A 144,179-nucleotide genomic window follows, 5' to 3' on the forward strand; every position below is an offset into this window, starting at 1 on the left:
GCATAGTGCAGTCTGAGCCTTATGGAGATTTACCTAAGAATGTGTCTGATGAGATTTCCGAGTTTTATAACGATTTATATTTATATCCAGATATGTGATAGTAAAGCTGTGACCGGTCTCCACCACCCGACATGAGCCCCAGGGGCAGTTATTTCATTACAGCTATCGGGAAAATGGTGTTTTATGTGGGTTATTCCAGAAAGTGCCCCGGGGGTATAAGGGGAAGGTGGCTCTGCATTTCTCCAGTCCCTCAGGTTGGATGGTGAAGGTTGGTGGAAGCCATTTTCAGGTTTCTCCAGAGATGCTCCATTGGGTTTAGGTCCTGGCTGTCACGGGTGCTCCTGCAGCCCATGTCCCGGTTCTCAGGCGCACCCGTGCCCCTCTCTGCTCCCCAGGGCCCCTGCAGCTGTCTCTCTCACCTTGGCGCGTACCAGTGATGGCTCCGGTGGCCAAGCGTGCGCCCCCCCCCCCTCCTTCCAGAGACTTAAAGGTCCAGCTCGCCGAAAATTGGCGCTGTCCACTGTCCATTCTGCTAAATGTCGGGCCCTTTCCTGTGTCCCCTGCCGGATCTTTGGGCTTCCATTCCCTGTGCACTGATCTTAGTTTCCCGCTGTGACCTCGGTTCTGTTCTCCCTTCTCCGCTGCCGGCCCTGACCTCCTGCTTTGCTTTTGACATTGATCCGGTGCTGCCTGTTTGGACCTCCTGCTGTCCCTGACCTCTCTGTACCTCACCATGGCTGCAACCGCGGACAAAGTCATGCCTGTGGAGCCACCTGGTGTACCACGCCGCAGCAAGTCCAACCCACTTTGGGCTCTGGTGAACACCGGGCGCCACTTAGACTCCGCTCCCAGGTATCGGCTGACGCCATCGTCCGCGGTGGTCCAGGGGGTCCACTATCCCTGATCCTGACACTGGCTCTGGGTCAGGAACGGTCACAGAGATGTTCTGAAGCCTCTGCTGTGGTATGAGCTTGTGCTTAGGGTCATTGTCTTATTATAAGGTTCCGCCCAGTCTGAGGTCCAGAGCATCTGGAAGAACTTCTCACCCAGGATCTCTGTACTTGGCCACATTCATCTTTCCTTCCATTACCCCCAGTGGCCCTGTCCCCCCACCCCCCATAGCCTGATGCTGCCCCCCATAGCCTAATGCTGCCCCCCAGAGCCTGATGCTGCCCCCCCATAGCCTGATGCTGCCCCCCATAGCCTGATGCTGCCCCCCCCATAGCCTAATGCTGCCCCCCCAGAGCCTGATGCTGCCCCCCCATAGCCTGATGCTGCTCCCCCATAGCCTGATGCTGCCCCCCCCCATAGCCTGATGCTGCCCCCCCATAGCCTGATGCTGCCCCCCCCATAGCCTGATGCTGCCCCCCCCCCCCCCCCATGGCCTGATGCTGCCCCCATGTGTCACTGCTGGGATTGTATTCGGCAGGTGATGAGCGGTGCCGGGTTTTCTCCGTCGCTGAGAATTATCACCAGAAAGTCCAATCTCCATCTCATCAGAGCCGAGAATCTTATTCCTCATAGTCCGGATCCTCCATCATGTGTCTTACCCTGAGGAGAAGCTTCCAGACTCTGCCATAAAGCCCCGACTGCTGGAGGCTGCAGTGATAGGTGACCCCCACCTACCTACCACAGTGATAGGTGACCCCCATCTCCCTCCTGCAGTGATAGGTGACCTCCATCTCCCCTCCTGCAGTGATAGGTGACCCCCATCTCCCTCCTGCAGTGATAGGTGACTCCCATCTCCCTCCTGCAGTGATAGGTGACCCCCATCTCCCCTCCTGCAGTGATAGGTGACCCCCATCTCCCTCCTGCAGTGATAGGTGACCCCCATCTCCCTCCTGCAGTGATGGGTGACCCCCATCTCCCTCCTGCAGTGATAGGTGACCCCCATCTCCCTCCTGCAGTGATAGGTGACCCCCATCTCCCTCCTGCAGTGATAGGTGACCCCCATCTCCCCTCCTGCAGTGATAGGTGACCCCCATCTCCCTCCTGCAGTGATAGGTGACCCCCATCTCCCCTCCTGCAGTGATAGGTGACCCCCATCTCCCCTCCTGCAGTGATAGGTGACCCCCATCTCCCTCCTGCAGTGATAGGTGACCCCCATCCCCCTCCTGCAGTGATAGGTGACCCCCATCTCCCTCCTGCAGTGATAGGTGACCCCCATATCCCTCCTGCAGTGATAGGTGACCCCCATCTCCCTCCTGCAGTGATAGGTGACCCCCATCTCCCTCCTGCAGTGATGGGTGACCCCCATCTCCCTCCTGCAGTGATAGGTGACCCTCATCTCCCCTCCTGCAGTGATAGGTGACCCCCATCTCCCTCCTGCAGTGATAGGTGACCCCCATCTCCCCTCCTGCAGTGATAGGTGACCCCCATCTCCCCTCCTGCAGTGATAGGTGACCCCCATCTCCCCTCCTGCAGTGATAGGTGACCCCCATCTCCCTCCTGCAGTGATAGGTGACCCCCATCTCCCCTCCTGCAGTGATAGGTGACCCCCATCTCCCCTCCTGCAGTGATAGGTGACCCCCATCTCCTCCTGCAGTGATAGGTGACCCCATCTCCCTCCTGCAGTGATAGGTGACCCCCATCTCCCCTCCTGCAGTGATAGGTGACCCCCATCTCCCCTCCTGCAGTGATAGGTGACTCCCATCTCCCCTCCTGCAGTGATAGGTGACCCCCATCTCCCTCCTGCAGTGATAGGTGACCCCCATGTACCTCCTGCAGTGATAGGTGACTCCCATCTCCCTCCTGCAGTGATAGGTGACCCCCATCTCCCCCTCCTGCAGTGATAGGTGACTCCCATCTCCCTCCTGCAGTGATAGGTGACTCCCCATCTCCCTCCTGCAGTGATAGGTGACCCCCATCTCCCCTCCTGCAGTGATAGGTGACCCCCATCCCCCCTCCTGCAGTGATAGGTGACCCCCATCCCCCTCCTGCAGTGATAGGTGACCCCCATCTCCCTCCTGCAGTGATAGGTGACCCCCATCTCCCCTCCTGCAGTGATAGGTGACTCCCATCTCCCCTCCTGCAGTGATAGGTGACCCCCATCTCCCTCCTGCAGTGATAGGTGACTCCCATCTCCCCTCCTGCAGTGATAGGTGACCCCCATCTCCCCTCCTGCAGTGATAGGTGACTCCCATCTCCCCTCCTGCAGTGATAGGTGACCCCCATCTCCCTCCTGCAGTGATAGGTGACCCCCATCTCACCTCCTGCAGTGATAGGTGACCCCCATCTCCCCCTCCTGCAGTGATAGGTGACTCCCATCTCCCTCCTGCAGTGATAGGTGACCCCCATCTCCTCTCCTGCAGTGATAGGTGACCCCCATCTCCCTCCTGCAGTGATAGGTGACCCCCATCTCACCTCCTGCAGTGATAGGTGACCCCCATCTCCCCCTCCTGCAGTGATAGGTGACTCCCATCTCCCTCCTGCAGTGATAGGTGACCCCCATCTCCTCTCCTGCAGTGATAGGTGACCCCCATCTCCCTCCTGCAGTGATAGGTGACCCCCATCTCTCCCTCCTGCAGTGATGGGTGACCCCATCTCCCTCCTGCAGTGATAGGTGACTCCCATCTCCCCTCCTGCAGTGATAGGTGACCCCCATCTCCCCTCCTGCAGTGATAGGTGACCCCCATCTCCCTCCTGCAGTGATAGGTGACCCCCATCTCCCTCCTGCAGTGATAGGTGACCCCCATCTCCCTCCTGCAGTGATAGGTGACCCCCATCTCCCCTCCTGCAGTGATGGGTGACCCCCATCTCCCTCCTGCAGTGATAGGTGACCCCCATCTCCCTCCTGCAGTGATAGGTGACCCCCATCTCCCCTCCTGCAGTGATAGGTGACCCCCATCTCCCTCCTGCAGTGATAGGTGACTCCCATCTCCCCTCCTGCAGTGATAGGTGACCCCCATCTCCCTCCTGCAGTGATAGGTGACCCCCATCTCCCTCCTGCAGTGATAGGTGACTCCCATCTCCCCTCCTGCAGTGATAGGTGACCCCCATCTCCCTCCTGCAGTGATAGGTGACCCCCATCTCCCTCCTGCAGTGATAGGTGACCCCCATCTCCCTCCTGCAGTGATAGGTGACCCCCATCTCCCTCCTGCAGTGATAGGTGACCCCCATCTCCCTCCTGCAGTGATAGGTGACCCCCATCTCCCTCCTGCAGTGATAGGTGACCCCCATCTCCCTCCTGCAGTGATAGGTGACCCCCATCTCCCCTCCTGCAGTGATAGGTGACTCCCATCTCCTCCTGCAGTGATAGGTGACTCCCATCTCCCTCCTGCAGTGATAGGTGACCCCCATCTCCCCTCCTGCAGTGATAGGTGACTCCCATCTCCCTCCTGCAGTGATAGGTGACCCCCATCTCCCTCCTGCAGTGATTGGTGACCCCCATCTCCCTCCTGCAGTGATAGGTGACCCCCATCTCCCCTCCTGCAGTGATAGGTGACCCCCATCTCCCTCCTGCAGTGATAGGTGACCCCCCCCCATCTCCCTCCTGCAGTGATAGGTGACCCCCCCCCATCTCCCTCCTGCAGTGATAGGTGACCCCCCCCATCTCCCTCCTGCAGTGATAGGTGACCCCCATCTCCCTCCTGCAGTGATAGGTGACCCCCCCCCCCATCTCCCTCCTGCAGTGATAGGTGACTCCCATTTCCCTCCTGCAGTGATAGGTGACCCTCATCTCCCTCCTGCAGTGATAGGTGACCCCCCCCCATCTCCCTCCTGCAGTGATAGGTGACCCCCATCTCCCTCCTGCAGTGATAGGTGACCCCCATCTCCCTCCTGCAGTGATAGGTGACCCCCATCTCCCCTCCTGCAGTGATAGGTGACTCCCATCTCCCTCCTGCAGTGATAGGTGACCCCCCCCCCATCTCCCTCCTGCAGTGATAGGTGACTCCCATTTCCCTCCTGCAGTGATAGGTGACCCTCATCTCCCTCCTGCAGTGATAGGTGACCCCCCCCCCATCTCCCTCCTGCAGTGATAGGTGACCCCCATCTCCCTCCTGCAGTGATAGGTGACCCCCATCTCCCTCCTGCAGTGATAGGTGACCCCCATCTCCCCTCCTGCAGTGATAGGTGACTCCCATCTCCCTCCTGCAGTGATAGGTGACCCCCATCTCCCTCCTGCAGTGATAGGTGACCCCCATCTCCCTCCTGCAGTGATAGGTGACCCCCATCTCCCTCCTGCAGTGATAGGTGACCCCCATCTCCCTCCTGCAGTGATAGGTGACCCCCATCTCCCTCCTGCAGTGATAGGTGACCCCCATCTCCCCTCCTGCAGTGATAGGTGACCCCCATCTCCCCTCCTGCAGTGATAGGTGACTCCCATCTCCCTCCTGCAGTGATAGGTGACCCCCATCTCCCTCCTGCAGTGATAGGTGACCCCCATCTCCCTCCTGCAGTGATAGGTGACCCCCATCTCCTCCTGCAGTGATAGGTGACCCCCATCTCCCCTCCTGCAGTGATAGGTGACTCCCATCTCCCCTCCTGCAGTGATAGGTGACCCCCATCTCCCTCCTGCAGTGATAGGTGACCCCCATCTCCCTTCTGCAGTGATAGGTGACCCCCATCTCCCTCCTGCAGTGATAGGTGACCCCCATCTCCCCTCCTGCAGTGATAGGTGACCCCCATCTCCCTCCTGCAGTGATAGGTGACCCCCATCTCCCCTCCTGCAGTGATAGGTGACCCCCATCTCCCTCCTGCAGTGATAGGTGACCCCCATCTCCTCTCCTGCAGTGATAGGTGACCCCCATCTCCCTCCTGCAGTGATAGGTGACCCCCATCTCCCTCCTGCAGTGATGGGTGACCCCCATCTCCCTCCTGCAGTGATAGGTGACTCCCATCTCCCCTCCTGCAGTGATAGGTGACCCCCATCTCCCCTCCTGCAGTGATAGGTGACCCCCATCTCCCTCCTGCAGTGATGGGTGACCCCCATCTCCCTCCTGCAGTGATAGGTGACTCCCATCTCCCCTCCTGCAGTGATAGGTGACCCCCATCTCCCTCCTGCAGTGATAGGTGACCCCCATCTCCCTCCTGCAGTGATGGGTGACCCCCATCTCCCTCCTGCAGTGATAGGTGACTCCCATCTCCCCTCCTGCAGTGATAGGTGACCCCCATCTCCCTCCTGCAGTGATAGGTGACCCCCATCTCCCTCCTGCAGTGATAGGTGACCCCCATCTCCCTCCTGCAGTGATAGGTGACTCCCATCCCCTCCTGCAGTGATAGGTGACCCCCATCTCCCTCCTGCAGTGATAGGTGACTCCCATCTCCCTCCTGCAGTGATAGGTGACCCCCATCTCCCTCCTGCAGTGATAGGTGACCCCATCTCCCCTCCTGCAGTGATAGGTGACCCCCATCTCCCTCCTGCAGTGATAGGTGACCCCCATCTCCCTCCTGCAGTGATAGGTGACCCCCATCTCCCTCCTGCAGTGATAGGTGACCCCCATCTCCCCTCCTGCAGTGATAGGTGACTCCCATCTCCCTCCTGCAGTGATAGGTGACCCCCATCTCCCCTCCTGCAGTGATAGGTGACCCCATCTCCCTCCTGCAGTGATAGGTGACTCCCATCTCCCCTCCTGCAGTGATAGGTGACCCCCATCTCCCCTCCTGCAGTGATAGGTGACTCCCATCTCCCTACTGCAGTGATAGGTGACCCCCATCTCCCCTCCTGCAGTGATAGGTGACCCCCATCTCCCTCCTGCAGTGATAGGTGACCCCCATCTCCCCTCCTGCAGTGATAGGTGACCCCCATCTCCCTCCTGCAGTGATAGGTGACCCCCCCATCTCCCTCCTGCAGTGATAGGTGACCCCCATCTCCCTCCTGCAGTGATAGGTGACCCCCATCTCCCTCCTGCAGTGATAGGTGACCCCCATCTCCCCTCCTGCAGTGATAGGTGACCCCCATCTCCCTCCTGCAGTGATAGGTGACCCCCCCATCTCCCTCCTGCAGTGATAGGTGACTCCCATTTCCCTCCTGCAGTGATAGGTGACCCTCATCTCCCTCCTGCAGTGATAGGTGACCCCCCCATCTCCCTCCTGCAGTGATAGGTGACCCCCATCTCCCTCCTGCAGTGATAGGTGACCCCCATCTCCCTCCTGCAGTGATAGGTGACCCCCATCTCCCCTCCTGCAGTGATAGGTGACTCCCATCTCCACTCCTGCAGTGATAGGTGACCCCCATCTCCCCTCCTGCAGTGATAGGTGACCCCCATCTCCCCTCCTGCAGTGATAGGTGACCCCCATCTCCCCTCCTGCAGTGATAGGTGACCCCCATCTCCCCTCCTGCAGTGATAGGTGACCCCCATCTCCTCCTGCAGTGATAGGTGACCCCCATCTCCCCTCCTGCAGTGATAAGTGACCCCCATCTCCCTCCTGCAGTGATAGGTGACCCCCATCTCCCTCCTGCAGTGATAGGTGACTCCCATCTCCCTCCTGCAGTGATAGGTGACCCCCATCTCCCTCCTGCAGTGATAGGTGACCCCCATCTCCCTCCTGCAGTGATAGGTGACCCCCATCTCCCCTCCTGCAGTGATAGGTGACCCCCATCTCCCCTCCTGCAGTGATAGGTGACCCCCATCTCCCTCCTGCAGTGATAGGTGACCCCCATCTCCCCTCCTGCAGTGATAGGTGACCCCCATCTCCCTCCTGCAGTGATAGGTGACCCCCATCTCCCTCCTGCAGTGATAGGTGACCCCCATCTCCCCTCCTGCAGTGATAGGTGACCCCCATCTCCCTCCTGCAGTGATAGGTGACCCCCATCTCCCTCCTGCAGTGATAGGTGACTCCCATCTCCCTCCTGCAGTGATAGGTGACCCCCATCTCCCCTCCTGCAGTGATAGGTGACTCCCATCTCCCCCTCCTGCAGTGATAGGTGACCCCCATCTCCCTCCTGCAGTGATAGGTGACCCCCATCTCCCCTCCTGCAGTGATAAGTGACCCCCATCTCCCTCCTGCAGTGATAGGTGACCCCCATCTCCCTCCTGCAGTGATAGGTGACCCCCCCCCATCTCCCTCCTGCAGTGATAGGTGACCCCCATCTCCCTCCTGCAGTGATAGGTGACTCCCATCTCCCCTCCTGCAGTGATAGGTGACCCCCATCTCCCCTCCTGCAGTGATAGGTGACCCCCATCTCCCTCCTGCAGTGATAGGTGACCCCCATCTCCCTCCTGCAGTGATAGGTGACCCCCATCACCCTCCTGCAGTGATAGGTGACCCCCATCTCCCTCCTGCAGTGATAGGTGACCCCCATCTCCCTCCTGCAGTGATAGGTGACCCCCATCTCCCTCCTGCAGTGATAGGTGACCCCCATCTCCCTCCTGCAGTGATAGGTGACCCCCATCTCCCTCCTGCAGTGATAGGTGACCCCCATCTCCCTCCTGCAGTGATAGGTGACCCCCATCTCCCTCCTGCAGTGATAGGTGACCCCCATCTCCCTCCTGCAGTAATAGGTGACCCCCATCTCCCTCCTGCAGTGATAGGTGACCCCCATCTCCCTCCTGCAGTGATAGGTGACCCCCATCTCCCTCCTGCAGTGATAGGTGACTCCCATCTCCCTCCTGCTGTGATAGGTGACTCCCATCTCCCTCCTGCAGTGATAGGTGACCCCCATCTCCCCTCCTGCAGTGATAGGTGACCCCCATCTCCCTCCTGCAGTGATAGGTGACCCCCATCTTCCTTCTGCATCTCTGGGGCTCAGACACAGGGATCCTGGGGTCTTCTTTACCTCTCACCAAGGCTCTTCTCCCACCATTGCTCAGTTTGTCTGGATAGCCGGTGCAGGAAGAGTTGTGGTCATCCCAAACTTCTTCCATATAAGAATTATGGAGGCCACTGTGCTCTAAGGAACCTTAAGTGCTACAGAATTTCTTTTGTAGCCTTGGCCAGATCTGTGCCTTGTCACAATTCTCTCTAGGTTCCCTGAGCAGTTCCTTAGGCCTCATCATTCTCATGTGCTCTGGAGCGGGGGGGGGGGGGGCTGTGGCAGAGACCATATTACTGGGGGCAGAGACCACATTACTGGGGGGCATAGGGCACATTACTGGGGGGCATAGGGCACATTGCGGGGAGGGGCAGAGGGCACATTACTGGGGGGCATAGGGCACATTACTGGGGGGCATAGGGCACATTGCGGGGGGGGGCAGAGGGCACATTACTGGGGGAGGGCAGAGGACACATTACTGGGGGGGCAGAGGGCACATTACTGGGGGGGGAGAGGGCACATTACTGGGAGGGGAGAGTGCACATTACTGGGGGGGCAGAGGGCACATTACTGGGGGGGACAGAGGGCACATTATTGGGGGGGACAGAGGGCACATTACTGGGGGGGGGGCAGAGGGCACATTTCTGGGGGGGCAGAGGGCACATTACTAGGGGGCAGAGGGCACATTACTGGGGGGGGCAGAGGGCACATTACTAGGGGGCAGAGGGCACATTACTGGGGGGGCAGAGGGCACATTAATGCCATTAATTCGCATATTCCCAATGTGTTATCCGAATTTTTCCAATTTGCGCCGATTTTCCCTGTATTGCCCCGGGATTTTGGCGCACGCAATCGGATTGTGGTGCATCGGCGCTGGCATGCACGCGACGGAAATCAGGGGGCGTGGCCGAACGAAAACCCAACGGATTCAGAAAAACTGCCGCATTTAAGAAAAAAAAAGTGTTGCAGGACTCGCGCTTACCTTCACCAGGTATAGGCCAGTTAACTTCAGGCCATTCCGGGGAACTTCAGTGCAGCAGCGGCACCTGGTGGGCATCGGAGGAACTACCTTAGTGAATCGCCGGAAGACCCGAATCCACTGCAGAGAACGCGCCGCTGGATCGCAAATGGACCGGGTAAGTAAATCTGCCCCAATGTCAGATCCCTGGATGATGTCACAGAGGTAAGTAGGAGGCAGGAATTGAAGGGATTTGTCACTTCCTCCCAATAACTCTGAGTGTCGCCCCCTGCAGGCAGCAGAGAGCAGACCACCCTGTATGACCACCCTACAGGCAGCACAGAGCAGGTGGAGCTGTGTGGCGCCCCCTACTGGCAGCACAGAGCAGGGGGAGCTGAGTGTCGCCCCCCACTGGCAGCACAGAGCAGGGGGAGCTGTGTGGCGCCCCCTGCAGGCAGCATAGAGCAGGGGGAGCTGTGTGTCCCCCCCTACTGGCAGCACAGAGCAGGGGGAGCTGTGTGGCGCTCCCTACAGGCAGCACAGAGCAGGGGGAGCAGTGTGGCGCTCCCTACTGGCAGCACAGAGCAGGGGGAGCTGTGTGTCCCCCCTACTGGCAGCACAGAGCAGGGGGAGCTGTGTGGCGCCCCCTGCAGGCAGCATAGAGCAGGGGGAGCTGTGTGTCCCCCCTACTGGCAGCACAGAGCAGGGGGAGCTGTGTGGCGCTCCCTACAGGCAGCACAGAGCAGGGGGAGCAGTGTGGCGCTCCCTACTGGCAGCACAGAGCAGGGGGAGCTGTGTGTCCCCCCTACTGGCAGCACAGAGCAGGGGGAGCTGAGTGTCGCCCCTACTGGCAGCACAGAGCAGGGGGAGCTGTGTGTCGCCCCCTACTGGCAGCACAGAGCAGGGGGAGCTGTGTGTCGCCCCCTACTGGCAGCACAGAGCAGGGGGAGCTGTGTGGCGCTCCCTACAGGCAGCACAGGGCAGGGGGAGCTGTGTGGCGCCCCCTACAGGCAGCAAAGAGCAGGGGGAGCTGTGTGTCGCTCCCTACTGGCAGCACAGAGCAGGGGGAGCTGTGTGGCGCTCCCTACTGGCAGCACAGAGCAGGGGGAGCTGTGTGTCCCCCCTACTGGCAGCACAGAGCAGGGGGAGCTGAGTGTCGCCCCTACTGGCAGCACAGAGCAGGGGGAGCTGAGTGTCGCCCCTACTGGCAGCACAGAGCAGGGGGAGCTGAGTGTCGCCCCTACTGGCAGCACAGAGCAGGGGAAGCTGAGTGTCGCCCCCTACTGGCAGCACAGAGCAGGGGGAGCTGTGTGGCGCTCCCTACAGGCAGCACAGAGCAGGGGGAGCTGTGTGTCGCTCCCTACAGGCAGCACAGGGCAGGGGGAGCTGTGTGGCGCCCCCTACAGGCAGCAAAGAGCAGGGGGAGCTGTGTGTCGCTCCCTACAGGCAGCACAGAGCAGGGGGAGCTGAGTGTCCCCCCTACAGGCAGCACAGGGCAGGGGGAGCAGTGTGTCGCTCCCTACAGGCAGCACAGAGCAGGGGGAGCTGAGTGTCCCCCCTACAGGCAGCACAGGGCAGGGGGAGCAGTGTGTCGCCCCCTACAGGCAGCACAGGGCAGGGGGAGCTGTGTGGCGCTCCCTACAGGCAGCACAGAGCAGGGGGAGCTGAGTGTCCCCCCTACAGGCAGCACAGAGCAGGGGGAGCTGAGTGTCCCCCCTACAGGCAGCACAGGGCAGGGGGAGCTGAGTGTCCCCCCTACAGGCAGCACAGAGCAGGGGGAGCTGAGTGTCCCCCCCTACAGGCAGCACAGAGCAGGGGGAGCTGAGTGTCCCCCCTACAGGCAGCACAGAGCAGGGGGAGCTGTGTGTCATCCCCTACAGGCAGCCATGACAGAAGCTGCCGGATGACAGAGGAAAAGCAACAAGAAGAAGACGGAATAAATGTATTTTTAATGGTTTTTATTTCCTTTGTGTTCTGAGGGTCATCTCCTTGTACAATCATCAGTAACGGGAGAGGGGTCCGGACTGTACAGAGGGTCCACTGCTACAGGAGTCATGGAGGCGGAGACTGGAAGTATCTGAAAAAAAGTTACAAAGTCACAAAGGAATAACCAAGAGGCGGAGACTCAGAAAGAAATAGGGGGAGGGGCTTATATCTGTCAAGGGTCACACAACTCCTAGGTGGCACTTACCTGCTCAGCTGGCCATGATGTGCTTCACAAAGGCTAAAGGAAACAAGAGGACACATGTAAGAAGCAGTCCTATGTAACACCACAGATAACACAGTGATATCTCTGAGTACAGGTCATGTAGTAGATGTGACCTGCAGTCCTATGTAACACCACAGATAACACAGTGATATCTCTGAGTACAGATCATGTAGTAGATGTGTCCTGCAGTCCCATGTAACACCGCAGATAACACAGTGATATCTCTGAGTACAGATCATGTAGTAGATGTGTCCTGCAGTCCTATGTAACACCACAGATAACACAGTGATATCTCTGAGTACAGATCATGTAGTAGATGTGTCCTGCAGTCCTATGTAACATCACAGATAACACAGTGATATCTCTGAGTACAGATCATGTAGTAGATGTGTCCTGCAGTCCTATGTAACACCACAGATAACACAGTGATATCTCTGAGTACAGATCATGTAGTAGATGTGTCCTGCAGTCCTATGTAACACCACAGATAACACAGTGATATCTCTGAGTACAGATCATGTAGTAGATGTGTCCTGCAGTCCTATGTAACACCACAGATAACACAGTGATATCTCTGAGTACAGATCATGTAGTAGATGTGTCCTGCAGTCCTATGTAACACCACAGATAACACAGTGATATCTCTGAGTACAGATCATGTAGTAGATGTGTCCTGCAGTCCTATGTAACAGCACAGATAACACAGTGATATCTCTGAGTACAGATCATGTAGTAGATGTGTCCTGCAGTCCTATGTAACACCACAGATAACACAGTGATATCTCTGAGTACAGATCATGTAGTAGATGTGTCCTGCAGTCCTATGTAACACCACAGATAACACAGTGATATCTCTGAGTACAGATCATGTAGTAGATGTGTCCTGCAGTCCTATGTAACAGCACAGATAACACAGTGATATCTCTGAGTACAGATCATGGAGTAGAGGTGTCCTGCAGTCCTATGTAACACCACAGATAACACAGTGATATCTCTGAGTACAGGTCATGTAGTAGATGTGACCTGCAGTCCTATGTAACACCACAGATAACACAGTGATATCTCTGAGTACAGATCATGTAGTAGATGTGACCTGCAGTCCTATGTAACACCACAGATAACACAGTGATATCTCTGAGTACAGATCATGTAGTAGATGTGTCCTGCAGTCCTATGTAACACCACAGATAACACAGTGATATCTCTGAGTACAGATCATGTAGTAGATGTGACCTGCAGTCCTATGTAACACCACAGATAACACAGCGATATCTCTGAGTACAGATCATGTAGTAGTGTCCTGCAGTCCTATGTAACACCACAGATAACACAGTGATATCTCTGAGTACAGATCATGTAGTAGATGTGTCCTGCAGTCCTATGTAACACCACAGATAACACAGTGATATCTCTGAGTACAGATCATGTAGTAGATGTGTCCTGCAGTCCTATGTAACACCACAGATAACACAGTGATATCTCTGAGTACAGATCATGTAGTAGATGTGTCCTGCAGTCCTATGTAACACCACAGATAACACAGTGATATCTCTGAGTACAGATCATGTAGTAGATGTATCCTGCAGTCCTATGTAACACCACAGATAACACAGTGATATCTCTGAGTACAGATCATGTAGTAGATGTGTCCTGCAGTCCTATGTAACACCACAGATAACACAGTGATATCTCTGAGTACAGATCATGTAGTAGATGTGTCCTGCAGTCCTATGTAACACCACAGATAACACAGTGATATCTCTGAGTACAGATCATGTAGTAGATGTGTCCTGCAGTCCTATGTAACACCACAGATAACACAGTGATATCTCTGGGTACAGATCATGTAGTAGATGTGTCCTGCAGTCCTATGTAACAGCACAGATAACACAGTGATATCTCTGAGTACAGATCATGTAGTAGATGCGTCCTGCAGTCCCATGTAACACCACAGATAACACAGTGATATATCTGAGTACAGATCATGTAGTAGATGTGTCCTGCAGTCCTATGTAACACCACAGATAACACAGTGATATCTCTGAGTACAGATCATGTAGTAGATGTGTCCTGCAGTCCCATGTAACAGCACAGATAACACAGTGATATCTCTGAGTACAGATCATGTAGATGTGTCCTGCAGTCCTATGTAACAGCACAGATAACACAGTGATATCTCTGAGTACAGGTCATGTAGTAGATGTGTCCTGCAGTCCTATGTAACACCACAGATAACACAGTGATATCTCTGAGTACAGATCATGTAGATGTGTCCTGCAGTCCTATGTAACAGCACAGATAACACAGTGATATCTCTGAGTACAGGTCATGTAGTAGATGTGACCTGCAGTCCTATGTAACACCACAGATAACATAGTGATATCTCTGAGTACAGATCATGTAGTAGATGTGTCCTGCAGTCCTATGTAACAGCACAGATAACACAGTGATATCTCTGAGTACAGGTCATGTAGTAGATGTGACCTGCAGTCCTATGTAACACCACAGATAACACAGTGATATCTCTGAGTACAGATCATGTAGTAGATGTGTCCTGCAGTCCCATGTAACAGCACTGATAACACAGTGATATCTCTGAGTACAGATCATGTAGTAGATGTGTCCTGCAGTCCTATGTAACACCACAGATAACACAGTGATATCTCTGAGTACAGATCATGTAGTAGAGGTGTCCTGCAGTCCTATGTAACACCACAGATAACACAGTGATATCTCTGAGTACAGATCATGTAGTAGATGTGACCTGCAGTCCTATGTAACAGCACAGATAACACAGTGATATCTCTGAGTACAGATCATGTAGTAGATGTGTCCTGCAGTCCTATGTAACAGCACAGATAACACAGTGATATCTCTGAGTACAGATCATGTAGTAGAGGTGTCCTGCAGTCCTATGTAACACCACAGATAACACAGTGATATCTCTGAGTACAGATCATGTAGTAGATGTGACCTGCAGTCCTATGTAACACCACAGATAACACAGTGATATCTCTGAGTACAGATCATGTAGTAGATGTGTCCTGCAGTCCTATGTAACACCACAGATAACACAGTGATATCTCTGAGTACAGATCATGTAGTAGATGTGTCCTGCAGTCCTATGTAACACCACAGATAACACAGTGATATCTCTGAGTACAGATCATGTAGTAGATGTGTCCTGCAGTCCCATGTAACACCACAGATAACACAGTGATATCACTGAGTACAGATCATGTAGTAGATGTGTCCTGCAGTCCTATGTAACACCACAGATAACACAGTGATATCTCTGAGTACAGATCATGTAGTAGATGCGTCCTGCAGTCCTATGTAACACCACAGATAACACAGTGATATCTCTGAGTACAGATCATGTAGTAGATGTGTGCTGCAGTCCCATGTAACAGCACAGATAACACAGTGATATCTCTGAGTACAGATCATGTAGTAGATGCGTCCTGCAGTCCTATGTAACACCACAGATAACACAGTGATATCTCTGAGTACAGGTCATGTAGTAGATGTGTCCTGCAGTCCTATGTAACACCACAGATAACACAGTGATATCTCTGAGTACAGATCATGTAGTAGATGTGTCCTGCAGTCCCATGTAACACCACAGATAACACAGTGATATCTCTGAGTACAGATCATGTAGTAGATGTGTCCTGCAGTCCTATGTAACACCACAGATAACACAGTGATATCTCTGAGTACAGATCATGTAGTAGATGTGTCCTGCAGTCCTATGTAACACCACAGATAACACAGTGATATCTCTGAGTACAGATCATGTAGTAGATGTGTCCTGCAGTCCTATGTAACACCACAGATAACACAGTGATATCTCTGAGTACAGATCATGTAGTAGATGTGTCCTGCAGTCCTATGTAACACCACAGATAACACAGTGATATCTCTGAGTACAGATCATGTAGTAGATGTATCCTGCAGTCCTATGTAACACCACAGATAACACAGTGATATCTCTGAGTACAGATCATGTAGTAGATGTGTCCTGCAGTCCTATGTAACACCACAGATAACACAGTGATATCTCTGAGTACAGATCATGTAGTAGATGTGTCCTGCAGTCCTATGTAACACCACAGATAACACAGTGATATCTCTGAGTACAGATCATGTAGTAGATGTGTCCTGCAGTCCTATGTAACACCACAGATAACACAGTGATATCTCTGGGTACAGATCATGTAGTAGATGTGACCTGCAGTCCTATGTAACACCACAGATAACACAGTGATATCTCTGAGTACAGATCATGTAGTAGATGTGTCCTGCAGTCCTATGTAACAGCACAGATAACACAGTGATATCTCTGAGTACAGATCATGTAGTAGATGCGTCCTGCAGTCCCATGTAACACCACAGATAACACAGTGATATCTCTGAGTACAGATCATGTAGATGTGTCCTGCAGTCCTATGTAACAGCACAGATAACACAGTGATATCTCTGAGTACAGGTCATGTAGTAGATGTGTCCTGCAGTCCTATGTAACACCACAGATAACACAGTGATATCTCTGAGTACAGATCATGTAGATGTGTCCTGCAGTCCTATGTAACAGCACAGATAACACAGTGATATCTCTGAGTACAGGTCATGTAGTAGATGTGACCTGCAGTCCTATGTAACACCACAGATAACATAGTGATATCTCTGAGTACAGATCATGTAGTAGATGTGTCCTGCAGTCCTATGTAACAGCACAGATAACACAGTGATATCTCTGAGTACAGATCATGTAGTAGATGTGTCCTGCAGTCCTATGTAACATCACAGATAACACAGTGATATCTCTGAGTACAGATCATGTAGTAGATGTGTCCTGCAGTCCTATGTAACACCACAGATAACACAGTGATATCTCTGAGTACAGATCATGTAGTAGATGTGTCCTGCAGTCCTATGTAACACCACAGATAACACAGTGATATCTCTGAGTACAGATCATGTAGTAGATGTGTCCTGCAGTCCTATGTAACACCACAGATAACACAGTGATATCTCTGAGTACAGATCATGTAGTAGATGTGTCCTGCAGTCCTATGTAACACCACAGATAACACAGTGATATCTCTGAGTACAGATCATGTAGTAGATGTGTCCTGCAGTCCTATGTAACAGCACAGATAACACAGTGATATCTCTGAGTACAGATCATGTAGTAGATGTGTCCTGCAGTCCTATGTAACACCACAGATAACACAGTGATATCTCTGAGTACAGATCATGTAGTAGATGTGTCCTGCAGTCCTATGTAACACCACAGATAACACAGTGATATCTCTGAGTACAGATCATGTAGTAGATGTGTCCTGCAGTCCTATGTAACAGCACAGATAACACAGTGATATCTCTGAGTACAGATCATGGAGTAGAGGTGTCCTGCAGTCCTATGTAACACCACAGATAACACAGTGATATCTCTGAGTACAGGTCATGTAGTAGATGTGACCTGCAGTCCTATGTAACACCACAGATAACACAGTGATATCTCTGAGTACAGATCATGTAGTAGATGTGACCTGCAGTCCTATGTAACACCACAGATAACACAGTGATATCTCTGAGTACAGATCATGTAGTAGATGTGTCCTGCAGTCCTATGTAACACCACAGATAACACAGTGATATCTCTGAGTACAGATCATGTAGTAGATGTGACCTGCAGTCCTATGTAACACCACAGATAACACAGCGATATCTCTGAGTACAGATCATGTAGTAGTGTCCTGCAGTCCTATGTAACACCACAGATAACACAGTGATATCTCTGAGTACAGATCATGTAGTAGATGTGTCCTGCAGTCCTATGTAACACCACAGATAACACAGTGATATCTCTGAGTACAGATCATGTAGTAGATGTGTCCTGCAGTCCTATGTAACACCACAGATAACACAGTGATATCTCTGAGTACAGATCATGTAGTAGATGTGTCCTGCAGTCCTATGTAACACCACAGATAACACAGTGATATCTCTGAGTACAGATCATGTAGTAGATGTATCCTGCAGTCCTATGTAACACCACAGATAACACAGTGATATCTCTGAGTACAGATCATGTAGTAGATGTGTCCTGCAGTCCTATGTAACACCACAGATAACACAGTGATATCTCTGAGTACAGATCATGTAGTAGATGTGTCCTGCAGTCCTATGTAACACCACAGATAACACAGTGATATCTCTGAGTACAGATCATGTAGTAGATGTGTCCTGCAGTCCTATGTAACACCACAGATAACACAGTGATATCTCTGAGTACAGATCATGTAGTAGATGCGTCCTGCAGTCCTATGTAACAGCACAGATAACACAGTGATATCTCTGAGTACAGATCATGTAGTAGATGTGTCCTGCAGTCCTATGTAACAGCACAGATAACACAGTGATATCTCTGAGTACAGATCATGTAGTAGATGCGTCCTGCAGTCCCATGTAACACCACAGATAACACAGTGATATATCTGAGTACAGATCATGTAGTAGATGTGTCCTGCAGTCCTATGTAACACCACAGATAACACAGTGATATCTCTGAGTACAGATCATGTAGTAGATGTGTCCTGCAGTCCCATGTAACAGCACAGATAACACAGTGATATCTCTGAGTACAGATCATGTAGATGTGTCCTGCAGTCCTATGTAACAGCACAGATAACACAGTGATATCTCTGAGTACAGGTCATGTAGTAGATGTGTCCTGCAGTCCTATGTAACACCACAGATAACACAGTGATATCTCTGAGTACAGATCATGTAGATGTGTCCTGCAGTCCTATGTAACAGCACAGATAACACAGTGATATCTCTGAGTACAGGTCATGTAGTAGATGTGACCTGCAGTCCTATGTAACACCACAGATAACATAGTGATATCTCTGAGTACAGATCATGTAGTAGATGTGTCCTGCAGTCCTATGTAACAGCACAGATAACACAGTGATATCTCTGAGTACAGGTCATGTAGTAGATGTGACCTGCAGTCCTATGTAACACCACAGATAACACAGTGATATCTCTGAGTACAGATCATGTAGTAGATGTGTCCTGCAGTCCCATGTAACAGCACTGATAACACAGTGATATCTCTGAGTACAGATCATGTAGTAGATGTGTCCTGCAGTCCTATGTAACACCACAGATAACACAGTGATATCTCTGAGTACAGATCATGTAGTAGAGGTGTCCTGCAGTCCTATGTAACACCACAGATAACACAGTGATATCTCTGAGTACAGATCATGTAGTAGATGTGACCTGCAGTCCTATGTAACAGCACAGATAACACAGTGATATCTCTGAGTACAGATCATGTAGTAGATGTGTCCTGCAGTCCTATGTAACAGCACAGATAACACAGTGATATCTCTGAGTACAGATCATGTAGTAGAGGTGTCCTGCAGTCCTATGTAACACCACAGATAACACAGTGATATCTCTGAGTACAGATCATGTAGTAGATGTGACCTGCAGTCCTATGTAACACCACAGATAACACAGTGATATCTCTGAGTACAGATCATGTAGTAGATGTGTCCTGCAGTCCTATGTAACACCACAGATAACACAGTGATATCTCTGAGTACAGATCATGTAGTAGATGTGTCCTGCAGTCCTATGTAACACCACAGATAACACAGTGATATCTCTGAGTACAGATCATGTAGTAGATGTGTCCTGCAGTCCCATGTAACACCACAGATAACACAGTGATATCACTGAGTACAGATCATGTAGTAGATGTGTCCTGCAGTCCTATGTAACACCACAGATAACACAGTGATATCTCTGAGTACAGATCATGTAGTAGATGCGTCCTGCAGTCCTATGTAACACCACAGATAACACAGTGATATCTCTGAGTACAGATCATGTAGTAGATGTGTGCTGCAGTCCCATGTAACAGCACAGATAACACAGTGATATCTCTGAGTACAGATCATGTAGTAGATGCGTCCTGCAGTCCTATGTAACACCACAGATAACACAGTGATATCTCTGAGTACAGGTCATGTAGTAGATGTGTCCTGCAGTCCTATGTAACACCACAGATAACACAGTGATATCTCTGAGTACAGATCATGTAGTAGATGTGTCCTGCAGTCCCATGTAACACCACAGATAACACAGTGATATCTCTGAGTACAGATCATGTAGTAGATGTGTCCTGCAGTCCTATGTAACACCACAGATAACACAGTGATATCTCTGAGTACAGATCATGTAGTAGATGTGTCCTGCAGTCCTATGTAACACCACAGATAACACAGTGATATCTCTGAGTACAGATCATGTAGTAGATGTGTCCTGCAGTCCTATGTAACACCACAGATAACACAGTGATATCTCTGAGTACAGATCATGTAGTAGATGTGTCCTGCAGTCCTATGTAACACCACAGATAACACAGTGATATCTCTGAGTACAGATCATGTAGTAGATGTATCCTGCAGTCCTATGTAACACCACAGATAACACAGTGATATCTCTGAGTACAGATCATGTAGTAGATGTGTCCTGCAGTCCTATGTAACACCACAGATAACACAGTGATATCTCTGAGTACAGATCATGTAGTAGATGTGTCCTGCAGTCCTATGTAACACCACAGATAACACAGTGATATCTCTGAGTACAGATCATGTAGTAGATGTGTCCTGCAGTCCTATGTAACACCACAGATAACACAGTGATATCTCTGGGTACAGATCATGTAGTAGATGTGACCTGCAGTCCTATGTAACACCACAGATAACACAGTGATATCTCTGAGTACAGATCATGTAGTAGATGTGTCCTGCAGTCCTATGTAACAGCACAGATAACACAGTGATATCTCTGAGTACAGATCATGTAGTAGATGCGTCCTGCAGTCCCATGTAACACCACAGATAACACAGTGATATCTCTGAGTACAGATCATGTAGATGTGTCCTGCAGTCCTATGTAACAGCACAGATAACACAGTGATATCTCTGAGTACAGGTCATGTAGTAGATGTGTCCTGCAGTCCTATGTAACACCACAGATAACACAGTGATATCTCTGAGTACAGATCATGTAGATGTGTCCTGCAGTCCTATGTAACAGCACAGATAACACAGTGATATCTCTGAGTACAGGTCATGTAGTAGATGTGACCTGCAGTCCTATGTAACACCACAGATAACATAGTGATATCTCTGAGTACAGATCATGTAGTAGATGTGTCCTGCAGTCCTATGTAACAGCACAGATAACACAGTGATATCTCTGAGTACAGATCATGTAGTAGATGTGACCTGCAGTCCTATGTAACACCACAGATAACACAGTGATATCTCTGAGTACAGATCATGTAGTAGATGTGTCCTGCAGTCCCATGTAACAGCACTGATAACACAGTGATATCTCTGAGTACAGATCATGTAGTAGATGTGTCCTGCAGTCCTATGTAACACCACAGATAACACAGTGATATCTCTGAGTACAGATCATGTAGTAGAGGTGTCCTGCAGTCCTATGTAACACCACAGATAACACAGTGATATCTCTGAGTACAGATCATGTAGTAGATGTGACCTGCAGTCCTATGTAACAGCACAGATAACACAGTGATATCTCTGAGTACAGATCATGTAGTAGATGTGTCCTGCAGTCCTATGTAACAGCACAGATAACACAGTGATATCTCTGAGTACAGATCATGTAGTAGAGGTGTCCTGCAGTCCTATGTAACACCACAGATAACACAGTGATATCTCTGAGTACAGATCATGTAGTAGATGTGACCTGCAGTCCTATGTAACACCACAGATAACACAGTGATATCTCTGAGTACAGATCATGTAGTAGATGTGTCCTGCAGTCCTATGTAACACCACAGATAACACAGTGATATCTCTGAGTACAGATCATGTAGTAGATGTGTCCTGCAGTCCTATGTAACACCACAGATAACACAGTGATATCTCTGAGTACAGATCATGTAGTAGATGTGTCCTGCAGTCCCATGTAACACCACAGATAACACAGTGATATCACTGAGTACAGATCATGTAGTAGATGTGTCCTGCAGTCCTATGTAACACCACAGATAACACAGTGATATCTCTGAGTACAGATCATGTAGTAGATGCGTCCTGCAGTCCTATGTAACACCACAGATAACACAGTGATATCTCTGAGTACAGATCATGTAGTAGATGTGTCCTGCAGTCCTATGTAACACCACAGATAACACAGTGATATCTCTGAGTACAGATCATGTAGTAGATGTGTCCTGCAGTCCTATGTAACACCACAGATAACACAGTGATATCTCTGAGTACAGATCATGTAGTAGATGTGTCCTGCAGTCCCATGTAACAGCACAGATAACACAGTGATATCTCTGAGTACAGATCATGTAGTAGATGTGTCCTGCAGTCCCATGTAACACCACAGATAACACAGTGATATCTCTGAGTACAGATCATGTAGTAGATGTGTCCTGCAGTCCTATGTAACACCACAGATAACACAGTGATATCTCTGAGTACAGATCATGTAGTAGATGTGTCCTGCAGTCCTATGTAACACCACAGATAACACAGTGATATCTCTGAGTACAGATCATGTAGTAGATGTGTCCTGCAGTCCCATGTAACACCACAGATAACACAGTGATATCTCTGAGTACAGATCATGTAGTAGATGTGTCCTGCAGTCCTATGTAACACCACAGATAACACAGTGATATCTCTGAGTACAGATCATGTAGTAGATGTGTCCTGCAGTCCTATGTAACACCACAGATAACACAGTGATATCTCTGAGTACAGATCATGTAGTAGATGTGTCCTGCAGTCCTATGTAACACCACAGATAACACAGTGATATCTCTAAGTACAGATCATGTAGTAGATGTGTCCTGCAGTCCTATGTAACACCACAGATAACACAGTGATATCTCTGAGTACAGATCATGTAGTAGCTGTGTCCTGCAGTCCTATGTAACACCACAGATAACACAGTGATATCTCTGAGTACAGATCATGTAGTAGATGTGTCCTGCAGTCCTATGTAACACCACAGATAACACAGTGATATCTCTGAGTACAGATCATGTAGTAGATGTGTCCTGCAGTCCCATGTAACACCACAGATAACACAGTGATATCTCTGAGTACAGATCATGTAGTAGATGTGTCCTGCAGTCCTATGTAACACCACAGATAACACAGTGATATCTCTGAGTACAGATCATGTAGTAGATGTGTCCTGCAGTCCTATGTAACACCACAGATAACACAGTGATATCTCTGAGTACAGATCATGTAGTAGATGTGTCCTGCAGTCCTATGTAACACCACAGATAACACAGTGATATCTCTGAGTACAGATCATGTAGTAGATGTGTCCTGCAGTCCTATGTAACACCACAGATAACACAGTGATATCTCTGAGTACAGTTCATGTAGTAGATGTGTCCTGCAGTCCTATGTAACACCACAGATAACACAGTGATATCTCTGAGTACAGATCATGTAGTAGATGTGTCCTACAGTCCTATGTAACACCACAGATAACACAGTGATATCTCTGAGTACAGATCATGTAGTAGATGTGTCCTGCAGTCCTATGTAACACCACAGATAACACAGTGATATCTCTGAGTACAGATCATGTAGTAGATGTGTCCTGCAGTCCTATGTAACAGCACAGATAACACAGTGATATCTCTGAGTACAGATCATGTAGTAGATGTGTCCTGCAGTCCCATGTAACAGCACTGATGACCTCTGTATTTGTATCTTTTCCCTCCATGTATCTATACAAGCTCCGCCCCTCTGTCAGTGACTACTCTTTTTCCTCCTTGGAGTGCGGTCGATGACAGGATTCTCGCTCCTGATGTTTTTGCCAATACTCCTAATGAAAATTTTGGAAAATATCAAAGTTTTGCAAACATCAGACGTCTTCAGCCTCTGGAGGAAAGTTTTTTTTTCTTGACATTCTTTTTTCTTGCGTTTTCTTAGTAATGAGAAATTTTCCTTTTGTTAACATTTCTTGATGTTTTTGGATTGGGATTCTGTCGGATGACTAAAAACATTCCTGCCATGAACTTTTTGCTTTAGTAAAGTTACAGCAAGTTCAATCCATGCACCTCGGCGCCCCCTGTGACCTGCTGCATGACATCGCAGATGACCTGTAACCTCATGGCAATGCCCTCTGATACATAGAATGATTTGAGATAGCAAAGTAACAAACACGTAGAAGAGCGGGCACATCAGTACAATGCAATGTCTGTGCTGGGGTAGGATGGATGAGGTACTGCGATGGGCACATGCAGTGATGCCAGTACTAAGCAGTGTCTGTGCTGGGGTAGGATGGATGAGGTACTGTGATGAGTACATGTAGTGATGCCTGTACAAAGCAATGTCTGTGCTGGGGTAGGATGGATGAGGTACTGCGATGGGTACATGTAGTGATGCCTGTACAAAGCAATGTCTGTGCTGGGGTAGGATGGATGAGGTACTGCGATGGGTACATGTAGTGATGCCAGTACAAGGCAATGTCAGTGCTGGGGTAGGATGGATGAGGTACTGTGATGAGTACATGTAGTGATGCCTGTACAAAGCAATGTCTGTGCTGGGGTAGGATGGATGAGGTACTGCGATGGGTACATGTAGTGATGCCTGTACAAAGCAATGTCTGTGCTGGGGTAGGATGGATGAGGTACTGCGATGGGTACATGTAGTGATGCCAGTACAAGGCAATGTCTGTGCTGGGGTAGGATTGATGAGGTACTGCGATGGGTATGTGCAGTGATGCCTGTACTAAGCAATGTCAGTGCTGGGGTAGGATGGATGAGGTACTGCGATGGGTACATGTAGTGATGCCAGTACTAAGCAATGTCTGTGCTGGGGTAGGATGGATGAGGTACTGCGATGGGTATGTGCAGTGATGCCAGTACAAAGCAATGTCTGTGCTGGGGTAGGATGGATGAGGTACTGCGATATGTACATGTAGTGATGCCAGTACTAAGCAATGTCTGTGCTGGGGTAGGATGGATGAGGTACTGCGATGGGTACATGTAGTGATGCCAGTACAAAGCAATGTGTGTGCTGGGGTAGGATGGATAAGGTACTGCGATGGGTACATGTAGTGATGCCAGTACTAAGCAATGTCTGTGCTGGGGTAGGATGGATGAGGTACTGCGATGGGTACATGTAGTGATGCCAGTACAAGGCAATGTCTGTGCTGGGGTAGGATGGATGAGGTACTGTGATGGGTACATGTAGTGATGCCAGTACAAGGCAATGTCTGTGCTGGGGTAGGATGGATGAGGTACTGCGATGGGTACATGTAGTGATGCCAGTACAAAGCAATGTGTGTGCTGGGGTAGGATGGATAAGGTACTGCGATGGGTACATGTAGTGATGCCAGTACTAAGCAATGTCTGTGCTGGGGTAGGATGGATGAGGTACTGCGATGGGTACATGTAGTGATGCCAGTACTAAGCAATGTCTGTGCTGGGGTAGGATGGATGAGGTACTGCGATGGGTACATGTAGTGATGCCAGTACAAGGCAATGTCTGTGCTGGGGTAGGATGGATGAGGTAATGCGATGGGTACATGTAGTGATGCCTGTACAAAGCAATGTCTGTGCTGGGGTAGGATGGATGAGGTACTGCGATGGGTACATGTAGTGATGCCAGTACAAGACAATGTCTGTGCTAGGGTAGGATGGATGAGGTACTACGATGGGTACATGTAGTGATGCCTGTACAAAGCAATGTCTGTGCTGGGGTAGGATGGATGAGGTACTGCGATGGGTACGAGAAGTGATGCCAGTACTAAGCAATGTCTGTGCCGGGGTAGGATGGATGAGGTACTGTGATGGGTACATGTAGTGATGCCAGTACTAAGCAATGTCTGTGCTGGGGTAGGATGGATGAGGTACTGCGATGGGTATATGTAGTGATGCCTGTACTAAGCAATGTCTGTGCTGGGGTAGGATGGATGAGGTACTGTGATGGGTACATGTAGTGATGCCAGTACTAAGCAGTGTCTGTGCTGGGGTAGGATGGATGAGGTACTGCGATGGGTATATGTAGTGATGCCTGTACTAAGCAATGTCTGTGCTGGGGTAGGATGGATGAGGTACTGCGATGGGTACATGTAGTGATGCCAGTAGAAGGCAATGTCTGTGCTGGGGTAGGATGGATGAGGTACTGCGATGGGTACATGTAGTGATGCCAGTACAAGGAAATATCTGTGCTGGGGTAGGATAGATGAGGTACTGCGATGGGTACATGTAGTGGTGCCAGTACAAGGCAATGTCTGTGCTGGGGTAGGATGGATGAGGTACTGCGATGGGTACATGTAGTGATGCCAGTACAAGGCAATGTCTGTGCTGGGGTAGGATGGATGAGGTACTGCGATGGGTACGTGCAGTGATGCCTGTACTAAGCAATGTCTGTGCTGGGGTAGGATGGATGAGGTACTGTGATGGGTACATGTAGTGATGCCAGTACTAAGCAGTGTCTGTGCTGGGGTAGGATGGATGAGGTACTGCGATGGGTACATGTAGTGATGCATGTACAAGGCAATGTCAGTGCTGGGGTAGGATGGATGAGGTACTCGATGGGTACATGTAGTGATGCCTGTACTAAGCAATGTCTGTGCTGGGGTAGGATGGATGAGGTACTGCGATGGGTATGTGCAGTGATGCCAGTACAAGGCAATGTCTGTGCTGGGGTAGGATGGATGAGGTACTCGATGGGTACATGTAGTGATGCCAGTACAAAGCAATGTCTGTGCTGGGGTAGGATGGATGAGGTACTGCGATGGGTACATGTAGTGATGCCTGTACTAAGCAATGTCTGTGCTGGGGTAGGATGGATGAGGTACTGCGATGGGTACATGTAGTGATGCCAGTAGAAGGCAATGTCTGTGCTGGGGTAGGATGGATGAGGTACTGCGATGGGTACATGTAGTGATGCCTGTACTAAGCAATGTCTGTGCTGGGGTAGGATGGATGAGGTACTGCGATGGGTACATGTAGTGATGCCTGTACAAAGCAATATCTGTGCTGGGGTAAGATGGATGAGGTACTGCGATGGGCACATGTAGTGATGCCAGTACAAGGCAATGTCTGTGCTGGGGTAGGATGGATGAGGTACTGCGATGGGTACATGCAGTGATGCCTGTACTAAGCAATGTCTGTGCTGGGGTAGGATGGATGAGGTACTGCGATGGGTACATGTAGTGATGCCTGTACTAAGCAATGTCTGTGCTGGAGTAGGATGGATGAGGTACTGCGATGGGTATATGTAGTGATGCCTGCACAAAGCAATGTCAGTGCTGGGGTAGGATGGATGAGGTACTGCGATGGGTATGTGCAGTGATGCCTGTACTAAGCAATGTCTGTGCTGGGGTAGGATGGATGAGGTACTGCGATGGGTACATGTAGTGATGCCTGTACTAAGCAATGTCTGTGCTGGAGTAGGATGGATGAGGTACTGCGATGGGTATATGTAGTGATGCCTGCACAAAGCAATGTCAGTGCTGGGGTAGGATGGATGAGGTACTGCGATGGGTACATGTAGTGATGCCAGTACTAAGCAATGTCTGTGCTGGGGTAGGATGGATGAGGTACTGCGATGAGTACATGTAGTGATGCCGGTACTAAGCAATATCTGTGCTGGGGTAAGATGGATGAGGTACTACGATGGGTACATGCAGTGAGGCCTGTACTAAGCAATGTCTGTGCTGGGGTAGGATGGATGAGGTACTGTGATGGGTACATGCAGTGATGCCAATACAAAGCAATATCTGTGCTGGGGTAGGATGGATGAGGTACTGCGATGGGTACATGTAGTGATGCCTGTACAAAGCAATGTCTGTGCTGGGGTAGGATGGATGAGGTACTGCTATGGGTACATGTAGTGATGCCAGTACTAAGCAATGTCTGTGCTGGGGTAGGATGGATGAGGTACTGCGATGGGTACATGTAGTGATGCCAGTACAAGGCAATGTCTGTGCTGGGGTAGGATGGATGAGGTACTGCGATGGGTACATGCAGTGATGCCAGTACTAAGCAATATCTGTGCTGGGGTAGGATGGATGAGGTACTGCGATGGGTACATGTAGTGGTGCCAGTACAAAGCAATATCTGTGCTGGGGTAGGATGGATGAGGTACTGCGATGGGTACATGCAGTGATGCCAGTACTTAGCAGTGTCTGTGCAGGGGTAGGATGGATGAGGTACTGCGATGGGTACATGTAGTGATGCCAGTACAAGGCAATATCTGTGCTGGGGTAGGATGGATGAGGTACTGCGATGGGTACATGTAATGATGCCAGTACAAGGAAATATCTGTGCTGGGGTAGGATGGATGAGGTACTGCGATGGGTACATGTAGTGATGCCAGTACTAAGCAATGTCTGTGCTGGGGTAGGATGGATGAGGTACTGCGATGGGTACATGTAGTGATGCCAGTACTAAGCAATGTCTGTGCTGGGGTAGGATGGATGAGGTACTGTGATGGGTACATGTAGTGATGCCTGTACTAAGCAATGTCTGTGCTGGGGTAGAATGGATGAGGTACTGCGATGGGTACTTGTAGTGATGCCAGTACAAGGCGATGTCTGTGCTGGGGTAGGATGGATGAGGTACTGCGATGGGTACATGTAGTGATGCCTGTACTAAGCAATGTCTGTGCTGGGGTAGAATGGATGAGGTACTGCGATGGGTACATGTAGTGATGCCTGTACAAAGCAATGTCAGTGCTGGGGTAGGATGGATGAGGTACTGCGATGGGTACGTACAGTGATACCTGTACTAAGCAGTGTCTGTGCTGGGGTAGGATGGATGAGGTACTGCGATGGGTACATGTAGTGATGCCTGTACAAAGCAATGTCAGTGCTGGGGTAGGATGGATGAGGTACTGCGATGGGTACGTACAGTGATACCTGTACTAAGCAGTGTCTGTGCTGGGGTAGGATGGATGAGGTACTGCGATGGGTACATGTAGTGATGCCAGTACAAGGCAATGTCTGTGCTGGGGTAGGATGGATGAGGTACTGCGATGGGTACATGTAGTGATGCCAGTACAAGGCAATGTCTGTGCTGGGGTAGGATGGATGAGGTACTGCGATGGGTACATGTAGTGATGCCAGTACTAAGCAGTGTCTGTGCTGGGGTAGGATGGATGAGGTACTGCGATGGGTACATGTAGTGATGCCAGTACAAGGCAATGTCTGTGCTGGGGTAGGATGGATGAGGTACTCGATGGGTACTTGTAGTGATGCCAGTACAAAGCAATGTCTGTGCTGGGGTAGGATGGATGAGGTACTGCGATGGGTACAGGTAGTGATGCCTGTACTAAGCAATGTCTGTGCTGGGGTAGGATGGATGAGGTACTGCGATGGGTACATGTAGTGATGCCAGTAGAAGGCAATGTCTGTGCTGGGGTAGGATGGATGAGGTACTGCGATGGGTACATGTAGTGATGCCTGTACTAAGCAATGTCTGTGCTGGGGTAGGATGGATGAGGTACTGCGATGGGTACATGTAGTGATGCCTGTACAAAGCAATATCTGTGCTGGGGTAAGATGGATGAGGTACTGCGATGGGCACATGCAGTGATGCCAGTACAAGGCAATGTCTGTGCTGGGGTAGGATGGATGAGGTACTGCGATGGGTACATGCAGTGATGCCTGTACTAAGCAATGTCTGTGCTGGGGTAGGATGGATGAGGTACTGCGATGGGTACATGTAGTGATGCCTGTACTAAGCAATGTCTGTGCTGGAGTAGGATGGATGAGGTACTGTGATGGGTATATGTAGTGATGCCTGCACAAAGCAATGTCAGTGCTGGGGTAGGATGGATGAGGTACTGCGATGGGTATATGTAGTGATGCCTGCACAAAGCAATGTCAGTGCTGGGGTAGAATGGATGAGGTACTGCGATGGGTATATGTAGTGATGCCTGCACAAAGCAATGTCAGTGCTGGGGTAGGATGGATGAGGTACTGCGATGGGTATGTGCAGTGATGTCTGTACTAAGCAATGTCTGTGCTGGGGTAGGATGGATGAGGTACTGCGATGAGTACATGTAGTGATGCCGGTACTAAGCAATGTCTGTGCTGGGGTAGGATGGATGAGGTACTGCGATGGGTACATGTAGTGATGCCAGTACAAGGCAATGTCTGTGCTGGGGTAGGATGGATGAGGTACTGCGATGGGTACATGTAGTGATGCCAGTACAAAGCAATGTCTGTGCTGGGGTAGGATGGATGAGGTACTGCGGTGGGTACATGTAGTGATGCCAGTACTAAGCAATGTCTGTGCTGGGGTAGGATGGATGAGGTACTGCGATGGGTACATGTAGTGATGCCTGTACTAAGCAGTGTCTGTGCTGGGGTAGGATGGATGAGGTACTGCGATGGTTATGTGCAGTGATGCCAGTACAAGGCAATGTCTGTGCTGGGGTAGGATGGATGAGGTACTGCGATGGGTACATGCAGTGATGCCAGTACAAGGCAATGTCTGTGCTGGGGTAGGATGGATGAGGTACTGCGATGGGTACATGCAGTGATGCCAGTACTAAGCAATGTCTGTGCTGGGGTAGGATGGATGAGGTACTGCGATGGGTACATGTAGTGATGCCAGTACTAAGCAATGTCTGTTCCGGGTGTAGGATGGATGAGGTACTGCGATGGTTATATGCAGTGATGCCAGTACAAGGCAATGTCTGTGCTGGGGTAGGATGGATGAGGTACTGCGATGGGTACATGCAGTGATGCCAGTACAAGGCAATGTCTGTGCTGGTTTAGGATGGATGAGGTACTGCGATGGGTACATGCAGTGATGCCAGTACTAAGCAATATCTGTGCTGGGGTAGGATGGATGAGGTACTGCGATGGGTACATGCAGTGATGCCAGTACTAAGCAATATCTGTGCTGGGGTAGGATGGATGAGGTACTGCGATGGGTACATGTAGTGATGCCAGTACTAAGCAATGTCTGTGCTGGGGTAGGATGGATGAGGTACTGCGATGGGTACATGTAGTGATGCCAGTACTAAGCAATGTCTGTGCTGGGGTAGGATGGATGAGGTACTGCGATGGGTACGTTCAGTGATGCCTGTACTAAGCAATGTCTGTGCTGGGGTAAGATGGATGAGGTACTGCGATGGGTACATGTAGTGATGCCAGTACTAAGCAATGTCTGTGCTGGGGTAGTATGGATGAGGTACTGCGATGGTTATGTGCAGTGATGCCAGTACTAAGCAATATCTGTGCTGGGGTAGGATGGATGAGGTACTGCGATGGGTACATGCAGTGATGCCTGTACTAAGCAATGTCTGTGCTGGGGTAGGATGGATGAGGTACTGTGATGGGTACATGTAGTGATGCCAGTACTAAGCAGTGTCTGTGCTGGGGTAGGATGGATGAGGTACTGCGATGGGTACATGTAGTGATGCCTGTACTAAGCAGTGTCTGTGCTGGGGTAGGATGGATGAGGTACTGCGATGGGTATGTGCAGTGATGCCAGTACAAGGCAATGTCTGTGCTGGGGTAGGATGGATGAGGTACTGCGATGGGTACATGTAGTGATGCCAGTACAAGGCAATGTCTGTGCTGGGGTAGGATGGATGAGGTACTGCGATGGGTACATGTAGTGATGCCTGTACAAGGCAATGTCTGTGCTGGGGTAGGATGGATGAGGTACTGCGAAGGGTACATGTAGTGATGCCAGTACAAAGCAATGTCTGTGCTGGGGTAGGATGGATGAGGAACTGCGATGGGTACATGTAGTGATGCCTGTACAAGGCAATGTCTGTGCTGGGGTAGGATGGATGGGGTACTGCGAAGGGTACATGTAGTGATGCCAGTACAAAGCAATGTCTGTGCTGGGGTAGGATGGATGAGGTACTGCGGTGGGTACATGTAGTGATGCCTGTACTAAGCAATGTCTGTGCTGGGGTAGGATGGATGAGGTACTGCGATGGGTACATGTAGTGATGCCAGTACTAAGCAATGTCTGTGCTGGGGTAGGATGGATGAGGTACTGCGATGGGTACATGTAGTGATGCCTGTACTAAGCAATGTCTGTGCTGGGGTAGGATGGATGAGGTACTGTGATGGGTACATGCAGTGATGCCTGTACTAAGCAGTGTCTGTGCTGGGGTAAGATGGATGAGGTACTGCGATGGTTATGTGCAGTGATGCCAGTACAAGGCAATGTCTGTGCTGGGGTAGGATGGATGAGGTACTGCGATGGGTACATGCAGTGATGCCAGTACAAGGCAATGTGTGTGCTGGGGTAGAATGGATGAGGTACTGCGATGGGTACATGCAGTGATGCCTGTACTAAGCAATGTCTGTGCTGGGGTAGGATGGATGAGGTACTGTGATGGGTACATGCAGTGATGCCTGTACTAAGCAGTGTCTGTGCTGGGGTAAGATGGATGAGGTACTGCGATGGTTATGTGCAGTGATGCCAGTACAAGGCAATGTCTGTGCTGGGGTAGGATGGATGAGGTACTGCGATGGGTACATGCAGTGATGCCAGTACAAGGCAATGTGTGTGCTGGGGTAGAATGGATGAGGTACTGCGATGGGTACATGCAGTGATGCCTGTACTAAGCAATGTCTGTGCTGGGGTAGGATGGATGAGGTACTGCGATGGTTATGTGCAGTGATGCCAGTACAAGGCAATGTCTGTGCTGGGGTAGGATGGATGAGGTACTGCGATGGGTACATGCAGTGATGCCAGTACAAGGCAATGTCTGTGCTGGGGTAGGATGGATGAGGTACTGCGATGGGTACATGTAGTGATGCCTGTACAAGGCAATGTCTGTGCTGGGGTAGAATGGATGAGGTACTGCGATGGGTACATGCAGTGATGCCAGTACTAAGCAATATCTGTGCTGGGGTAGGATGGATGAGGTACTGCGATGGGTACATGTAGTGATGCCAGTACTAAGCAATGTCTGTGCTGGGGTAGGATGGATGAGGTACTGCGATGGGTACATGTAGTGATGCCAGTACTAAGCAATGTCTGTGCTGGGGTAGGATGGATGAGGTACTGTGATGGGTACATGTAGTGATGCCAGTACTAAGCAATGTCTGTGCTGGGGTAGGATGGATGAGGTACTGCGATGGGTACATGTAGTGATGCCAGTACTAAGCAATGTCTGTGCTGGGGTAGGATGGATGAGGTACTGCGATGGGTATGTGCAGTGATGCCAGTACTAAGCAATGTCTGTGCTGGGGTAGGATGGATGAGGTACTGCGATGGATACATGTAGTGATGCCAGTACAAGGCAATGTCTGTGCTGGGGTAGGATGGATGAGGTACTGCGATGGATACATGTAGTGATGCCAGTACAAGGCAATGTCTGTGCTGGGGTAGGATGGATGAGGTACTGCGATGGATACATGTAGTGATGCCAGTACAAGGCAATGTCTGTGCTGGGGTAGGATGGATGAGGTACTGCGATGGGTATGTGCAGTGATGCCAGTACAAGGCAATGTCTGTGCTGGGGTAGGATGGATGAGGTACTGCGATGGGTACGAGAAGTGATGCCAGTACTAAGCAATGTCTGTGCTGGGGTAGGATGGATGAGGTACTGCGATGGGTACATGTAGTGATGCCAGTACAAGGCAATGTCTGTGCTGGGGTAGGATGGATGAGGTACTGCGATGGGTACATGTAGTGATGCCAGTACTAAGCAATGTCTGTGCTGGGGTAGGATGGATGAGGTACTGCGATGGGTACATGTAGTGATGCCAGTACTAAGCAATGTCTGTGCTGGGGGAGGATGGATGAGGTACTGCGATGGGTATGTGCAGTGAGGCCAGTACTAAGCAATGTCTGTGCTGGGGTAGGATGGATGAGGTACTGCGATGGGTACATGCAGTGATGCCAGTACAAGGCAATGTCTGTGCTGGGGTAGGATGGATGAGGTACTGCGATGGGTACATGCAGTGATGCCAGTACTAAGCAATATCTGTGCTGGGGTAGGATGGATGAGGTACTGCGATGGGTACATGTAGTGATGCCAGTACAAGGCAATGTCTGTGCTGGGGTAGGATGGATGAGGTACTGCGATGGGTACATGCAGTGATGCCAGTACTAAGCAATGTCTGTGCTGGGGTAGGATGGATGAGGTACTGCGATGGGTACATGTAGTGATGCCAGTACAAGGCAATGCCTGTGCTGGGGTAGGATGGATGAGGTACTGCGATGGGTACATGCAGTGATGCCAGTACTAAGCAATATCTGTGCTGGGGTAGGATGGATGAGGTACTGCGATGGGTACATGCAGTGATGCCAGTACTAAGCAATATCTGTGCTGGGGTAGGATGGATGAGGTACTGCGATGGGTACATGTAGTGATGCCAGTACTAAGCAATGTCTGTGCTGGGGTAGGATGGATGAGGTACTGCGATGGGTACATGTAGTGATGCCAGTACTAAGCAATATCTGTGCTGGGGTAGGATGGATGAGGTACTGCGATGGGTACATGTAGTGATGCCAGTACAAGGCAATGTCTGTGCTGGGGTAGGATGGATGAGGTACTGCGATGGGTACATGTAGTGATGCCAGTACAAAGCAATGTCTGTGCTGGGGTAGGATGGATGAGGTACTGCGATGGGTACATGTAGTGATGCCAGTACTAAGCAATGTCTGTGCTGGGGTAGTATGGATGAGGTACTGTGATGGGTACATGTAGTGATGCCAGTACAAGGCAATGTCTGTGCTGGGGTAGGATGGATGAGGTACTGCGATGGGTACATGTAGTGATGCCAGTACAAGGCAATGTCTGTGCTGGGGTAGGATGGATGAGGTACTGCAATGGGTATGTGCAGTGATGCCAGTACAAGGCAATGTCTGTGCTGGGGTAGGATGGATGAGGTACTGCGATGGATACATGTAGTGATGCCAGTACAAGGCAATGTCTGTGCTGGGGTAGGATGGATGAGGTACTGCGATGGGTACGAGAAGTGATGCCAGTACTAAGCAATGTCTGTGCTGGGGTAGGATGGATGAGGTACTGCGATGGGTACATGTAGTGATGCCAGTACAAGGCAATGTCTGTGCTGGGGTAGGATGGATGAGGTACTGCGATGGGTACATGTAGTGATGCCAGTACTAAGCAATGTCTGTGCTGGGGTAGGATGGATGAGGTACTGTGATGGGTACATGTAGTGATGCCAGTACTAAGCAATGTCTGTGCTGGGGTAGGATGGATGAGGTACTGCGATGGGTACATGTAGTGATGCCAGTACTAAGCAATGTCTGTGCTGGGGTAGGATGGATGAGGTACTGCGATGGGTACATGTAGTGATGCCAGTACTAAGCAATGTCTGTGCTGGGGTAGGATGGATGAGGTACTGTGATGGGTACAAGTAGTGATGCCAGTACTAAGCAATGTCTGTGCTGGGGTAGGATGGATGAGGTACTGCGATGGGTACATGTAGTGATGCCAGTACAAGGCAATGTCTGTGCTGGGGTAGGATGGATGAGGTACTGCGATGGGTACATGTAGTGATGCCAGTACAAGGCAATGTCTGTGCTGGGGTAGGATGGATGAGGTACTGCGATGGGTACATGTAGTGATGCCAGTACTAAGCAATGTCTGTGCTGGGGTAGGATGGATGAGGTACTGCGATGGGTACATGTAGTGATGCCAGTACTAAGCAATGTCTGTGCTGGGGTAGGATGGATGAGGTACTGCGATGGGTACTTGTAGTGATGCCAGTACAAGGCAATGTCTGTGCTGGGGGAGGATGGATGAGGTACTGCGATGGGTACATGTAGTGATGCCAGTACAAGGCAATGTCTGTGCTGGGGTAGGATGGATGAGGTACTGCGATGGGCACATGCAGTGATGCCAGTACTAAGCAGTGTCTGTGCTGGGGTAAGATGGATGAGGTACTGTGATGGGTACATGTAGTGATGCCAGTACTAAGCAATGTCTGTGCTGGGGTAGGATGGATGAGGTACTGCGATGGGTACATGTAGTGATGCCAGTACTAAGCAATGTCTGTGCTGGGGTAGGATGGATGAGGTACTGCGATGGGTACTTGTAGTGATGCCAGTACAAGGCAATGTCTGTGCTGGGGGAGGATGGATGAGGTACTGCGATGGGTACATGTAGTGATGCCAGTACAAGGCAATGTCTGTGCTGGGGTAGGATGGATGAGGTACTGCGATGGGCACATGCAGTGATGCCAGTACTAAGCAATGTCTGTGCTGGGGTAGGATGGATGAGGTACTGCGATGGGTACTTGTAGTGATGCCAGTACAAGGCAATGTCTGTGCTGGGGGAGGATGGATGAGGTACTGCGATGGGTACATGTAGTGATGCCAGTACAAGGCAATGTCTGTGCTGGGGTAGGATGGATGAGGTACTGCGATGGGCACATGCAGTGATGCCAGTACTAAGCAGTGTCTGTGCTGGGGTAAGATGGATGAGGTACTGTGATGGGTACATGTAGTGATGCCAGTACTAAGCAATGTCTGTGCTGGGGTAGGATGGATGAGGTACTGCGATGGGTACATGTAGTGATGCCAGTACTAAGCAATGTCTGTGCTGGGGTAGGATGGATGAGGTACTGCGATGGGTACTTGTAGTGATGCCAGTACAAGGCAATGTCTGTGCTGGGGGAGGATGGATGAGGTACTGCGATGGGTACATGTAGTGATGCCAGTACAAGGCAATGTCTGTGCTGGGGTAGGATGGATGAGGTACTGCGATGGGCACATGCAGTGATGCCAGTACTAAGCAATGTCTGTGCTGGGGTAGGATGGATGAGGTACTGCGATGGGTACTTGTAGTGATGCCAGTACAAGGCAATGTCTGTGCTGGGGTAGGATGGATGAGGTACTGCGATGGGTACATGTAGTGATGCCAGTACTAAGCAATGTCTGTGCTGGGGTAGGATGGATGAGGTACTGCGATGGGTACATGTAGTGATGCCAGTACAAGGCAATGTCTGTGCTGGGGTAGGATGGATGAGGTACTGCGATGGGCACATGCAGTGATGCCAGTACTAAGCAGTGTCTGTGCTGGGGTAAGATGGATGAGGTACTGTGATGGGTACATGTAGTGATGCCAGTACTAAGCAATGTCTGTGCTGGGGTAGGATGGATGAGGTACTGCGATGGGTACATGTAGTGATGCCAGTACAAGGCAATGTCTGTGCTGGGGGAGGATGGATGAGGTACTGCGATGGGTACATGTAGTGATGCCAGTACTAAGCAATGTCTGTGCTGGGGGAGGATGGATGAGGTACTGCGATGGGTACATGTAGTGATGCCAGTACAAGGCAATGTCTGTGCTGGGGTAGGATGGATGAGGTACTGCGATGGGCACATGCAGTGATGCCAGTACTAAGCAGTGTCTGTGCTGGGGGAGGATGGATGAGGTACTGTGATGGGTACATGTAGTGATGCCAGTACTTAGCAGTGTCTGTGCTGGGGTAGGATAGTGCAGAGAGCACCAGATTCATGATTTCTAGTGCGCGTTCTGCTTGAATCTATTGCCCCCTGCACTTTTGTGCACCTTTATCATGGGGCGTGTAACACATTTCTTTTAGACTTTGCATAATAAATGTGGCGCACGGTCCAACTGAGAAGCGGAACGCCCATATCACATGAGGAGCGGAGTCACGAAAGGGTTGGCAGGTGCCATTGCATGGGAATGTGTAGGTACCGCCATGGGCACCCACTTGTTTCTATACGGATACGATACATTACTAGATTTCATGTTTGGGAGCACTCAGGGACTTCCATGGGCACCTAGTAAAGGCCTATGAACACGTTGGTCTGTACTGGGACGGGGAGCATTAGGCAGTCGTGGCTGATCGAAGGAAATTGGTAAATTCTCTTTCAGGTCACAACATTCAGAAAAACATGAAATGAGTAACATATATCCAATGTATTACTCTATATCACTGTAATATATAGGTCCTGCTATGGGCACCATCACGGGGCCTGCCTATGCATACACCTATGCTGATACATGACGCCATATGCTGCCATGTGCAATGTATTACCAGATTGATTTATTTAGGTACCGCTATGGGCACCCACATGACCCTGCCACTAAATATTCCCACAATAACCATCTGAACACCCTGCCACCCCTCGTTACCTACCTTCATAGTTGATGCAGCCATTGGCATCTTCCTGCCCAGACATCAACTTGTCAACTTCTTCTTCTGTCATCCGTTCCCCTGGACATTGAGAAAACCTTAGTTACAATCTCGCGCTTGTGGTGGGAGTCATGACATATAATGAGACCTTAGCGGATGAGATACCGAGAGTAGCCAGGACGTGGCGGATTTCTGCTCCCATGACGGTGCCATTGCCCTCCTTGTCGAAGACTCGGAGACCCTCCACAAAGTCCTCGTAGGTTCCCTTCTCCTTGGATTTGGAGATATGTTGTAACATTGGCAGGAAAGTGTCAAAATCCATCAGTTTTGTGTGAAGTTCTGTGGGTGAGATTGTGGAACCAGTAAATATGTGACCCCCATGCATGAAACATCACACACCAACAGCAGCGCTATATGCCTAGCATATACATTACATCAGACCTCACACTGCTGTGCTCTGTGCTCCCTGCAGCCAGTGTTATGTACTGTTCCTGGATAGATGTGTAATCAGACCTCACACTGCTGTGCTCTGAGCTCTCTGCAGCCAGTGTTATGTACTATCCCTGGAGAGATGTGTAATCAGACCTCACACTGCTGTGCTCTGTGCTCTCTGCAGCCAGTGTTATGTATTGTCCCTGGAGAGATGTGTAATCAGACCTCACACTGCTGTGCTCTGTGCTCTCTGCAGCCAGTGTTATGTATTGTCCCTGGAGAGATGTGTAATCAGACCTCACACTGCTGTGCTCTGTGCTCTCTGCAGCCAGTGTTATGTATTGTCCATGGAGAGATGTGTAATCAGACCTCACACTGCTGTGCTCTGTGCTCTCTGCAGCCAGTGTTATGTATTGTCCCTGGAGAGATGTGTAATCAGACCTCACACTGCTGTGCTCTGTGCTCTCTGCAGCCAGTGTTATGTATTGTCCCTGGAGAGATGTGTAATCAGACCTCACACTGCTGTGCTCTGTGCTCTCTGCAGCCAGTGTTATGTATTGTCCCTGGAGAGATGTGTAATCAGACCTCACACTGCTGTGCTCTGTGCTCTCTGCAGCCAGTGTTATGTATTGTCCCTGGAGAGATGTTTAATCAGACCTCACACTGCTGTGCTCTGTGCTCTCTGCAGCCAGTGTTATGTATTGTCCCTGGATAGATGTGTAATCAGACCTCACACTGCTGTGATCTGTGCTCTCTGCAGCCAGTGTCATGTACTGTCCCTGGAGAGATGTGTAATCAGACCTCACACTGCTGTGCTCTGTGCTCTCTGCAGCCAGTGTTATGTATTGTCCCTGAAGAGATGTGTAATCAGACCTCACACTGCTGTTCTCTGTGCTCTCTGCAGCCAGTGTTATGTATTGTCCCTGGAGAGATGTGTAATCAGACCTCACACTGCTGTGCTCTGTGCTCTCTGCAGCCAGTGTTATGTATTGTCCTGGAGAGATGTGTAATCATACCTCACACTGCTGTGCTCTGTGCTCTCTGCAGCCAGTGTTATAGAAATCACGTGCAAAGTGCGACAGAAAACTGGCGCAAGGGTCTTAGTTAATGAGCCCCAATGTACATACATGAAGGTGGGTAACAAACTCCCCTGAAATTCATCACATGAGGCGCTGGAGACCCCGGAGTCACACGGTAAATACTCACGGACCTTCGGGTTTGGGTCTGCCTAGAACCTTCAGGACCTCGGCGTTGGTGGGATTCTGCCCCAGCGCCCGCAGCAGGTCGCCGCACTGTCCGTAGGTGATCTTCATCTCGCAGTTCGGGGTCCGATCAAACAAGGAGAAAGCTTCCTTAAACTCTGCCAAGATAAAGTCGGACCTCAGCCGGGGAACCGTCGCCAATTCTCAGATGGTAACATTTTTTTTGGGTTATTTTGCTTAAATCTCCACAAATATTTGGTTTGGTGGAAGATGAGTCCAGGATCCGAGCCGCAGGAGTTTTTATTATTAGCCGGGTTTCCTGGAATCATGTGGTCAGACATCTGCAGGGAGAGATGACGGACCTCTCGGAACCGCACAATTCAGTCTCAGAGTCACCTGCTGGGGGAGGGGAGGGGGCGCTGCAGGACAGGAATCACAACCTCAGCTCTGCTACATATCTCCTGGTGAATCACAACCTCGGCTCTGCTACATCCCTCCTGCTGAATCACAACCTCGGCTATGCTACATCTCTCCTGATAAATCACAACCTCAGCTCTGCTACATCTCTCCTGGTGAATCACAACCTCAGCTCTGCTACATCTCTCCTGATGAATCACAACCTCAGCTCTGCTACATCTCTCCTGATGAATCACAACCTCGGCTCTGCTACATCTCTCCTGATGTATCACAACCTCGGCTCTGCTACATCTCTCCTGATGTATCACAACCTCGGCTCTGCTACATCTCTCCTGGTGAATCACAACCTCGGCTCTGCTACATCTCTCCTGATGAATCACAACCTCGGCTCTGCTACATCTCTCCTGGTGAATCACAACCTCAGCTCTGCTACATCTCTCCTGGTGAATCACAACCTCAGCTCTGCTACATCTCTCCTGGTGAATCACAACCTCAGCTCTGCTACATCTCTCCTGGTGAATCACAACCTCAGCTCTGCTACATCTCTCCTGCTGAATCACAACCTCAGCTCTGCTACATCTCTCCTGGTGAATCACAACCTCGGCTCTGCTACATCTCTCCTGATAAATCACAACCTCAGCTCTGCTACATCCCTCCTGCTGAATCACAACCTCAGCTCTGCTACATCTCTCCTGATGAATCACAACCTCAGCTCTGCTACATCTCTCCTGGTGAATCACAACCTCGGCTCTGCTACATCTCTCCTGATGAATCACAACCTCGGCTCTGCTACATCTCTCCTGGTGAATCACAACCTCAGCTCTGCTACATCTCTCCTGGTGAATCACAACCTCAGCTCTGCTACATCTCTCCTGGTGAATCACAACCTCAGCTCTGCTACATCTCTCCTGGTGAATCACAACCTCAGCTCTGCTACATCTCTCCTGGTGAATCACAACCTCGGCTCTGCTACATCTCTCCTGGTGAATCAGAACCTCGGCTCTGCTACATCTCTCCTGATGAATCACAACCTCAGCTCTGCTACATCTCTCCTGATGAATCACAACCTCAGCTCTGCTACATCTCTCCTGGTGAATCACAACCTCAGCTCTGCTACATCTCTCCTGGTGAATCACAACCTCGGCACTGCTACATCTCTCCTGGTGAATCACAACCTCGGCACTGCTACATCTCTCCTGGTGAATCACAACCTCGGCTCTGCTACATCTCTCCTGATGTATCACAACCTCGGCTCTGCTACATCTCTCCTGGTGAATCACAACCTCGGCTCTGCTACATCTCTCCTGGTGAATCACAACCTCGGCTCTGCTACATCTCTCCTGGTGAATCACAACCTCGGCTCTGCTACATCTCTCCTGGTGAATCACAACCTCGGCTCTGCTACATCTCTCCTGATGAATCACAACCTCGGCTCTGCTACATCTCTCCTGGTGAATCACAACCTCGGCTCTGCTACATCTCTCCTGGTGAATCACAACCTCGGCTCTGCTACATCTCTCCTGGTGAATCACAACCTCGGCACTGCTACATCTCTCATGATGAATCACAACCTCGGCTCTGCTACATCTCTCATGATAAATCACAACCTCGACTCTGCTACATCTCTCATGATAAATCACAACCTCGACTCTGCTACATCTCTCCTGGTGAATCACAACCTCGGCTCTGCTACATCTCTCCTGGTGAATCACAACCTCGGCACTGCTACATCTCTCCTGGTGAATCACAACCTCGGCACTGCTACATCTCTCCTGGTGAATCACAACCTCGGCTCTGCTACATCTCTCCTGGTGAATCACAACCTCGGCTCTGCTACATCTCTCCTGGTGAATCACAACCTCGGCACTGCTACATCTCTCCTGGTGAATCACAACCTCGGCTCTGCTACATCTCTCCTGATGAATCACAACCTCGGCTCTGCTACATCTCTCCTGGTGAATCACAACCTCAGCTCTGCTACATCTCTCCTGGTGAATCACAACCTCGGCTCTGCTACATCTCTCCTGGTGAATCACAACCTCGGCTCTGCTACATCTCTCATGATAAATCACAACCTCGACTCTGCTACATCTCTCATGATAAATCACAACCTCGACTCTGCTACATCTCTCCTGGTGAATCACAACCTCGGATCTGCTACATCTCTCCTGATGTATCACAACCTCGGCTCTGCTACATCTCTCCTGATGTATCACAACCTCGGCACTGCTACATCTCTCCTGATGTATCACAACCTCGGCACTGCTACATCTCTCCTGGTGAATCACAACCTCGGCACTGCTACATCTCTCCTGGTGAATCACAACCTCGGCTCTGCTACATCTCTCCTGGTGAATCACAACCTCGGCTCTGCTACATCTCTCCTGGTGAATCACAACCTCGGCTCTGCTACATCTCTCCTGATGAATCACAACCTCGGCTCTGCTACATCTCTCCTGATGAATCACAACCTCGGCTCTGCTACATCTCTCCTGGTGAATCACAACCTCGGCTCTGCTACATCTCTCCTGGTGAATCACAACCTCGGCTCTGCTACATCTCTCATGATAAATCACAACCTCGACTCTGCTACATCTCTCCTGGTGAATCACAACCTCGGCTCTGCTACATCTCTCCTGGTGAATCACAACCTCGGCTCTGCTACATCTCTCATGATAAATCACAACCTCGACTCTGCTACATCTCTCCTGGTGAATCACAACCTCGGCTCTGCTACATCTCTCCTGATGTATCACAACCTCGGCCCTGCTACATCTCTCCTGATGAATCACAACCTCGGCACTGCTACATCTCTCCTGATAAATCACAACCTCGGCTCTGCTACATCTCTCCTGGTGAATCACAACCTCGGCTCTGCTACATCTCTCCTGGTAAATCACAACCTCGGCTCTGCTACATCTCTCCTGATGTATCACAACCTCGGCTCTGCTACATCTCTCCTGATGTATCACAACCTCGGCTCTGCTACATCTCTCCTGGTGAATCACAACCTCGGCTCTGCTACATCTCTCATGATAAATCACAACCTCGACTCTGCTACATCTCTCCTGGTGAATCACAACCTCGGCTCTGCTACATCTCTCCTGATGTATCACAACCTCGGCTCTGCTACATCTCTCCTGATGTATCACAACCTCGGCTCTGCTACATCTCTCCTGATGTATCACAACCTCGGCTCTGCTACATCTCTCCTGATGAATCACAACCTCAGCTCTGCTACATCTCTCCTGATGTATCACAACCTCGGCTCTGCTACATCTCTCCTGATAAATCACAACGTCGGCTCTGCTACATCTCTCCTGGTGAGATGCAACAGAGTCCCTCTCCATGCACAGGCTGAACCCCCAAACCAGAGGAAACATGGGACCCCAAAAGTTATTATACAAATCCACAAAAATGCATTCGGTTAAATTATTAATATTATAACTAGAGATGGGAGAATTGATTCTAACTCCGATTGTGCAGGAGTACAACGTATTACATGGGGCAGAGAATTCTGGGAAGGAGAAAGGAACACCCCCCCCCCCCCCCAATCACATGTGCAGAGCTGTAGCCAATCAGCACACAGACTATAAAAACTACCAGCCATATGCAATCCAGTTATATCACACTGCATGTGCTGCCTGTAGCCTCCAGCTGCTTGTACTGTGCACGTGCTGTCTGTAGCGTCCAGCTGCTTGTACTGTGCATGTGCTGCCTGTAGCCTCCAGCTGCTTGTACTGTGCATGTGCTGCCTGTAGCCTCCAGCTGCTTGTACTGTGCATGTGCTGCCTGTAGCCTCCAGCTGCTTGTACTGTGCATGTGCTGCCTGTAGCCTCCAGCTGCTTGTACTGTGCATGTGCTGCCTGTAGCCTCCAGCTGCCTGTACTGTGCATGTGCTGCCTGTAGCCTCCAGCTGCTTGTACTGTGCATGTGCTGTCTGTAGCCTCCAGCTGCTTGTACTGTGCATGTGCTGCCTGTAGCCTCCAGCTGCTTGTACTGTGCACGTGCTGTCTGTAGCGTCCAGCTGCTTGTACTGTGCATGTGCTGTCTGTAGCCTCCAGCTGCTTGTACTGTGCATGTGCTGCTTGTACTGTGCATGTGCTGTCTGTAGCGTCCAGCTGCTTGTACTGTGCATGTGCCGCCTGTAGCCTCCAGCTGCTTGTACTGTGCATGTGCTGCTTGTAGCTTCCAGCTGCTTGTACTGTGCATGTGCTGCCTGTAGCGTCCAGCTCCTTGTACTGTGCATGTGCTGCCTGTAGCTTCCAGCTGCTTGTACTGTGCATGTGCTGCCTGTAGCGTCCAGCTGCTTGTACTGTGCGTGTGCTGCCTGTAGCCTCCAGCTGCTTGTACTGTGCATGTGCTGCCTGTAGCCTCCAGCTGCTTGTACTGTGCATGTGCTGCCTGTAGCCTCCAGCTGCTTGTACTGTGCATGTGCTGCCTGTAGCCTCCAGCTGCTTGTACTGTGCATGTGCCGCCTGTAGCCTCCAGCTGCTTGTACTGTGCATGTGCTGCCTGTAGCCTCCAGCTGCTTGTACTGTGCATGTGCTGCCTGTAGCGTCCAGCTGCTTGTACTGTGCATGTGCTGCCTGTAGCCTCCAGCTGCTTGTACTGTGCACGTGCTGCCTGTAGCGTCCAGCTCCTTGTACTGTGCATGTGCTGTCTGTAGCCTCCAGCTGCTTGTACTGTGCATGTGCTGCCTGTAGCCTCCAGCTGCTTGTACTGTGCACGTGCTGTCTGTAGCCTCCAGCTGCTTGTACTGTGCACGTGCTGTCTGTAGCGTCCAGCTGCTTGTACTGTGCATGTGCCGCCTGTAGCCTCCAGCTGCTTGTACTGTGCATGTGCTGCTTGTACTGTGCATGTGCTGCCTGTAGCGTCCAGCTGCTTGTACTGTGCATGTGCTGCCTGTAGCCTCCAGCTGCTTGTACTGTGCACGTGCTGCCTGTAGCGTCCAGCTGCTTGTACTGTGCATGTGCTGCCTGTAGCGTCCAGCTCCTTGTACTGTGCATGTGCTGTCTGTAGCCTCCAGCTGCTTGTACTGTGCACGTGCTGCCTGTAGCCTCCAGCTGCTTGTACTGTGCACGTGCTGCCTGTAGCCTCCAGCTGCTTGTACTGTGCACGTGCTGCCTGTAGCCTCCAGCTGCTTGTACTGTGCATGTGCTGCCTGTAGCATCCAGCTGCTTGTACTGTGCACGTGCCGCCTGTAGCCTCCAGCTGCTTGTACTGTGCATGTGCTGCCTGTAGCCTCCAGCTGCTTGTACTGTGCGTGTGCCGCCTGTAGCCTCCAGCTGCTTGTACTGTGCACGTGCTGCCTGTAGCCTCCAGCTGCTTGTACTGTGCACGTGCTGCCTGTAGCCTCCAGCTGCTTGTACTGTGCATGTGCTGTCTGTAGCCTCCAGCTGCTTGTACTGTGCATGTGCCGCCTGTAGCCTCCAGCTGCTTGTACTGTGCGTGTGCTGCCTGTAGCCTCCAGCTGCTTGTACTGTGCATGTGCTGCCTGTAGCCTCCAGCTGCCTATACTGTGCATGTGCTGTCTGTAGCCTCCAGCTGCCTGTACTGTGCATGTGCTGTCTGTAGCGTCCAGCTGCTTGTACTGTGCATGTGCTGTCTGTAGCCTCCAGCTGCTTGTACTGTGCATGTGCTGTCTGTAGCCTCCAGCTGCTTGTACTGTGCATGTGCTGTCTGTAGCCTCCAGCTGCCTGTACTGTGCATGTGCTGCCTGTAGCCTCCAGCTGCTTGTACTGTGCATGTGCTGTCTGCAGCCTCCAGCTGCTTGTACTGTGCATGTGCTGTCTGTAGCCTCCAGCTGTTTGTACTGTGCACGTGCTGCCTGTAGCGTCCAGCTGCTTGTACTGTGCATGTGCTGCCTGTAGCTTCCAGCTGCTTGTACTGTGCATGTGCTGTCTGTAGCCTCCAGCTGCTTGTACTGTGCATGTGCCGCCTGTAGCCTCCAGCTGCTTGTACTGTGCATGTGCTGCCTGTAGCCTCCAGCTGCTTGTACTGTGCGTGTGCTGCCTGTAGCCTCCAGCTGCTTGTACTGTGCATGTGCCGCCTGTAGCCTCCAGCTGCTTGTACTGTGCATGTGCCGCCTGTAGCCTCCAGCTGCTTGTACTGTGCATGTGCCGCCTGTAGCCTCCAGCTGCTTGTACTGTGCATGTGCCGCCTGTAGCCTCCAGCTGCTTGTACTGTGCATGTGCTGCCTGTAGCCTCCAGCTGCTTGTACTGTGCATGTGCCGCCTGTAGCCTCCAGCTGCTTGTACTGTGCGTGTGCTGCCTGTAGCCTCCAGCTGCTTGTACTGTGCGTGTGCTGCCTGTAGCCTCCAGCTGCTTGTACTGTGCGTGTGCTGCCTGTAGCATCCAGCTGCTTGTACTGTGCATGTGCTGCCTGTAGCCTCCAGCTGCTTCTACTGTGCTGCCCGTAGCCTCCAGCTGCTTGTACTGTGCATGTGCTGCCTGTAGCGTCCAGCTGCCTGTACTGTGCGTGTGCTGCCTGTAGCCTCCAGCTGCTTGTACTGTGCATGTGCTGCCTGTAGCGTCCAGCTGCTTGTACTGTGCATGTGCTGCCTGTAGCCTCCAGCTGCTTGTACTGTGCATGTGCTGCCTGTAGCCTCCAGCTGCTTGTACTGTGCGTGTGCTGCCTGTAGCCTCCAGCTGCTTGTACTGTGCATGTGCTGCCTGTAGCCTCCAGCTGCTTGTACTGTGCATGTGCTGCCTGTAGCCTCCAGCTGCTTGTACTGTGCGTGTGCTGCCTGTAGCGTCCAGCTGCTTGTACTGTGCATGTGCTGCCTGTAGCCTCCAGCTGCTTGTACTGTGCATGTGCTGCCTGTAGCCTCCAGCTGCTTGTACTGTGCATGTGCTGCCTGTAGCCTCCAGCTGCTTGTACTGTGCATGTGCTGCCTGTAGCCTCCAGCTGCTTGTACTGTGCACGTGCTGCCTGTAGCCTCCAGCTGCTTCTACTGTGCTGCCCGTAGCCTCCAGCTGCTTGTACTGTGCATGTGCTGCCTGTAGCCTCCAGCTGCTTGTACTGTGCATGTGCTGCCTGTAGCGTCCAGCTGCCTGTACTGTGCGTGTGCTGCCTGTAGCCTCCAGCTGCTTGTACTGTGCATGTGCTGCCTGTAGCGTCCAGCTGCCTGTACTGTGCGTGTGCTGCCTGTAGCCTCCAGCTGCTTGTACTGTGCATGTGCTGCCTGTAGCGTCCAGCTGCTTGTACTGTGCATGTGCTGCCTGTAGCCTCCAGCTGCTTGTACTGTGCATGTGCTGTCTGTAGCGTCCAGGCATTCCAGTCCAGGTTCATTTCATCTGCCAGAAGGATGAAAAGCTTCAGGATTGAGCCAATAGCAGGAGTGGATACAGAACACAGAATACGTGCAAGTATCCCATTTACTGCTCATCTCTGTTCTGGATCCGCTCCTGTTTGTTTTTGGCTTTAGCAATACTGATGGATTATTGACCGATAGAGAGCAGACACTGATGTATGAAAAGAAGGGCAAAATGATCAGTGACCTCAATGCAGAATTACCGACACCCTCTCCACTCTTTTGGGGGGTTTCCTCATGTGTCCGCGTGTAACAGAACAGGTTCTGCCGTAATCTATGGAATCATCTGATGTCAGTGTAAAAAGAGTGCACTCTGTGATGTCATAGTGGGATCTTGGCCCTCGGTCCTTTCGAGCTGGCACAGACGTCACCTTGTCAGGCTGCATTCCCGCTTCACTTATTTGGTGAAGTTGGCCTCTGTAAGTGCACAGAAGTGAAGAGTGAAGCATATACGTCAAGGTAAGTGACATTAGCTTGAATGCTCCTTCTGGAAAGCTGGATACCTCTGTGGGAAAGCTGGGTGGCTCAGCTGGAAAGCTGGGTGCTCATGGAGTTGTGGAAAAGGCATGGAGTGATCTTAAGACCCGAGAGTCTGCTACCACCTATGGTTTCCGGATTGCTGAGCACCTCCGTGAGTACAAGGAAGTTGGCAAAGCACTGAGGAGGCTCAAGGAGGAGATAATGGAGACCGTGGCCCTAGCGGGGGTGGCCACTAAGAAGAAGAAGTCTGATCTTCTTACCACCATCAACAGACTTAAAACCGAAGTCACTGCTCTGGAGGAAAAGAGATGTATTATCCGTGACAACAGCGGGCCCTTCCGCGAAAAGCTGGAGAACGACACCAGATTTGATGATGCGGCAGGAGCAGCTAAGAAAGCAGAAGGGGCTTCAGATCCAGGCGGATGATGGCGATGATGAGGAGGATGAGGAAGACCTGCCGTGTCCGTCTGGTGACCTGCACCAACACCAGCAGGCCTCGCACGACAGGCTGCCTGCAGAGCAAGCGCCATTACCATCAGGCTGCGGCTCTGCCAACCTGGAGGGCCAGGGAGGGGCGCTGACAGCCTGAAGAGCCTGACAGCGGCCAGGGAGGGGCACTAATGGCTCAAATACAACAACTGGAGTCCCAAGTTCACCTCTAGAACTTTTCCTTTGGCATATGTCGGATGACGACCAAAAGAGGAAGAAGAAACCCAAGAAGACCAAGGCGTGTCGTGTAGGCCCCGTTACCCAGTCCAGCACGAATCCTGCAGTGGACTCGGTGCCAGGGTGCGGGGAGATTGCAAAGCCACGTTCCATCATGGCGCAGAGCACCAGCCTTGTTTGTAGTAGCAAGGATGGTGCAGGGAAGGCATCGGCCAAAAGTCTGGACAGTGAGGGCGATCGGAGAGGTCCTGGTACCGTGCCCTGCCCCCCAGTGGGAGGGGGTGTGGCCCAGTGCCAGGGGCGGTGGCGGTAGCTCCTGTGGCCCCTAGCGCTGTGGCTGTTGCTTTCTCCGGTTAGCGGCAGCAGTGTGATGGGGCTGCTGGGGCTTGTGGTGCGGAGCCTCCCAAACACCCTGTACAGCCTGAAGGAAAGGACGCAGGAGAAGTCTTGTTTTGTATCAGGGCATCGGACTCTAGAGATGGCGCTGTCTGTCTGGAGTTTATTAAGACAAGTGGCCTCTTGCATCCAGTGAACGGTGGACAAACATTAAAAAAACAGCTGGTTTAAATAAGGGGCTAATGCCAGTGAGGCAGAGGGCACAAGTAACATTGGAGTTGGAGCTGCCTCTTCTCAGGCTGAATCAGCTATGGAGGTGGCTCTACCCCCATGGCTCCCAAACATCATGGATTTGGCCGGACAATCAAAGTTTTTAATTTCTGTCTGGGAGATTGTCCAGGTTATTCCCTCCAGGTCCCGCACTGGCTGGGGTTGTCCCAGCTCTGTGTCCCGCCTAGTATATACTTTCAAATACAAAGCTTGCGGTACTAAAGACTTCTACAGACATCGGGCATTGAATCCTTTAGAGAGATGTGCCGGGTTAGTGCAGAGCAGGAACCACATCATCATGGAGAGATCCCCATCCGTCCACACATGGTCTCTACATCTCCCAGGGATTCCCCAGAGCAGACATCGGGCAGGGAATCCTTTTGAGAGATGTGTGGGATAGTGGCAGAGCAGGGATCACGTCATCAGGTTCATATCACCATAAACGCGACACAGCATCCTGCCCTGATACATCAAGAAGCGGAAGCATCTTAATGTATCCTGCTGCGAATATGCAGCGGTGGGGCAATCATACACTGGTGCACGAGCGCCAGTGTATGATAAATGTCCCCCATCGTCTCTATTTAATTCAAGTTGTTACAGGACTGGTTAACAGTACGGGATCCCTGAAAAGGTCCAGATCAGGGATTCTGGAGGTAGTCAGATCCTTCTACTCACACCTCTTGGGCAGGAAGGATCTAGATGGGGATGTGATGTCGGCTTTCCTGGTTTTGGCAAAGGTGCTGTTTAATCGGCTGGTGCAGTTTGCGCCCCGGCTCCTTTCGGGGACCCAGCACTGCTCTGTTCCAGGCCGCAGTACATTTAGTGCTGTGCTTTGTGTCCGGGAGGCAGTGGAGCAGGGCAGGGCTGGTAACTGGAAGGGGTACTTGCTGTCCTTGGATCAGGCAAAAGCGTTTGACCGGGTTAACCACGAGTACCTCTGGTCTGTCCTTCTTCTGAGGTATGGCCTGCCGGGGGAGTTTGTCAATTGGCTAAAGGTTTTGTACGCAGGGGCAGAGAGTTTCCCGCTTGTGAACGGTTGGATTGGCCGCTCTTTTGAGGTCGGGTCTGGTGTTCGCCAGGGTTGTCCTCTGAGCCCACTTCTATACGTGTTCGCGATTGACCCATTCCTTAGGAGGGTTGATCGTGGGCCGTTGGTGGGAGTCGGGATGGATCGGGCAGCACCGGAAGCCACTCTTAGAGTGGTAGCGTACGCCGATGATGTCACCGTTTTCGTGTCCTCGGGAGGGGAGGCGCAATGGGTGATGTCAGAGGTTGACCGCTACTCAGAGGCTTCTGGGTCCAAGATCAACCGGAATAAGTGTGAGAGTCTCTGGCTGGCAGAGGGGGATCCAGGCTTTGATCTCCCGGACACTCTCCCAGGGCCCCAAGACTCTGCCAACGTTCTCGGCATCGAATTTGGCCAGGGGGATTACCCCATGCAAAACTGGGACGGCAGGCTTAAGATGGCCGCTCAGAAGGTGGACCAGTGGAAGGGTTGGTCTTTGACCCTCAGGGAAAGGGTTAATCTGATGAAAACTTACCTGCTCCCATTGCTGATATATCTGGGCAGTGTGTGCATGTTGCCAGAACCCCTCTGGACTCGGGTCTACAGTCTGTTCTTCCAGCTGTTATGGGGGAATAGGCTGAACCTAATCAAGAGGGAGGTTACTTACCGCACGAGGAGACAAGGAGGGTTGTGTATGGTCAACCCTGTGGTGTTCCTAGTGAATACCTTTCTTAAGATCAATGTAGCAAACCTCTGGAAAGAGAGGGCTCCTCCGTGGGTATACTCCTGCAGGGGATGGTTTCGGCCTTTCTTCCAGGAATGGGAGACAGGAGGGCAAGTGAAGGATATCCGTACACCACATGGGCATCTTCCGGCTTACGCTACCCCGGTTCTGAAGGTGATTCGCCGGTGGGGTCTGGGAATGTGGGAGATCAGGACCATGTCGAGGAAAGTCCTTGACAAGAGGGTTCTGTTGACCCATTTCCAGAAGCCTCTGGCCCTCAGGGATTGCCCAAGTCAGATCTGGGTTTAGGTCTTTTGAATTCCATCAGGATCCCCCTGAAGCTTTGGGACGTGACTTGGTGCTGCTTCCATGGAAACACAGTTATTCATGGTGCACAGTTTGCCCCTTAAGGAGCTACTCACGGTATAAGACCAAACAGTCCACAGAAATAGAGAAAATAATTTCACTATGACCGGAGCTCCCAATAATATTCTTCTCATTCTTTATTCCACCGATGAACGGCACTAATCCTCAGTTTCTCCTGCTGAAAGTATGTCACCATTCAGACTAGCACCATCGCACTCTCATCATCCTCCTTTAATTATATTGTAGCTGGAAGAAAATATGCAGGCAGATTGTGTGGTACGTTCCAATAAAGTTCAAATTTATTTAGGTTCATCATACTCACAAGAGTTAATTAAAAATGTGAATATCACAAGTCAAATAACGAGACGCTGGCTGTCCTATCCCCCCGACCCAGGGTTTCGCTGGCAAGGCTTCTTCCAGCTACAATATAATTAAAGGAGGACAATGAAAGTGCGATGGTGCTAGTCTGAATGGTGACATACTTTCAGCAGGAGAAACTGAGGATTGGTGCTGTTCATCGGTGGTTAAAGATCGAATAACGAATGAGAAGTATAATTTTGGGGCTTCCATGGAAAGCTGTGTGTGAGGGACAATCTGAAGTGTAGGAGCTCTGAGGAAAGGGGTTGTCCCCGGGAGGAGTGCGGTGGCCTGCTGGAGAGCATGGACCACTTCCTGCTTCAGTGCCCCTTTAACACAGAGGTGTACAACCGGGTGGGCGCTTCCATCCATTGGCCCGGGTTGGCCGGTCTCTCCTATGCGGAGTGAGCCTATGGAGCATTCAGAGGCCTGGGTGGCCGGGACCGTTGCACGTTATTCCTAGTCAGTCTAGTGGTCAGGTACCACACGTGGAACGCACAGTGTTTAGTATCGACGCAGCGTAAAATCCTCCCGGTGGATGAGGTGGTTAGGAACATTCTGGGTGACCTGGTGAAGGTGCGCTCTCTGGAGTATGAGAGGCTGGGCACGGGGAGGACCTCTCTCCTTAGTGTCCCTTAGTCTGTCCTCTCCCTCCTGGTGAAGGTGCGCCCTCTGGAGTATGAGAGGCTGGGCACGGGGAGGACCTCTCTCCTTAGTGTCCCTTAGTCTGTCCTCTCCCCCTGGTGAAGGTGCGCTCTCTGGAGTATGAGAGGCTGGGCACGGGGAGGGCCTCTCTCCTTAGTGTCCCTTAGTCTGTCCTCTCCCCCTGGTGAAGGTGCGCTCTCTGGAGTATGAGAGGCTGGGCACGGGGAGGGCCTCTCTCCTTAGTGTCCCTTAGTCTGTCCTCTCCCTCCTGGTGAAGGTGCGCTCTCTGGAGTATGAGAGGCTGGGCACGGGGAGGACCTCTCTCCTTAGTGTCCCTTAGTCTGTCCTCTCCCCCCTGGTGAAGGTGCGCTCTCTGGAGTAGGAGAGGCTGGGCACGGGGAGGGCCTCTCTCCTTAGTGTCCCTTAGTCTTTCCTCTCCCCTCCTGGTGAAGGTGCACTCTCTGGAGTATGAGAGGCTGGGCACGGGGAGGGCCTCTCTCCTTAGTGTCTCTTAGTCTGTCCTCTACCCCTGGTGAAGGTGCACTCTCTGGAGTATGAGAGGCTGGGCACGGGGAGGGCCTCTCTCCTTAGTGTCCCTTAGTCTGTCCTCTCCCCTCCTGGTGAAGGTGCGCTCTCTGGAGTATGAGAGGCTGGGCACGGGGATGACCTCTCTCCTTAGTGTCCCTTAGTCTGTCCTCTCAGCTCCTGGTGAAGTTGCGCTCTCTGGAGTATGAGAGGCTGGGCACGGGGAGGGCCTCTCTCCTTAGTGTCTCTTAGTCTGTCCTCTACCCCTGGTGAAGGTGCACTCTCTGGAGTATGAGAGGCTGGGCACGGGGAGGGCCTCTCTCCTTAGTGTCCCTTAGTCTGTCCTCTCCCCCCTGGTGAAGGTGCGCTCTCTGGAGTATGAGGGGCTAGGCACGGGGAGGACCTCTCTCCTTAGTGTCCCTTAGTCTGTCCTCTCCCTCCTGGTGAAGGTGCGCTCTCTGGAGTATGAGAGGCTGGGCACGGGGAGGAACTCTCTCCTTAGTGTCCCTTAGTCTGTCCTCTCCCCCCTGGTGAAGGTGCGCTCTCTGGAGTATGAGAGGCTGGGCACGGGGAGGGCCTCTCTCCTTAGTGTCCCTTAGTCTGTCCTCTCCCCCTGGTGAAGGTGCGCTCTCTGGAGTATGAGAGGCTGGGCACGGGGAGGGCCGCTCTCCTTAGTGCCCCTTAGTCTGTCCTCTCCCTCCTGGTGAAGGTGTGCTCTCTGGAGTATGAGAGGCTGGGCACGGGGAGGGCCTCTCTCCTTAGTGTCCCTTAGTCTGTCCTCTCCCCTCCTGGTGAAGGTGCGCTCTCTGGAGTATGAGAGGCTGGGCACGGGGAGGGCCTCTCTCCTTAGTGTCCCTTAGTCTGTCCTCTCCCCCTGGTGAAGGTGCGCTCTCTGGAGTATGAGAGGCTGGGCACGGGGAGGGCCTCTCTCCTTAGTGTCCCTTAGTCTGTCCTCTCCCCCTGGTGAAGGTGCGCTCTCTGGAGTATGAGAGGCTGGGCACGGGGAGGGCCTCTCTCCTTAGTGTCCCTTAGTCTGTCCTCTCCCCCTGGTGAAGGTGCGCTCTCTGGAGTATGAGAGGCTGGGCACGGGGAGGGCCTCTCTCCTTAGTGCCCTTTAGTCTGTCCTCTCCCCCTGGTGAAGGTGCGCTCTCTGGAGTATGAGAGGCTGGGCACGGGGAGGACCTCTCTCCTTAGTGTCCCTTAGTCTGTCCTCTCCCCCTGGTGAAGGTGCGCTCTCTGGAGTATGAGAGGCTTGGCACGGGGAGGGCCTCTCTCCTTAGTGTCCCTTAGTCTGTCCTCTCCCCCTGGTGAAGGTGCGCTCTCTGGAGTATGAGAGGCTGGGCACGGGGAGGGCCTCTCTCCTTAGTGTCCCTTAGTCTGTCCTCTCCTCCCCTGGTGAAGGTGCGCTCTCTGGAGTATGAGAGGCTGGGCACGGGGAGGGCCTCTCTCCTTAGGTGTCCCTTAGTCTGTCCTCTCCCCCTGGTGAAGGTGCGCTCTCTGGAGTATGAGAGGCTGGGCACGGGGAGGACCTCTCTCCTTAGTGTCCCTTAGTCTGTCCTCTCCCCTCCTGGTGAAGGTGCGCTCTCTGGAGTATGAGAGGCTGGGCACGTGGAGGGCCTCTCTCCTTAGTGTCCCTTAGTCTGTCCTCTCCCTCCTGGTGAAGGTGCGCTCTCTGGAGTATGAGAGGCTGGGCACGGGGAGGGCCTCTCTCCTTAGTGTCCCTTAGTCTGTCCTCTCCCTCCTGGTGAAGCTGCGCTCTCTGGAGTATGAGAGGCTGGGCACGGGGAGGACCTCTCTCCTTAGTGTCTCTTAGTCTGTCCTCTCCTCCTGGTGAAGGTGCGCTCTCTGGAGTATGAGAGGCTGGGCACGGGGAGGACCTCTCTCCTTAGTGTCCCTTAGTCTGTCCTCTCCCCTCCTGGTGAAGGTGCGCTCTCTGGAGTATGAGAGGCTGGGCACGGGGAGGGCCTCTCTCCTTAGTGTCCCTTAGTCTGTCCTCTCCTCCTGGTGAAGGTGCGCTCTCTGGAGTATGAGAGGCTGGGCACGGGGAGGGCCTCTCTCCTTAGTGTCCCTTAGTCTGTCTTCTCCCCTCCTGGTGAAGGTGCGCTCTCTGGAGTATGAGAGGCTGGGCACGGGGAGGGCCTCTCTCCTTAGTGTCCCTTAGTCTGTCCTCTCCCTCCTGGTGTTGGGCTGATGCTGCACTGTAGATATAACGCAAACCTTACACGTTAGCCCAGTGTCTGGGTGGGAGGGTGATGGGCGTGGGATTGTTATTTCTGTTTCTGTGTATTGTTCAGTTATTTACTTTTTTATTTTTTTAATTGGTTGGACTATGTGAAGGTTTTTGTTGTTTTCATGCTGAGTGTGTGGCTGGGCCAGGAGAAGTTCTGTAAGTTTATTGTAGTTTATATTTTGTTCTTTTGTATTTATTTTGCCAGAAGTTATGGCTTGATTTATGTTTCTTATTGTAATGTTTTTCACTTTTAAATAAAATAAAAGATCTACAGGATATGTAATATCATGTATGTAAATAGTGACTGCACCAGCAGCAGAATAGTGAGTGAAGCTCCTCCCTGCACCGCACACTGCAGCTTCTCCTCTCCTCCCTGCACCGCACACTGCAGCTTCTCCTCTCCTTCCTGCACCGCACAATGCAGCTTCTCCTCTCCTCCCTGCACCACACACTGCAGCTTCTCCTCTTCTCCCCGCACCGCACACTGCAGCTTCTCCTCTCCTCCCTGCACCGCACACTGCAGCTTCTCCTCTCCTCCCTGCACCGCACACTGCAGCTTCTCCTCTCCTCCCTGCACCGCACACTGCAGCTTCTCCTCTCCTCCTCCCTGCACCGCACACTGCAGCTTCTCCTCTCCTCCTCCCTGCACCGCACACTGCAGCTTCTCCTCTCCTCCCTGCACCGCACACTGCAGCTTCTTCTCTCCTCCCTGCACCGCACACTGCAGCTTCTTCTCTCCTCCCTGCACCGCACACTGCAGCTTCTCCTCTCCTCCCTGCACCGCACACGTTATGGAGCCTCTTTTTGGACCGATTGTCAGCCGGGAGCCGGACGCCTGTGGCCTGTTGGTGGGGATTGTGCTCCCCTCTGCCAAGCAGTTGAGATGAATGTGGCTGCACTTTATGTACATGATAAAGATAAAGGGAACAGGTTTAAGTTTCTGAATTTTTAATGCCGACATGTAAGTTCACAGCAAAGGGGCCACCTAGGGTCCGTCGCCCAGGGGCCTACTGAGACCTGGAGTCGGGTACCATATTGTTGGAGTTGGGTTTGGATGTTGGGCTCTCGCTCTCCACAGCTCTGCTTGGTGGCTCGGTTAATATGGTGGCTCGGAGAAGCCTGACCGTGCCCATCCGTGGGGCGATGGGTTTAGGCTTCCGATGGTCTGACATCACTCCACTCACCACTCACCACTTCACTGGGGCTGAGGAATGACGGGCGGCTGCCAGCGCCCATGTGTGGCATCCCCTGCCATCTGTCTCCATTTAGCACAATTCTTTGTTTCTGCTTCCCTTTCATTTCCACTATTTTGTGGGAGGTTTGGGCGCTGGACTCCAGAAAGTTAACAACTCTTGGAGAGAAGCCGCCAAATCTGCAAATCATTATCCTTCAATTGGACGTCTCAAGAATTCTCTAAATTACATGAGCAAGTAAGAGAAAATAACATGTGGCAGAACGCGGGGTGGGGGGGGGGAGGGGGGTGCGACTAATGAAACAAACGTGCAACGAGAGAGATCAGATTCCTCTAATGTAAGAAAATGGGAAAAAATTCATTATAAGGAAATTCATTGAAATAAGTGAAAGGAGTAAAATCTGCAATAAATGACCAACAGCATAAAACTGAGCGAAAATTATAAGCAACACGAATGACAAGAAATCCCTCCACAATATCCAGAATATTCCCAATCATCATTCAGACTGGTGTAAAGATAACTGCTATAATACTGCCCCCTATGTACAGGAATATAACTGCTATAATACTGCCCCCTATGTACAGGAATATAACTGCTATAATACTGCCCCCTATGTACAGGAATATAACTGCTATAATACTGCCCCTATGCACAAGGATATAACTACTATAATACTGCCCCCTATGTACAAGAATATAACTACTATAATACTGCCTCCTATGTACAGGAATATAACTACTATAATACTGCCCCCTATGTACAGGGATATAACTACTATAATACTGCCCCCTATGTACAGGAATATAACTACTATAATACTGCCTCCTATGTACAGGAATATAACTGCTATAATACTGCCCCCTATGTACAAGAATATAACTACTATAATACTGCCCCTATGTACAGGAATATAACTACTATAATACTGCCCCCTATGTACAGGAATATAACTACTATAATACTGCCTCCTATGTACAGGAATATAACTACTATAATACTGCCCCCTATGTACAGGAATATAACTACTATAATACTGCCCCCTATGTACAGGAATATAACTACTATAATACTGCCTCCTATGTACAAGAATATAACTACTATAATACTGCCCCCTATGTACAGGAATATAACTACTATAATACTGCCCCTATGTACAGGAATATAACTACTATAATACTGCCCCCTATGTACAAGAATATAACTACTATAATACTGCCCCCTATGTACAAGAATATAACTACTATAATACTGCCTCCTATGTACAGGAATATAACTACTATAATACCGCCTCCTATGTACAGGAATATAACTACTATAATACTGCCCCCTATGTACAGGAATATAACTACTATAATACTGCCCCTTATGTACAAGAATATAACTACTATAATACTGCCCCCTATGTACAGGAATATAACTACTATAATACTGCCCCCTATGTACAGGAATATAACTACTATAATACTGCCCCCTATGTACAGGAATATAACTACTATAATACTGCCCCCTATGTACAAGAATATAACTACTATAATACTGCCCCCTATGTACAGGAATATAACTACTATAATACTGCCCCCTATGTACAGGAATATAACTACTATAATACTGCCCCATATGTACAAGACTAACTACTATAATACTGCCCCCTATGTACAGGAATATAACTACTATAATACTGCCCCCTATGTACAGGAATATAACTACTATAATACTGCCCCCTATGTACAGGAATATAACTACTATAATACTGCCCCCTATGTACAAGAATATAACTACTATAATACTGCCCCCTATGTACAGGAATATCACTACTATAATACTGCCCCCTATGTACAGGAATATAACTACTATAATACTGCCCCCTATGTACAGGAATATAACTACTATAATACAGCCCCCTATGTACAAGAATATAACTACTATAACACTGCCCCCTGTGTACAAGAATATAACTACTATAATACTGCCCCCTATGTACAAGAATATAACTACTATAATACTGCCCCCTATGTACAAGAATATAACTACTATAATACTGCCCCCTATGTACAGGAATATAACTACTATAATACTGCCCCCTATGTACAGGAATATAACTACTATAATACTGCCCCCTATGTACAAGAATATAATTACTATAATACTGCCCCCTATGTACAGGAATATAACTACTATAATACTGCCCCCTATGTACAGGAATATAACTACTATAATACTGCCCCCTACGTACACTAATATAACTACTATAATACTGCCCCCTATGTACAGGAATATCACTACTATAATACTGCCCCCTATGTACAGGAATATAACTACTATAATACTGCCCCCTATGTACAGGAATATAACTACTATAATACAGCCCCCTATGTACAAGAATATAACTACTATAACACTGCCCCCTGTGTACAAGAATATAACTACTATAATACTGCCCCCTATGTACAGGAATATAACTACTATAATACTGCCCCCTATGTACAAGAATATAACTACTATAATACTGCCCCCTATGTACAGGAATATAACTACTATAATACTGCCCCCTATGTACAGGAATATAACTACTATAATACTGCCCCTATGTACAAGAATATAACTACTATAATACTGCCCCCTATGTACAGGAATATAACTACTATAATACTGCCCCCTATGTACAAGAATATAACTACTATAATACTGCCCCCTATGTACAGGAATATAACTACTATAATACTGCCTCCTATGTACAAGAATATAACTACTATAATACTGCCCCCAATGTACAGGAATATAACTACTATAATACTGCCCCCTATGTACAGGAATATAACTACTATAATACTGCACCTATGTACAAGAATATAACTACTATAATACTGCCGCCTATGTACAGGAATATAACTACTATAATACTGCCCCCAATGTACAGGAATATAACTACTATAATACTGCCCCCTATGTACAGGAATATAACTACTATAATACTGCACCTATGTACAAGAATATAACTACTATAATACTGCCCCCTATGTACAGGAATATAACTACTATAATACCGCCCCCTATGTACAAGAATATAACTACTATAATACTGCCCCCTATGTACAGGAATATAACTACTATAATACTGCCCCCTATGTACAAGAATATAACTACTATAATACTGCCTCCTATGTACAGGAATATAACTACTATAATACTGCCCCCTATGTACAAGAATATAATTACTATAATACTGCCCCCTATGTACAGGAATATAACTACTATAATACTGCCCCCTATGTACAAGAATATAACTACTATAATACTGCCCCCTATGTACAGGAATATAACTACTATAATACTGCCCCCTATGTACAGGAATATAACTACTATAATACTGCCCCCTATGTAAATGCAGAAGAAGTTGCAGAAGAGTTTGAGACTTTCCAGCTATTTTCATGCGACTTTTAATGAAAAGTCCCAAAAACTGCATAGACTCGGCTACTGGATCTATGAACCTATAGGATGAAAAAACATGAAAAGGCCAATGTCCTTATGAAAGATAAATGACCCCCAATGTGTCTCCGCCCCTGAGTCTTCTCTTCGGAACCTCCCTATTGGCCCCGGTGGTTTCCCCTCGGATCATCCGCCTCCTTCCCGTTTCTTACCTTCTATCTGATCCGCTGAGAATTCAATCTGGAAAAGCAAAAAAAAAAACATAAGAAAAAAGTTAAAATCCGTCTCCTGCGCTCGGGGGTCTCTCAGATTCAGAAGATTTTTGATTTGTTTTAAATAAATTTGGGACTCGGAGAACTTGTGAGCCTCCAGATGTTGGGGAAGTACTACAACTCCCAGCATGCTCTCCCATTGCTCCCAGTACAGATCCCTCATGAACCTGCTGCACCCGGGGGAGACCCCATGACATCATCAGCGCTGCCCCGGGGCAATCCTCCTCCTCTACACAATATTGTATCAGGTTCTTAAAGGGATTCTCCAGGCAACAAATACTCGCACAGGATTGGTCCTCGGTATCAGAGCTCCTCCCCACAAGTCCGGAAATGAGGAAGAGAGAATGGAGCCTGAAGCAGACAGCGCCCCTCTGTATGTAGTGGGCAGAGCAGGTTACTGCAGATCAGCTCTCATTGACATGAATGAGTGCACCCCTGTACCCCCTATGGTTACAGCCCTGACTCTTACATACAGCCCTGCACTTATATGTATAGAATCGCACCGTATAAAGGGGCGGAACATCAGCCGTAGCAGCTGCTACAGGGCCCAGGATGCAGGACGGATCCAAACATTATCGATGCCGTTCTCTCTCGGACCCTTCACTCCATGCTGACGGCAACAGCACAGCAGTAACAGGGCCCCCAAAACCCGCAAAGTAATAAGGCCCCGCCTCCTGTGCAGAGCAGGCCCCGCCCATAGAGCCAGAGTCTGTGCCGCTGATGTCTACATCCCGAGCAACGCTGCAGGGGGCACCAGATTCATGAAGACCTGGCACCAGTATCCAAAAATCTGCTGCCCCCTGCACATTCCACAGGCAACTGCACATAGTACAGACTGCACAGGAGGGAGGACACCGCACATAGTACAGACTGCACAGGAGGGAGGACACTGCACATAGTACAGACTACACAGGAGGGAGGACACTGCACATAGTACAGACTGCACAGGAGGGAGGACACTGCACATAGTACAGACTGCACAGGAGGGAGGACACTGCACATAGTACAGACTGCACAGGAGGGAGGACACTGCACATAGTACAGACTGCACAGGAGGGAGGACACTGCACATAGTACAGACTGCACAGGAGAGAGGACACTGCACATAGTACAGACTGCACAGGAGGGAGGACACTGTACATAGTACAGACTGCACAGGAGAGAGGACACTGCACATAGTACAGACTGCACAGGAGGGAGGACACTGCACATAGTACAGACTACACAGGAGGGAGGACACTGCACATAGTACAGACTGCACAGGAGGGAGGACACTGCACATAGTACAGACTGCACAGGAGGGAGGACACTGCACATAGTACAGACTGCACAGGAGGGAGGACACTGCACATAGTACAGACTGCACAGGAGGGAGGACACTGCACATAGTACAGACTGCACAGGAGAGAGGACACTGCACATAGTACAGACTGCACAGGAGGGAGGACACTGTACATAGTACAGACTGCACAGGAGAGAGGACACTGCACATAGTACAGACTGCACAGGAGGGAGGACACTGCACACTGTATAGACTGCACAGGAGGGAGGACACTGCACATAGTACAGACTGCACAGGAGGGAGGACACTGCACACTGTATAGACTGCACAGGAGGGAGGACACTGCACATAGTACAGACTGTACAGTGGGAGGACACTGCACATAGTACACACTGCACAGGAGGGAGGAGACTGCACTTACTACAGACTGCACAGGAGGCAGGACACTGCACATAGTACAGACTGCACAGGAGGGAGGAGACTGCACTTACTACAGACTGCACAGGAGGGAGGAGACTGCACTTACTACAGACTGCACAGGAGGGAGGAGACTGCACATAGTACAGACTGCACAGGAGGGAGGAGACTGCACATAGTACAGACTGCACAGGAGGGAGGACACTGCACATAGTACAGACTGCACAGGAGGGAGGACACTGCACATAGTACAGACTGCACAGGAGGGAGGACACTGCACATAGTACAGACTGCACAGGAGGGAGGACACTGCACATAGTACACACTGCACAGGAGGAAGGGCACTGCACATAGCACAGACTGCACAGGAGTGAGGACACTGCACATAGTACAGACTGCACAGGAGGGAGGACACTGCACATAGTACAGACTGCACAGGAGGGAGGACATTGCACATAGTACACACTGCACAGGAGGAAGGGCACTGCACATAGCACAGACTGCACAGGAGGAAGGGCACTGCACATAGCACAGACTGCACAGGAGGGAGGAGACTGCACATAGTACAGACTGCACAGGAGGGAGGACACTGCACATAGTACAGACTGCACAGGAGGAGGACACTGCACATAGTACAGACTGCACAGGAGGGAGGACACTGCACATAGTACAGACTGCACAGGAGGGAGGAGACTGCACATAGTACAGACTGCACAGGAGGGAGGACACTGCACATAGTACAGACTGCACAGGAGGGAGGACACTGCACATAGTACAGACTGCACAGGAGGGAGGACACTGCACATAGTACAGACTGCACAGGAGGGAGGACACTGCACATAGTACAGACTGCACAGGAGGGAGGACACTGCACATAGTACAGACTGCACAGGAGGGAGGACAATGCACATATTATACTGTCTGGATACATTGTTAAAATCCCTCAGCTGCAAAACGTATTTTGTCACTGGACAGGTGACATTCAATGACAGCCAGCAGAGATCTAACGAATAGTGAAGAATCAGACTTTTCATCGTACAATAAGGAAACTTTATTTACACTGTCTGACCGCAACAATTTTACAAGTTCAGTTTCCTGCACTGACAAAAGTTGTTATTGCAGATTTTGGGAACAGTGAACCCCGACCTCAGAGGCCGGGCGGAGGTCCAGCCATGGCTGCCAAGACAGACTCCCCCGTCACCCACCAGACTCTCACTAATGAGACCTCAGAAATGCACACAGAGACCGATAGCAGCACAGAGACAGAGACTGCAGCAAATAACACAAGGCAGAGACATATCACATAGGTAATAATAATCTGTATTTCTATATCACCAACATATTCTGTAGCTTTACACATCATGGGGGACAGATACAAACATTACAGAATACAAACTGTCATGTGGAGGGATCACAAGAGCTTACAGTCTAAGAGGATGAGGGGATGACACAAGAGCTTACAATCTATGAGCTACAGAGGCAGTACACAGCAATACAAGGAGCTACAGCCACAGAACACAGCCATACATGGAGCTACAGCCGCAGTACACAGCCATACATGGAGCTACAGCCACAGTACACAGTCATACATGGAGCTACAGCCGCAGTACACAGCCATACATGGAGCTACAGCCGCAGTACACAGCCACACATGGAGCTACAGCCGCAGTGCACAGCCATACATGGAGCTACGGCCGCAGTACACAGCCATACATGGAGCTACGGCCGCAGTACACAGCCATACATGGAGCTACAGCCGCAGTACACAGCCATACATGGAGCTACAGCCATAGTACACAGCCATACAAGGAGCTACAGCCGCAGTACACAGCCATACATGGAGCTACAGCCGCAGTACACAGCCATACATGGAGCTACAGCCACAGTACACAGCCATACATGGAGCTACAGCCGCAGTACACAGCCATACATGGAGCTACAGCCACAGTACTCAGCCATACATGCAGCTACAGGCACAGTACACAGTCATACATGGAGCTACAGCCACAGTACACAGCCATACATGGAGCTACAGCCGCAGTACACAGCCATACATGGAGCTACAGCCGCAGTACACAGCCATACATGGAGCTACAGCCGCAGTACACAGCCATTCATGGAGCTACAGCCACAGTACACAGCCATACATGGAGCTACAGCCGCGGTACACAGTCATGTATGGAGCTACAGCCGCAGTACACAACCGTACATGGAGCTACAGTCACAGTACACAGTCATACATGGAGCTACAGCCACAGTACACAGCCATACATGGGGCTACAGCCGCAGTACACAGCCATACATGGAGCTACAGCCACAGAACACAGCCATACATGGAGCTACAGCCGCAGTACACAGCCACACATGGAGCTACAGCCGCAGTACACAGCCATACATGGGGCTACAGTCACTGTATACAGCCATAGATGGAGCTACAGTCACGGTACACAGCCATACATGGAGCTACAGCCACACATGGAGCTACAGCCACAGTACACAACCATACATGGAGCTACAGCCACAGTACACAGCCATACATGGAGCTACAGTCACATGACTTAGGGACAGTGAAACTGCCGCTGCGATAATAATATCCCATGAAAATTCCCCATTTCCACCTCCTTTAAATAAACACCAGTACTCCTTCATAGGTGGAAGAAAAAGGCCACAGCGGCCAACTTTATTTATTTTACAGGAAAGGAAAAAATTGGAGGGGTCCTCGAAGGCGCTTTCCCTGAACATTGTTTCCCAGGTCTCAACTTGCCTGCGGTCGTCGATCACCAAACCTGCAGGCACCCCTTGTTGAAGACCTAAAACCCATCCTGGGGTCCTTGCCCGCAGGAATATATCCAACCTGCTGGGTGCTTATCCCAGCTTAACTGTAAACTTACATTCCCAAGAACTGGAATCCTAATTCCAAGTTCTCTACTTTAAAACGCCTTGCCTTCGAGAGCCCCCTCCTCCCCTGCCAAAGTGGCGAGTGTAACTCACTTACACGCCGCCGCTCCCCACACTCCTAGGGCTCTATCAATTCCTTCTTGCACGTCCAGAAGCCACAAATCTAATCCCACATCGGTTAAATGAACCCCATCATCCCTAAGATACATGTTGCCACCCTCTTCTAGCTCACTGTGATGGACCACAATACCCCCGTTCCGCGCTACAAATTTGCCCACCTTCTTGTTCACCTTAATCCTTGCTTTATTAATTCTCTTAACCGAGCGCGCATGCCGCCATTTGGAGCGTGGAACAATATCTGACCACACAATTAATATGCCCGGGAAAGTAGTCCACAAACGCAATAGGTCTAACTTAATGTCACGCAATAGGGCCCACGATGACCTGATCCCCATATCATTACCCCCAGCATGAATAACTAATATATTAGGTGGCCTATCCAGCCCAACTCAAAAATGAATCTCTGGCAACAAACGGGACCACAACAATCCCCTCTGTCCTATCCACCGCACCTGTACCTCAGACGCTGCAAAGCCAAGCTGCCTTCCTGCTGGCCGTACGTCTGCTCTTAAAGCTCCCCAATGTACAAAGGAATGACCGGCTATCCACAGTAAACACGGATCCGAACCTGAAAAACAATAAACAAACATAAAGAACCGGTGTAATGATGTTCCCCCCTTTTAACCCACCAGGTGTGGGCGAACATAAAGGCGGAACCTTTCCGATTCCCATCTTCCCAAACGCTTAATCAGTTCCTTACTCAACCCCCACCTAGAAGCCTCGGTAGCTGCCCCTATCCGGAACGAATGGGAACTGTATGCCATCGGCTCCAATCCTAACCTGCCTAAGGCTTTACGAAAAATAGTAACAAACTGGAACCGAGACAAGAATGACCCATCAAAATGCACTAACAAAGGCCCTGACACCTCCGGTCTCCCCTTCAAAAATTCTACAACATTAGCCACCGGACAAAGCGCGGAGCCATCCAAGGAGGCCAGCCGTACGGCTGCCCCCTTTCCAGCCTGATCCGTTTTAGATCTGGGCAGAAAACAAATAATCACTCTATCCTCCACACGAACGTTGGTCACCAATAACCCACCCGGCGTCTTCCGACTAGGTGCTACTAGCTCAGAAATGCGAAAGGCTCCAAAGAAAGCCAAAATAAATGCTACCTTAAATAAAATCACTTCAAAATCTGACCAGCACAGCTCCCTTAAAACCCCCACCAAATCTCCTAACAAAGAAAAAGTAACTGGTTTCCTAGCGTCCCTGACAACTCTCAATCTTTTAAAGCCCTTTACAGCCTGACGAACCACAAAAGACTTCGTGTAATCATCTAACCCTCGAAACTTGAACCAAAATGCTACGGCTGACATCCGTTTGGCTATAGCTGAAGCCGAGCTGCCACCATCAAAAGAATCCCCAATCCAAAAAAGTAAAGCTGACTCCCATTCTAACCTACTTTGGACCTGGCCTAACGCACTCACCAAGCCTTCCCATTCACTCCAAATGCCGTTGTACGCAGACCACGTAGCATCGCACACCGAATACCTTACCAAATCCAAGCCCACACTCAAACCAGATTCCACAAGTGCCCTGGACAGGCGTGTCCCCGATTCTCGGCATCCGGTACCAGTTCTCGAAACCGCTCCCACTGAAAACGAGACAAAGCGTCGGCCACATTATTATTCACGCCCGGTACATGCACCGAAACAAAATGCGAATTCAGCTCCAATCCCCTCAACACTAACTGCCGCAGAACCTTTACCACCGGTGGAGAATTGGCGGTTTGACTGTTGATCGCCTGAACCACCCCAAGATTGTCACAGTGAAAACGCACTTTCTTATCCCTTAGTCTCTCTCCCCATACCACAGTCGCAACCAAAATCGGGAATAACTCCAGTAATGCTAAATTGGACACCAAGCCCCTCTCTATCCACGATGCCGGCCAACCCTCAGCACACCATTCACCTTGAAAATAGATGCCAAACCCGCAACTACCAGCCGCGTCCGTATACAACTCCAACTCGCCGTTGGACACTGGCCTCTCCTGAAACACAGATCTCCCATTGTACTTGTCCAAAAACTCATCCCAAACCCTCAAATCTGCCCGCAGATCAGCCGACAAAGTGACAAAATGGTCTGGGTGACGCACACCAGCCGTGGCCATAGCCAACCTTCTGCAGAAAACCCTCCCCATAGGCATAATCCTGCAAGCAAAATTCAAACGACCTATCAATGATTGCAAATCTCGCAGCCTTATTTTCCGCGAGCGGCACCCATCCCGAACCTCCCTCCGAATCTCCTGCAACTTATCCTCGGGCAATCTAGATTCCATTCTAACTGAATCTATGACAATCCCCAAAAACTTGAGCTCGGTGCAGGGGCCCTCAGTCTTCTCTGGAGCTAAAGGGATGCCAAAGCTCTTGGCAACCCGCTCCATAGTTTGCAGCAACAGTGAACACACCCACGACGATGGCGGGCCAATCAACAGAAAGTCATCTAAATAATGCAGCACTGACTGCACTTGTGCCTCCCTCCTTACTACCCACTCAACGAAACAGCTAAACTTCTCAAAATAGGCACATGAAACTGAACACCCCATGGGAAGGCACAAATCCACAAAATACTGATCCTCCCACTTGCAGCCCAAAAACTTAAAACTATCCGGGTGCACCGGCAAGAGACGAAAAGCAGACTCGACGTCTGTTTTCGCCATCAGGGCCCCCTTCCCATAACGTCTAACCCAACCCAGTGCTGCATCAAAAGAGGTATAAGAAACAGTACACAGCTCCTCAGCTATCCCATCATTCACCGAACCACCATAGGGGTAGGACAGATGATGAATGAGCCTAAACTTATTAGGCTCCTTCTTGGGGACAACTCCCAACGGTGACACCCATAATTCCTCTAACGGAGGAGAACAAAAGGGGCCTGCCATCCGGCCTAACTCAACTTCCTTACTCAACTTGGCCCACACCACCTCCGGATGAGACCTAGCTGAAGCCAAATTAAGTGGTTCCCCTTTTGCCCTTGCGGACATGCAAGGGATGGGAAATCCGGTACTAAAACCCTCAGTGAGAAACCCCGCTACCCCCTTGTCTGGGTACGCTTCTAGGTACGGACGCATCCTTTCCACCCTCACTGGAGTCGCCCCTCTTCGCTTCAACCTCCCCCAACTTTCCTTTTCCCTTCCTAAAACATCTGGACAAACCATGCGCCCCCCCGCAACCGGAACATTCATGTCTGAAGCGACAGTCATTGCCGAACTTGCAATGACCCTCGTTGAATTGCCAACAGCAACCCTTCCCTGCAACTGCCGGTCGGGTTGAGGGCGCTCCAAAGCCCCCGACTGACTCCCGAAAGGACTGTCCGGACCGCGGGGCTGATATCAATCCCATCCAAAGATTGATATCTTTCTGCTCCCAGCCAAGCGATGGGCGAATGGCCTTCCGTTGACGAAATTGTTCGTCGTACCGTAACCAGGCCGTGCCCCCGTATACTTTGTAGGCTTCCCCAATTACATCCATGTAACAAAACAGAGCCGAACAATGTTCGGGCTGCTTTTCACCAATAACTGAAGCCAAGATGGCAAAGGCCTGGAACCAATTCATAAATGTGTGAGGTATCAGGCGATACCTCCGCCGCTCCTCCTCCTCCTTTTTGCTCTCGTCTGGCCTACCCCTTTCCAAATTAAATTTATCCAAGGGCAAAAGGGAAAATATCTCTACGTATTCCCCCCGCCAGATCTTCTCCCTAACCTCTAGCTTCAAGTGAGAACCCAAAGGGCCAGCATAGCAAATATATACTTCACAACGCGCCTTGTCAGCCATGCGGACATCTTCAACCGTGGCACTAGGAGCGGCCACTGCTGAAGCAGGCGGCTCCCTATTATCCCTGCGAGCTACTACCGGGACTACCGCTAACTCTCTCCCTTCAGGGCACCCTGGGTCTCTCCATACAGCTACCGGGGAATCCGCCACCGCATCCTGCCCTGATCCCAATACCTCCTGCACACTAAGCAACAAACGCTGTAAACTATCCCTAGAAAAATTCCCACCCCCGGCTAACACGCTGACTGCATGGGTGGTCACCTCACCTGACCGCGCCGCGGCTCCGGCCGCAGCGGGCGTAGCATGCAGAGCCGATCCTCCTCGTGGAACTGTCGACGATCCAGGGCTCCCGACCCCGGAGCCCGTTCTTGCCATTGAGCCGCTCGCCCGAGAGCAGGCCACCGCCGACCGCGGCCGCCGCTCCGTCTGCTCCTCTTCTTCAGCCTCCTGCGGCCAATTCTGTTCAAGAGGCGGGGACCGCCCCTCGCCTCCGTCAACATCCCGGAAGATGTCATCGCTGACGTCACAAGGGGAGGGGCTCCACCCCCCTTCCCCCGTTTCCGGAACCTCCTCTTCCAGCTGCCATTCGCAAGATGGCCGACGGGCTGCTACTTCCGGTTGGTCACTCCTGCGGCCCGCGTGTCCTCGCTCACCACCTCCAGAGCGACGTGCTACCTGCGCAGCGTTAGCTGCCGGCGTCCTGGAAGGCCGACCCCCGGATCCACTTGATCGCGGCGACACAGCTGGGCTCTCTCCTCCCGCAGCACGCCGAGCTCCACCACTGCTCGGCACATCAGCAGGCTGGCGGGCCGTTCTGGAGGTCTCTCCTCGACGATCGCGGGTGGCCGGGGTGTTGACTGCCGTCCCACTCCGCGGTCCCAGTCCCGCCCGCGGGTTCGGATTCCTCGCCGGCCGATTCTCTGCCCTAGCGGGGCGCTTCAGTGAAGAGGCGGGAGGGTCCCTGCTGGGGCTCCGACAGCGGCGCCGGGACCGGGACGTCAGCTCCGGACTCAATCGAGATGGAGGGCGAGCACGGTTGCTCCTCCGTGGTCTGGGGGTCTCCTCCGCTGGAGACAAGGCAGACTCCCCCGTAATATCCAGCTGCTGTTCCAGCCATGCAGTGCCCCTCAAGGCCACTGCCTGCCGCACCTTCTCCATCAGACCCGAATCCATGCTGGAAAACTTTCTGGTCAGCGTTCTCCAGCCAAAATGGTGAGTACTTGCTTCAAGTTATGATTCTTAAATCATATGTCCCACCTCCCTGCACGTACTCACCTGCTCTAACATAAACAATCCCCCTCCCATCTAAACTCTGTGTGACCTACACAACAACTCCGCTTATTCACTCCCCTTGTCATGAGCTGATTCCATTACACTGCGTTCCCTTCCATCGCTTCCTGTACACAGCCATAGATGGAGCTACAGTCACTGTATACAGCCATAGATGGAGCTACAGTCACAGTACACAGCCATAGATGGAGCTACAGCCACAGTATACAGCCATAGATGGAGCTACAGCCGCTGTACACAGCCATAGATGGAGCTACAGTCACAGTACACAGCCATAGATGGAGCAACAGCAGCAGTACACAGCCATACATGGAGCTACAGCCGCAGTACACAGCCATACATGGAGCTACAGCCGCAGAACACAGCCATACATGGAGCTACAGCCGCAGTACACAGCCATACATGGAGCTACAGCTGCAGTACACAGACGTACATGGAGCTACAGCCACAGTACACAGTCATACATGGAGCTACAGCCACAGTACACGGCCATACATGGAGCTACAGACACAGTACACAGCCATACATGGAGCTACAGCCACAGTACACAGCCATACATGGAGCTACAGCCACAGTACACAGCCATACATGGAGCTACAGCCACAGTACACAGCCATACATGGAGCTACAGCCACAGCACACAGCCATACATGGAGCTACAGCCACAGTACACAGCCATACATGGAGCTACAGCCACAGTACACAGCCATACATGGAGCTACAGCCACAGTACACATCTATACATGGAGTTACAGTTCAGTACACAGCCATACATGTAGCTACAGCCACAGTACACAGCCATACATGGAGCTACAGCCACAGTACACAGCCATACATGGAGCTACAGTTCAGGACACAGCCATACATGGAGCTAAAGCCACAGTACACAGCCATATATGGAGCTACAGCCGCAGTACACAGCCATACATGGAGCTACAGTTCAGGACACAGCCATACATGGAGCTAAAGCCACAGTACACAGCCATACATGGAGCTACAGCAGCAGTACACAGCCATACATGGAGCTACAGGAGCAGTACACAGCCACACATGGAGCTACAGCCACAGTACACAGCCATACATGGAGCTACAGCCACAGTACACAGCCATACATGGAGATACAGCAGCAGTACACAGCCATACATGGAGCTACAGCCACAGTACACAGCCATACATGGAGCAACAGCCACAGTACACAGCCATACATGGAGCAACAGCCACAGTACACAGCCATACATGGAGCTACAGCTGCAGTACACAGCCATACAAGGAGCTACAGCCACAGTACACAGCCACACATGGAGGTACAGCTCAGTACACAGCCATACATGGTGCTACAGCCGCTGTACACAGCCATACATGGAGCTACAGCCACAGTACACAGCCATACATGGAGCTACAGCCACAGTACACAGCCATACATGGAGCTACAGCCACAGTACACAGCCATACAATGAGCTACATCCGCAGTACACTGCCATACATGGAGCTAAAGCCACAGTACACAGCCATACATGGAGCTACAGCAGCAGTACACAGCCATACATGGAGCTACAGGAGCAGTACACAGCCATACATGGAGCTACAGCCACAGTACACAGCCATACATGGAGCTACAGCAGCAGTACACAGCCATACATGGAGCTACAGGAGCAGTACACTGCCATACATGGAGCTACAGTCACAGTACACTGCCATAGATGGAGCTACAGCCACAGTATACAGCCATAGATGGAGCTACAGTCACAGTACACAGCCATAGATGGAGCAACAGCAGCAGTACACAGCCATACATGGAGCTACAGCAGCAGTACACAGCCATACATGGAGCTACAGCCGCAGTACACAGCCATACATGGAGCTACAGCCGCAGAACACAGCCATACATGGAGCTACAGCCGCAGTACACAGCCATACATGGAGCTACAGCCGCAGTACACAGCCATACATGGAGCTACAGCCGCAGTACACAGCCATACATGGAGCTACAGCCGCAGTACACAACCGTACATGGAGCTACAGCCACAGTACACAGTCATACATGGAGCTACAGCCACAGTACACGGCCATACATGAAGCTACAGACACAGTACACAGCCATACATGGAGCTACAGACACAGTACACAGCCATACATGGAGCTACAGCCACAGTACACAGCCATACATGGAGCTACAGCCACAGTACACAGCCATACATGGAGCTACAGCCACAGTACACAGCCATACATGGAGCTACAGCCAAAGTACACAGCCATACATGGAGCTACAGCCACAGTACACAGCCATACAAGGAGCTACGGCCACAGTACACAGCCATACATGGAGTTACAGCTCAGTACACAGCCATACATGGAGCTACAGCCACAGTACACAGCCATACATGGAGCTACAGCCACAGTACACAGCCATACATGGAGCTACAGCCACAGTACACAGCCATACAAGGAGCTACGGCCACAGTACACAGCCATACATGGAGTTACAGCTCAGTACACAGCCATACATGGAGCTACAGCTGCAGTACACAGCTATACATGGAGCTACAGCCACAGTACACTGCCATACATGGAGCTACAGCCACAGTACACAGCCATACATGGAGCTACAGGAGCACTACACAGCCATACATGGAGCTACTGCCACAGTACACAGCCATACATGGAGCTACAGCCACAGTACACAGCCATACATGGAGCTACAGGAGCAGTACACAGCCATACATGGAGCTACAGGAGCAGTACACAGCCATACATGGAGCTACAGCCGCAGTACACAGCCATACATGGAGCTACAGCCACAGTACACAGCCATACATGGAGCTACAGCCACAGTACACAGCCATACATGGAGCTACAGCCGCAGTACACAGTCATACATAGAGCTACAGCCACAGTACACAGCCATACAAGGAGCTACAGCCACAGTACACAGCCATACATGGAGTTACAGCTCAGTACACAGCCATAAATGGTGCTACAGCCGCTGTACACAGCCATACATGGAGCTACAGCCACAGTACACAGCCATACATGGAGCTACAGCCACAGTACACAGCCATACATGGAGCTACAGCCACAGTACACAGCCATACAAGGATCTACATCCGCAGTACACTGCCATACATGGAGCTACAGGAGCAGTACACAGCCATACATGGAGCTACAGCCACAGTACACAGCCATACACGGAGCTACAGCCACAGTACACAGCCATACATGGAGCTACAGCCACAGTACACAGCCATACACGGAGCTACAGCCACAGTACACAGCCATACACGGAGCTACAGCCACAGTACACAGCCATACACGGAGCTACAGCCACAGTACACAGCCACACATGGAGCTACAGCCACAGTACACAGCCATACATGGAGCTACAGCCCCAGTACACAGCCGTACATGGAGCTACAGCCGCAGTACACAGCCATACATGGAGCTACAGCTACAGTACACAGCCATACATGGAGCTACAGCCACAGTACACAGCCATACATGGAGCTACAGCCACAGTACACAGCCATACATGGAGCTACAGCAGCAGTACACAGCCATACATGGAGCTACAACAGCAGTACACAGCCATACATGGAGCTACAGCCGCAGTACACAGTCATACATGGAGCTACAGCCACAGTACACAGACATACATGGAGCTACAGCAGCAGTACACAGCCATACATGGAGCTACAGCCGCAGTACACAGCCATACATGGAGCTACAGCAGCAGTACACAGCCATACATGGAGCTACAGGAGCAGTACACAGCCATACATGGAGCTACAGCCACAGTACACAGCCATACATGGAGCTACAGCAGCAGTACACAGCCATACATGGAGCTACAGCAGCAGTACACAGCCATACATACATCTCCAGACTTTTTAGCTCTTTGGATCCGTTTTGTGTGTAATTTCCGGATCTCTGAAGTTTACAGAAAATATTTGTATCTGTGGCTTGTGGAAGGGGCTGCACATGTAGATCTGTGGCTAAAGGGTCCGCAGGGGGTTACCGTTGTGTCATGGTCATAGGGCAAAGGTGAGAATGTAGGAAAAGGTCAATGGAATCACTTTCTATAAAGGTTTAGATGTTGTAATTGTTTAGTTCTTCCTCCTTCTCCTGGGATCCAGAGAGCCATCGGCAGACACAAGAACAATCCTCACTACTGGATGCTCAGCAATCTTACTATCTCTGCTTGCTGTCAGCTGAGGCCTTGTTTGAAATGCATCAAACAATCCTCTACAATCCGTCATCCCTGATATCTTCTCCTGCACTGATACACTGTAACAAATATGAGGAAGCATCGGGTCATGGGGGGGGGGGCTGGTCTCCGGGGTGGGGGGACCCTCCGCTCCTGCGCTCAGGATCAGTCTCTGTCACCACAGTTTTAATATTTGTTTCTGCTCCATGAAATCTATAAATCATGTTTGATGCTGAAGCTCCAGGTGCAGGATGAATATTCATACACAGGAGGGGTCCGGGGGGCTCACAGCGCTACACCGGGGGGAGGGGAGGGGGCTATCTCTTTACCCTCCCCGGAATGTCGTGTTACTTGTTATTTTTGTTTCATTTATCATTTTTTAACCTATTTTGAGTATTTAAAAACATAAACCTGCAGGGAAGAGGACACATCCCTATCCACAGAGGACTACTTATCCATCATCCACACACTGTGCCACTTATAGGTTGGATGACTGTTTTCAACCTCATCTTCTATCATAGTATGAGATCAGCTAATCACTGCAGAGAGCACAGAGCACAGCAGTGTGAGGTCTGATCACACTTCTCTCTGCAGCTGTGTCAGTGCATTCAATGGGGGAGATTGCCAAGATCACCATTTTCTACAGGGGACTGGCGGCTAAAGTCTACAGAGGGCTGGTGGCTGTATACTACAGGGGGCTGGCAGGCAACATACTACAGGGGGCTGGCAGGCTATATACTACAGGGGGCTAGCAGGCTATATACTACTGAGGTCTGGCAGGCTATATACTACTGAGGTCTGGCAGGCTATATACTACAGGGGGCTAGCAGGCTATATACTACAGGGGGCTGGCAGGCTATATACTACAGGGGGCTGGCAGGCTATATACTACAGGGGGCTGGCAGGCTGTATACTACAGGGGGCTAGCAGGCTATATACTACAGGGGGCTGGCAGGCAACATACTACAGGGGGCTGGCAGGCTATATACTACAGGGGGCTAGCAGGCTATATACTACAGGGGGCTAGCAGGCTATATACTAGTGAGGTCTGGCAGGCTATATACTACAGGGGGCTGGTGGCTGTATACTACAGGGAGCTGGCAGGCTACACACTACAGGGGGCTGGCAGGCTATATACTACAGGGGCTGGCTGGCTATATACTACAGGCGGCTGGCTGGCTATATACTACTGAGGTCTGGCAGGCTATATACTACAGGGGGCTGGTGGCTGTATACTACAGGGGGCTAGCAGGCTATATACTACAGGCGGCTGGGTGGCTATATACTACTGAGATCTGGAAGGCTATATACTACAGGGGGCTGGTGGCTGTATACTACAGGGGGCTTGCTGGCTATATACTACTGGGGGCTGGCAGGCTATACACTACAGGGGGCTGGTGGCTGTATACTACAGGGGGCTAGCAGGCTATATACTACTGGGGGCTGGTGGCTGTATACTACTGAGGTCTGGCAGGCTACATACTACAGGGGGCTGGAAGGCTACATACTACAGGGGGCTGGCAAGCTATATACTACAGGGGGCTGGCAGGCTACATACTACAGGGGGCTGGAAGGCTACATACTACAGGGGGCTGGCAAGCTATATACTACAGGGGGCTGGAAGGCTACATACTACAGTGGGCTGGCAAGCTATATACTACAGGGGGCTAGCAGGCTATATACTACAAGGGTCTGGCAGGCTATATACTACAGGGGGCTAGCAGGCTATATACTACAGGGGGCTGGCAGGCAACATACTACAGGGGGCTAGCAGGCTGTATACTACAGGGGGCTAGCAGGCTGTATACTACAGGGGGCTAGCAGGCTGTATACTACAGGGGGCTAGCAGGCTGTATACTACAGGGGGCTAGCAGGCTATATACTACAGGGGCTGGCAGGCTATATGCTACAGGAGGCTGCCAGGCTATATACCTCCAAAAACATTGTTAGAAGGGCCCCCACCACCCTTAATCCAGCCCTGCTAGAAGGCTAATAGTGAGGACCCTCAGGTGACATCTGTGTCTCTGTACATACGTCACAGCTGAGGGTTTGCTACAGTCAAGGGCAGATTTGTTATTCCTTGGTCCTGGAGTAAGGGTGTAAATACACGGGGGCACAGACAGGACATATCTGCACCAGGATCTTTGGGCCCCCGGGTAATCGCTCGGCTTTATGGGTAATTGTAACGTTTCAGCACAAAGTGAGAAATAGACAAACTCATAAGTGAGAAAAACGTCATTATATGAGGATTAATGGCCGGAGCCGCGGGAACATCCCATAATTGTCAGAACTTCTATTATATTATCACAGCACTCTTTGCTACAATGTATCAGTCTGACGTGTAGGTTGACACACAACAGATACAATTGTCACAAACCCTCAGCTGAAATCTTGAGATGATAGAAAAAAATTCTGTAACAGAAGTTTCCATTCTATGAGTATTAAACACATAGACATGATCCTTCTCATAGCTGAGGGTTTGCTACAGTTTATAAAATCCTTTGTGAGAAAAAGATCTGAGCAGCACAAACCTCTATCATGATAGCTTGTTACATTGGGGCTCATTTACTTACCCGTCCAGAGGAGATCAAAGAAAATGCATTGTCCGTGTATAATGCGCTGTGCGGGGAGTCACTACAATCGTGCGCCCGATATTCTGCATGTGTCACTTCCCCGCTCAGGTCCCTGGAGTTCACCTTCTTCTTCCTGGTGCATGTAAGTGCATTGTCCGTGTATAATGCGCTGTGCGGGGAGTCACTAAGATCCTGCGCCCGATATCCTGCATGTGTCGCTTCCCCGCTCAGGTCCCCGGAGTTCACCTTCTTCTTCCTGGAGCATGTAAGTGCATTGTCCGTGTATAATGTGCTGTGCGGGGAGTCACTAAGATCCTGCACCCGATATCCTGCATGTGTCGCTTCCCCGCTCAGGTCCCCGGAGTTCACCTTCTTCTTCCTGGTGCATGTAAGTGCATTGTCCGTGTATAATGCGCTGTGCAGGGAGTCACTAAGATCATGCGTCCGATATCCTGCATGTGCCGCTTCCCCGCTCAGGTCCCAGGAGTTCACCTTCTTCTTCCTGGTGCATGTAAGTGCATTGTCCGTGTATAATGCGCTGTGCGGGGAGTCACTAAGATCCTGCACCCGATATCCTGCATGTGTCGCTTCCCCGCTCAGGTCCCCGGAGTTCACCTTCTTCTTCTTGCTGCATGTAAGTGCATTGTCCGTGTATAATGTGCTGTGCGGGGAGTCACTAAGATCCTGCCCCGATATCCTACATGTGTCACTTCCCTGCTCAGGTCCCTGGAGTTCACCTTCCTCTTCCTGGTGCATGTAGGTGCATTGTCCGTGTATAATGCGCTGTGTGGGGAGTCACTAAGATCCTGCACCCGATATCCTGCATGTGTCACTTCCCCGCTCAGGTCCCTGGAGTTCACCTTCTTCTTCCTGGTGCATGTAAGTGCATTGTCCGTGTATAATGCGCTGTGCAGGGAGTCACTAAGATCCTGCGCCCGATATCCTGCATGTGTCACTTCCCCGCTCAGGTCCACGGAGTTCACCTTCTTCTTCCTGGTGCATGTAAGTGCATTGTCCGTGTATAATGCGCTGTGCGGGGAGTCACTAAGATCCTGCACCCGATATCCTGCATGTGTCACTTCCCCGCTCAGGTCCACGGAGTTCACCTTCTTCTTCCTGGTGCATGTAAGTGCATTGTCCGTGTATAATGCGCTGTGCGGGGAGTCACTAAGATCCTGCGCCCGGTATCCTGCATGTGTCACTTCCCCACTCAGGTCCCCGGAGTTCACCTTCTTCTTCCTGGTGCATGTAAGTGCATTGTCCGTGTATAATGTGCTGTGCGGTGAGTCACTAAGATCCTGCGCCCGATATCCTGCATGTGTCGCTTCCCCGCTCAGGTCCCAGGAGTTCACCTTCTTCTTCCTGGTGCATGTAAGTACGTTGGATGCGACACAATTTGAAAGTTAAATCACGCGCTCAGTCCAAATTAGTCCCATGTCCGTCCCCGACTACTTTCGCATGGAAGCAGCGCAGCTGCACCCCAATCCGATCGTGTGCAACCCAATCCCAGAACAGACACCTGTTATACCTGTCACAGCTGCGTAAATCCTGAACGACGGGAAGTCCAATGAAAGTGCGATCTATGACCCTTAGTAAATAAGCCTCATTGTATCAGGTAAAAATTATCAGTCTGGGATCCAGGAGCTTTTCTGGGCAGTCAGTGGTTAGATACTGGAGAGGGACTGTGGGAGGGCATATGATTTTCTCTCACATGACGATGGTTGGAGATTGGAGAAGGACTCGAGGCATTTTCAGGCCTTCAGTTTACCCTTACATTGCGTCACATTTAGTAAAGTGTCTGCGCCAAATTCTTTTCTGACTTTGTAATAAAAAGAACATGGAAACTGCTGCACATGGATTTAAAAAGGGTCTGCAAGGTGTCACGTGTTCCTGCTCAGTCCGATTTTTCGCCACTTTTATTACTAGCGTGGGAGGACACTGCACATAGTACAGACTGCACAGGAGGGAGGACACTGCACATAGTACAGACTGCACAGGAGGGAGGACACTGCACATAGTACAGACTGCACAGGAGGGAGGACACTGCACATAGTACAGACTGCACAGGAGGGAGGACACTGCACATAGTACAGACTGCACAGGAGGGAGGACACTGCACATAGTACAGACTGCACAGGAGGGAGGACACTGCACATAGTACAGACTGCACAGGAGGGAGGACACTGCACATAGTACAGACTGCACAGGAGGGAGGACACTGCACATAGTACACACTGCACAGGAGGGAAGACACTGCACATAGTACAGACTGCACAGGAGGGAGGACACTGCACATAGTACAGACTGCACAGGAGGGAGGACACTGCACATAGTACAGACTGCACAGGAGGGAAGACACTGCACATAGTACAGACTGCACAGGAGGGAGGACACTGCACATAGTACAGACTGCACAGGAGGGAGGACACTGCACATAGTACAGACTGCACAGGAGGGAGGACACTGCACATAGTACAGACTGCACAGGAGGAGGACACTACACATAGTACAGACTGCACAGGAGGGAGGACACTGCACATAGTACAGACTGCACAGGAGGAGGACACTGCACATAGTACAGACTGCACAGGAGGGGGGACACTGCACATAGTACAGACTGCACAGGAGGGGGGACACTGCACATAGTACAGACTGCCCAGGAGGAGGACAGTGCACATAGTACAGACTGCACAGGAGAGAGGACACTGCACATAGTACAGACTGCACAGGAGGGAGGACACTCCACATAGTACAGACTGCACAGGAGGGAGGACACTGCACATAGTACAGACTGCACAGGAGGGAGGACACTGCACATAGTACAGACTGCACAGGAGGGAGGATACTGCACATAGTACAGACTGCACAGGAGGGAGGGCACTGCACATAGTACAGACTGCACAGGAGGAGGACACTGCACATAGTACAGACTGCACAGGAGGGAGGATACTGCACATAGTACAGACTGCACAGGATGAGGACACTGCACATAGTACAGACTGCACAGGAGGGAGGACACTGCACATAGTACAGACTGCACAGGAGGGAGGACACTGCACATAGTACAGACTGCACAGGAGGGGGGACACTGCACATAGTACAGACTGCACAGGAGGGAGGATACTGCACATAGTACAGACTGCACAGGAGGGAGGACACTGCACATAGTACAGACTGCACAGGATGAGGACACTGCACATAGTACAGACTGCACAGGAGGGAGGACACTGCACATAGTACAGACTGCACAGGAGGGAGGACACTGCACATAGTACAGACTGCACAGGAGGGGGGACACTGCACATAGTACAGACTGCACAGGAGGGAGCACACTGCACATAGTACAGACTGCACAGGAGGGGGGACACTGCACATAGTACAGACTGCACAGGAGGGAGGACACTGCACATAGTACAGACTGCACAGGAGGGAGGACACTACACATAGTACAGACTGCACAGGAGGGAGGACACTGCACATAGTACAGACTGCACAGGAGGGAGGACACTGCACATAGTACAGACTGCACAGGAGGGAGGACACTGCACATAGTACAGACTGCACAGGAGGAGGACACTGCACATAGTACAGACTGCACAGGAGGGGGGACACTGCACATAGTACAGACTGCACAGGAGGGGGGACACTGCACATAGTACAGACTGCACAGGAGGGGGGACACTGCACATAGTACAGACTGCACAGGAGGAGGACACTGCACATAGTACAGACTGCACAGGAGGGAGGATACTGCACATAGTACAGACTGCACAGGATGAGGACACTGCACATAGTACAGACTGCACAGGAGGGAGGACACTGCACATAGTACAGACTGCACAGGAGGGAGGACACTGCACATAGTACAGACTGCACAGGAGGGAGGGCACTGCACATAGTACACACTGCACAGGAGGATGATACTGCACATAGTACAGAATGCACAGGAGAGAGGACACTGCACATAGTACAGACTGCACAGGAGGAGAACACTGCACATAGTACAGACTGCAAAGGAGGAGGACACTGCACATAGTACACACTGCACAGGAGGGAGGACACTGCACATAGTACACACTGCACAGGAGGGAGGACACTGCACATAGTACAGACTGCACAGGAGGGGGGACACTGCACATAGTACAGACTGCACAGGAGGGGGGACACTGCACATAGTACAGACTGCACAGGAGGGGGGACACTGCACATAGTACAGACTGCACAGGAGGAGGACACTGCACATAGTACAGACTGCACAGGAGGGAGGATACTGCACATAGTACAGACTGCACAGGAGGGAGGACATTGCACATAGTACAGACTGCACAGGATGAGGACACTGCACATAGTACAGACTGCACAGGAGGGAGGACACTGCACATAGTACAGACTGCACAGGAGGGGAGGACACTGCACATAGTACAGACTGCACAGGAGGGAGGACACTGCACATAGTACAGACTGCACAGGAGGGAGGACACTGCACATAGTACAGACTGCACAGGAGGGAGGACACTGCACATAGTACAGACTGCACAGGAGGGAGGACACTGCACATAGTACAGACTGCACAGGAGGGAGGACACTGCACATAGTACAGACTGCACAGGAAGGTGGACACTGCACATAGTACAGACTGCACAGGAAGGTGGACACTGCACATAGTACAGACTGCACAGGAGGGAGGACACTGCACATAGTACAGACTGCACAGGAGGGAGGACACTGCACATAGTACAGACTGCACAGGAGGACACTGCACATAGTACAGACTGCACAGGAGGGAGGACACTGCACATAGTACAGACTGCACAGGAGGGAGGACACTGCACATAGTACAGACTACACAGGAGGGAGGACACTGCACATAGTACAGACTACACAGGAGGAAGGACACTGCACATAGTACAGACTGCACAGGAGAGAGGACACTGCACATAGTACAGACTGCACAGGAGGGAGGACACTGCACATAGTACAGACTACACAGGAGGGAGGACACTGCACATAGTACAGACTGCACAGGAGGGAGGACACTGCACATAGTATAGACTGCACAGGAGGGAGGACACTGCACATAGTACAGACTGCACAGGAGGGAGGACACTGCACATAGTACAGACTGCTCAGGAGAGAGGACACTGCACATAGTACAGACTGCACAGGAGAGAGGACACTGCACATAGTACAGACTGCACAGGAGGGAGGACACTGCACATAGTACAGACTGCACAGGAGGGAGGACACTGCACATAGTACAGACTACACAGGAGGGAGGACACTGCACATAGTACAGACTGCACAGGAGGGAGGACACTGCACATAGTACAGACTGCACAGGAGGGAGGACACTGCACATAGTACAGACTGCACAGGAGGGGGGACACTGCACATAGTACAGACTGCACAGGAGGGAGCACACTGCACATAGTACAGACTGCACAGGAGGGGGGACACTGCACATAGTAAAGACTGCACAGGAGGGAGGACACTGCACATAGTACAGACTGCACAGGAGGGAGGACACTGCACATAGTACAGACTGCACAGGAGGGAGGACACTGCACATAGTACAGACTGCACAGGAGGGAGGACACTGCACATAGTACAGACTGCACAGGAGGGAGGACACTGCACATAGTACAGACTGCACAGGAGGAGGACACTGCACATAGTACAGACTGCACAGGAGGGGGGACACTGCACATAGTACAGACTGCACAGGAGGGGGGACACTGCACATAGTACAGACTGCACAGGAGGGGGGACACTGCACATAGTACAGACTGCACAGGAGGAGGACACTGCACATAGTACAGACTGCACAGGAGGGAGGACACTGCACATAGTACAGACTGCACAGGAGGGAGGACACTGCACATAGTACAGACTACACAGGAGAGAGGACACTGCACATAGTACAGACTGCACAGGAGAGAAGACACTGCACATAGTACAGACTGCACAGGAGGGAGGACACTGCACATAGTACAGACTGCACAGGAGGGAGGACACTGCACATAGTACAGACTGCACAGGAGGGAGGACACTGCACATAGTACAGACTACACAGGAGGGAGGACACTGCACATAGTACAGACTGCACAGGAGGGAGGACACTGCACATAGTACAGACTGCACAGGAGGGAGGACACTGCACATAGTACAGACTGCACAGGAGGGAGGACACTACACATAGTACAGACTGCACAGGAGGGGGGACACTGCACATAGTACAGACTGCACAGGAGGGGGGACACTGCACATAGTACAGACTGCACAGGAGGGAGGACACTGCACAGTACAGACTGCACAGGAGGAGGACACTGCACATAGTACAGACTGCACAGGAGGGAGGATACTGCACATAGTACAGACTGCACAGGAGGGAGGACATTGCACATAGTACAGACTGCACAGGATGAGGACACTGCACATAGTACAGACTGCACAGGAGGGAGGACACTGCACATAGTACAGACTGCACAGGAGGGGAGGACACTGCACATAGTACAGACTGCACAGGAGGGAGGACACTGCACATAGTACAGACTGCACAGGAGGGAGGACACTGCACATAGTACAGACTGCACAGGAGGGAGGACACTGCACATAGTACAGACTGCACAGGAGGGAGGACACTGCACATAGTACAGACTGCACAGGAGGGAGGACACTGCACATAGTACAGACTGCACAGGAGGGAGGACACTGCACATAGTACAGACTGCACAGGAGGGAGGAGACTGCATATAGTACAGACTGCACAGGAGGGAGGACACTGCACATAGTACAGACTGCACAGGAGGGAGGACACTGCACATAGTACAGACTGCACAGGAGGGAGGACACTGCACATAGTACAGACTGCACAGGAGGGAGGACACTGCACATAGTACAGACTGCACAGGAGGGAGGAGACTGCATATAGTACAGACTGCACAGGAGGGAGGACACTGCACATAGTACAGACTGCACAGGAGGGAGGACACTGCACATAGTACAGACTGCACAGGAGGACACTGCACATAGTACAGACTGCACAGGAGGGAGGACACTGCACATAGTACAGACTGCACAGGAGGGAGGACACTGCACATAGTACAGACTACACAGGAGGGAGGACACTGCACATAGTACAGACTACACAGGAGGGAGGACACTGCACATAGTACAGACTGCACAGGAGGGAAGACACTGCACATAGTACACACTGCACATAGTACAGACTGCACAGGAGGGAGGACACTGCACATAGTACAGACTGCACAGGAGGAGGACACTGCACATAGTACAGACTGCACAGGAGGGAGGACACTGCACATAGTACAGACTGCACAGGAAGGTGGACACTGCACATAGTACAGACTGCACAGGAGGGAGGACACTGCACATAGTACAGACTGCACAGGAGGGAGGACACTGCACATAGTACAGACTGCACAGGAGGGAGGACACTGCACATAGTACAGACTACACAGGAGGGAGGACACTGCACATAGTACAGACTGCACAGGAGGTAGGACACTGCACATAGTACAGACTGCACAGGAGGGAGGACACAGCACATAGTACAGACTGCACAGGAGGGAGGACACTGCACATAGTACAGACTGCTCAGGAGAGAGGACACTGCACATAGTACAGACTGCACAGGAGGGAGGACACTGCACATAGTACAGACTGCACAGGAGGAGAAGACTGCACATAGTACAGACTGCACAGGAGGGAGGACACTGCACATAGTACAGACTGCACAGGAGGGAGGACACTGCACATAGTTCAGACTGCACAGGAGGGAGGACACTGCACATAGTACAGACTGCACAGGAGGGAGGACACTGCACATAGTACAGACTGCACAGGAGGGAGGACACTGTACATAGTACAGACTGCACAGGAGGAGGACACTGCACATAGTACAGACTGCACAGGAGGGAGGACACTGCACATAGTACAGACTGCACAGGAGGGAGGACACTGCACATAGTACAGACTGCACAGGAGGGAGGACACTGCACATAGTACAGACTGCACAGGAGGGAGGCCACTGCACATAGTACAGACTGCACAGGAGGGAGGACACTGCACATAGTACAGACTGCACAGGAGAGAGGACACTGCACATAGTACAGACTGCACAGGAGGAGGACACTGCACATAGTACAGACTGCACAGGAAGAGGACACTGCACATAGTACAGACTGCACTGGTTCTGATAATTCTGGGCCTCTGTATTTACTTATTCAACATTTCCAGCTCTGCTACATGACTTTATGACTATTACACAGGAACCTGTCAGTGTAATCCTGTGGGGCCCATGTTCCTGCCCTGGGGGCCCCGGCCTCCTCCGCACCTGGTATTCATCCTCTTCCCTGACATTGAGTGACATGGCGGATTGTGGGATTAAAGTGCCGCATTACAGCTATTTTCTGCTTTAATCTGAATTTCCGGCACCAGACGGACACGACAATTGACTTGTCACCTGTGATGTGCGGTGACCCGAGGGGGGACCCCGGATTTGTATTAATAATTCAGGGTGCAGCGTTCTGTCTGTTATCACGCAGCTTCCCCCTTGTAATACATAATCCTGGCCACAGGGATCTTCAAGACTCAGAACGTCCAATTATGTCCAGAGTGACAGGAGACACCAAAGCTGCCGCCCCAGGACACCGGGTCATTACCGGAGAAGCTGCAGAAAAGCTTCTACAACTCAAATAATACAGTAACAGCCACTGTCCAACCATGACTGCCCCAGCCTGACCCAGACACACAGCCGAACACCCGCAGCCAGACCCAGACACACAGCCAAACACCCGCAGCCTGACCCAGACACACAGCCAGACACCCGCAGCCTGACCCAGACACACAGCCGAACACCCGCAGCCTGACCCAGACACACAGCCAAACACCCGCAGCCTGACCCAGACACACAGCCGAACACCCGCAGCCTGACCCAGACACACAGCCGAACACCCGCAGCCTGACCCAGACACACAGCCAGACACCCGCAGCCTGACCCAGACACACAGCCAAACACCCGCAGCCTGACCCAGACACACAGCCAGACACCCGCAGCCTGACCCAGACACACAGCCGAACACCCGCAGCCTGACCCAGACACACAGCCAAACACCCGCAGCCTGACCCAGACACACAGCCGAACACCCGCAGCCTGACCCAGACACACAGCCGAACACCCGCAGCCTGACCCAGACACACAGCCGAACACCCGCAGCCTGACCCAGACACACAGCCAAACACCCGCAGCCTGACCCAGGCACACAGCCAAACACCCGCAGCCTGACCCAGGCACACAGCCAAACACCCGCAGCCTGACCCAGACACACAGCCAAACACCCGCAGCCTGACCCAGACACACAGCCAAACACCCGCAGCCTGACCCAGACACACAGCCAAACACCCGCAGCCTGACCCAGGCACACAGCCAAACACCCGCAGCCTGACCCAGGCACACAGCCAAACACCCGCAGCCTGACCTAGACACACAGCCAAACACCCGCAGCCTGACCCAGGCACACAGCCAAACACCCGCAGTCTGACCCAGACACACAGCCAAACACCCGCAGCCTGACCCAGACACACAGCCAAACACCCGCAGCCTGACCTAGACACACAGCCAAACACCCGCAGCCTGACCCAGGCACACAGCCAAACACCCGCAGTCTGACCCAGACACACAGCCAAACACCCGCAGCCTGACCCAGACACATAGCCAAACACCCGCAGCCTGACCCAGACACACAGCCAAACACCCGCAGCCTGACCCAGACACACACAGCCAGACACCCGCAGCCTGACCCAGACACACACAGCCAAACACCCGCAGCCTGACCCAGACACACAGCCAAACACCCGCAGCCTGACCCAGACACAGCCGAACACCCGCAGCCTGACCCAGACACACAGCCAAACACCCGCAGCCTGACCCAGACAACCACTGCCCTGACTGCCCCAGCCTGACCCAGGCACAGGGCCGAACACTTGCAGCCTGACCCAGATATCCATTGTCCCGTCACCTGCAGCCAGAGATACGCAGCTTCATGTCTCACCCACTATGGGGTAAATTTAGATTATCAGCTCCTGCACTTCACGCTCTGAGTGACTTAATTCCTCCTTATCATCACTTCACCTCTCACATGGAGCCGCAATGTCTCCTTATATGGGGAATAAGGGCGACAAAGCTTCAGCACCCAGAACCTATAACAATAGTAGGAGACGGATATCACTCACATGTCCACAGAAAAGAGGAATTACATCCTCCTCCAGACTCCTCTGTCCTCCTCCTCCAGACTCCTCTGTCCTCCTCCTCCTCCAGACTCCTCTGTCCTCCTCCTCCTTCTCCTCCAGACTCCTCTGTCCTCATCCTCCCCCAGACTCCTCTGTCCTCCTCCTCCAGACTCCTCTGTCCTCCTTCTCCTCCAGACTCCTCTGTCCTCATCCTCCCCCAGACTCCTCTGTCCTCCTCCTCCCCCAGACTCCTCTGTCCTCCTCCTCCCCCAGACTCCTCTGTCCTCCTCCTCCTCCAAACTCCTCTGTCCTCCTCCTCCTCCAGACTCCTCTGTCCTCCTCCTCCTCCAGACTCCTCTGTCCTCCTCCTCCTCCAGACTCCTCTGTCCTCCTCCTCCTCCAAACTCCTCTGTCCTTCTCCTCCTCCTCCTCCAGACTCCTCTGTCCTCATCCTCCCCCAGACTCCTCTGTCCTCCTCCTCCCCCAGACTCCTCTGTCCTCCTCCTCCCCCAGACTCCTCTGTCCTCCTCCAGACTCCTCTGTCCTCCTCCTCCTCCAGACTCCTCTGTCATCTTCCTCCCCCAGACTCCTCTGTCCTCCTCCTCCTCCTCCAGACTCCTTTGTCCTCCTCCAGACTCCTCTGTCCTCCTCCTCCTCCAGACTCCTCTGTCCTCCTCCTCCTCCAGACTCCTCTGTCCTCCTCCTCCTCCAGACTCCTCTGTCCTCCTCCTCCTCCAGACTCCTCTGTCATCTTCCTCCCCCAGACTCCTCTGTCCTCCTCCTCCTCCTCCAGACTCCTTTGTCCTCCTCCAGACTCCTCTGTCCTCCTCCTCCTCCAGACTCCTCTGTCCTCCTCCTCCTCCAGACTCCTCTGTCCTCCTCCTCCAGACTCCTCTGTCCTCCTCCTCCTCCAGACTCCTCTGTCCTCCTCCTCCTCCAGACCCCTCTGTCCTCCTCCTCCAGACTCCTCTGTCCTCCTCCTCCCTCCAGACTCCTCTGTCCTCCTCCTCCAGACTCCTCTGTCCTCCTCCTCCAGATTCCTCTGTCCTCCTCCTCCTCCAGACTCCTCTGTCCTCCTCCTCCTCCAGACTCCTCTGTCCTCCTTCTCCTCCAGACTCCTCTGTCCTCCTTCTCCTCCAGACTCCTCTGTCCTCCTTCTCCTCCAGACTCCTCTGTCCTCCTCCTCCAGTCTCCACCAGGCTGCGCTACTGAATGCACATGAGGCTGCACTACTGAATGCACATGAGGCTGCACTACTGAATGTACATGAGGCTGCACTACTGAATGCACACCAGGCTGCACTACTGAATGCACATGAGGCTGCACTACTGAATGTACATGAGGCTGCACTACTGAATGCACATGACGCTGCACTACTGAATGCACACGAGGCTGCACTACTGAATATACACCAGGCTGCACTACTGAATGCACATGAGGCTGCACTACTGAATGCACATGAGGCTGCACTACTGAATGCACATGAGGCTGCACTACTGAATGCACACCAGGCTGCACTACTGAATGCACATGAGGCTGCACTACTGAATGTACATGAGGCTGCACTACTGAATGCACATGAGGCTGCACTACTGAATGCACATGACGCTGCACTACTGAATGCACATGAGGCTGCACTACTGAATGTACATGAGGCTGCACTACTGAATGCACATGAGGCTGCACTACTGAATGCACATGACGCTGCACTACTGAATGCACATGAGGCTGCACTACTGAATGCACATGAGGCTGCACTACTGAATGCACATGAGGCTGCACTACTGAATGCACATGACGCTGCACTACTGAATGCACATGAGGCTGCACTACTGAATGCACATGAGGCTGCACTACTGAATGCACATGAGGCTGCACTACTGAATGCACATGAGGCTGCACTACTGAATGCACATGAGGCTGCGCTACTGAATGCACATGAGGCTGCGCTACTGAATGCACATGAGGCTGCGCTACTGAATGCACATGACGCTGCGCTACTGAATGCACATGAGGCTGCACTACTGAATGCACATGAGGCTGCACTACTGAATGCACATGAGGCTGCACTACTGAATGCACATGACGCTGCACTACTGAATGCACATGACGCTGCACTACTGAATGCACACCAGGCTGCACTACTGAATGCACATGAGGCTGCACTACTGAATGCACACCAGGCTGCACTACTGAATGCACATGAGGCTGCACTACTGAATGCACATGACGCTGCACTACTGAATGCACATGAGGCTGCACTACTGAATGCACACGAGGCTGCACTACTGAATGCACACCAGGCTGCACTACTGAATGCACACGAGGCTGCACTACTGAATGTACATGAGGCTGCACTACTGAATGCACATGAGGCTGCACTACTGAATGTACATGAGGCTGCACTACTGAATGCACATGACGCTGCACTACTGAATGCACATGACGCTGCACTACTGAATGCACACCAGGCTGCACTACTGAATGCACATGAGGCTGCACTACTGAATGCACACCAGGCTGCACTACTGAATGCACATGAGGCTGCACTACTGAATGCACATGACGCTGCACTACTGAATGCACATGAGGCTGCACTACTGAATGCACACCAGGCTGCACTACTGAATGCACATGACGCTGCACTACTGAATGCACACCAGGCTGCACTACTGAATGCACACCAGGCTGCACTACTGAATGCACATGAGGCTGCACTACTGAATGCACACCAGGCTGCACTACTGAATGCACATGAGGCTGCACTACTGAATGCACATGACGCTGCACTACTGAATGCACATGAGGCTGCACTACTGAATGCACACGAGGCTGCACTACTGAATGCACATGACGCTGCACTACTGAATGCACATGAGGCTGCACTACTGAATGCACATGACGCTGCACTACTGAATGCACACCAGGCTGCACTACTGAATGCACATGACGCTGCACTACTGAATGCACATGAGGCTGCACTACTGAATGCACACGAGGCTGCACTACTGAATGTACATGAGGCTGCACTACTGAATGCACATGAGGCTGCACTACTGAATGTACATGAGGCTGCACTACTGAATGCACATGACGCTGCACTACTGAATGCACATGACGCTGCACTACTGAATGCACATGAGGCTGCACTACTGAATGCACATGACGCTGCACTACTGAATGCACATGAGGCTGCACTACTGAATGCACACCAGGCTGCACTACTGAATGCACATGAGGCTGCACTACTGAATGCACATGACGCTGCACTACTGAATGCACATGAGGCTGCACTACTGAATGCACACCAGGCTGCACTACTGAATGCACATGACGCTGCACTACTGAATGCACACCAGGCTGCACTACTGAATGCACACCAGGCTGCACTACTGAATGCACACGAGGCTGCACTACTGAATGCACAGACACGCTCTCCCTAGGGGTCAATGATTTTATTGAAACTTGTGTTTGGAGCCAATAGTTGCCGCCTCCGCCCTGGACCACCATCACTGGGCACAATAAAACTACTCTCAGCAGTAGTAACAATTTTTTGAACTACAAATGTATAAGGCCATGCTGGGGGTAGTAGTTCATCAACACATACAGTCACCAGCCGTTATGCACAGTTCCTGCTTTTACTTCTGTGTAGATGTCAGTGTTCACTACAGTTCATTCTATGCATGTACCAGGGAGCTCTGGATGTACAGATATAGGGATGAATGGCATTGAGGGAGGGCACAGAGACTATACCTACAGGGATGCTGGAAGGTGATGGACCTACCGTGATGGAGGATAAGTCGAGCTCAGGTTCCTTGGGAGGCGCTGGAGGTGGCGGTGGAGCAGGTTTGGGCTCCTCTTTCTTGGGTTCTGGTTTCTTGGGTGGCATGATGGTGGCGCGTGATGTGATGACCTTGATCTGGATGGACTGTGAGGGTGAAGTGGCCGGAGTGGTCTTTATGGGGCTGCCCCTCGCCCCCTCCTCCTCCTCCTGATGAGAGTAGTGGTAGCTATATATGGAGAAAACATCCACTCATTGCTATTTGGAGCAGGTGGAGCGGCCATTGTTACACAGGAGGCAGGGGACACCTTGGAGGAGACAATGCCACCAGCGCCTATTGGGAATGTGGGACTCGCCCCTCCTGCACCAGGGAGATCTGGATGGATGTGACATGGAGAATAGAAAAAATCAACAAAATAAAAATAAAAGCTCCCTGTTATCCTGTTAGTGTGTATCAGAATAGGAGCAGATCCCCCCCGATGCCCCCCGCGGGGTGTCCCCATCATCTGCACAATGTGACCCTGGGGATGATGTCCAGCGGAGCGGAGGCGTCTGTCATCTCCTCCGTCTATAAATATCACATGAGGCGACGGGAACTTCTGCAACTTTTCTTAATTTTCTACTTATTTTTTAAACAAAGTAAATGGAAGGCGCATGAATAAGAGATGAGCCGCGGGTTAGGATGCAGATCGCTGGGAGGCATCTATCGCCTCGCGCTTCTGCTGACCTCGCTGTTATCAGCCACTCGTCACTTCTCATCGTCATGTAATATTCATCCTATTTGTATAAGTTTTATATGTTAAGGGACTCAATCCGCCCCCAACTCAATTCAACACTTACAGGATTATCGGGGAAGAACTTGTATCCATTGTACCTGTAGCTGAATGCAAAGACTCCTCTACTGTTTAATCGTTTGTCCTCCTCCTCCTCCTAAAGACTCCTCTGTCCTGCACCTCCTCCAGACTCCTCTGTCCTCCTCCAGACTCCTCTGTCCTCCTCCAGACTCCTCTGTCCTCCTTCTCCTCCAGACTCCTCTGTCCTCCTCCTCCTCCAGACTTCTCTGTCCTCCTCCTCCTCCAGACTCCTCTGTCCTCCTTCTCCTCCAGACTCCTCTGTCCTCCTCCTCCCTCCAGACTCCTCTTTCCTCCTCCTCCCTCCAGACTCCTCTGTCCTCCTTCTCCTCCAGACTCCTCTGTCCTCCTCCTCCTCCAGACTCCTCTGTCCTCCTCCTCCTCCAGACTCATCTGTCCTCCTCCTCCTCCAGACTCCTCTGTCCTCCTCCTCCTCCAGACTCCTGTGTCCTCCTCCTCCCTCCAGACTCCTGTGTCCTCCTCCTCCCTCCAGACCCCTCTGTCCTCCTCCTCCTCCAGACTCCTCTGTCCTCCTCCCCCAGACTCCTCTGTCCTTTTCCTCCTCCTCCAGACTCCTCTGTCCTCCTCCTCCAGACTCCTCTGTCCTTCTCCTCCTCCAGACTCCTCTGTCCTCCTCTTCCAGACCCCTCTGTCCTCCTCCTCATCCAGACTCCTATGTCCTCCTCCTCATCCAGACTCCTCTGTCCTCCTCCTCCTCCAGACTCCTCTGTCCTCCTCCAGACTCCTCTGTCCTCCTCCTCCTCCAGACTCCTCTGTCCTCCTCCTCCCTCCAGACTCCTCTGTCCTCCTCCTCCAGACTCCTCTGTCCTCCTTCTCCTCCAGACTCCTCTGTCCTCCTCCTCCTCCAGACTCCTCTGTCCTCCTCCTCCTCCAGACTCCTCTGTCCTCCTCCTCCCTCCAGACTCCTCTGTCCTCCTCCTCCCTCCAGACTCCTCTGTCCTCCTCCTCCTCCAGACTCCTCTGTCCTCCTCCTCCTCCAGACTACTCTGTCCTCCTCCTCCTCCAGACTCCTCTGTCCTCTTCCTCCAGACTCCTCTGACCTCCTCCTCCTCCAGACTCCTCTGTCCTCCTCCTCCTCCAGACTCCTCTGTCCTCCTCCTCCTCCAGACTCCTCTGTCCTCCTCCTCCAGACTCATCTGTCCTCCTCCTCCCTCCAGACTCCTCTGTCCTCCTCCTCCCTCCAGACTCCTCTGTCCTCCTCCTCCTCCAGACTCCTCTGTCCTCCTCCTCCTCCAGACTCCTCTGTCCTCCTCCTCCTCCAGACTCCTCTGTCCTCCTCCTCCAGACTCCTCTGTCCTCCTCCTCCTCCAGACTCCTCTGTCCTCCTCCTCCAGACTCCTCTGTCCTCCTCCTCCAGACCCCTCTGTCCTCCTCCAGACTCCACTGTCCTCCTCCTCCTCCAGACTCCTCTGTCCTCCTCCTCCTCCAGACTCCTCTGTCCTCCTCCTCCACCAGACCCCTCTGTCCTCCTCCTCCTCCAGACTCCTCTGTCCTCCTCCCCCAGACTCCTCTGTCCTTTTCCTCCTCCTCCAGACTCCTCTGTCCTCCTCCTCCAGACTCCTCTGTCCTTCTCCTCCTCCAGACTCCTCTGTCCTCCTCTTCCAGACCCCTCTGTCCTCCTCCTCATCCAGACTCCTCTGTCCTCCTCCTCCAGACTCCTCTGTCCTCCTCCCCCAGACTCCTCTGTCCTCCTCCTCATCCAGACTCCTATGTCCTCCTCCTCATCCAGACTCCTCTGTCCTCCTCCTCCTCCAGACTCCTCTGTCCTCCTCCAGACTCCTCTGTCCTCCTCCTCCTCCAGACTCCTCTGTCCTCCTCCTCCCTCCAGACTCCTCTATCCTCCTCCTCCAGACTCCTCTGTCCTCCTTCTCCTCCAGACTCCTCTGTCCTCCTCCTCCTCCAGACTCCTCTGTCCTCCTCCTCCTCCAGACTCCTCTGTCCTCCTCCTCCCTCCAGACTCCTCTGTCCTCCTCCTCCCTCCAGACTCCTCTGTCCTCCTCCTCCTCCAGACTCCTCTGTCCTCCTCCTCCTCCAGACTACTCTGTCCTCCTCCTCCTCCAGACTCCTCTGTCCTCTTCCTCCAGACTCCTCTGACCTCCTCCTCCTCCAGACTCCTCTGTCCTCCTCCTCCTCCAGACTCCTCTGTCCTCCTCCTCCTCCAGACTCCTCTGTCCTCCTCCTCCAGACTCATCTGTCCTCCTCCTCCCTCCAGACTCCTCTGTCCTCCTCCTCCCTCCAGACTCCTCTGTCCTCCTCCTCCTCCAGACTCCTCTGTCCTCCTCCTCCTCCAGACTCCTCTGTCCTCCTCCTCCTCCAGACTCCTCTGTCCTCCTCCTCCAGACTCCTCTGTCCTCCTCCTCCTCCAGACTCCTCTGTCCTCCTCCTCCAGACTCCTCTGTCCTCCTCCTCCAGACCCCTCTGTCCTCCTCCAGACTCCACTGTCCTCCTCCTCCTCCAGACTCCTCTGTCCTCCTCCTCCTCCAGACTCCTCTGTCCTCCTCCTCCACCAGACTCCTCTGTCCTCCTCCTCCTCCACACTCCTCTTTCCTCCTCCTCCCTCCAGACTCCTCTGTCCTCCTCCTCCTCCTCCCTCCAGACCCCTCTGTCCTCCTCCTCCTCCAGACTCCTCTGTCCTCCTCCCCCAGACTCCTCTGTCCTTCTCCTCCTCCTCCAGACTCCTCTGTCCTCCTCCTCCAGACTCCTCTGTCCTCCTCCTCCTCCTCCAGACTCCTCTGTCCTCCTCCTCCAGACTCCTCTGTCCTCCTCCACCTCCAGAATCCTCTGTCCTCATCCTCCTCCAGACTCCTCTGTCCTCCTCCTCCAGACTCCTCTGTCCTCCTCCTCCTCCAGACTCCTCTGTCCTGCTCTTCCAGACCCCTATGTCCTCCTCCTCATCCAGACTCCTCTTTCCTCCTCCTCCTCCAGACTCCTCTGTCCTCCTCCTCCTCCAGGCTCCTCTGTCCTCCTCTTCCAGACCCCTATGTCCTCCTCCTCATCCAGACTCCTCTGTCCTCCTCCTCCTCCAGACTCCTCTGTCCTCCTCCTCCTCCAGGCTCCTCTGTCCTCCTCCTCCTCCTCCAGACTCCTCTGTCCTCCTCCTTCTCCAGACTCCTCTGTCCTCCTCCTCCTCCAGACTCCTCTGTCCTCCTCCTCCTCCAGACTCCTCTGTCCTCCTCCTCCAGACTCCTCTGCCCTCCTCCTCCTGCAGACCCCTCTGTCCTCCCCCTCCTAATCCAGACTACTCTGTTCTCCTCCTCTAGACTCCTCTGTCCTCCTCCTCCAGACTCCTCTGTCCTCCTCCTCCTCCAGACTCCTCTGTCCTCCTCCTCCTCCAGACTCCTCTGTCCTCCTCCTCCAGCCTCCTCTGTCCTCCTCCTCCTCCAGATTCCTCTGTCCTACTCCAGACTCCTCTGTCCTCCTCCTCCTCCAGACTCCTCTGTCTTCCTCCTCCTCCAGACTCCTCTGTCCTCCTCCAGACTCATCTGTCCTCCTCCTCCTCCAGACTCCTCTGTCCTCCTCCTCCTCCACACTCCTCTGTCCTCCTCCTCCCTCCAGACTCCTCTATCCTCCTCCTCCCTCCAGACCCCTCTGTCCTCCTCCTCCTCCAGACTCCTCTGTCCTCCTCCCCCAGACTCCTCTGTCCTCCTCCTCCTCCTCCAGACTCCTCTGTCCTCCTCCTCCAGACTCCTCTGTCCTCCTCCTCCTCCTCCAGACTCCTCTGTCCTCCTCCTCCAGACTCCTCTGTCCTCCTCCACCTCCAGAATCCTCTGTCCTCATCCTCCTCCAGACTCCTCTGTCCTCCTCCTCCAGACTCCTCTGTCCTTCTCCTCCTCCAGACTCCTCTGTCCTCCTCTTCCAGACCCCTATGTCCTCCTCCTCATCCAGACTCCTCTGTCCTCCTCCTCCTCCAGACTCCTCTGTCCTCCTCCTCCTCCAGGCTCCTCTGTCCTCCTCCTCCAGACTCCTCTGTCCTCCTCCTTCTCCAGACTCCTCTGTCCTCCTCCTCCTCCAGACTCCTCTGTCCTCCTCCTCCTCCAGACTCCTCTGTCCTCCTCCTCCTGCAGACCCCTCTGTCCTCCCCCTCCTAATCCAGACTACTCTGTTCTCCTCCTCCAGACTCCTCTGTCCTCCTCCTCCTCCAGACTCCTCTGTCCTCCTCCTCCTCCAGACTCCTCTGTCCTCCTCCTCCTCCAGACTCCTCTGTCTTCCTCCTCCTCCAGACTCCTCTGTCCTCCTTCTCCTCCAGACTCCTCTGTCCTCCTCCTCCAGACTCCTCTGTCCTCCTCCCCCAGACTCCTCTGTCCTCCTCCTCCAGATTCCTCTGTCCTCCTCCACCTCCAGAATCCTCTGTCCTCCTCCCCCAGACTCCTCTGTCCTCCTCCTCATCCAGACTCCTCTGTCCTCCTCCTCCTCCAGACTCCTCTGTCCTCCTCCTCCTCCAGGCTCCTCTGTCCTCCTCCTCCTCCTCCAGACTCCTCTGTCCTCCTCCTTCTCCAGACTCCTCTGTCCTCCTCCTCCTCCTCCAGACTCCTCTGTCCTCCTCCTCCAGACTCCTCTGTCCTCCTCTTCCTGCAGACCCCTCTGTCCTCCCCCTCCTAATCCAGACTACTCTGTTCTTCTCCTCCAGACTCCTCTGTCCTCCTCCTCCAGACTCCTCTGTCCTCCTCCTCCTCCAGACTCCTCTGTCCTCCTCCTCCTCCAGACTCCTCTGTCCTCCTCCTCCAGCCTCCTCTGTCCACCTCCTCCTCCAGATTCCTCTGTCCTACTCCAGACTCCTCTGTCCTCCTCCTCCTCCAGACTCCTCTGTCTTCCTCCTCCTCCAGACTCCTCTGTCCTCCTCCTCCTCCAGACTCCTCTGTCCTCCTCCTCCTCCAGACTCCTCTGTCTTCCTCCTCCAGACTCCTCTGTCCTCCTCCTCCAGACTCATCTGTCCTCCTCCTTCTCCAGACTCCTCTGTCCTCCTCCTCCTCCAGACTCCTCTGTCCTCCTCCTCCAGACTCCTCTGTCCTCCTCCTCCTCCAGACTCCTCTGTCCTCCTCCTCCTCCAGACTCATCTGTCCTCCTCCTCCTCCAGACTTATCTGCCCTCCTCCTCCTTCAGACTCCGCCGTCCTCCTCCTCCTCCAGACTCCGCCGTCCTCCTTCTACATATTTGACACTATATTACACAGTATATGGCGGTATATTACACAGTATATGGCGGTGTATTATACAGTACACGGCGGTATATTATACAGTATATGGCGGTATATTACACAGTATATGGCGGTGTATTATACAGTACACGGCGGTATATTATACAGTATATGGCGGTATATTACACAGTATATGGCGGTGTATTATACAGTACATGGCGGTATATTATACAGTACATGGCAGTATATTATACAGTATATGGCGGTGTACTATACAGTATATGGCGGTATATTACACAGTATACGGCGGTATATTATACAGTATATGGCGGTGTATTATACAGTACATGGCGGTATATTACACAGTACATGGCGGCATATTACACAGTATATGGCGGTATATTACACAGTACATGGCGGTATATTACACAGTATATGGCGGTATATTACACAGTATATGGCGGTATATTACACAGTACATGGCGGTATATTACACAGTATATGGCGTTATATTACACAGTATATGGCGGTATATTACACAGTATATGGCGGTATATTACACAGTACATGGCGGTATATTACACAGTATATGGCGGTATATTACACAGTACATGGCGGTATATTACACAGTATATGGCGTTATATTACACAGTATATGGCGGTATATTACACAGTATATGGCGGTATATTACACAGTACATGGCGGTATATTACACAGTATATGGCGGTATATTACACAGTATATGGCGGTATATTACACAGTATATGGCGGTATATTACACAGTATATGGCGTTATATTACACAGTATATGGCGGTATATTATACAGTACATGGCGGTATATTACACAGTATATGGCGGTATATTACACAGTATATGGCGGTATATTACACAGTATATGGCGGTATATTATACAGTATATGGCGGTGTATTATACAGTACATGGCGGTATATTACACAGTATATGGCGGTATATTATACAGTATATGGCGGTGTATTATACAGTACATGGCGGTATATTACACAGTATATGGCGGTATATTACACAGTATATGGCGGTATATTACACAGTACATGGCGGTATATTACACAGTATATGGCGGTATAGTATACAGTACATGGCGGTATATTACACAGTATATGGCGGTATATTACACAGTATATGGCGGTATATTACACAGTATATGGCGTTATATTACACAGTATATGGCGGTATATTACACAGCACAGGACGCTGTATTACATGATGTTATATATACACAGGGTGGTGGAGTCTATTGATTACATCCGCGCTGCGCTGCCCCTCATTAGCCGGTGTCTGGGGTCCGGGAATGTCTGGCTGTCAGCCCTCAGCGAGTCCCATGTGTGGAGTTTGGACAGATCCCATCATCCGCACTACAAACACTTTCTATTTGCAGGTCTCATGTGACGGCAGTGATTGACGCCTCTAATTGATACGACATAACGGGACAATGGCTGCAGGACCCCAGCGCTCAGCGCCGAGCCCCAGGGGTCCTGCTGATCCAAGGGAGACGCCCCAGCACCGCGGGTGGATGGTGGACTCCGCTTACCGGATCTTTCATCCTTGTCCTGGCGCTGACATGAAATATAATTGGGTTTCATCATAACTTCCATTCACACCTGAAAGTGAGAGGATTATTCATTTATAATAATAATATCTGCTAAAGGGGGTAGTTATACTGAGCGCCATGATGACACCGCATTACCCAGCATGCTCTGCTCACACTGGGGCACATTTCATTACCGTCTCGTCTCGATCCCCGAGGTGCGTTGTCCGACAAGGATTCGGAGCTGCCAAAATTCACTATGATCGTGCGTCCAATTTCCTACATGTGTCGCTTCCCCGCTCAGGTCCCCGGAGTTCACCTTCTTCTTCCTGGTGCATGTAAGTGCATTGTCCGTGTATAATGCGCTGTGCGGGGAATCACTAAGATCCTGCGCCCGATATCCTGCATGTGTCGCTTCCCCGCTCAGGTCCCAGGAGTTCACCTTCTTCTTCCTGGTGCATGTAAGTGCATTGTCCGTGTATAATGTGCTGTGCAGGGAGTCACTAAGATCCTGCGTCCGATATCCTGCATGTGTCGCTTCCCTGCTCAGGTCCCCGGAGTTCACCTTCTTCTTCCTGGTGCATGTAAGTGCATTGTCCGTGTATAATGAGCTGTGCGGGGAGTCACTAAGTTCCTGCGCCCGATATCCTGCATGTGTCACTTCCCCGCTCAGGTCCCTGGAGTTCTCCTTCTTCTTCCTGGTGCATGTAAGTGCATTGTCCATGTATAATGCGCTGTGCGGGGAGTCACTAAGATCCTGCACCCGATATCCTGCATGTGTCACTTCCCCGCTCAGGTCCCTGGAGTTCTCCTTCTTCTTCCTGGTGCATGTAAGTGCATTGTCCATGTATAATGCGCTGTGCGGGGAGTCACTAAGATCCTGCCCCCGATATCCTGCATGTGTCACTTCCCCGCTCAGGTCCCTGGAGTTCTCCTTCTTCTTCCTGGTGCATGTAAGTGCATTGTCCGTGTATAATGCACTGTGCAGGGAGTCACTAAGATCCTGCACCCGATATCCTGCATGTGTCACTTCCCCGCTCAGGTCCCCGGAGTTCACCTTCTTCTTCCTGGTGCATGTAAGTGCATTGTCTGGGTATAATGTGCTGTGCAGGGAGTCACTAAGATCCTGCCCCCGATATCCTGCATGTGTCACTTCCCCGCTCAGGTCCCCGGAGTTCGCCTTCTTCTTCCTGGTGCATGTAAGTGCATTGTCCGTGTATAATGCGCTGTGCGGGGAGTCACTAAGATCCTGCACCTGATATCCTGCATGTGTCACTTCCCCGCTCAGGTCCCCGGGGTTCACCTTCTTCTTCCTGGTGCATGTAAGTGCATTGTCCATGTATAATGCGCTGTGCGGGGAGTCACTAAGATCGTGCACCCGATATCCTGCATGTGTCACTTCCCCGCTCAGGTCCCCGGGGTTCACCTTCTTCTTCCTGGTGCATGTAAGTGCATTGTCCATGTATAATGCGCTGTGCGGGGAGTCACTAAGATCGTGCACCCGATATCCTGCATGTGTCACTTCCCCGCTCAGGTCCCCGGGGTTCACCTTCTTCTTCCTGGTGCATGTAAGTGCATTGTCCATGTATAATGCGCTGTGCGGGGAGTCACTAAGATCGTGCACCCGATATCCTGCATGTGTCACTTCCCCGCTCAGGTCCCCGGAGTTCACCTTCTTCTTCCTGGTGCATGTAAGTGCATTGTCCGTGTATAATGCGCTGTGCGGGGAGTCACTAAGATCCTGCATCCGATATCCTGCATGTGTCGTTTCCCCACTCAGGTCCCCGGAGTTCACCTTCTTCTTCCTGGTACATGTAAGTGCATTGTCCGTGTATAATGCGCTGTGCGGGGAGTCACTAAGATCCTGCACCCGATATCCTGCATGTGTCTCTTCCCCGCTCAGGTCCCCGGAGTTCACCTTCTTCTTCCTGGTGCATGTAAGTGCATTGTCCGTGTATAATGCGCTGTGCGGGGAGTCACTAAGATCCTGCGCCCGATATCCTGCATGTGTCACTTCCCCGCTCAGGTCCCTGGAGTTCACCTTCTTCTTCCTGGTGCATGTAAGTGCATTGTCCATGTATAATGCGCTGTGCGGGGAGTCACTAAGATCCTGCACCCGATATCCTGCATGTGTCACTTCCCCGCTCAGGTCCCTGGAGTTCACCTTCTTCTTCCTGGTGCATGTAAGTGCATTGTCCGTGTATAATGCGCTGTGCGAGGAGTCACTAAGATCCGGCACCTGATATCCTGCATGTGTCGCTTCCCCGCTCAGGTCCCCGGAGTTCACCTTCTTCTTCCTGGTGCATGTAAGTGCATTGTCCGTGTATAATGCGCTGTGCGGGGAGTCACTAAGATCCTGCCCCCGATATCCTGCATGTGTGGCTTCCCCGCTCAGGTCCCCGGAGTTCACCTTCTTCTTCCTGGTGCATGTAAGTGCATTGTCCGTGTATAATGCGCTGTGCGGGGAGTCACTAAGATCGTGCACCCGATATCCTGCATGTGTCACTTCCCCGCTCAGGTCCCCGGAGTTCACCTTCTTCTTCCTGGTGCATGTAAGTGCATTGTCTGGGTATAATGCGCTGTGCGGGGAGTCACTAAGATCCTGCACCCGATATCCTGCATGTGTTGCTTCCCCGCTCAGGTCCCCGGAGTTCACCTTGTTCTTCCTGGTGCATGTAAGTGCATTGTCCGTGTATAATGCGCTGTGCGGGGAGTCACTAAGATCCTGCACCTGATATCCTGCATGTGTCGCTTCCCTGCTCAGGTTCCCGGAGTTCACCTTCTTCTTCCTGGTGCATGTAAGTGCATTGTCCATGTATAATGCGCTGTGCGGGGAGTCACTAAGATCGTGCACACGATATCCTGCATGTGTCACTTCCCCGCTCAGGTCCCCGGAGTTCACCTTCTTCTTCCTGGTGCATGTAAGTGCATTGTCCGTGTATAATGTGCTGTGCGGGGAGTCACTAAGATCCTGCCCCCGATATCCTGCATGTGTCACTTCCCCGCTCAGGTCCCCGGAGTTCACCTTCTTCTTCCTGGTGCATGTAAGTGCATTGTCCATGTATAATGCGCTGTGCGGGGAGTCACTAAGATCGTGCACCCGATATCCTGCATGTGTCACTTCCCCGCTCAGGTCCCCGGGGTTCACCTTCTTCTTCCTGGTGCATGTAAGTGCATTGTCCGTGTATAATGCGCTGTGCGGGGAGTCACTAAGATCCTGCCCCCGATATCCTGCATGTGTCACTTCCCCGCTCAGGTCCCCGGAGTTCACCTTCTTCTTCCTGGTGCATGTAAGTGCATTGTTCGTGTATAATGCGCTGTGCGGGGAGTCACTAAGATCCTGCCCCCATATCCTGCATGTGTCGCTTCCCCGCTCAGGTCCCCAGAGTTCACCTTCTTCTTCCTGGTGCATGTAAGTGCATTGTCCGTGTATAATGCGCTGTGCGGGGAGTCACTAAGATCGTGCACCCGATATCCTGCATGTGTCTCTTCCCCGCTCAGGTCCCCGGAGTTCACCTTCTTCTTCCTGGTGCATGTAAGTGCATTGTCCATGTATAATGCGCTGTGCGGGGAGTCACTAAGATCCTGCACCCGATATCCTGCATGTGTCACTTCCCCGCTCAGGTCCCCGGAGTTCACCTTCTTCTTCCTGGTGCATGTAAGTGCATTGTCCGTGTATAATGCGCTGTGCGAGGAGTCACTAAGATCCGGCACCTGATATCCTGCATGTGTCGCTTCCCCGCTCAGGTCCCCGGAGTTCACCTTCTTCTTCCTGGTGCATGTAAGTGCATTGTCCGTGTATAATGCGCTGTGCGGGGAGTCACTAAGATCCTGCCCCCGATATCCTGCATGTGTGGCTTCCCCGCTCAGGTCCCCGGAGTTCACCTTCTTCTTCCTGGTGCATGTAAGTGCATTGTCCGTGTATAATGCGCTGTGCGGGGAGTCACTAAGATCGTGCACCCGATATCCTGCATGTGTCACTTCCCCGCTCAGGTCCCCGGAGTTCACCTTCTTCTTCCTGGTGCATGTAAGTGCATTGTCTGGGTATAATGCGCTGTGCGGGGAGTCACTAAGATCCTGCACCCGATATCCTGCATGTGACGCTTCCCCACTCAGGTCCCTGGAGTTCACCTTCTTCTTCCTGGTGCATGTAAGTGCATTGTCCGTGTATAATGCGCTGTGCAGGGAGTCACTAAGATCCTGCGCCCGATATCCTGCATGTGTCACTTCCCCGCTCAGGTCCCTGGAGTTCACCTTCTTCTTCCTGGTGCATGTAAGTGCATTGTCCGTGTATAATGCGCTGTGCGGGGAGACACTAAGATCCTGCGCCCGATATCCTGCATGTGTCGCTTCCCCGCTCAGGTCCCTGGAGTTCACCTTCTTCTTCCTGGTGCATGTAAGTGCATTGTCCGTGTATAATGTGCTGTGCGGGGAGTCACTAAGATCCTGCCCCCGATATCCTGCATGTGTGGCTTCCCCGCTCAGGTCCCTGGAGTTCACCTTCCTCTTCCTGGTGCATGTAAGTGCATTGTCCGTGTATAATGCGCTGTGTGGGGAGTCACTAAGATCCTGCACCCGATATCCTGCATGTGTCACTTCCCCGCTCAGGTCCCCGGAGTTCACCTTCTTCTTCCTGGTGCATGTAAGTGCATTGTCCATGTATAATGCGCTGTGCGGGGAGTCACTAAGATCGTGCACCCGATATCCTGCATGTGTCACTTCCCCGCTCAGGTCCCCGGGGTTCACCTTCTTCTTCCTGGTGCATGTAAGTGCATTGTCCATGTATAATGCGCTGTGCGGGGAGTCACTAAGATCGTGCACCCGATATCCTGCATGTGTCACTTCCCCGCTCAGGTCCCCGGAGTTCACCTTCTTCTTCCTGGTGCATGTAAGTGCATTGTCCGTGTATAATGTGCTGTGCGGGGAGTCACTAAGATCCTGCCCCCGATATCCTGCATGTGTCACTTCCCCGCTCAGGTCCCCGGAGTTCACCTTCTTCTTCCTGGTGCATGTAAGTGCATTGTTCGTGTATAATGCGCTGTGCGGGGAGTCACTAAGATCCTGCCCCCATATCCTGCATGTGTCGCTTCCCCGCTCAGGTCCCCAGAGTTCACCTTCTTCTTCCTGGTGCATGTAAGTGCATTGTCCGTGTATAATGCGCTGTGCGGGGAGTCACTAAGATCGTGCACCCGATATCCTGCATTTGTCACTTCCCCGCTCAGGTCCCTGAGTTCACCTTCTTCTTCCTGGTGCATGTAAGTGCATTGTCCGTGTATAATGCGCTGTGCGGGGAGTCACTAAGATCCTGCACCCAATATCCTGCATGTGTCGCTTCCCCGCTCAGGTCCCCGGAGTTCACCTTCTTCTTCCTGGTGCATGTAAGTGCATTGTCCGTGTATAATGCGCTGTGCGGGGAGTCACTAAGATCCTGCGCCCGATATCCTGCATGTGTCGCTTCCCCGCTCAGGTCCCTGGAGTTCACCTTCTTCTTCCTGGTGCATGTAAGTGCATTGTCCATGTATAATGCGCTGTGCGGGGAGTCACTAAGATCGTGCGTCCGATATCCTGCATGTGTCACTTCCCCGCTCAGGTCCCTGGAGTTCACCTTCTTCTTCCTGGTGCATGTAAGTGCATTGTGCGTGTATAATGCGCTGTGCGGGGAGTCACTAAGATCCTGCATCCGATATCCTGCATGTGTCGTTTCCCCACTCAGGTCCCCGGAGTTCACCTTCTTCTTCCTGGTACATGTAAGTGCATTGTCCGTGTATAATGCGCTGTGCGGGGAGTCACTAAGATCCTGCACCCGATATCCTGCATGTGTCTCTTCCCCGCTCAGGTCCCTGGAGTTCACCTTCTTCTTCCTGGTGCATGTAAGTGCATTGTCCGTGTATAATGCGCTGTGCGGGGAGTCACTAAGATCCTGCGCCCGGTATCCTGCATGTGTCACTTCCCCGCTCAGGTCCCTGGAGTTCACCTTCTTCTTCCTGGTGCATGTAAGTGCATTGTCCATGTATAATGCGCTGTGCGAGGAGTCACTAAGATCCGGCACCTGATATCCTGCATGTGTCGCTTCCCCGCTCAGGTCCCCGGAGTTCACCTTCTTCTTCCTGGTGCATGTAAGTGCATTGTCCGTGTATAATGCGCTGTGCGGGGAGTCACTAAGATCCTGCCCCCGATATCCTGCATGTGTGGCTTCCCCGCTCAGGTCCCTGGAGTTCACCTTCTTCTTCCTGGTGCATGTAAGTGCATTGTCCGTGTATAATGCGCTGTGCGGGGAGTCACTAAGATCGTGCACCCGATATCCTGCATGTGTCACTTCCCCGCTCAGGTCCCCGGAGTTCACCTTCTTCTTCCTGGTGCATGTAAGTGCATTGTCCGTGTATAATGCGCTGTGCGGGGAGTCACTAAGATCCTGCGCCCGATATCCTGCATGTGTCGCTTCCCCGCTCAGGTCCCTGGAGTTCACCTTCTTCTTCCTGGTGCATGTAAGTGCATTGTCTGGGTATAATGTGCTGTGCAGGGAGTCACTAAGATCCTGCCCCCGATATCCTGCATGTGTCACTTCCCCGCTCAGGTCCCCCGAGTTCGCCTTCTTCTTCCTGGTGCATGTAAGTGCATTGTCCGTGTATAATGCGCTGTGCGGGGAGTCACTAAGATCCTGCACCTGATATCCTGCATGTGTCACTTCCCCGCTCAGGTCCCCGGGGTTCACCTTCTTCTTCCTGGTGCATGTAAGTGCATTGTCCATGTATAATGCGCTGTGCGGGGAGTCACTAAGATCGTGCACCCGATATCCTGCATGTGTCACTTCCCCGCTCAGGTCCCCGGGGTTCACCTTCTTCTTCCTGGTGCATGTAAGTGCATTGTCCATGTATAATGCGCTGTGCGGGGAGTCACTAAGATCGTGCACCCGATATCCTGCATGTGTCACTTCCCCGCTCAGGTCCCCGGGGTTCACCTTCTTCTTCCTGGTGCATGTAAGTGCATTGTCCATGTATAATGCGCTGTGCGGGGAGTCACTAAGATCGTGCACCCGATATCCTGCATGTGTCACTTCCCCGCTCAGGTCCCCGGAGTTCACCTTCTTCTTCCTGGTGCATGTAAGTGCATTGTCCGTGTATAATGCGCTGTGCGGGGAGTCACTAAGATCCTGCATCCGATATCCTGCATGTATCGTTTCCCCACTCAGGTCCCCGGAGTTCACCTTCTTCTTCCTGGTACATGTAAGTGCATTGTCCGTGTATAATGCGCTGTGCGGGGAGTCACTAAGATCCTGCTCCCGATATCCTGCATGTGTCGCTTCCCCGCTCAGGTCCCCGGAGTTCACCTTCTTCCTGGTGCATGTAAGTGCATTGTCCGTGTATAATGTGCTGTGCGGGGAGTCACTAAGATCCTGCACCCGATATCCTGCATGTGTCTCTTCCCCGCTCAGGTCCCCGGAGTTCACCTTCTTCTTCCTGGTGCATGTAAGTGCATTGTCCGTGTATAATGCGCTGTGCGGGGAGTCACTAAGATCCTGCACCCGATATCCTGCATGTGTCACTTCCCCGCTCAGGTCCCTGGAGTTCACCTTCTTCTTCCTGGTGCATGTAAGTGCATTGTCCGTGTATAATGCGCTGTGCGAGGAGTCACTAAGATCCGGCACCTGATATCCTGCATGTGTCGCTTCCCCGCTCAGGTCCCCGGAGTTCACCTTCTTCTTCCTGGTGCATGTAAGTGCATTGTCCGTGTATAATGCGCTGTGCGGGGAGTCACTAAGATCCTGCCCCCGATATCCTGCATGTGTGGCTTCCCCGCTCAGGTCCCCGGAGTTCACCTTCTTCTTCCTGGTGCATGTAAGTGCATTGTCCGTGTATAATGCGCTGTGCGGGGAGTCACTAAGATCGTGCACCCGATATCCTGCATGTGTCACTTCCCCGCTCAGGTCCCCGGAGTTCACCTTCTTCTTCCTGGTGCATGTAAGTGCATTGTCTGGGTATAATGCGCTGTGCGGGGAGTCACTAAGATCCTGCACCCGATATCCTGCATGTGTCACTTCCCCGCTCAGGTCCCCGGAGTTCACCTTGTTCTTCCTGGTGCATGTAAGTGCATTGTCCGTGTATAATGCGCTGTGCGGGGAGTCACTAAGATCCTGCACCTGATATCCTGCATGTGTCGCTTCCCTGCTCAGGTTCCCGGAGTTCACCTTCTTCTTCCTGGTGCATGTAAGTGCATTGTCCATGTATAATGCGCTGTGCGGGGAGTCACTAAGATCCTGCCCCCGATATCCTGCATGTGTCACTTCCCCGCTCAGGTCCCCGGAGTTCACCTTCTTCTTCCTGGTGCATGTAAGTGCATTGTCCGTGTATAATGCGCTGTGCGGGGAGTCACTAAGATCGTGCACCCGATATCCTGCATGTGTCACTTCCCCGCTCAGGTCCCCGGGGTTCACCTTCTTCTTCCTGGTGCATGTAAGTGCATTGTCCATGTATAATGCGCTGTGCGGGGAGTCACTAAGATCGTGCACCCGATATCCTGCATGTGTCACTTCCCCGCTCAGGTCCCCGGAGTTCACCTTCTTCTTCCTGGTGCATGTAAGTGCATTGTCCGTGTATAATGTGCTGTGCGGGGAGTCACTAAGATCCTGCCCCCGATATCCTGCATGTGTCACTTCCCCGCTCAGGTCCCCGGAGTTCACCTTCTTCTTCCTGGTGCATGTAAGTGCATTGTTCGTGTATAATGCGCTGTGCGGGGAGTCACTAAGATCCTGCCCCCGATATCCTGCATGTGTCGCTTCCCCGCTCAGGTCCCCAGAGTTCACCTTCTTCTTCCTGGTGCATGTAAGTGCATTGTCCGTGTATAATGCGCTGTGCGGGGAGTCACTAAGATCGTGCACCCGATATCCTGCATGTGTCGCTTCCCCGCTCAGGTCCCTGGAGTTCACCTTCTTCTTCCTGGTGCATGTAAGTACATTGTCCGTGTATAATGCGCTGTGCGGGGAGTCACTAAGATCCTGCGCCCGATATCCTGCATGTGTCGCTTCCCCGCTCAGGTCCCCGGAGTTCACCTTCTTCTTCCTGGTGCATGTAAGTGCATTGTCCGTGTATAATGTGCTGTGCGGGGAGTCACTAAGATCCTGCACCCAATATCCTGCATGTGTCACTTCCCCGCTCAGGTCCCTGAGTTCACCTTCTTCTTCCTGGTGCATGTAAGTGCATTGTCCGTGTATAATGTGCTGTGCGGGGAGTCACTAAGATCCTGCACCCAATATCCTGCATGTGTCGCTTCCCCGCTCAGGTCCCCGGAGTTCACCTTCTTCTTCCTGGTGCATGTAAGTGCATTGTCCGTGTATAATGCGCTGTGCGGGGAGTCACTAAGATCCTGCGCCCGATATCCTGCATGTGTCGCTTCCCCGCTCAGGTCCCTGGAGTTCACCTTCTTCTTCCTGGTGCATGTAAGTGCATTGTCCGTGTATAATGTGCTGTGCGGGAAGTCCCTAAGATCCTGCGTCCGATACCCTCCATGTGTCGCTTCCCCGCTCAGGTCCCAGGAGTTCACCTTCTTCTTCCTGGTGCATGTAAGTGCATTGTCCGTGTATAATGCGCTGTGCTGGGAGTCACTAAGATCCTGCGCACGATATCCTGCATGTGTCACTTCCCCGCTCAGGTCCCCGGAGTTCACCTTCTTCTTCCTGGTGCATGTAAGTGCATTGTCCGTGTGTAATGCGCTGTGCGGGGAGTCACTGCGATTGTGCACCCAATATCCTGCATGTGTCACTTCCCCGCTCAGGTCCCCGGAGTTCACCTTCTTCTTCCTGGTGCATGTAAGTGCATTGTCCGTGTATAATGCGCTGTGCAGGGAGTCACTAAGATCCTGCCCCCGATATCCTGCATGTGTCGCTCCCCCGCTCAGGTCCCTGGAGTTCACCTTCTTCTTCCTGGTGCATGTAAGTGCATTGTCCGTGTATAATGCGCTGTGCGGGGAGTCACTAAGATCCTGCCCCGATATCCTGCATGTGTCGCTTCCCCGCTCAGGTCCCTGGAGTTCACCTTCTTCTTCCTGGTGCATGTAAGTGCATTGTCCGTGTATAATGCGCTGTGCGGGGAGTCACTAAGATCGTGCCCCCGATATCCTGCATGTGTCGCTTCCCCGCTCAGGTCCCCGGAGTTCACACGGTAATTCCACAGGATGGTAGAGCGCACACAGTGATTCCACAGGATGTTAGAGCGCACACAATGGGGGTCATTTATTAAGGGCCCGATTCGCGTTTTCCCGACGTGTTACCCGAATATTTCCGTTTTGCGCCGCTTGTACTTAAATTGCCCCGGGATTTTGGCGCACGCGATCGGATTGTGGCGCATCGGCGCTGGCATGCGCGCGACGGAAATCGGGGGGCGTGGCCGAACGAAAACCCGACGTATTCGGAAAAACCGCCGCATTTAAAAACCGAAAATGTGTCGCATAAGGACCGCTTACCTTCACCTGGTCCAGCTCGGTGCATTCCGGCGCGATGAGTTTACTTTCAGCGCAGCAGCGCCACCTGGTGGACGGCGGAAGAACTACCTTATTAAATCCCGGCCGGACCCGAATCCAGAGCGGAGAAGCCGCCGCTGGAACGCGAATGGACCGGGTAAGTAAATTTGCCCCAATGACTGCACAGGATGGTAGAGCGCACACAGTGATTCCACAGGATGGTAGTGCACACAGTGACTGCACAGGATGTTAGAGCGCAGACAGTGATTCCACAGGATGTTAGAGCGCAGATAGTGATTCCACAGGATGGTAGAGCGCACACAGTGATTCCACAGGATGAAAGAGTGCACACAGTGACTGCACAGGATGGTAGAGCACAAACAGCGATTCTACAGGATGGTAGAGCGCACACAGTGACTGCACAGGATGGTAGAGCGCACACAGTGACTGCACAGGATGGTAGAGCACACACAGTGGGGCAAATTTACTTACCCGGTCCATTCGCGTTCCAGCGGCGGCTCCTCCGCTCTGGATTCGGGTCCGGCCGGGATTTAATAAGGTAGTTCTTCCGCCGTCCACCAGGTGGCGCTGCTGCGCTGAAAGTAAACTCATCGCGCCGGAATGCACCGAGCTGGACCAGGTGAAGGTAAGCGGTCCTTATGCGACACATTTTCGGTTTTTAAATGCGGCGGTTTTTCCGAATACGTCGGGTTTTCGTTCGGCCACGCCCCCCGATTTCCGTCGCGCGCATGCCAGCGCCGATGCGCCACAATCCGATCGCGTGCGCCAAAATCCCGGGGCAATTTAAGTACAAGCGGCGCAAAACGGAAATATTCGGGTAACACGTCGGGAAAACGCGAATCGGGCCCTTAATAAATGACCCCCAGTGACTGCTCAGGATGGTAGAGCACACACAGTGACTGCACAGGATGTTAGAGTGCACACAGTGGGGGTCATTTATTAAGGGCCCGATTCGCGTTTTCCCGACGTGTTACCCGAATATTTCCGTTTTGCGCCGCTTGTACTTAAATTGCCCCGGGATTTTGGCGCACGCGATCGGATTGTGGCGCATCGGCGCTGGCATGCGCGCGACGGAAATCGGGGGGCGTGGCCGAACGAAAACCCGACGTATTCGGAAAAACCGCCGCATTTAAAAACCGAAAAAGTGTCGCATAAGGACCGCTTACCTTCACCTGGTCCAGCTCGGTGCATTCCGGCGCGATGAGTTTACTTCCAGCGCAGCAGCGCCACCTGGTGGACGGCGGAAGAACTACCTTATTAAATCCCGGCCGGACCCGAATCCAGAGCGGAGAAGCCGCCGCTGGAACGCGAATGGACCGGGTAAGTAAATTTGCCCCAGTGACTGCACAGGATGGTAGAGCACAAACGGTGATTCCACAGGATGGTAGAGCGCACACAGTGGGGCACATTTACTTACCCGGTCCAGTCGCGATCCAGCGGCGCATTCTCTGCTCTGGATTCGGGTCCGGCCGGGATTTATGAATGTAGTTCTTCCGCCGTCCACCAGGTGGCGCTGCTGCGCTGAAAGTCATCTCATCGCGCCGGAATGCACCACCTCGGACCAGGTGAAGGTAAGCGCTCCCCAAGCGACACTTTTTCGGTTTTTAAATGCGGCGGTTTTTCCGAATACGTCGGGTTTTCGTTCGGCCACGCCCCCCGATTTCCGTCGCGCGCATGCCGGCGCCGATGCGCCACAATCAGATCGCGTGCGCCACAATCCCGGGGCAATTCAGGTACAATCGGCGCAAATCGGAAATATTCGGGTAACACGTCGGGAAAACGCGAATCGGGCCCTTAGTAAATGACCCCCAGTGACTGCACAGGATGGTAGAGTGCACACAATGGGGCAAATTTACTTACCCGGTCCATTCGCGTTCCAGCGGCGGCTTCTCCGCTCTGGATTCGGGTCCGGCCGGGATTTAATAAGGTAGTTCTTCCGCCGTCCACCAGGTGGCGCTGCTGCGCTGAAAGTAAACTCATCGCGCCGGAATGCACCGAGCTGGACCAGGTGAAGGTAAGCGGTCCTTATGCGACACATTTTCGGTTTTTAAATGCGGCGGTTTTTCCGAATACGTCGGGTTTTCGTTCGGCCACGCCCCCCGATTTCCGTCGCGCGCATGCCAGCGCCGATGCGCCACAATCCGATCGCGTGCGCCAAAATCCCGGGGCAATTTAAGTACAAGCGGCGCAAAACGGAAATATTCGGGTAACACGTCGGGAAAACGCGAATCGGGCCCTTAATAAATGACCCCCAATGACTGCACAGGATGGTGGAGCACAAACAGTGACTGCACAGGATGGTAGAGCATGCACAGAGACTGCACAGGATGGTGGAGCACAAACAGTGATTCTACAGGATGATAGAGCGCACACAATGGGGGTCATTTACTAAGGGCCCGATTCGCGTTTTCCCGACGTGTTACCAGAATATTTCCGATTTGCGCCGATTGTACCTGAATTGCCCCGGGATTTTGGCGCACGCGATCGGATTGTGGCGCATCGGCGCCGGCTTGCGCGCGACGGAAATCGGGGGGCGTGGCCAAACGCATTTAAAAACCGAAAAAGTGTCGCTTGGGAAGCGCTTACCTTCACCTGGTCCGAGGTGGTGCATTCCGGCGCGTTGAGATGATTTTCAGCACAGCAGCGACACCTGGTGGACGGCGGAGGAACTACCTTCATAAATCCCGTCTGGACCCGAATCCTGTGCAGAGAACGCGCCGCTGGATCGCGAATGGTCCGTGTAAGTAAATCTGCCCCAATGACTGCACAGGATGGTAGAGCGCACACAGTGGGGGTCATTTACTAAGGGCCCGATTCGCGTTTTCCCGACGTGTTACCCGAATATTTCCGATTTGCGCCGCTTGTACATGAATTGCCCCGGGTTTTTGGCGCACGCGATCGGATTGTGGCGCATCGGGGCCGGCATGCGCGCGACAGAAATCGGGGGGGGCGTGGCCGAACGAAAACCCGACGTATTCGGAAAAACCGCCGCATTTAAAAACCGAAAATGTGTCGCTTGGGGAGCGCTCACCTTCACCTTCTATGGGATGGTGCATTCCGGGGCGTTAAGATTATTTTCGGCGCTGCAGCGCCACCTGGTGGACGGCGGAGGAACTACCATCTTAAATCCCAGCCAGACCCGAATCCTGTGCAGAGAACGCGCCGCTGGATCGCGAATGGGCCGGGTAAGTAAATGTGCCCCAGTGACTGCACAGGATGGTAGAGGGCACACAGTGACTGCACAGAATGGTAGAGTGCACGCAGTGATTCCACAGGATGGTAGAGTGCACACAGTGACTGCACAGAATGGTAGAGCGCGCACAGTGACTGCACAGGATGGTAGAGCGCACACAGTGACTGCACAGGATGGTAGAGCGCACACAGTGACTGCACAGGATGGTAGAGCGCACACAGTGACTGCACAGGATGGTAGAGCGCACACAGTGACTGCACAGGATGGTAGAGCGCACGCAGTGATTGCACAGGATGGTAGAGCACAAACAGTGACTGCACAGGATGGTAGAGCGCACACAGTGACTGCACAGGATGGTAGAGCGCACACAGTGACTGCACAGGATGGTAGAGCACAAACAGTGATTGCACAGGATGGTAGAGCGCACACAGTGACTGCACAGGATGGTAGAGCGCACACAGTGACTGCACAGGATGGTAGAGCGCACACAGTGACTGCACAGGATGGTAGAGCACAAACAGTGATTGCACAGGATGGTAGAGCACACACAGTGACTGCACAGGATGGTAGAGCACACACAGTGACTGCACAGGATGGTAGAGCGCACACAGTGATTCCACAGGATGGTAGAGCGCAAACAGTGACTGCACAGGATGGTAGAGCACAAACAGTGATTGCACAGGATGGTAGAGCACACACAGTGACTGCACAGGATGGTAGAGCGCACACAGTGATTCCACAGGATGGTAGAGCGCACACAGTGACTGCACAGGATGGTAGAGCGCACACAGTGACTGCACAGGATGGTAGAGCGCACACAGTGATTCCACAGGATGGTAGAGCGCACACAGTGATTCCACAGGATGGAAGAGCACACACAGTGACTGCACAGGATGGAAGAGCACACACAGTGATTCCACAGGATGGAAGAGCACACACAGTGACTGCACAGGATGGTAGAGCGCGCACAGTGCTTGTAATCCATTGTGTAATAAAGCAGTGTTTTTTACTCCACTTTTATATGACATTTTTGCTTGCTGGGTTGTGTTATCAGATGCCTCCTTCGTGGAGATGCCATTTAAGTGTTCACTAGTTTCTGGATGAAATGTTTGATAAGACACTCAGATTTCTCACTTCAGATCACAGTTGGAATTTCATGGGTTAATCTGCAATAATCTCAGTTATTTCCCATGGCAGCAGAAAGCGTTGGGTGCCAGATGTAGGATAAAGCCGGCAGCTGGCGGCAGTGGAGCGGGCAGAGCCCTGCGCTGACTCAGGGGAGCTGCGAACCTGCTGCAGGCATAATCCTGATCAGGAAGGGGTTAAGAAAAATAATGAGATCCGGACAAACACCCTGGGGGGACATTTATCATAGTTTTCTTTTGTCTTGTGCTTATTTGAACCTTTTTATATGGGGGAGGGGGGGGGGTATCAGGGCTTCTGTGCCGCCTCAGCCGTGAAATAATCGCAGATACTAACTCTTAGCCTATCACTTATGGCTGGCACTTGCAATTATTTTCCCCAACCTGCCACCTTAACACCAGTGTGATGTGAAGGTTGGGCAGGGTCGGTGGAGAGCGGGACTGCGAGAGACGTTCCTGTCCCAATGCCTGCGCACTCGCTACAGCCGGCAAATTTTGTCCTGTGTAGCAGGAGAGAAGAGCAGGGAGAGGGGAGAGACAGCACAAAGAAGTGTCCAGTGTAGCAGAATAGAAGAGTAGGGAGAGGGGAAGAAACAGGACAGAGAGGTGTCCTGTTTATCAGGATAGAAAAGCAGGGAGAGGGGGGGAGACAGTACAGAGAAGTGTCCCCGTGTAGCAGGATAGAAGAGCAGGGGGGGGGGAAGAGACAGTACAGAAAAGTGTCCTGTGTAGCAGGATAGAAGACCAGGGAGAGGGGGAGAGACAGGACAGATAAGTGTCCTGTGTAGCAGGATAGAAGAGCAGGGAGAGGGGGAGAGACAGTACAGAGAAGTGTCCTGTGTAGCAGGATATAAGAGCAGGGAGAGGGGAAGAGACAGTACAAAGAAGTGTTCCAAGTAGCAGCATAGAAGAGCAGGGAGAGGGGGAGAGACAGGACAGAGAAGTGTCCTGTGTAGCAGGATAGAAGAGCAGGGAGAGGGGGAGAGACAGTACAGAGAAGTGTCCCCGTGTAGCAGGATAGAAGAGCAGGGAGAGGGGGAGAGACAGTACAGAGAAGTGTTCAAAGTAGCAGCATAGAAGAGCAGGGAGAGGGGGAGAGACAGGACAGAGAAGTGTCCTGTGTAGCAGGATAGAAGAGCAGGGAGAGGGGGAGAGACAGGACAGAGAAGTGTCCTGTGTAGCAGGATAGAAGAGTAGGGAGAGGGGGAGAGACACTATAGAGAAGTGTTCTGTGTAGCAGGATAGAAGAGCAGGGAGAGGGGGGGAGACATTACAGAGAAGTGTCCTGTGTAGCAGGATAGAAGAGCAGGGAGAGGGGAAGAGACAGTACAGAGAAGTGTTCCAAGTAGCAGGATAGAAGAGCAGGGAGAGGGGGAGAGAAAGAACACAGAAGTGCCCTGTGTAGCAGGAGAGAAGAGAAGGGAGAGGGGGATAGAAATTACAGAGAAGTGTCCCGTGTAGCAGGATAGAAAATAAATGAGTGAGGGAGAGACAGGACAGAGAAGTATTCCATGTAGCAGGATAGAAGAGCAGGGAGAGGGGGAAAGACATTACAGAGAAGTGTCCCGTGTAGCAGGATAGAAGAGTGGGGAGTGGGGGACAGAAATTACAGAGAAGTGTCCTGTGTAGCAGGATAGAAGAGCAGGGAGAGGGAGAGACAGGACTGAGAAGTGTCCCGTGTAGCAGAATAGAAGAGCAGGGAGAGGGGGAGAGACAGTACAGAGAAGTGTCCTGTGTAGCAGGATAGAAGAGCAGGGAGAGGTGGTGAGACACTACAGAGAAGTGTCCCGTGTAGCAGGATAGAAGAGCAGGGAGAGGGGGAGAGACAGTACAGAGAAGTGTCCTGTGTAGCAGGATAGAATTGCAGGAAGGGGGGGAGAAACAGTACAGAGAAGTGTCCTGTTTATCAGAATATAATAGCATGGAGAGGGGGAGAGACAGTACAGAGAAGTGTCCTGTTTATCAGAATATAATAGCATGGAGAAAGGGAGAGACAGTACAGAGAAGTGTACTGTTTATCAGAATAGAATAGCATGGAGAGGGGGAGACAGTACAGAGAAGTGCCCTATTTATCAAAATAGAATAGCATGGAGAGGGAGAGACAGTACAGAGAGGTGTCCTGTTTATCAGGATAGAATAGCAGGGAGAGGGGGAGAGACAGTACAGAGAGTTGTCCTGTTTATCATAAGAGAATAGCATGGAGAGGGGGAGACAGTACAGAGAAGTGTCCTGTGTAGCAGGATAGAAGAGCAGAGAGAGGAGGAGAGACAGTACAGAGAAGTGTCCTGTGTAGCAGGATAGAAGAGCAGGGAGAGGGGGAGAGACAGTACAGAGACGTGTCCTGTGTAGCAGGATAGAAGAGCAGAGAGAGGAGGAGAGACAGTACAGAGAAGTGTCCTGTGTAGCAGGATAGAAGAGCAGGGAGAGGGGGAGAGACAGTACAGAGAAGTGTCCTGTGCAGCAGGATAGAAGAGAAGTGAGCGAGGGAGAGAGAGACAGTACAGAGAAGTGTCCTGTTTATCAGGATAGAAGAGCATGGAGAGGGAGAGACAGTACAGACAAGTGTCCTATTTATCAGGTTAGAATTGCAGGAAGAGTGGGAGTGCAGTACAGAGAAGTGTCTGTTTCTCAGGTTGGTAGAGCAGAGATAGACGGAGAGACAGTACAGAGAAGTTTTCCATATAGCAGGATTGAAGCGCAAGGAGAGGTGGAGAGGGGGAGTGCCGAGAAGTTTCTTGTAGCAGCATAGAATTGCAGGAAGAGAAGGAGAGACAGTACAGAGATGTGTTACCGTGTAGCAGGTTAGAAGAGCAGAGGGAGAGATGAGAGACAGTACAGAGAAGTGTCCTGTGTAGCAGGATAGTAAAACAGGGAGAGCGAGAGAGAGACAGTACAGAGAAGTCTCCCTGTTTAGCATTATATCAGAGCAGGGGGAGGAGAAGACAGTGCAGAGAAGTGTCCTGTGTATCAGGATAGAAGAGTAAAGAGAGGGGAAGAGACAGTACAGAGAAGTGTCCCCGTGTAGCAGGATAGAATAGCAGTGAGAGGAGTAAAGACAGTACAGAGATTTGTCCCCGTGTAGCAGGATAGAAGAGAAGTGTCCTGTGTAGCAGAATAGAAGAGAAGTGAGCGAGGGAGAGACAGGACAGAGAAGTGTCCTATGTAGCAGGAAAGAAGAGCAAGGAGAGGGGGAGAGTCAGTACAGAGAAGTGCCCTGTGTAGCAGAATAGAAGAGAAGTGAGTGACTGAGGGAGAGACAGGACAGAGAAGTGTCCCATGTGTCAGGATAGAATAGCAGGGAGAGAGGAAGAGACAGTACAGAGAAGTGTCCTGTGTAGCAGGATAGAAGAGCAGGGAGAGGGGGAGAGACAGTACAGAGAAGTGTCCCCGTGTAGCAGGACAGAAGAGCAGGGAGAGAGGGAGAGACAGTAAAGAGAAGTGTCATTGTGAAGCAGGATAGAAGAGCAGGGAGATAGGGAGAGACAGTACAGAGAAGTGTCCCCGTGTAGCAGGATAGAAGAGCAGGGAGAGAGGGAGAGACAGTAAAGAGAAGTGTCATTGTGTAGCAGGATAGAAGAGCAGGGAGAGAGGGAGAGACAGTACAGAGACGTGTCCTGTGTAGCAGGTTAGAAGAGCAGGGAGAGGGGGAGAGACAGTACAGAGATGTCTCCAGTGTAGCAGGATAGAAGAGCAGAGAGAGGAGGAGAGACAGTACAGAGAAGTGTCCCGTGTAGCAGGATAGAAGAGCAGTGAGAGGGGGAGAGACAGTACAGAGAAGTGTCCCTGTGTAGCAGGATAGAAGAGCAGGGAGAGGGGGAGAGACAGTACAGAGAGTTGTCCTGTTTATCATAATAGAATAGCATGGAGAGGGGGAGACAGTACAGAGAAGTGTCCTGTGTAGCAGGATAGAAGAGCAGGGAAAGGGGGAAAGACAGTACAGAGAAGTGTCCCCGTGTAGCAGAATAGAAGAGCAGGGAGAGGGGGAAAGACAGTACAGAGAAGTGTCCTGTGTAGCAGGATAGAAGAGCAGGGAGAGGGGGAGAGACAGTACAGAGAAGTTTCCTGTGTAGCAGGATAGAAGAGAAGTGAGCGAGGGAGAGACAGTACAGAGAAGTGTCCTGTGTAGCAGGATAGAAGAGAAGTGAGCGAGGGAGAGACAGTACAGAGAAGTGTCCTATGTAGCAGGATAGAAGAGCAGGGAGAGGGGGAGAGACAGTACAGAGAAGTACCCCTGTGTATCAGGATAGAAGAGCAGGGAGAGGGGGAGAGACAGTACAGAGAAGTGTCCTGTGTATCAGGATAGAAGAGCATGGAGAGGGGGAGAGACAGTACAGAGAAGTATCCTATTTATCAGGTTAGAATTGCAGGGTGAGGGGGGCAGGACACAGAAGTGTTCTGTTTATCAGGTTAGTAGAGCAGAGATAGACGGAGAGACAGTACAGATAAGTATTCTATATAGCAGGATTGAAGTACAAGGAAAGGTGGAGAGGGGGAGTGCCGAGAAGTTTCTTGTAGCAGCATAGAATTGCAGGCATAGGGGGAGAGACAGTACAGAAATGTGTTACCGTGAAGAAGGTTAGAAGAGCAGGGAGAGAGGGAGAGACAGGACAGAGAAGTGTCCCATATGGCAGGATAGAAGAGCAGAGAGAGGGGGAAAGACAGTACAGAGAAGTATCACTGTGTAGCAGGATAGTAAAACGGGGAGAGAGGGAGAGACAGTAGAGAGAAGTGTCCTTGTTTAACATGATATCAGAGCAGGGGGAGGAGAAGACAGTGCAGAGAAGTGTCCCGTGTATCAGTATAGAAGAGTAAAGAGAGGGGAAGAGACTGTACAGAGATGTGTTACCGTGAAGCAGGTTAGAAGAGCAGGGATAGAGGGAGATTCAGTACAGAGAAGTGCCCCCATGTAGCCGGATAGAAGAGGAGAGAGAGGGGGAAAGACAGTACAGAGAAGTATCACTGTGTAGCAGGATTGTAAAACAGGGAGAGAGAGAGAGAGAGACAGTACAGAGAAGTGTCCTGTTTAGCATGATATCAGAACAGGGGGAGAAGTGCAGGGAAGTGTCACATGTATCAGGATAGAAGAGTAAAGAGAGGGGAAGAGACAGTACAGAGAAGTGTCCTTTGTAGCAGGATAGAAGAGCAGGGAGAGGGGGTGAGAAAGTACAGAGAAGGGCCCCAGTATTGCAGGATAGAAGAGCTGGGTGTGGGGGATAGACAGTACAGAGAAGTGTCCCTTGTAGCAGGATAGAAGAGCAGTGAGAGGAGGAAAGACATTACAGAGAAGTGTCCTGTGTAGCAGGATAGAAGAGCAGGGAGAGGGGAAGAGACATTACCGAGAAGTGTCCGCTTGTAGCAGGATATAAGAGCAGGTAGAGGTGGAGAGACAGTACAGAGTAGTGCCCCCATTCAGTAGGATAGAAGAGCAGGGAGAGGGGAAGAGACAGTACAGAGTCGTGCCCCCATTTAGTAGGATAGAATTGCAGGGAGAGGGGAGACAGTACAGAGAAGTGTCCCATGTAGCAGGATAGAAGAGCTGGGTGTGGGGGATAGACAGTACAGAGAAGTGTCCTGTGTAGCAGGATAGAAGAGCAGTGAGAGGAGGAAAGACAGTACAGAGAAGTGTCCTGTGTAGAAGGATAGAAGAGCAGGGAGAGGGGGAGAGACAGTACAGAGTAGTGAACTTTTGTAGCAGTACAGAAGAGCAGGGGGAGGGGAAATGACAATACCGAGAAGTGTCCACTTGTAGCAGGATATAAGAGCAGGTAGAGGTGGAGAGACAGTACAGAGTAGTGCCCCCATTCAGTAGGATAGAAGAGTAGGGAGAGGGGAAGAGACAGTACAGAGTAGTGCCCCCATGTAGCAGGATAGAATTGCAGGGAGAGAGGGAGAGACAGTACAGAGAAGTGTCCCGTGTAGCAGGATAGAATTGCAGGGAGAGAGGGAGAGACAGTACTGAGAAGTATCTTAATGTAACAGTATAAAAGAGTGTGGAGAGGGAAAGAGACAGTTCAGATAAGTGTCCTCGTGTAGCAGAATAGAAGAGCAAGGAGAGGGGAGAGACAGAACAGAGAAGTGCCCCTGTGTAGCAGGATAAAATTGCAGGGATAGGGGTAGAGAAAGCACAGAGAAGTGTCCAGTGTGGCAGGAAAGAAGAGCAGGGAGAAGAGACAGTACAGAGAAGTGTCCCCATTTGGAGGATAGAGGATCAGGGCGAGGGGGAGAGACAGTAAAGAGATGTATCTTGTGTAGCAGGATAGAACAGTGGGGAGTGGGGGGAGACAGTACATATATGTGTCCTGTTTAACAGGATAGAAAAGCAAGGAGAGGGGGAGAGACAGTACAGAGAAGTGTCCTGTTTATCAGGATAGAAGAGCATGGAGAGGGAGAGACAGTACAGACAAGTGTCCTATTTATCAGGTTAGAATTGCAGGAGAGTGGGAGTGCAGTACAGAGAAGTGTTCTGTTTCTCAGGTTGGTAGAGCAGAGATAGACGGAGAGACAGTACAGAGAAGTTTTCCATATAGCAGGATTGAAGCGCAAGGAGAGGTGGAGAGGGGGAGTGCCGAGAAGTTTCTTGTAGCAGCATAGAATTGCAGGAAGAGAAGGAAAGACAGTACAGAGATGTGTTACCGTGTAGCAGGTTAGAAGAGCAGAGGGAGAGATGAGAGACAGTACAGAGAAGTGTCCTGTGTAGCAGGATAGTAAAACAGGGAGAGAGAGACAGTACAGAGAAGTCTCCCTGTTTAGCATTATATCAGAGCAGGGGGAGGAGAAGACAGTGCAGAGAAGTGTCCTGTGTATCAGGATAGAAGAGTAAAGAGAGGGGAAGAGACAGTACAGAGAAGTGTCCCCGTGTAGCAGGATAGAATAGCAGTGAGAGGAGTAAAGACAGTACAGAGATTTGTCCCCGTGTAGCAGGATAGAAGAGAAGTGTCCTGTGTAGCAGAATAGAAGAGAAGTGAGCGAGGGAGAGACAGGACAGAGAAGTGTCCTATGTAGCAGGAGAGAAGAGCAGGGAGAGACAGTACAGAGAAGTATCCCATGTAGCAGGAGAGAAGAGCAGGGAGAGGGGGAGAGTCAGTACAGAGAAGTGCCCTGTGTAGCAGAATAGAAGAGAAGTGAGTGAGTGAGGGAGAGACAGGACAGAGAAGTGTCCCATGTGTCAGGATAGAATAGCAGGGAGAGAGGGAGAGACAGTACAGAGAAGTGTCCTGTGTAGCAGGATAGAAGTGCAGGGAGAGGGGGAAAGACAGTACAGAGAAGTGTCCCCGTGTAGCAGAATAGAAGAGCAGGGAGAGGGGGAAAGACAGTACAGAGAAGTGTCCTGTGTAGCAGGATAGAAGAGAAGTGAGCGAGGGAGAGACAGTACAGAGAAGTGTCCTGTGTAGCAGGATAGAAGAGAAGTGAGCGAGGGAGAGACAGTACAGAGAAGTGTCCTATGTAGCAGGATAGAAGAGCAGGGAGAGGGGGAGAGACAGCACAGAGAAGTACCCCTGTGTATCAGGATAGAAGAGCAGGGAGAGGGGGAGAGACAGTACAGAGAAGTGTCCTGTGTATCAGGATAGAAGAGCATGGAGAGGGGGAGAGACAGTACAGAGAAGTATCCTATTTATCAGGTTAGAATTGCAGGGAGAGGGGGGCAGGACACAGAAGTGTTCTGTTTATCAGGTTAGTAGAGCAGAGATAGACGGAGAGACAGTACAGATAAGTATTCCATATAGCAGGATTGAAGTACAAGGAAAGGTGGAGAGGGGGAGTGCCGAGAAGTTTCTTGTAGCAGCATAGAATTGCAGGCATAGGGGGAGAGACAGTACAGAAATGTGTTACCGTGAAGCAGGTTAGAAGAGCAGGGAGAGAGGGAGAGACAGGACAGAGAAGTGTCCCATATGGCAGGATAGAAGAGCAGAGAGAGGGGGAAAGACAGTACAGAGAAGTATCACTGTGTAGCAGGATAGTAAAACGGGGAGAGAGGGAGAGACAGTAGAGAGAAGTGTCCTTGTTTAACATGATATCAGAGCAGGGGGAGGAGAAGACAGTGCAGAGAAGTGTCCCGTGTATCAGTATAGAAGAGTAAAGAGAGGGGAAGAGACTGTACAGAGATGTGTTACCGTGAAGCAGGTTAGAAGAGCAGAGATAGAGGGAGATTCAGTACAGAGAAGTGCCCCCATGTAGCCGGATAGAAGAGGAGAGAGAGGGGGAAAGACAGTACAGAGAAGTATCACTGTGTAGCAGGATTGTAAAACAGGGAGAGAGAGAGAGAGAGAGACAGTACAGAGAAGTGTCCCCGTGTAGCAGGATAGAAGAGCAGGGAGAGGGGGAGAGACAGTAAAGAGAAGTGTCATTGTGTAGCAGGATAGAAGATCAGGGAGAGAGGGAGAGACAGTAAAGAGAAGTGTCATTGTGAAGCAGGATAGAAGAGCAGGGAGAGAGAGAGAGACAGTACAGAGAAGTGTCCCCGTGTAGCAGGATAGAAGAGCAGGGAGAGAGGGAGAGACAGTAAAGAGAAGTGTCATTGTGTAGCAGGATAGAAGATCAGGGAGAGAGGGAGAGACAGTACAGAGAAGTCTCCAGTATAGCAGGATAGAAGAGCAGAGAGAGGAGGAGAGACAGTACAGAGAAGTGTCCCTGTGTAGCAGGATAGAAGAGCAGGGAGAGGGGGAGAGACAGTACAGAGAAGTGTCCCGTGTAGCAGGATAGAAGAGCAGTGAGAGGGGGAGAGACAGTACAGAGAAGTGTCCCTGTGTAGCAGGATAGAAGAGCAGGGAGAGGGGGAGAGACAGTACAGAGAAGTGACCCGTGTAGCAGGATAGAAGAGCAGGGAGAGGGGGGGAGACAGGACAGAGAAGTGTCCTGTGTAGCAGGATAGAAGAGCAGGGAGAAGGGAGAGACAGTACAGAGAAGTGTCCTGTGTAGCAGGATAGAAGAGCAGTGAGAGAGGGAGAGACAGGACAGAGAAGTGTCCCCGTGTAGCAGGATAGAAGAGCAGGGGGAGATACAGTGTTGCAGGACATAGCTATATTATATATATGTAAAGTGTTGCGGTTATTTTTAGTCTTCTCATTATTTGCAATCTGTGACTCTCTTCAGTCCATTACCCTGTAATGTTCTGCAGTTTCTGTGGTGCGGGGAGTTTTTGGGTCAGATATATTTGAAAGAGGAGATAATAGCGGGAGCAGGGGGGTGTATAATGAGTCAGCGCCCCTCCCCCCGCTACCGAATGGGGTAAATTTACATACCTGGTCACTGGAGTTCACTGAAAGTGCATTGTCCGTGTATAATGCGCTGTGCGGGGAGTCACTAAGATCCTGTGCCCGATATCCTGCATGTGTCGCTTCCCCGCTCAGGTCCCCGGAGTTCACCTTCTTCCTCCTGGTGCATGTAAGTGCATTGTCCGTGTATAATGTGCTGTGCGGGGAGTCACTAAGATCCTGCCCCCGATATCCTGCATGTGTCGCTTCCCCGCTCAGGTCCCCGGAGTTCACCTTCTTCTTCCTGGTGCATGTAAGTGCATTGTCCGTGTATAATGTGATGTGCGGGGAGTCACTAAGATCCTGTGCCCGATATCCTGCATGTGTCGCTTCCCCGCTCAGGTCTCCGGAGTTCACCTTCTTCTTCCTGGTGCATGTAAGTGCATTGTCCGTGTATAATGTGCTGTGCGGGGAGTCACTAAGATCCTGCGCCCGATATCCTGCATGTGTCGCTTCCCCGCTCAGGTCTCCGGAGTTCACCTTCTTCTTCCTGGTGCATGTAAGTGCATTGTCCGTGTATAATGCGCTGTGCGGGGAGTCACTGAGATCCTGCGCCCGATATCCTGCATGTGTCGCTTCCCCGCTCAGGTCCCTGGAGTTCACCTTCTTCCTGGTGCATGTAAGTGCATTGTCCGTGTATAATGTGCTGTGCGGGGAGTCACTAAGATCCTGCGCCCGATATCCTGCATGTGTCGCTTCCCCGCTCAGGTCCCAGGAGTTCACCTTCTTCTTCCTGGTACATGTAAGTGCATTGTCCGTGTATAATGCGCTGTGCAGGGAGTCACTAAGATCCTGCGCCCGATATCCTGCATGTGTCGCTTCCCCGCTCAGGTCCCCGGAGTTCACCTTCTTCTTCCTGGTGCATGTAAGTGCATTGTCCGTGTATAATGCGCTGTGCGGGGAGTCACTAAGATCCTGCGCCCGATATCCTGCATGTGTCGCTTCCCCGCTCAGGTCCCCGGAGTTCACCTTCTTCTTCCTGGTGCATGTAAGTGCATTGTCCATGTATAATGTGCTGTGCGGGGAGTCACTAAGATCCTGCACCGATATCCTGCATGTGTCGCTTCCCCACTCAGGTCCCTGGAGTTCACCTTCTTCTTCCTGGTGCATGTAAGTGCATTGTCCGTGTATAATGTGCTGTGCGGGGAGTCACTAAGATCCTGCGCCCGATATCCTGCATGTGTCGCTTCCCCGCTCAGGTCCCCGGAGTTCACCTTCTTCTTCCTGGTGCATGTAAGTGCATTGTCCGTGTATAATGCGCTGTGCGGGGAGTCACTAAGATCCTGCGCCTGATATCCTGCATGTGTCTCTTCCCCGCTCAGGTCCCGGAGTTCACCTTCTTCTTCCTGGTGCATGTAAGTGCATTGTCCGTGTATAATGCGCTGTGCGGGGAGTCACTAAGATCCTGCGTCCGATATCCTGCATGTGTCACTTCCCCTCTCAGGTCCCCGGAGTTCACCTTCTTCTTCCTCGTGCATGTAAGTGCATTGTCCGTGTATAATGTGCTGTGCGGGGAGTCACTAAGATCCTGCACCCGATATCCTGCATGTGTCACTTCCCCGCTCAGGTCCCGGAGTTCACCTTCTTCTTCCTGGTGCATGTAAGTGCATTGTCCGTGTATAATGCGCTGTGCGGGGAGTCACTAAGATCCTGCGCCCGATATCCTGCATGTGTCACTTCCCCGCTCAGGTCCCTGGAGTTCTCCTTCTTCTTCCTGGTGCATGTAAGTGCATTGTCCGTGTATAATGCGCTGTGCGGGGAGTCACTGAGATCCTGCGCCTGATATCCTGCATGTGTCACTTCCCCGCTCAGGTCCCCGGAGTTCACCTTCTTCTTCCTGGTGCATGTAAGTGCATTGTCTGTGTATAATGTGCTGTGCGGGGAGTCACTAAGATCCTGCACCCGATATCCTGCATGTGTCACTTCTCCGCTCAGGTCCCTGGAGTTCACCTTCTTCTTCCTGGTGTATGTAAGTGCATTGTCTGTGTATAATGTGCTGTGCGGGGAGTCACTAAGATCCTGCGCCCGATATCCTGCATGTGTCGCTTCCCCGCTCAGGTCCCTGGAGTTCTCCTTCTTCCTGGTGCATGTAAGTGCATTGTCCGTGTATAATGCGCTGTGCGGGGAGTCACTGAGATCCTGCGCCTGATATCCTGCATGTGTCACTTCTCCGCTCAGGTCCCTGGAGTTCACCTTCTTCTTCCTGGTGCATGTAAGTGCATTGTCCGTGTATAATGCGCTGTGCGGGGAGTCACTAATATCCTGCGCCCGATATCCTGCATGTGTCGCTTCCCCGCTCAGGTCCCTGGAGTTCACCTTCTTCTTCCTGGTGTATGTAAGTGCATTGTCTGTGTATAATGTGCTGTGCGGGGAGTCACTAAGATCCTGCGCCCGATATCCTGCATGTGTCGCTTCCCCGCTCAGGTCCCTGGAGTTCTCCTTCTTCCTGGTGCATGTAAGTGCATTGTGCGCTCAATTTGTGTTGCATGGAGACCAGCGCTTATTTATACCTGTGCAGACGTTTTAGCCCTGAAGAACGTGCTGTGCATGCTGACTCTCCCGGGGTGTGCCGGGGTCTACCCCATGTTGCTAGAAGCCCCCTGTATATACTGTATGTGCCATATACACAGCATATTCTTCACTGGCACATCGCCTTGTCAGCAAGTATAAGGTATAATCCCTGGAGAGATGTGTCTGCAGAGAGCTCAGAGCGCAGCAGTGTGAGGACATGCCCCCAGTGCATTTGGAGAAGCTGCAATTGTGGAATTTAAATCCACATATCACAGTCCTGCTGCTACTAACACCTTTCTCCAGGGACAATACATAACACTGGCTGCAGAGAGCACAGAGCACAGCAGTGTGAGGTCTGATTACACATCTCTCCAGGGACACTTCATAACACTGGCTGCAGAGAGCACAGAGCACAGCAGTGTGAGGTCTGATTACACATCTCTCCAGGGACAATACATAACACTGGCTGCAGAGAGCACAGAGCACAGCAGTGTGAGGTCTGATTACACATCTCTCCAGGGACAATACATAACACTGGCTGCAGAGAGCACAGAGCACAGCAGTGTGAGGTCTGATTACACATCTCTCCAGGGACAATACATAACACTGGCTGCACAGAGCACAGCAGTGTGAGGTCTGATTACACCTCTATCCATGGACAATACATAACACTGGCTGCAGAGAGCAGAGAGCACAGCAGTGTGAGGTCTGATTACACATGTCTCCAGGGACAATACATAACACTGGCTTCAGAGAGCACAGAGCACAGCAGTGTGAGGTCTGATTACACATCTCTCCAGGGGTAATACATAACACTGGCTGCAGAGAGCACAGAGCACAGCAGTGTGAGGTCTGATTACACATCTCTCCAGGGACAGTACATAACACTGGCTGCAGGGGGCACAGAGCACAGCAGTGTGAGGTATGATTATACATCTCTCCAGGGACAATACATAACACTGGCTGCAGGGAGCACAGAGCACAGCAGTGTGAGGTCTGATTACACATCTCTCCAGGGACAGTACATAACACTGGCTGCAGGGGGCACAGAGCACAGCAGTGTGAGGTATGATTATACATCTCTCCAGGGCAATACATAACACTGGCTGCAGAGAGCACAGAGCACAGCAACGTGAGGTCTGATTACACATCTCTCCAGGGACAATACATAACACTGGCTGCAGAGAGCACAGAGCACAGCAGTGTGAGGTCTGATTACACATCTCTCCAGGGACAATACATAACACTGGCTGCACAGAGCACAGCAGTGTGAGGTCTGATTACACCTCTATCCATGGACAATACATAACACTGGCTGCAGAGAGCAGAGAGCACAGCAGTGTGAGGTCTGATTACACATGTCTCCAGGGACAATACATAACACTGGCTGCAGAGAGCACAGAGCACAGCAGTGTGAGGTCTGATTACACATCTCTCCAGGGGTAATACATAACACTGGCTGCAGAGAGCAAAGAGCACAGCAGTGTGAGGTCTGATTACACATCTCTCCAGGGACAATACATAACACTGGCTGCAGAGAACACAGAGCACAGCAGTGTGAGGTCTGATTACACATTTCTCCAGGGACAATACATAACACTGGCTGCACAGAGCACAGAGCACAGAGCACAGCAGTGTGAGGTCTGATTACACATCTCTCCAGGGACAGTACATAACACTGGCTGCAGAGAGCACAGCAGTGTGAGGTCTGATTACACATTTCTCCAGGGACAATACATAACACTGGCTGCACAGAGCACAGAGCACAGCAGTGTGAGGTCTGATTACACATCTCTCCAGGGACAGTACATAACACTGGCTGCAGAGAGCACAGAGCACAGCAGTGTGAGGTCTGATTACACATCTCTCCAGGGACAATACATAACACTGGCTGCAGAGAGCACAGAGCACAGCAGTGTGAGGTCTGATTACACATCTCTCCAGGGACAATACATAACACTGGCTGCAGAGAGCACAGACCACAGCAGTGTGAGGTCTGATCACACATCTCTCCAGGGACAATACATAACACTGGCTGCAGAGAGCACACAGCCCAGCAGTGTGAGGTCTGATTACACATCTCTCCAGGGACAATACATAACACTGGCTGCAGGGAGCACAGAGCACAGCAGTGTGAGGTCTGATTACACATCTCTCCAGGGACAATACATAACACTGGCTGCAGAGAGCACAGAGCACAGCAGTGTGAGGTCTGATTACACAACTCTCCAGGGACAATACATAACACTGGCTGCAGAGAGCACAGAGCACAGCAGTGTGAGGTCTGATTACACATCTCTCCAGGGACAATACATAGCACTGGCTGCAGAGAGCACAGAACACAGCAGTGTAAGGTCTGATTACACATCTCTCCAGGGAGAATACATAACACTGGCTGCAGAGAGCACAGAGCACAGCAGTGTGAGGTCTGATTACATATCTCTCCAGGGACAATACATAACACTGGCTGCAGAGAGCACAGAGCACAGCAGTGTGAGGTCTGATTACACATCTCTCCAGGGACAGTGCATAACACTGGCTGCAGAGAGCACAGAGCACAGCAGTGTGAGGTCTGATTACACATCTCTCCAGGGACAATACATAACACTGGCTGCAGAGAGCACAGAGCACAGCAGTGTGAGGTCTGATAACACATCTCTCCAGGGACAGTACATAATACTGGCTGCAGAGAGCACAGAGCACAGCAGTGTGAGGTCTGATTACACATCTCTCCAGGGACATTACATAACACTGGCTGCAGAGAGCACAGAGCACAGCAGTGTGAGGTCTGATTACACATCTCTCCAGGGACAATACATAACACTGGCTGCAGAGAGCACAGAGCACAGCAGTGTGAGGTCTGATTACACATATATTCTCACCCCTGCTGATGGCGCCATGCTGGGGATGGGGGGGAGCGCACAGCAGGGTAATGGCTCCTGTATAATTTTTGGAATCTTTTGATAATTTATGTGGCGGTGGATCCTTTAGGAGGGGGTTAGGGGGGCTCATTCTCTTTGCGGTCACATATTTCACGTCTCGTCAGCACCGCGCTCTCGGACTCTTTGATGGATAAAATAGAATAACACATGTTCTGGTTCTCATTGTCTGCGCTCTATGACGTGACGGCTATTGTTACGCCGCTCTCTGCATGTGACGGCCGGCAGCTGCTCTGCTAATCCGGGGACAGCCGCTCCTAATGTCCTGCTGCTGGTCCCTGCACCTGCTCCAGGACCCCACATTCCTCTCATGCTGTCTCTTTGGATCCTGGTTCTGATCCTTTCCTGCTGGTTCTGAGCTCACATTCCCGGCCCCCCCCCTGCAGTTCAGTGTCTGCACAGGGGCAGTCGCTCGTCTTCTCCGTGAGCTGAGGTTCATTTCTTGTTTGCGCCATCTCTCGGCACATCCATAGTGACCCTCCTCGCCCTCTGCCCGTCTGTACATCTGCTGGATCAGAACGTTCTCAAATATTAACAATGGGAAATTAAATAAATCAAAGCTTTTCCTTTTCTAATGATCTTTGTCCTCGTTGCTTGCGGACGCGGCTTTTCCTGCTGATGCGCTAAATCATTGATCTCTGAGCTGTTCGAATAGAAAACTCTATTATGTGCCTGAGCTCTCGCTCCGTGCATCAGCGCTGCTCATATTCACGGGGGCAGAAGCGGCACCTCCAGCCGCCACCAGTCTGGCCCCCCTCCACCACCGCCATCAAATCAGTAAAATACATCTAACTACACAAAGCTCACCCAAAATGAACCAGACAGAGCCTGTTCACATGCAACATAGTGCACAATCACACCGCCCGCCTTGCATCAAGGGTCCCAGACATGTGGCCCTGGCCCTGAGGTTGTCATGTACAGCCCCCTGGGTGCAGTCCTACTGCAGCGCAAGTGTTTATAGACTCCCTGCACAATAGGGTCACCCCATAATGACATCTCAATCTCAAGGATGGAGGTGGCATCATGGCATCATTGTGCCCCCTGTGCCCTCAACGAGGAACCGCAGGTCTTTAAAGGGTTGTCCCAATTCATTATTCTCCCTATCCACAAGATTGGAGATTGCAAGGGTTCGACTTCTGGGACCCCTACTTATTACAAGAATGGGACCCCCAGCTGTGTGCCATGCACTGTGCTCTGCTACCTCTGAACTCCCATAGAACAGAATGGAGCAGCAGGACACGAGCTCGTCTGCCACTACACCCACTAGTGGGAGTGGGATTCCCATCCTCTGGAGTGCTGGGGGTTATGTTCTCAGGATGGATGGATCAGCAGCCGGATCCTCACCAATTACTTTGTTATCCCATATGGGAATAGATTTGGGATAACCCCTTAAAGAGGAGCTGGGGCAGAAGTGTGGGGGATAATTAGGCGTCACAAATGAAATTGTTATCTGGCATCAATCTGGGGAATTTGGGAATGAAGAAAATCAGACTTTGTAAACGGGTGTTCGCTGCTTTAGATCTCTGCCATCGCAGCGACATTGGACTGGACGGATATAGAAATATTCCTCATGATGGTGGGAAAGGGAACATGTCAGTAGCACAAAGTCTGATCCATTAATCCCCGATGATAAACAATATTTTATTTTTGCTTCTATTCATTTACTTTAGAGACTGTGATCAGATCTACACATTGATGGGACCGCCATGGGCACCGCACTTATCCCTTGTTTCACAAACGTAGATGGAGAAGCTGAGGAAGTTAATAGAAACGTATCTACCTTCCATTTCCATTAAACATGCGATAAGGAGCATAAATAGTTTTGATCAATTCTATTGTAATCCTACAAATAACACCAGATCTATCGACATCTCAGCAGAACCAGCAAGAAGGAAGCTGATGGATGTCTGGGCTTTGCAGGATTATAGAAAAGCTCAAGTTATTCCTTAAAAGCAGCAACATCAAAGTAAAATACTACAATCAGGGCTGCAGTCAATGTGTGGGGGGGGTCTCATGATATTATTGGAACACATGACCTCTGACCCCTTATACAAACTTCTACATGGAGAGGAATAGTTATCATCAAGTGTTGACACCAGGTCAGACCCAAGGTCAAGTACATTCATGTTCAGTGCTATTTGTTTTAGAGCAACATTACTTTATATATAGGAACCGGATCTACAAACCGAGGGGATTATGGGTGCGGCACTTTATTATGTCATATAATAACAGTAGAATGTGATAGACATAACTATTCATTGCTATTAATGTTTCATGATATGATGATATCATCTTAACAAGGAAAGGACCTCTGATTTTTGGGCACCCAAAAACTTGCATGGGTTACATTAATAATATAATGGGTTACACTAATGATATAATGGGTTACACTAATGATATAATGGGTTACACTAAGGAGATCTCTCCCCTCGTGGAGACCCATTTTGACCTCAGACTAGGTAAGCTAGCACTGCGTCCTGCGTCCAGTGCTATAATGCATTTTTGTTGTATTGCTCATTTTGGACTCAACAATAAAACTTGTAGGTGCTTCTAACTTTATGCGCTGGATCGCTGTTTCTTTGGATTAATAAACCTGTTGAGCATGCTGGTCACGTGGGGATCTGAGCTGCTTGGATGGAAGTTCTCCCTGAAAGACACCTGATTGGGTGAGCCTCATTAGCTTTCATTACACACCTTTTTTAGGATTGATTGCAGGTAGAGTCAGAATAGTTACATGCAGGCCGGGGTCAGGGTAATGCAATAGCAGGGACAGTCAGAATAGTTACATGCAAGCCGAGGTCAGGGCAGAGACAGTCAGAATAGTTACATGCAAGCCGAGGTCAGGACATGGCGAGAGCAGGAAGAGTCAGAATAGTTACATGTAGCGTGAGGTCAGGACATGGTAATAGCAGGGACACACAGAATAGTTACATGCAGGCCGAGGTCAGGACATGGTGAGAGCAGGCAGAGTCAGGCTAGTTACATGTAGCGTGAGGTCAGGGTGTGGTAAGAGCAGGGACAGTCAGAATAGATACATGCAGGCTAAGGTCAGGGCATGAAGAGTGGAGGGACAGTCAGGATGGTTACACACAGGCTGAGGTCAGGGCATGGAGAGTGGAGGGACAGTCAGGATAGTTACACACAGGCTGAGGTCAGGGCGTTGTGATTGAAGGTACAGTCAGGATAGTTACACACAGGCTGAGGTCAGGGCGTTGTGATTGCAGGTACAGTCAGGATAGGTACACACAGGCTGAGGTCAGGGCGTTGTGATTGCAGGTACACTCAGGATAGCTACACACAGGCTGAGGTCAGGACATGGAGAGTGGAGGGACAGTCAGGATAGTTACACACAGGCTGAGGTCAGGGCGTTGTGATTGCAGGTACAGTCAGGATAGTTACACACAGGCTGAGGTCAGGGCATGGAGAGTGGAGGGACAGTTAGGATAGTTACCCACAGGCTAAGGTCACGGCGTTGTGATTGCAGGTACAGTCAGGATAGCTACACACAGGCTGAGGTCAGGGCATGGAGAATGGAGGGACAGTCAGTATAGTTACACACAGGCTGAGGTCTGGGCGTGGTGATTGCAGGTACAGTCAGGATAGTTACACACAGGCTAAGGTCAGGGCATGGAGAGTGGAGGGACAGTCAGTATAGTTACACACAGGCTGAGGTCAGGGCGTAGTGTTTGCAGGTACAATCAGGATAGTTACGTGCAGGCTGAGGTCAGGGCGTGGTGATGCAGGTACAGTCAGGATAGTTACACACAGGCTGAGGTCAGGGCATGGAGAGTGGAGGGACAGTCAGGATAGTTACACACAGGCTGAGGTCAGGGCATGGAGAGTGGAGGGACAGTCAGGATAGTTACACACAAGCTGAGGTCAGGGCGTGGTGATTGCAGGTACAGTCAGGATAGGTACACACAGGCTGAGGTCAGGGCATTGTGATTGCAGGTACAGTCAGGATAGTTACACACAGGCTGAGGTCAGGGCATGGAGAGTGGAGGGACAGTCAGGATAGTTACACACAGGCTGAGGACAGGGCATGGAGAGTGGAGGGACAGTCAGGATAGTTACACACAAGCTGAGGTCAGGGCGTGGTGATTGCAGGTACAGTCAGGATAGTTACACACAGGCTGAGGTCAGGGCGTTGTGATTGCAGGTACAGTCAGGATAGTTACACACAGGATGAGGTCAGGGCATGGAGAGTGGAGGGACAGTCAGGATAGTTACACACAGGCTAAGGTCAAGGCGTGGTGATTGCAGGTACAGTCAGGATAGTTACACACAGGCTGAGGTCAGGGCATGGAGAGTGGAGGGACAGTCAGGATAGTTACACACAGGCAGAGGTCAGGGCGTGGTGATTGCAGGTACAGTCAGGATAGTTACACACAGGCTAAGGTCAGGGCATGGAGAGTGGAGGGACAGTCAGGATAGTTACACACAGGCTGAGGTCAGGGCGTTGTGACACAGGTACAGTCAGGATAGTTACACACAGGCTGAGGTCAGGGCATGGAGAGTGGAGGGACAGTCAGGATAGTTACACACAGGCTGAGGTCAGGGCATTGTGATTGCAGGTACAGTCAGAATAGTTACACACAGGCTGAGGTCAGGGCATGGAGAGTGGAGGGACAGTCAGTATAGTTACACACAGGCTGAGGTCAGGGCGTGGTGATTGCAGGTACAGTCAGGATAGTTACACACAGGCTGAGGTCAGGGCATGGAGAGTGGAGGGACAGTCAGGATAGTTACACACAGGCTGAGGTCAGGGCGTGGTGATTGCAGGTACAGTCAGGATAGTTACACACAGGCTAAGGTCAGGGCATGGAGAGTGGAGGGACAGTCAGGATAGTTACACACAGGCTGAGGTCAGGGCGTGGTGACGCAGGTACAGTCAGGATAGTTACACACAGGCTGAGGTCAGTGCGTGGTGACGCAGGTACAGTCAGGATAGTTACATGCAGGCTAAGGTCAGGGCATGGAGAGTGGAGGGACAGTCAGGATAGTTACACACAGGCTGAGGTCAGGGCGTTGTGATTGCAGGTACAGTCAGGATAGTTACACACAGGCTGAGGTCAGGGAATGGAGAGTGGAGGGACAGTCAGTATAGTTACACACAGGCTGAGGTCAGGGCGTGGTGATTGCAGATACAGTCAGGATAGTTACACACAGGCTGAGATCAGGGCATGGAGAGTGGAGGGACAGTCAGGATAGTTACACACAAACTGAGGTCAGGGCGTGGTGATTGCAGGTACAGTCAGGATAGTTACACACAGGCTAAGGTCAGGGCATGGAGAGTGGAGGGACAGTCAGGATAGTTACACACAGGCTGAGGTCAGGGCGTGGTGATTGCAGGTACAGTCAGGATAGTTACACACAGGCTGAGGTCAGGGCATGGAGAGTGGAGGGACAGTCAGGATAGTTACACACAGGCTAAGGTCAGGGCATGGAGAGTGGAGGGACAGTCAGGATAGTTACACACAAGCTGAGGTCAGGGCGTGGTGATTGCAGGTACAGTCAGGATAGGTACACACAGGCTGAGGTCAGGGCGTTGTGATTGCAGGTACAGTCAGGATAGTTACACACAGGCTGAGGTCAGGGCATGGAGAGTGGAGGGACAGTCAGGATAGTTACACACAGGCTAAGGTCAGGGCATGGAGAGTGGAGGGACAGTCAGGATAGTTACACACAAGCTGAGGTCAGGGCGTGGTGATTGCAGGTACAGTCAGGATAGTTACACACAGGCTGAGGTCAGGGCGTTGTGATTGCAGGTACAGTCAGGATAGTTACACACAGGATGAGGTCAGGGCATGGAGAGTGGAGGGACAGTCAGGATAGTTACACACAGGCTGAGGTCAGGGCGTGGTGATTGCAGGTACAGTCAGGATAGTTACACACAGGCTGAGGTCAGGGCATGGAGAGTGGAGGGACAGTCAGGATAGGTACACACAGGCTGAGGTCAGGGCGTGGTGATTGCAGGTACAGTCAGGATAGTTACACACAGGCTGAGGTCAGGGCATGGAGAGTGGAGGGACAGTCAGTATAGTTACACACAGGCTGAGGTCAGGGCGTGGTGATTGCAGGTACAGTCAGGATAGTTACACACAGGCTAAGGTCAGGGCATGGAGAGTGGAGCTGCCTCTGAACTCCCATAGAACAGAATGGAGCAGCAGGACACGAGCTCGTCTGCCACTACACCCACTAGTGGGAGTGGGATTCCCATCCTCTGGAGTGCTGGGGGTTATGTTCTCAGGATGGATGGATCAGCAGCCGGATCCTCACCAATTACTTTGTTATCCCATGGGAATAGATTTGGGATCACCCCTTTAAGAGGAGCTGGGGCAGAAGTGTGGGGGCTAATTAGGCGTCACAAATGAAATTGTTATCTGGCATCAATCTGGGGAATTTGGGAATGAAGAAAATCAGACTTTGTAAACAGGTGTTCGCTGCTTTAGATCTCTGCCATCGCAGCGACATTGGACTGGACTGATATAGAAATATTCCTCATGATGGTGGGAAAGGGAACATGTCAGTAGCACAAAGTCAGATCCATTAATCCCCGACTGTACCTGTGATTGCAGGTACAGTCAGGATAGTTACACACAGGCTGAGGTCAGGGCATGGAGAGTGGAGGGACAGTTAGGATAGTTACCCACAGGCTGAGGTCAGGGCGTTGTGATTGCAGGTACAGTCAGGATAGCTACACACAGGCTGAGGTCAGGGCATGGAGAGTGGAGGGACAGTCAGGATAGTTACACACAGGCTGAGGTCAGGGCATGGAGAGTGGAGGGACAGTCAGGATAGTTACACACAGGCTAAGGTCAGGGCATGGAGAGTGGAGGGACAGTCAGGATAGTTAGACACAATCTGAGGTCAGGGCGTGGTGATTGCAGGTACAGTCAGGATAGGTACACACAGGCTGAGGTCAGGGCGTTGTGATTGCAGGTACAGTCAGGATAGTTACACACAGGCTGAGGTCAGGGCATGGAGAGTGGAGGGACAGTCAGGATAGTTACACACAGGCTAAGGTCAGGGCATGGAGAGTGGAGGGACAGTCAGGATAGTTACACACAAGCTGAGGTCAGGGCGTGGTGATTGCAGGTACAGTCAGGATAGTTACACACAGGCTGAGCTCAGGGCGTTGTGATTGCAGGTACAGTCAGGATAGTTACACACAGGATGAGGTCAGGGCATGGAGAGTGGAGGGACAGTCAGGATAGTTACACACAGGCTGAGGTCAGGGCGTGGTGATTGCAGGTACAGTCAGGATAGTTACACACAGGCTGAGGTCAGGGCATGGAGAGTGGAGGGACAGTTAGGATAGTTACCCACAGGCTGAGGTCAGGGCGTTGTGATTGCAGGTACAGTCAGGATAGTTACACACAGGCTGAGGTCAGGGCATGGAGAGTGGAGGGACAGTCAGGATAGTTACACACAGGCTGAGGTCAGGGCATGGAGAGTGGAGGGACAGTCAGGATAGTTACACACAGGCTAAGGTCAGGGCATGGAGAGTGGAGGGACAGTCAGGATAGTTAGACACAATCTGAGGTCAGGGCGTGGTGATTGCAGGTACAGTCAGGATAGGTACACACAGGCTGAGGTCAGGGCGTTGTGATTGCAGGTACAGTCAGGATAGTTACACACAGGCTGAGGTCAGGGCATGGAGAGTGGAGGGACAGTCAGGATAGTTACACACAGGCTAAGGTCAGGGCATGGAGAGTGGAGGGACAGTCAGGATAGTTACACACAAGCTGAGGTCAGGGCGTGGTGATTGCAGGTACAGTCAGGATAGTTACACACAGGCTGAGCTCAGGGCGTTGTGATTGCAGGTACAGTCAGGATAGTTACACACAGGATGAGGTCAGGGCATGGAGAGTGGAGGGACAGTCAGGATAGTTACACACAGGCTGAGGTCAGGGCGTGGTGATTGCAGGTACAGTCAGGATAGTTACACACAGGCTAAGGTCAGGGCATAGAGAGTGGAGGGACAGTCAGGATAGTTACACACAGGCTGAGGTCAGGGCGTTGTGACACAGGTACAGTCAGGATAGTTACACACAGTCTGAGGTCAGGGCATGGAGAGTGGAGGGACAGTCAGGATAGTTACACACAGGCTGAGGTCAGGGCATTGTGATTGCAGGTACAGTCAGGATAGTTACACACAGGCTGAGGTCAGGGCATGGAGAGTGGAGGGACAGTCAGTATAGTTACACACAGGCTGAGGTCAGGGCGTGGTGATTGCAGGTACAGTCAGGATAGTTACACACAGGCTGAGGTCAGGGCATGGAGAGTGGAGGGACAGTCAGGATAGTTACACACAGGCTGAGGTCAGGGCGTGGTGATTGCAGGTACAGTCAGGATAGTTACACACAGGCTAAGGTCAGGGCATGGAGAGTGGAGGGACAGTCAGGATAGTTACACACAGGCTGAGGTCAGGGCGTGGTGATTGCAGGTACAGTCAGGATAGTTACACACAGGCTGAGGTCAGTGCGTGGTGACGCAGGTACAGTCAGGATAGTTACATGCAGGCTAAGGTCAGGGCATGGAGAGTGGAGGGACAGTCAGGATAGTTACACACAGGCTGAGGTCAGGGCGTTGTGATTGCAGGTACAGTCAGGATAGTTACACACAGGCTGAGGTCAGGGAATGGAGAGTGGAGGGACAGTCAGTATAGTTACACACAGGCTGAGGTCACGGCGTGGTGATTGCAGATACAGTCAGGATAGTTACACACAGGCTGAGATCAGGGCATGGAGAGTGGAGGGACAGTCAGGATAGTTACACACAGGCTGAGGTCAGGGCGTGGTGATTGCAGGTACAGTCAGGATAGTTACACACAGGCTAAGGTCAGGGCATGGAGAGTGGAGGGACAGTCAGGATAGTTACACACAGGCTGAGGTCAGGGCGTGGTGATTTCAGGTACAGTCAGGATAGGAACACACAGGCTGAGGTCAGGGCGTTGTGATTGCAGGTACAATCAGGATAGTTACTTGCAGGCTGAGGTCAGGGCGTGGTGACGCAGGTAGAGTCAGGATAGTTACACACAGGCTGAGGTCAGGGCATGGAGAGTGGAGGGACAGTCAGGATAGTTACACACAGGCTAAGGTCAGGGCATGGAGAGTGGAGGGACAGTCAGGATAGTTACAAATAAGCTGAGGTCAGGGCGTGGTGATTGGAGGTACAGTCAGGATAGGTACACACAGGCTGAGGTCAGGGCGTTGTGATTGCAGGTACAGTCAGGATAGTTACACACAGGCTAAGGTCAGGGCATGGAGAGTGGAGGGACAGTCAGGATAGTTACACACAGGCTAAGGTCAGGGCATGGAGAGTGGAGGGACAGTCAGAATAGTTACACACAAACTGAGGTCAGGGCTTGGTGATTGCAGGTACAGTCAGGATAGTTACACACAGGCTGAGGTCAGGGCGTTGTGATTGCAGGTACAGTCAGGATAGTTACACACAGGATGAGGTCAGGGCATGGAGAGTGGAGGGACAGTCAGGATAGTTACACACAGGCTGAGGTCAGGGTGTGGTGATTGCAGGTACAGTCAGGATAGTTACACACAGGCTGAGGTCAGGGCATGGAGAGTGGAGGGACAGTCAGGATAGGTACACACAGGCTGAGGTCAGGGCGTGGTGATTGCAGGTACAGTCAGGATAGTTACACACAGGCTGAGGTCAGGGCATGGAGAGTGGAGGGACAGTCAGTATAGTTACACACAGGCTGAGGTCAGGGCGTGGTGATTGCAGGTACAGTCAGGATAGTTACACACAGGCTAAGGTCAGGGCATGGAGAGTGGAGGGACAGTCAGGATAGTTACACACAGGCTGAGGTCAGGGCGTGGTGATGCAGGTACAGTCAGGATAGTTACACACAGGCTGAGGTCAGGGCGTGGTGATTGCAGGTACAGCCAGGATAGTTACACACAGGCTGAGGTCAGGGCATGGAGAGTGGAGGGACAGTCAGTATAGTTACACACAGGCTGAGGTCAGGGTGTGGTGATTGCAGGTACACTCAGGATAGTTACACACAGGCTGAGGTCAGTGCGTGGTGACTCAGGTACAGTCAGGATAGTTACATGCAGGCTAAGGTCAGGGCATGGAGAGTGGAGGGACAGTCAGGATAGTTACACACAGGCTGAGGTCAGGGCGTGGTGACGCAGGTACAGTCAGGATAGTTACACACAGGCTGAGGTCAGGGCATGGAGAATGGAGGGATAGTCAGGATAGTTACACACAGGCTGAGGTCAGGGCGTTGTGATTGCAGGTACAGTCAGGATAGTTACACACAGGCTGAGGTCAGGGCATGGAGAGGAAAGGGACAGTCAGTATAGTTACACACAGGCTGAGGTCAGGGCGTGGTGATTGCAGGTACAGTCAGGATAGTTACACACAGGCTGGGGTCAGGGCATGGAGAGTGGAGGGACAGTCAGGATAGTTACACACTGGCTGAGGTCTGGGCATGGTGATTGCAGGTACAGTCAGGATAGTTACACACAGGCTAAGGTCAGGGCATGGAGAGTGGAGGGACAGTCAGGATAGTTACACACAGGCTGAGGTCAGTGCATGGTGACGCAGGTACAGTCAGGATAGTTACATGCAGGCTAAGGTCAGGGCATGGAGAGTGGAGGAACAGTCAGGATAGTTACACACAGGCTAAGGTCAGGGCATGGAGAGTGGAGGGACAGTCAGTATAGTTACACACAGGCTAAGGTCAGGGCATGGAGAGTGGAGGGACGGTCAGGATAGTTACACACAGGCTGAGGTCGGGGCATGGAGAGTGGAGGGACAGTCAGTATAGTTACATGCAGGCTGAGGTCAGGGCGTGGTGACGTAGGTACAGTCAGTATAGTTACACACAGGCTAAGGTCAGGGCATGGAGAGTGGAGGGACAGTCAGGATAGTTACACACAGGCTGAGGTCAGGGCATGGAGAGTGGAGGGACAGTCAGGATAGTTACACACAGGCTGAGGTCAGGGCGTTGTGATTGAAGGTACAGTCAGGATAGTTACACACAGGCTGAGGTCAGGGCGTTGTGATTGCAGGTACAGTCAGGATAGGTACACACAGGATGAGGTCAGGGCGTTGTGATTGCAGGTACAATCAGGATAGTTACATGCAGGCTGAGGTCAGGGCATGGTGATTGCAGGTACAGTCAGGATAGTTACACACAGGCTGAGGTCAGGGCATGGAGAGTGGAGGGACAGTCAGGATAGTTACCCACAGGCTGAGGTCAGAGCGTTGTGATTGCAGGTACAGTCAGGATAGCTACACACAGGCTGAGGTCAGGGCATGGAGAGTGGAGGGATAGTCAGGATAGTTACCCACAGGCTGAGGTCAGGGCGTTGTGATTGCAGGTACAGTCAGGATAGTTACACACAGGCTGAGGTCAGGGCATGGAGAGTGGAGGGACAGTCAGGATAGTTACACACAGGCTGAGGTCAGGGCGTGGTGATTGCAGGTACAGTCAATATAGTTACACACAGGCTAAGGTCAGGGCATGGAGAGTGGAGGGACAGTCAGGATAGTTACACACAGGCTGAGGTCTGGGCGTGGTGATTGCAGGTACAGTCAGGATAGTTACACACAGGCTGAGGTCAGTGCGTGGTGACGCAGGTACAGTCAGGATAGTTACATGCAGGCTAAGGTCAGGGCATGGAGAGTGGAGGGACAGTCAGGATAGTTACACACATGCTGAGGTCAGGGCGTTGTGATTGCAGGTACAGTCAGGATAGTTACACACAGGCTGAGGTCAGGGAATGGAGAGTGGAGGGACAGTCAGTATAGTTACACACAGGCTGAGGTCAGGGCGTGGTGATTGCAGATACAGTCAGGATAGTTACACACAGGCTGAGATCAGGGCATGGAGAGTGGAGGGACAGTCAGGATAGTTACACACAGGCTGAGGTCAGGGCGTGGTGATTGCAGGTACAGTCAGGATAGTTACACACAGGCTAAGGTCAGGGCAAGGAGAGTGGAGGGACAGTCAGGATAGTTACACACAGGCTGAGGTCAGGGCGTGGTGATTGCAGGTACAGTCAGGATAGGTACACACAGGCTGAGGTCAGGGCGTTGTGATTGCAGGTACAATCAGGATAGTTACATGCAGGCTGAGGTCAGGGTGTGGTGACGCAGGTACAGTCAGGATAGTTACACACAGGCTGAGGTCAGGGCATGGAGAGTGGAGGGACAGTCAGGATAGTTACACACAGGCTAAGGTCAGGGCATGGAGAGTGGAGGGACAGTCAGGATAGTTACACACAAGCTGAGGTCAGGGCGTGGTGATTGCAGGTACAGTCAGGATAGGTACACACAGGCTGAGGTCAGGGCGTTGTGATTGCAGGTACAGTCAGGATAGTTACACACAGGCTGAGGTCAGGGCATGGAGAGTGGAGGGACAGTCAGGATAGTTACACACAGGCTAAGGTCAGGGCATGGAGAGTGGAGGGACAGTCAGGATAGTTACACACAAGCTGAGGTCAGGGCGTGGTGATTGCAGGTACAGTCAGGATAGTTACACACAGGCTGAGGTCAGGGCGTTGTGATTGCAGGTACAGTCAGGATAGTTACACACAGGCTAAGGTCAGGGCAAGGAGAGTGGAGGGACAGTCAGGATAGTTACACACAGGCTGAGGTCTGGGCGTGGTGATTGCAGGTACAGTCAGGATAGTTACACACAGGCTGAGGTCAGTGCGTGGTGACGCAGGTACAGTCAGGATAGTTACATGCAGGCTAAGGTCAGGGCATGGAGAGTGGAGGGACAGTCAGGATAGTTACACACAGGCTGAGGTCAGGGCGTTGTGATTGCAGGTACAGTCAGGATAGTTACACACAGGCTGAGGTCAGGGAATGGAGAGTGGAGGGACAGTCAGTATAGTTACACACAGGCTGAGGTCAGGGCGTGGTGATTGCAGATACAGTCAGGATAGTTACACACAGGCTGAGATCAGGGCATGGAGAGTGGAGGGACAGTCAGGATAGTTACACACAGGCTGAGGTCAGGGCGTGGTGATTGCAGGTACAGTCAGGATAGTTACACACAGGCTAAGGTCAGGGCAAGGAGAGTGGAGGGACAGTCAGGATAGTTACACACAGGCTGAGGTCAGGGCGTGGTGATTGCAGGTACAGTCAGGATAGGTACACACAGGCTGAGGTCAGGGCGTTGTGATTGCAGGTACAATCAGGATAGTTACATGCAGGCTGAGGTCAGGGTGTGGTGACGCAGGTACAGTCAGGATAGTTACACACAGGCTGAGGTCAGGGCATGGAGAGTGGAGGGACAGTCAGGATAGTTACACACAGGCTAAGGTCAGGGCATGAAGAGTGGAGGGACAGTCAGGATAGTTACACACAAGCTGAAGTCAGGGCGTGGTGATTGCAGGTACAGTCAGGATAGGTACACACAGGCTGAGGTCAGGGCGTTGTGATTGCAGGTACAGTCAGGATAGTTACACACAGGCTGAGGTCAGGGCATGGAGAGTGGAGGGACAGTCAGGATAGTTACACACAGGCTAAGGTCAGGGCATGGAGAGTGGAGGGTCAGTCAGGATAGTTACACACAAGCTGAGGTCAGGGCGTGGTGATTGCAGGTACAGTCAGGATAGTTACACACAGGCTAAGGTCAGGGCAAGGAGAGTGGAGGGACAGTCAGGATACTTACACACAGGCTGAGGTCAGGGCAAGGAGAGTGGAGGGACAGTCAGGATAGTTACACACAGGCTGAGGTCAGGGCGTGGTGATTGCAGGTACAGTCAGGATAGTTACACACAGGCTGAGGTCAGGGCATGGAGAGTGGAGGGACAGTCAGTACAGTTACACACAGGCTGAGGTCAGGGCGTGGTGATTGCAGGTACAGTCAGGATAATTACACACAGGCTAAGGTCAGGGCATGGAGAGTGGAGGGACAGTCAGGATAGTTACACACAGGCTGAGGTCAGGGCGTGGTGACGCAGGTACAGTCAGGATAGTTACACACAGGCTGAGGTCAGGGCGTGGTGATTGCAGGTACAGCCAGGATAGTTACACACAGGCTGAGGTCAGGGCATGGAGAGTGGAGGGACAGTCAGGATAGTTACACACAGGCATAGGTCAGGGCATGGAGAGTGGAGGGACAGTCAGGATAGTTACACACAGGCTGAGGTCAGGGCATTGTGATTGCAGGTACAGTCAGGATAGTTACACACAGGCTGAGGTCAGGGCATGGAGAGTGGAGGGATAGTCAGGATAGTTACACACAGGCTGAGGTCAGGGCGTTGTGATTGCAGGTACAGTCAGTATAGTTACACACAGGCTGAGGTCAGGGCATGGAGAGTGGAGGGACAGTCAGTATAGTTACACACAGGCTGAGGTCAGGGCGTGGTGATTGCAGGTACAGTCAGGATAGTTACACACAGGCTGAGGTCAGGGCATGGAGAGTGGAGGGACAGTCAGGATAGTTACACACAGGCTGAGGTCTGGGCATGGTGATTGCAGGTACAGTCAGGATAGTTACACACAGGCTAAGGTCAGGGCATGGAGAGTGGAGGGACAGTCAGGATAGTTACACACAGGCTGAGGTCAGGGCGTGGTGACGTAGGTACAGTCAGGATAGTTACACACAGGCTGAGGTCAGGGCGTGGTGATTGCAGGTACAGCCAGGATAGTTACACACAGGCTGAGGTCAGGGCGTGGTGATTGCAGGTACAGCCAGGATAGTTACACACAGGCTGAGGTCAGGGCGTGGTGACGCAGGTACAGTCAGGATAGTTACACACAGGCTGAGGTCAGGGCGTGGTGATTGCAGGTACAGCCAGGATAGTTACACACAGGCTGAGGTCAGGGCATGGAGAGTGGAGGGACAGTCAGGATAGTTACACACAGGCATAGGTCAGGGCATGGAGAGTGGAGGGACAGTCAGGATAGTTACACACAGGCTGAGGTCAGGGCATTGTGATTGCAGGTACAGTCAGGATAGTTACACACAGGCTGAGGTCAGGGCATGGAGAGTGGAGGGATAGTCAGGATAGTTACACACAGGCTGAGGTCAGGGCGTTGTGATTGCAGGTACAGTCAGTATAGTTACACACAGGCTGAGGTCAGGGCATGGAGAGTGGAGGGACAGTCAGTATAGTTACACACAGGCTGAGGTCAGGGCGTGGTGATTGCAGGTACAGTCAGGATAGTTACACACAGGCTGAGGTCAGGGCATGGAGAGTGGAGGGACAGTCAGGATAGTTACACACAGGCTGAGGTCTGGGCATGGTGATTGCAGGTACAGTCAGGATAGTTACACACAGGCTAAGGTCAGGGCATGGAGAGTGGAGGGACAGTCAGGATAGTTACACACAGGCTGAGGTCAGGGCGTGGTGACGTAGGTACAGTCAGGATAGTTACACACAGGCTGAGGTCAGGGCGTGGTGATTGCAGGTACAGCCAGGATAGTTACACACAGGCTGAGGTCAGGGCGTGGTGATTGCAGGTACAGCCAGGATAGTTACACACAGGCTGAGATCAGGGCATGGAGAGTGGAGGGACAGTCAGTATAGTTACACACAGGCTGAGGTCAGGGCGTGGTGATTGCAGGTACAGTTAGGATAGTTACACACAGGCTGAGGTCAGTGCGTGGTGACTCAGGTACAGTCAGGATAGTTACATGCAGGCTAAGGTCAGGGCATGGAGAGTGGAGGGACAGTCAGGATAGTTACACACAGGCTGAGGTCAGGGCGTGGTGACGCAGGTACAGTCAGGATAGTTACACACAGGCTGAGGTCAGGGCATGGAGAGTGGAGGGATAGTCAGGATAGTTACACACAGGCTGAGGTCAGGGCGTTGTGATTGCAGGTACAGTCAGTATAGTTACACACAGGCTGAGGTCAGGGCATGGAGAGTGGAGGGACAGTCAGTATAGTTACACACAGGCTGAGGTCAGGGCGTGGTGATTGCAGGTACAGTCAGGATAGTTACACACAGGCTGAGGTCAGGGCATGGAGAGTGGAGGGACAGTCAGGATAGTTACACACAGACTGAGGTCTGGGCATGGTGATTGCAGGTACAGTCAGGATAGTTACACACAGGCTAAGGTCAGGGCATGGAGAGTGGAGGGACAGTCAGGATAGTTACACACAGGCTGAGGTCAGGGCGTGGTGACGCAGGTACAGTCAGGATAGTTACACACAGGCTGAGGTCAGTGCATGGTGACGCAGGTACAGTCAGGATAGTTACATGCAGGCTAAGGTCAGGGCATGGAGAGTGGAGGGACAGTCAGGATAGTTACACACAGGCTAAGGTCAGGGCATGGAGAGTGGAGGGACAGTCAGTATAGTTACACACAGGCTAAGGTCAGGGCATGGAGAGTGGAGGGACGGTCAGGATAGTTACACACAGGCTGAGGTCGGGGCATGGAGAGTGGAGGGACAGTCAGTATAGTTACATGCAGGCTGAGGTCAGGGCGTCGTGACGTAGGTACAGTCAGTATAGTTACATGCAGGCTAAGGTCAGGGCATGGAGAGTGGAGGGACAGTCAGGATAGTTACATGCAGGCTAAGGTCAGGGCGTGGTGATTGCAGGTACAGTCAGGATAGTTACACACAGGCTAAGTTCAGGGCATGGAGAGTGGAGGGACAGTCAGGA

The 144,179-nt window shown here is 51.8% G+C and overlaps 2 protein-coding genes across 2 annotated transcripts; both read right to left on the reverse strand.

Moving 5' to 3' along the window:
- Nucleotides 1-11,596: 11,596 nt before the first annotated feature.
- Nucleotides 11,597-91,417, reverse strand: MYL3 (myosin light chain 3). Its single transcript, XM_072154534.1, has 8 exons — nt 91,367-91,417; nt 90,496-90,721; nt 59,847-59,874; nt 39,686-39,835; nt 38,209-38,382; nt 38,047-38,124; nt 11,845-11,877; nt 11,597-11,730 (listed from the first exon to the last, which is right to left on the reverse strand). Exons 2-7 carry the CDS (start codon nt 90,598-90,600, stop codon nt 11,849-11,851), a joined length of 564 nt encoding a protein of 187 aa, XP_072010635.1. The 5' UTR covers nt 90,601-90,721; nt 91,367-91,417; the 3' UTR covers nt 11,597-11,730; nt 11,845-11,848.
- On the reverse strand, nt 64,269-69,780 carry LOC140133874 (uncharacterized). Its single transcript, XM_072154533.1, has 2 exons — nt 68,663-69,780; nt 64,269-65,191 (listed from the first exon to the last, which is right to left on the reverse strand). The coding sequence occupies exons 1-2, from the start codon at nt 69,567-69,569 to the stop codon at nt 65,013-65,015; spliced, it is 1,086 nt and encodes a 361-aa protein (XP_072010634.1). The 5' UTR covers nt 69,570-69,780; the 3' UTR covers nt 64,269-65,012.
- Nucleotides 91,418-144,179: the final 52,762 nt, after the last annotated feature.

Source organism: Engystomops pustulosus, chromosome 5 (assembly GCF_040894005.1).
Source record: "Engystomops pustulosus chromosome 5, aEngPut4.maternal, whole genome shotgun sequence".
Classification (NCBI taxonomy): Eukaryota; Metazoa; Chordata; class Amphibia; order Anura; family Leptodactylidae; genus Engystomops; species Engystomops pustulosus.

Bases quoted from the DNA above. Each gene is read 5' to 3' on its own strand.
- MYL3 (XM_072154534.1), bottom strand. From the start codon at position 90,600: ATGCCACCCAAGAAACCAGAACCCAAGAAAGAGGAGCCCAAACCTGCT. The intron at 38,383-39,685 runs GTCCGTGAGTAT...TCTCACCCACAG, and splicing joins AGGCAGACCCAAACCCGAAG to AACTTCACACAAAACTGATG. The intron at 11,878-38,046 runs GTAGGTAACGAG...TGTTTCCTTTAG, and splicing joins TGGCTGCATCAACTATGAAG to CCTTTGTGAAGCACATCATG.
- LOC140133874 (XM_072154533.1), bottom strand. From the start codon at position 69,569: ATGGATTCGGGTCTGATGGAGAAGGTGCGGCAGGCAGTGGCCTTGAGG. The intron at 65,192-68,662 runs GTGAGGTGACCA...ATTGTTTTTCAG, and splicing joins CGGAGCCGCGGCGCGGTCAG to GTTCGGATCCGTGTTTACTG.